The sequence below is a fragment of the Electrona antarctica genome (genome assembly GCF_951216825.1).
Source record: "Electrona antarctica genome assembly, contig: scaffold_349, whole genome shotgun sequence".
Lineage (NCBI taxonomy): Eukaryota > Metazoa > Chordata > Actinopteri > Myctophiformes > Myctophidae > Electrona > Electrona antarctica.
Genome location: NW_027638381.1, coordinates 1 through 141,912, shown reverse-complemented (window position 1 = coordinate 141,912; position 141,912 = coordinate 1). Strand labels below are relative to the sequence as shown.

The window sequence follows — 141,912 nt, the reverse complement described above, 5'->3', positions numbered from 1 at the left end:
ACTGTACTGGATTGGTATTGTTTAAGCCTTGTGGAGATGTGGTGTTTCAATTTAAAATCCACTGCTTCTCTGCATATCTCCTTTCCCCCTCCGTCCAGGTTTGATTAGATTCTAATGAAATGAAATGAAATGTTGTACAATTAATAAAGTAGTTTCTTTTGCATTATTTATATTATATATATGTTGGTTTAGTCTATCTGCTATTGTGTTCCTAGTTTCACCCACATATTGTAGGTTGCATTTGTTGCATGTAATTAGATAGACACAGTTACTAGTATTAGCCTGTATGATTTGATTTATTCCCACCATTCTCATTGTGGTTCTATTTTTCACCTGTTGTTTAGGTCTGAAGTAATCCGGTTTCTTGCGTATCGGTCTGTCTGTCTCCTTTAGTTTGCAATGTACAAGGTAATCTTTCAAGTTTTTGTTCTTCCTATATGCAGGTATAATTTTGTATCCGTTTAGTAGGTCATCCGTCCTATTTGCAAAATTCCTCTTTATTTTCATGTTTGTTAATCTGCTTAGTGTCGAATAGGTAGTAACTAAGGCTAGTTTGGGACTCTGGTCCCTTTCTTTCACCTCTAGAAATGTGTCATGTGTTTTTCTAAGGAAGGTTCTTGTGTAACCCCGTTTCCGTAAGGCGTCAAATAGAGGGTAGGGTGTAGGGGTTAGGGCTCACCTCTAGTCCTTCTCCTCCTCCGTGGGGTAGGAGGAGGACAGAGGGTAGGGTTAGGATAGGGGTTAGGGGTACAGTTAGGGGTACAGTTAGGGGGACAGGGGTACAGTTAGGGGTACAGTTAGGGGGACAGGGGTACAGTTAGGGGTTAGGGGTACAGTTAGGGGCCAGGGGTCCAGTTAGGGGTACAGTTAGGGGTACAGGGGTACAGTTAGGGGGACAGGGGTACAGTTAGGGGTACAGTTAGGGGGACAGGGGTACAGTTAGGGGTTAGGGGTACAGTTAGGGGCCAGGGCTCACCTCTAGTCCTTCTTCTCCTCTTCCTTCTTGTCCTCCTCTTCCGTGGGGTAGGAGTGCCAGGTCAGTCTCTCCTCGTAGAAGGAGATCACCACCTGAGGACACTTCACGTTCGCCTCCTTGGCGGGAACCAGGTCCGCCTCGTCAGAGTTCTTCCTGTCGGGACAGGAAGTGACGGACGCAGCGGGGGGGGGGGGGGGGGGGGGGGAGATGGAGGGAAAGAAAAGCGTTGATGAGGAGGAGAGGAAAAGAGAGGAACAGGATGGTGGGAGAGGAAGAAAACCCTGAGTTAATTCAGGAAATCACGTGTGTTTACACACCAGTAATACGACCGCTAGGGCTGAGACAGTGTAACGGAATAATGTCAAGAATGGGTGAAATTAATACAGTCATTAATTAATAGCAATTGACCCATTTTGACCCGAGATCAGATTCTAAAAATGTCTTCTACATCCTGACAGTTTTCTGAAAAAGCTATGTTTCTATGTCAGTGGTTCCTCGATTTTTCAAAAAATAGCAGATCTACAAGCTCGTAGCGCGCCACCGAGCTTGTAGATCTGCTATTTTTCAATAGCTAAAGCATAACATAATGCTAACACCAAAAGGGGTTCTCGCCCCAGAATGGGTTGAACTCTACAACATGTCTCTTAGCAAAATACTAGGATATTTAGACGGCCGTAACATTAGCGTTTTCTCTCAGTCAGTAGATTCTTTATCTCCAAACCACAGCGATCATGTTTCTTTATCTCCATAAGAGTCAAACCACAGCGATCATGCACTTGCAGTTTGGGGCAACTCCAAAGCAAACTCCACGTGATGCCCAACATTTTATTTACCTGCCATAGTGTCTCTTCTCCCTTCTCTAAAACACCCTGGACAACGCTCCACACGTCCCAGACTCTTCTCCCTTCTCTAAAACACCCTGGACAACGCTCCACACGTCCCAGACTCTTCTCCCTTCTCTAAAACACCCTGGACACCGCTCCACACGTCCCAGACTCTTCTCCCTTCTCTAAAATACCCTGGACAACGCTCCACACGTCCCAGACTCTTCTCCCTTCTCTAAAACACCCTGGACAACGCTCCACAAGTCCCAGACTCTTCTCCCTTCTCTAAAACACCCTGGACAACGCTCCACACGTCCCAGACTCTTCTCCCTTCTCTAAAACACCCTGGACAACGCTCCACAAGTCCCAGACTCTTCTTCCTTCTCTAAAACACCCTGGACAACGCTCCACACGTCCCAGACTCTTCTCCCTTCTCTAAAACACCCTGGACAACGCTCCACACGTCCCAGACTCTTCTCCCTTCTCTAAAACACCCTGGACAACGCTCCACACGTCCCAGACTCTTCTCCCTTCACTAAAACACCCTGGACAACGCTCCACACGTCCCAGACTCTTCTCCCTTCTCTAAAACACCCTGGACAACGCTCCACACGTCCCAGACTCTTCTCCCTTCTCTAAAACACCCTGGACAACGCTCCACACGTCCCAGACTCTTCTCCCTTCTCTAAAACACCCTGGACAACGCTCCACACGTCCTAGACTCTTCTCCCTTCTCTAAAACACCCTGGACAACGCTCCACACGTCCCAGACTCTTCTCTTCGTGTGTGTGTGTACCATTTCATCAGGAACATCAGTTCTCCACTAGAGTCCGTTGCTCCAATGATCCTCTCCGGTTGTAATCCTCTCCCGAACCCTCTGGCCTTCTCGCCCTGAAACACAACCACACAAATGGACGTCTTTAGTTACACACGTGAAAAACGTCATACATTATCAAACATTTTTTCAAAAAATAACGGAAATAGTTGATCTACAAGCTTTACTGGGGCGTGGCTGACTGGAATGAAATGCAGGTTTTAGGAACACATTGAGCTGTATTTGATGAGGCAGTGTTGTGTTGTGTTGTACATAGACAACATACTTTGGCTATTTGAAAATCTATGCAAAATATAAACTAAACCTCGTTGTGTAATCGACATGTTTGAGAAACTTTTAGTCGACGAAAACAACACCGTTTCTAACCCATTTTGGGGCGGGAACCCATTTTGGTGTTTTAAGCATTACGTTGTACTTTAGCTATTGAAAAATAGCAGATCTGCTATTTTTGAGAAATCGTGAAAATGTGGTGCAAATCTTTGAATATATATTCTTTCAGAGCGAACTACATATTTTCAGATGGGGGTCGGCGGCCAATTACATTTAACCCATTTTGGGCGGGAACCCCTTTTGGTGTTAGCATTATGTTATGCTTTAGCTATTGAAAAATAGCAGATCTACAAGCTCATAGCGCGCCACCGAGTGGCGCGCTACGAGCTTGTAGGTCTGCTATTTTTGAAAAATCGAAGAACGACTGACATAGAAACATAGCTTTTTCAGAAAACTGTCAGGATGTAGAAGACATTTTTATAATCTGATCTCAGGTCAAAATGGGATAATCTTGGGGATCCTTGACATGAAAATGTCTGAGAACCACTGACACAGAAACATGAGGTTTAACCCTGTGAGAACCACTGACACAGAAACATGAGGTTTAACCCTGTGAGAACCACTGACACAGAAACATGAGGTTTAACCCTGTGAGAACCACTGACACAGAAACATGAGGTTTTAACCCTGTGAGAACCACTGACACAGAAACATGAGGTTTAACCCTGTGAGAACCACTGACACAGAAACATGAGGTTTAACCCTGTGAGAACCACTGACACAGAAACATGAGGTTTAACCCTGTGAGAACCACTGACACAGAAACATGAGGTTTAACCCTGTGAGAACCACTGACACAGAAACATGAGTTTAACCCTGTGAGAACCACTGACACAGAAACATGAGTTTTAACCCTGTGAGAACCACTGACACAGAAACATGAGGTTTAACCCTGTGAGAACCACTGACACAGAAACATGAGTTTAACCCTGTGAGAACCACTGACACAGAAACATGAGTTTTAACCCTGTGAGAACCACTGACACAGAAACATGAGGTTTAACCCTGTGAGAACCACTGACACAGAAACATGAGGTTTAACCCTGTGAGAACCACTGACACAGAAACATGAGTTTTAACCCTGTGAGAACCACTGACACAGAAACATGAGGTTTAACCCTGTGAGAACCACTGACACAGAAACATGAGGTTTAACCCTGTGAGAACCACTGACACAGAAACATGAGTTTTTCAGAAAACTGTCAGGATTTAGAAGACGTTTGTAGAACCGTCCTCGGGTCTAAACGGGCTCACCTCGTCTTTCTTCCTCTTGCTGCTCCTCTCCTCTCCATCGTGGGGCGCTGCTGCGTCGCTGGCGGCCTTCCTCTTGCTCTCCTTCTTCTTGGCTTCCTTCTCGTTGTGTTTGGTCATGTACTCAGCGATGAGGTCGGGACAGTCCAGGTTGTCCTGGGGCTCCCATGTGTTGTCCTCCCTGTGTACACACGCACACACACAGGCACGGACACACGGACACACACGCACACACACACACACACACACACACACACACACACACACACACACACACACACACACACACGTTAGTATTACTATATGCAAGCCATTAACACATCTAAATGGTAGGACGTGTACACACGTCCTTTTAGGGCTGCACGATTTAATCGCATTTTGATCGAAATCGCGATATTTGGACGATGTCAAAACACATTAACTAGGCTAGGGTATTTACGGTAAATCTCTCTCGCAGTCGCCCGCGGGCTACCGTAGTTACTTCCTCCTTCCTCTATGTCTTTTGTGTCCATGTCACTACGCCAAAAAAAGAATAGTTCCATGTGATAGAATAGTTCCGTGTGATAGAATAGTTCCATGTGTTCCATGTGATAGAATAGTTCCATGTGATAGAATAGTTCCATGTGATAGAATAGTTCCATGTGATAGAATAGTTCCGTGTGATAGAACATGTGATAGAATAGTTCCATGTGATAGAACATGTGATAGAATAGTTCCATGTGATAGAACATGTGATAGAATAGTTCCATGTGATAGAATAGTTCCGTGTGATAGAATAGTTCCATGTGATAGAATAGTTCCATGTGATAGAATAGTTCCATGTGATAGAATAGTTCCATGTGATAGAATAGTTCCGTGTGATAGAATAGTTCCATGTGATAGAATAGTTCCATGTGATAGAATAGTTCCGTGTGATAGAATAGTTCCGTGTGATAGAATAGTTCCATGTGATAGAATAGTTCCGTGTGATAGAACATGTGATAGAATAGTTCCATGTGATAGAACATGTGATAGAATAGTTCCATGTGATAGAATAGTTCCATGTGATAGAACATGTGATAGAATAGTTCCATGTGATAGAATAGTTCCGTGTGATAGAATAGTTCCATGTGATAGAACATGTGATAGAATAGTTCCGTGTGATAGAATAGTTCCGTGTGATAGAATAGTTCCATGTGATAGAACATGTGATAGAATAGTTCCATGTGATAGAATAGTTCCGTGTGATAGAATAGTTCCATGTGATAGAACATGTGATAGAATAGTTCCATGTGATAGAATAGTTCCGTGTGATAGAATAGTTCCATGTGATAGAATAGTTCCATGTGATAGAATAGTTCCGTGTGATAGAATAGTTCCATGTGATAGAATAGTTCCGTGTGATAGAATAGTTCCGTGTGATAGAATAGTTCCATGTGATAGAATAGTTCCATGTGATAGAATAGTTCCGTGTGATAGAACATGTGATAGAATAGTTCCATGTGATAGAACATGTGATAGAATAGTTCCATGTGATAGAATAGTTCCATGTGATAGAATAGTTCCATGTGATAGAATAGTTCCATGTGATAGAATAGTTCTAGTTCCGTGTGATAGAATAGTTCCATGTGATAGAACATGTGATAGAATAGTTCCATGTGATAGAACATGTGATAGAATAGTTCCATGTGATAGAACATGTGATAGAATAGTTCCGTGTGATAGAATAGTTCCATGTGATAGAATAGTTCCATGTGATAGAATAGTTCCGTGTGATAGAATAGTTCCGTGTGATAGAATAGTTCCATGTGATAGAATAGTTCCATGTGATAGAATAGTTCTAGTTCCGTGTGATAGAATAGTTCCATGTGATAGAATAGTTCCGTGTGATAGAATAGTTCCGTGTGATAGAATAGTTCCGTGTGATAGAATAGTTCCGTGTGATAGAATAGTTCCATGTGATAGAATAGTTCTAGTTCCGTGTGATAGAATAGTTCCATGTGATAGAATAGTTCTAGTTCCGTGTGATAGAATAGTTCCGTGTGATAGAATAGTTCTAGTTCCGTGTGATAGAATAGTTCCATGTGATAGAATAGTTCTAGTTCCGTGTGATAGAATAGTTCCATGTGATAGAATAGTTCTAGTTCCGTGTGATAGAATAGTTCCGTGTGATAGAATAGTTCCGTGTGATAGAATAGTTCCATGTGATAGAATAGTTCCATGTGATAGAATAGTTCCATGTGATAGAATAGTTCCATTTGATAGAATAGTTCCGTGTGATAGAATAGTTCCGTGTGATAGAATAGTTCCATGTGATAGAATAGTTCCATGTGATAGAATAGTTCCATGTGATAGAATAGTTCCGTGTGATAGAATAGTTCCGTGTGATAGAATAGTTCCGTGTGATAGAATAGTTCCGTGTGATAGAATAGTTCCATGTGATAGAATAGTTCCATGTGATAGAATAGTTCCGTGTGATAGAATAGTTCCATGTGATAGAATAGTTCCATGTGATAGAACATGTGATAGAATAGTTCCGTGTGATAGAATAGTTCCATGTGATAGAATAGTTCCGTGTGATAGAATAGTTCCGTGTGATAGAATAGTTCCGTGTGATAGAATAGTTCCGTGTGATGGAATAGTTCCGTGTGATGGAATAGTTCCGTGTGATGGAATAGTTCCGTGTGATAGAATAGTTCCATGTGATAGAATAGTTCCATGTGATAGAATAGTTCCGTGTGATAGAATAGTTCCATGTGATAGAATAGTTCCATGTGATAGAATAGTTCCATGTGATAGAATAGTTCCATGTGATAGAATAGTTCCGTGTGATAGAATAGTTCCGTGTGATAGAATAGTTCCATGTGATAGAATAGTTCCGTGTGATAGAATAGTTCCATGTGATAGAATAGTTCCATGTGATAGAATAGTTCCATGTGATAGAACATGTGATAGAATAGTTCCGTGTGATAGAATAGTTCCATGTGATAGAATAGTTCCGTGTGATAGAATAGTTCCGTGTGATAGAATAGTTCCGTGTGATAGAATAGTTCCATGTGATAGAATAGTTCCGTGTGATAGAATAGTTCCATGTGATAGAATAGTTCCATGTGATAGAACATGTGATAGAATAGTTCCGTGTGATAGAATAGTTCCATGTGATAGAATAGTTCCGTGTGATAGAATAGTTCCGTGTGATAGAATAGTTCCATGTGATAGAATAGTTCCATGTGATAGAATAGTTCCGTGTGATAGAATAGTTCCGTGTGATAGAATAGTTCCGTGTGATAGAATAGTTCCATGTGATAGAATAGTTCCGTGTGATAGAATAGTTCCATGTGATAGAATAGTTCCATGTGATAGAATAGTTCCGTGTGATAGAATAGTTCCATGTGATAGAATAGTTCCATGTGATAGAATAGTTCCATGTGATAGAACATGTGATAGAATAGTTCCATGTGATAGAATAGTAATAGTTCCGTGTGATAGAATAGTTCCGTGTGATAGAATAGTTCCATGTGATAGGGGGGTCAAAGTTGAACGAAAGTTGCGCTAATATTTTAGAAATAGGTCAACAATACAAATAGTTGTGTGGATTAATTTACTTTTAATGCGTGGCCCCCTGTGCCCCCCCACAAAATAACCGGAACTACTTAATATTGACCAAAACCAGAGCAGAACTCCCACCATGGGACTCGGGCAATCAATTAATACAGTTGCAACCACTATATTAATGGCAAGTGTTTCATACAGCTTAAGTTAAACAAATCTGAACTATCTCTTTAGGGGTTTTCATGATGCGGAATCCATTCCAAGCATTAGTTTTGCACGAAAAACACTCCTTGGGCTAAAAACGGCCATAGCCGTCATCACAAATGTGATGAGGTCAGCACATTTCTGGCATGTGGTATTTTTCGTGCAAAACCAATGCTTGGAATGAACCTTTTTTAATGCCGTATCAGAGCGAACGTTTTTAAACCATTTTGGGCGGGAACCCCTTTTGGTGTTAGCATTATGTTATTCTTTAGCTATTGAAAAATAGCAGATCTACAAGCTCATAGCAGATCTACAAGCTCATAGCAGATCTACAAGCTCATAGCAGATCTACAAGCTCATAGCAGATCTACAAGCTCATAGCAGATCTACAAGCTCATAGCGAGCTCTTAGATCTGCTATTGTCAGTATATTTAGTCTTACTTTTAGTCTTCATAGCTTAGTTTTCATCAGTGTAAAAAGGGTCGACGGACATTCTTCATCTTACTTTTAGCGACTGACGTAGAAACAAAGCTTTACCAGAAAACTGTCAGGATGTAGAAGACATTTTTAGAATCTGATCTCAGGTCAAAATGGGTTAACTGAAATATTTGCTTCTGGGGGGGGGGGGGGGGTTCCTGGAACTACATATTTTTTAGATGGGGGGGTCGGCGGCCAATTACAAACATTTTTGACCTGAAAATGGAAGAGACGTCGTGTACTCACTCAGAGAAGAGACATTAACCCCTTTTGGTGTTTTAAACATTATGTTATACTTTAGCTATAAGATCTACAAGCTCATACGAGCTTGTAGATCTGCTATTTTTGAAAAATCGTGAAAATGCGGCACAAATGTTTGAATATATTCTTTCAGTGCGAACGTTTTTAACTCAAATCATTGCTTCTGGGTGGGTTCCTGGAACTATTTTCAGATGGGTGGCATATCCTTTTTGGGGTCCTTGACATGAAATATTGAGAACCACTGATACAGAAACATGAGGTTTTTCAGGAAAAAAATCATTTTAAAAATACTTTTTTAAATTTGGAAGTCAGGCCTAAATGTGTTATAGAGACATGGTGTACTCACTCAGAGAAGAGAGAGACATTACAGAGACATCTACTCACTCAGAGAAGAGAGAGACATTACAGAGACATGGTGTACTCACTCAGAGAAGAGAGAGACATTACAGAGACATGTACTCACTCAGAGAAGAGAGAGACATTACAGAGACATGTACTCACTCAGAGCAGAGAGACATTACAGAGACATGGTGTACTCACTCAGAGAAGAGAGAGACATTACAGAGACATGGTGTACTCACTCAGAGAAGAGAGAGACATTACAGAGACATGGTGTACTCACTCAGAGAAGAGAGAGACATTACAGAGACATGGTGTACTCACTCAGAGAAGAGAGAGACATTACAGAGACATGGTGTACTCACTCAGAGAAGAGAGAGACATTACAGAGACATGGTGTACTCACTCAGAGAAGAGAGAGACATTACAGAGACATGGTGTACTCACTCAGAGAAGAGAGAGACATTACAGAGACATGGTGTACTCACTCAGAGAAGAGAGAGACATTACAGAGACATGGTGTACTCACTCAGAGAAGAGAGAGACATTACAGAGACATGGTGTACTCACTCAGAGAAGCCCTTCCACTTGAGCAGGAACTCCACCCGCCCTTTGACGACCCGTCTGTCCAGAACCTTCTCCACCACATACTCCTCCTCCTCCTCCTCCTCTGGGGCCGCGCCCCCCTCAGCCGCCGCGGTCGCCGCTGCAGCGGGAGCCTCCTCGCCGCTAGGGGGCGCCGCTGCGTCTGCTCCTTTGTCTGCTACTTCTGCCGCCGCTGTCGTCGTCGTCGCCGCCGCCGCCGCCGTCGTCGTCGTCTCGGCAACAGGCTCCGCCTCCACCTCCGCCACCTCCTCGGGCTTCTTGGCCTTCTTTGCCGCCGTGGTCGCCAGCTTGACTGAGTGGTGTCAGCGCCTCTGGTGGACGGGAGGGGGAAGGACAGTGAATGTCAATAGGGTTTCAATGTAATGAGTCCCAAGGAAGCTCTGAGAAGGAAGTGAAGTGGTCACGTGACTGGGCTGCGCCATGACACTGTTTGGCAGAATGCACTGGAGTCAATGAGAGCTCAGTGACCAGCTCATGAACTAACATTATTTATGAACCAGCTCATGAACAAACATTATTTATGAACCAGCTCATGAACTAACATTATTTATGAACCAGCTCATGAACTAACATTATTTATGAACCAGCTCATGAACAAACATTATTTATGAACAATTGAGACCTTTTGTAAAGTAATCACTTCTGGAAAATAACAGAAGACATATAATATTAATCATATTACGGTTATTCGGTATTCGGCCAAGAATTTCTCTTCCGGTGCATCCCTACATATGTGTGTTTTATGTAATGTGTTATTGTTGTAACTGGCGGTGTGCCAAAGACTAATTTCCATTTTATGTAAATGTAATGGACAATAAAGTTGTCCTTCCTCCTTCTAAATAAATCCTAAAAAACGCATCTTGCTCCATAAAGAACTAAAGTGGAAAATGACTCATTGATGTTTGATCAATTCAAAATTACTCATTGATGTGATCAATACAAAATGACTCATTGATGTGTGATCAATTCAAAATGACTCATTGATGTGATCAATTCAAAATGACTCATTGATGTGATCAATTCAAAATGACTCATTGATGTGATCAATTCAAAATGACTCATTGATGTGATCAATTCAAAATGACTCATTGATGTGATCAATTCAAAATGACTCATTGATGTGATCAATTCAAAATGACTCATTGATGTGTGATCAATTCAAAATGACTCATTTATGTGATCAATTCAAAATGACTCATTGATGTGATCAATTCAAAATGACTCATTGATGTGATCAATTCAAAATGACTCATTGATGTGATCAATTCAAAATGACTCATTGATGTGATCAATACAAAATGACTCATTGATGTGTGATCAATTCAAAATGACTCATTGATGTGTGATCAATACAAAATGACTCATTGATGTGTGATCAATTCAAAATGACTCATTGATGTGATCAATTCAAAATGACTCATTGATGTGTGATCAATTCAAAATGACTCATTGATGTGATCAATTCAAAATGACTCATTGATGTGATCAATTCAAAATGACTCATTGATGTGATCAATTCAAAATGACTCATTGATGTGATCAATTCAAAATGACTCATTGATGTGATCAATTCAAAATGACTCATTGATGTGATCAATTCAAAATGACTCATTGATGTGATCAATTCAAAATGACTCATTGATGTGATCAATTCAAAATGACTCATTGATGTGATCAATTCAAAATGACTCATTGATGTGATCAATTCAAAATGACTCATTGATGTGATCAATTCAAAATGACTCATTGATGTGATCAATACAAAATGTTGGCAACACTGATTTAAATACATTACAGATAACAGTTTGAACCTCCTAGGCCAGTGGTTCCCAAAGTGGGGTCCGGGGACCCCCAGGGGTCCTTGAGGGAGTTCCAGGGGGTCCCCAGCAAAATGATAATTTGGAACCAAATGGACCCTTATGGGTCTGTAACTCAGACCCTGACGGGTCCATTTGGTTCCATTTGTACGCTCTGTTAAAGTTAAATTAGCATTGATTTTACAATATAAATTGGGGGTCCCAGAGATAGAAATGCCATTAAATGGGGGTCCGTAGACTAATGCATGTCAAACTGGGGGGTCCTTGAAATTAAACAGTTTGAAAATCACTGCTAGAGCCGTACAACTCTTCTCTCATGGGGGGTCCCTGGCATATATTTTCAAATGGGGGTCCGCCGGCTATTTAGTGTCAATTTGGGGGTTCCTTGACGTGAAAAAGTTTGGGAACCCCTGTCCTCCTTAGCCGCAATTTGCAACTCTAGATTTTTTTTAAATGGGATGAATCTAGAGTTCTAATAATCAGCTTAGCAAGGCTGCTCACTATGGGAGTTTGCGCCTCCTGGCGTGAACACAGAAGCATTTATTTATAAGCTCACAGACAATATATGGGCTGGGACTTTAAGACGCAAAAGGACGTTGACCCCGCCCGCCGGTGCGCTGGTATAACAGTCAGTCAACGCCCTGCGGCCTCATTCGTTTTGTTCTTCTCATGTGTAACACACAACGCAGCGAAGTCTCCCGATTGGTATCTGATGTTTTCCATAAGGACGAGAAGGTTTCTCGGTACCGCGGAAACTACCTTTCCCCGAGGCTTCAAGTCGAAGAAAGACGGTAAGTCCGCTTTCTTTTACCGGGTTAATACTAACTTGGTGGGTAATTTAGCTTTGCATAGTGGCCTGGCGTGGCCCTAGCTAGCGTTGTAGTTAGTTCTACTATAAATTACCTGTGTGACGGTCTGTAGCGCGGCTAGAAACAGCCAGTTTTTGCTTCCACACGAACTTTCGTTGGCCTCAGGGTCTCGAACGTGTGACGGACTTGAACGGTGTTACAACCCGTTTAGCTTCCACACGTGTGGCGGCGTTTAGCGGTGGCTAGTAATAGCCTGCTCTAGCCAACACACACACGTCCTGTGGTTTAGCCCTCGACGGAGTGGTGACCTGAGCAGTAATTAGTAATAATTCTGTTTAGCTTCCACGTTTGTGACGGTCTTTAATAGCGGCTAGCAATAGCCCTATTTTAGCTTCCACATAAAGTGACGGTCTTTTACAGCAGCTAGCGATAGCTCTGTTTTAGCTTCCGCACGCACGTGACGTCTTTTACAGTGACTAGTGATAGCCCTGTTTTAGTTTCCACATAAAGTGACGGTCTTTTACAGCAGCTAGCGATAGCTCTGTTTTAGCTTCCGCACGCACGTGACGTCTTTTACAGTGACTAGTGATAGCCCTGTTTTAGTTTCCACATAAAGTGACGGTCTTTTACAGCAGCTAGCGATAGCTCTGTTTTAGCTTCCGCACGCACGTGACGTCTTTTACAGTGACTAGTGATAGCCCTGTTTTAGTTTCCACATAAAGTGACGGTCTTTCACAGCAGCTAGCAATAGCTCTGTTTTAGCTTCCATTTTGAACGTGACTGCCTACTAACTCGGCCCCATTTGCAAGTGTCCGCTGTTCTTCTCCATAGCAGGGACGGCTCCGCTGGGTTTGGATGCCCTGGCGCACCAATGGCCCCAGGGCCTACTTTGCGAGTTTCCCCCGTTGTCTCTCATCCTTCCCACGCTGGAGAGAGTGAGAACGCAGCGCCTGTCAGTGATCTTAGTGGCCCCAGGGTGGGGCTCTTGGAGGTCAGACATAGTCCCTCTCCTGTGCGACCGGCCCTGGCAACTTCCGTTGCGCAGGGACCTACTGACCCAGGCGGGAGGCGAGATATTCCACCCACGGCCGGAAGATCTAGACCTCTGGGCCTGGCCCGTGAGAGGTTGAATCTTGGCGCGGAGGGTCTTCCCCAGAGCGTCATCGACACTATTCAGTGTGCGAGGGCGCAGTCGACCAGGGATGCTTATGATATGAGGTGGCGGCTGTTTGAGGACTGGTGTTCACCGTTGTGCCGTTTCAAGCACCAGTGAGGGTCATACTGTCATTCCTCCAGGACCTCCTGGACAAAGGCAGAGCCTTTAGTACAGTTAAGGTGTATCTGGCTGCTATCTCAGCCTGCCACATCGGGTTTGAGGACAGGACGGTGGGCCAGCTCCCACTGGTGCGCCAGTTCATGAAGGGGGCTAGCCACCTTCATACGGTGACCAAGTCTCTGGTCCCCTCGTGGGACCTTGCTTTGGTTTTGGACTCTCTGTCCCAGGTGCCATTTGAGCCCTTGGAGGGGTTGAGTATGAAGCTATTATCGCTGAAGACAGCGTTATTGCTAGCTTTGGTGACCGCTAAAAGGGTCAGTGATATCCATGCTTTGTCGACGAGTGCGGAATGCATGAGATTCAATGGAGATGCAAGGGTGGTCATGAATACCAATCCAGCATTTCTACCTAAGAACCGCCTAGCTACCCCGGTTCCGATGGACTTGGCGGCGTTCTGTCCGCCTCCCTTTGCCTCTGAGGAGGATAGGAGGAGGCATGACCTCTGTCCGGTGAGGGCGTTGAGGTTGTATTTGGACAGGACTAAGGCGACGAGGAAGACTACACAACTGTTTGTCTCCTGGGATCCCAAGACGGTGGGACTGCCTATCTCAAAGATTAGGCTTTCCCAGTGGATCGTGGAGGCTATAGAGCGGGCCTACTCTGGCAGGAATATGGTGCCTCCCGTAGGGTTGAAGGCACATTCCACGAGGGGAATGGCATCGTCCTGGGCCCTCTGTAGGGGGGTCTCTGTTCAGGATGTTTGTTCCGCTGCAAGTTGGGCATCGTCTTCCACGTTTGCCACCTAGTTTGCCACCTATTATAGACTGGATGTGACAGCGGCGCCAGTGGCGCATGCAGTCCTGGGCGTAGCCTCCAGGTGAGGGAGAGGCTTAGTTCCCCACGGGGGCCGTTGGTTTTCTCCGGGGCGTTACGACAGTTTGTTCTGTCGGCCCCTCTTAGGCACTTTTGGCAGACTTGGGTCTGTTGGCCTTCCCAATAAGGTGCAGTGGTCCTGTTGTGGGACGTACTGTGGTCCTTTTCTCACAGATGAGGGTACGGGCCCTAGGGGTCCAGACTTCGCGATGACAATAAGGGAGTTAATGAAGTCTCCCATAGTGAGCAGCCTTGCTAAGCTGATTATTAGAACTGGGGGTTACGAATGTAACCAAAGTTCTATAACAGCGAGCAAGGCTGCTCACCAAGATTCCCTTCTTGTTTGCTTGAGAAGAGAACAATTGTTATCGAATGAGGCCGCAGGGCGTTGACTGACTGTTATACCAGCGCACCGGCGGGCGGGGTCAACGTCCTTTTGCGTCTTAAAGTCCCAGCCCATATATTGTCTGTGAGCTTATAAATAAATGCTTCTGTGTTCACGCCAGGAGGCGCAAACTCCCATAGTGAGCAGCCTTGCTCGCTGTTATAGAACTTTGGTTACATTCGTAACCCCCAGTTGCAATACCTTCCATTGACTCCCACTCATACAATTTGGTTTGCGATCTGCTTGTATTAAACAACGTTAAACTCACCTACACCTACGAATTATCCTCTTTCAATCTGCCGAGCTTGTTTTTCATAAAAATCCCCCTTAGACATGTTGTTATGAGCTACTTTCTGTCAAGACATCCTCTGCAGGTGATTCTTGTTCCAAGTGCTGGAGTTTAGAAGCACTCGTCGTAAGTCACTGAACGGCCCAGCGTACCACCTGTTTCAAATTTGCACATAATGCAGGAGGCAGCAGCGCGACCCGTTAACAAAAACGAGTGCTTCCAAACTGCCACACTTAGAAAAAGAATCACCTGCAGAGAATGTCTTGACAGAAAGTAGCTCATAACAACATGTCTACGGGGGATTTTTATGAAAAACAAGCTCGGCAGATTGAAAGAGGATAATTCAAGCTTGGCCTAGAGCTGCAATGTTGGTGAGTTTAACGTTGTTTAATACAAGCAGATCACAAACCAAATTGGAGGAGTGGGGAGTCAATGGAGGGTATTGCAACTCTAGATTCATCCCATTATTAAAAAAGTCTAGCGTTGCAAATTGCGGCTACGTCCTCCTAGGCTGTATATGGAACTACGTCCTCCTAGGCTGTATATGGAACTACGTCCTCCTAGGCTGTATATGAAACTACGTCCTCCTAGGCTGTAGATGAAACTACGTCCTCCTAGGCTGTAGATGGAACTACGCCCTCCTAGGCTGTAGATGGAACTACGTCCTCCTAGGCTGTAGATGTAACTACTAGTGTTGCTACCTGAACACTACGTCCTCCTAGGCTGTAGATGGAACTACGTCCTCCTAGGCTGTATATGGAACTACTAGTGTTGCTACCTGAACACTACGTCCTCCTAGGCTGTAGATGGAACTACGTCCTCCTAGGCTGTAGATGGAACTACGTCCTCCTAGGCTGTAGATGTAACTACGTCCTCCTAGGCTGTAGATGTAACTACGTCCTCCTAGGCTGTAGATGGAACTACTAGTGTTGCTACCTGAACACTACGTCCTCCTAGGCTGTAGATGGAACTACGTCCTCCTAGGCTGTAGATGTAACTACGTCCTCCTAGGCTGTATATGTAACTACGTCCTCCTATGGTGTAGATGGAACTACGTCCTCCTAGGCTGTATATGGAACTACTAGTGTTGCTACCTGAACACTACGTCCTCCTAGGCTGTAGATGGAACTACGTCCTCCTAGGCTGTAGAGATGGAACTACATCCTCCTAGGCTGTATATGGAACTACGTCCTCCTAGGCTGTAGATGGAACTACGTCCTCCTAGGCTGTATATGGAACTACTAGTGTTGCTACCTGAACACTACGTCCTCCTAGGCTGTAGATGGAACTACATCCTCCTAGGCTGTATATGGAACTACGTCCTCCTAGGCTGTATATGGAACTACTAGTGTTGCTACCTGAACACTACGTCCTCCTAGGCTGTAGATGGAACTACATCCTCCTAGGCTGTATATGGAACTACGTCCTCCTAGGCTGTAGATGGAACTACGTCCTCCTAGGCTGTAGATGGAACTACGTCCTCCTAGGCTGTATATGGAACTACTAGTGTTGCTACCTGAACACTACGTCCTCCTAGGCTGTAGATGGAACTACGTCCTCCTAGGCTGTAGATGGAACTACGTCCTCCTAGGCTGTAGATGGAACTACATCCTCCTAGGCTGTATATGGAACTACTAGTGTTGCTACCTGAACACTACGTCCTCCTAGGCTGTAGATGGAACTACGTCCTCCTAGGCTGTAGATGGAACTACGTCCTCCTAGGCTGTAGATGGAACTACTAGTGTTGCTACCTGAACACTTCCTTCTAATGTCCACTTCATCATCATCACCACCCAAACAAAAACATGCATGCATGCATGTGTTTTCTCTCCTATATTTACCAAAACAAACCTAAATACAGTTTAGAAACAAATAAATGTTTTAAAATGTAAATCATTGCCTAGAGTTGAACAGCAGTAGGTCATTGGGGGAGGGGAGGGGTGGTGTGGGGGAGGGGAGGATTTACCCCTCCAAAAAAATAATGAGGAAGAGTTTAAATGTAACTAGAATTGAGTATTATTATTATTATAGACCAACTTACAGACACATGGGAGGATGCATACATAATACATACGACTAGTATTAACATCAACAGATTGCACACACACACACACACACACACACACACACACACTAACAGAACACACACACACACTAACAGAACACACACACACAAACACTAACAGAACACACACACACGTGTGTAAAGTTAGATTGTAGGACAACATTCCTCTCGTGTCGTGCACGGCTGGTTCGTGCACATCTTTTCAAAGCTACCATCCTAATCAATGCACTTCAGTTCAGAGTCCGTGTGCCTCTGTGTGTGTGTGTGTGTGTGTGTGTGAGATCACAGCATGTTGGAATGTCTTCAGGACAATAGATAGTAAAAAAAAAATACACGATAAAAAACCCTGATGTCTCGACAGATAATCGATACAATAATAATAGTTTAAAACGAGGACACATGAAATCGATAGTTTGCATGTTGACACACACACACACACACACACACACACACACACACACACACACACACACACACACACACACACACACACACACACACACACACACACACACACACACACACACACACACACACACACACACACACACACACACACACACACACACACACACACACACACACACATACATCCTGCAGCCAGCCAGCCATGGAGCAACATGGCCGTTAGCCTGTTAGCAGCTAACACACACACACACAACAGCTCACCTTTATGTGAAACAAACAGGAGGTCGAGCTCTCCAGAAGGACCTTTAGAACCTGCAGCCGAACCAAATGGACCCCAGACAGGCTGCAGCAGGACAGAGGATCTGGATTAACCAAATGGGCCCGAGCGGACTGGACTGGACTGGACTGTAGGAAAGAGGCGCGCTATGGAGTGGACACTGTTCTGTTCTGTTCTGTAGACACAACACACACACAGCTACCCCATAGCCCGAAAGGACGCCCGAGCGCCGCGATTGGCTGCGCGAGCGGCGGCGGCCGGCCAATGGCTCCGCCGCGCGTGCTGTGATTGGCTGCGTTGTGAGTTCAAACTGCTGTTGTTGTTGCTGGTTGGTTGGGTGGTGGAAGTGGAGCGGGTTCCGGTTCCGGGTCCGGTTTCTAGACCACCCGGATACGGAAACGGAACGTGTGGCGTTGCCATGCGTGTGTGCGGCGGAGACGAAGCGGATACAGCTTTAGGCATCATATTTAGGCACGATGACGTTTCAAGGGAAACTCAACGACAATAAAAGAAAGAAAAATATAATAATAATAACAACAACAACAATAATAACACAATTAAACAAAACATTTAACAACAAAAACATTCTCAACCACAACAATTGATTGATTGATTGATTGAAGTATTTATTAAACAGTTTGCAGAATTACAGTACATTTCAAGCACAATACCAACTGTGACAATTAAGTTACGACATTTGTGTTTTATTTATTTGGCTGATAAATGGTTTTAAAAGAGTTCCAACTGGTCGCCGAAATAAATGAGTGATATTACAGTAATAGGCATATTATATATATATAATATAACATTATATAACATTACAGTAATATAACTATATATTGTAAATCTGTTCCGTTCTCTAGCCTGCTAATTGTTTAAGGCTAATTTGATCTGATTTACAAATAAGTCCAAAAAAAGTGTAATGCTTTATGGTGTCGTCCACTCACTCAGTTAACAGTGTTTGTATCGAGTTGTGCTTGAAATGTACCTATTCTGCAAACTGTTAATAAATACCTTCAATCAATCAATCAATCAAGGAATCAATCAGTTACTACACTTTATTGGCCTTGTAGGACAGTAATTATTAGTGTGTTTAAAGGGCTGTGGCAACCACACTTTGCAATTTTTCAAAATTGCGACTTTTCTAGTTATTATATACTCCTGGAAATAGAACATGTATTATAAAATCAGATATTTTAACATTGGCGTCATGATGTCAGTGATAGCCTTATCTTATACACATAGCCTACAATTTAATAATACATCGAATGTTCTTCTTCTGAATAATGATATGAAATGACATTACAGAATGGACACTGCTCGTTCGTTGCGCTACAGGTGGTTGCCATGACAACCCATAGCAGCCAGTCACAGCAGGCGGAGGGAGCAGCATCCCTCCGGGCTATGGGAGCTCCTGTTCAGAATGGAGAAAGGGAGAGAAAGCGGCATGGAGGGAAATGGCTGCCTGGCTGTGAAGACCCCCGCCCCGCCCCCTACCATTTAAATGTGAAAGACCCCCGCCCCGCCCCCTACAATGCAATGCAATACAATACAATACAATACAAACATTTAATTTTAAATTACATTTCTTAAAGTTTTCAGAATGTGTTTTTTGATCTACAAGCTCACAATGCATTGCGATGTGAGGCATTGTCAACTTTTATTTACTTTACTTTAAGTACAAGTCGCCCCCCCCCCCTCTTTTTTTATATGGGGCGATTGGGGCTCAAGAGGTAGAGCAGATCCATGGGTCGGCGGTTCGAATCCCGGCTCCTCCTCCTGTCTACATGTCGAAGTGTCCTTGGGCAAGACACTGAAACCCAAATTGCTCCCGATGTGCTGGTTGGTACCTTGCATGGCTTCCGCTGCCATCGGTGTATGAATGTGTGTGTGAATGGGTGAATGTAATGCACAGTCTATAATTATGTAAAGCGCCTTGGATAAAGGAGCTATATAAATGCACCATTTATTATACTGTACACATTTTACTACACATCTAACCGTGTATATGATGATTTCTTTGTGTATATCTGTATGTCTTTATATCTGTATGTCTTTATATCTGTATGTCTTTATATCTGTATGTCTTTATATCTGTATGTCTTTATATCTTTATATCTTTATATCTGTATGTCTTTATATCTTTATATCTTTATATCTGTATGTCTTTATATCTGTATGTCTTTATATCTGTATGTCTTTATATCTGTATGTATTTATATCTGTATGTATTTATATCTGTATGTATTTATATCTGTATGTATTTATATCTGTATTCTGTATGTCTTTATATCTGTATGTCTTTATATCTGTATGTCTTTATATCTGTATGTCTTTATATCTGTATGTCTTTATATCTATATTCTGTATGTCTTTATATCTGTATTCTGTATGTCTTTATATCTGTATGTCTTTATATCTGTATTCTGTATGTCTTTATATCTGTATTCTGTATGTCTTTATATCTATATTCTGTATGTCTTTATATCTGTATGTCTTTATATCTGTATTCTGTATGTCTTTATATCTGTATGTCTTTATATCTGTATTCTGTATGTCTTTATATATGTATGTCTTTATATCTGTATGTCTTTATATCTGTATGTCTTTATATCTATATTCTGTATGTCTTTATATCTGTATTCTGTATGTCTTTATATCTGTATGTCTTTATATCTGTATTCTGTATGTCTTTATATCTGTATGTCTTTATATCTGTATTCTGTATGTCTTTATATCTGTATTCTGTATGTCTTTATATCTATATTCTGTATGTCTTTATATCTGTATGTCTTTATATCTGTATTCTGTATGTCTTTATATCTGTATGTCTTTATATCTGTATTCTGTATGTCTTTATATCTGTATGTCTTTATATCTGTATGTCTTTATATCTGTATGTCTTTATATCTGTATGTCTTTATATCTGTATTCTGTATGTCTTTATATCTGTATTCTGTATGTCTTTATATCTATATTCTGTATGTCTTTATATCTGTATGTCTTTATATCTGTATTCTGTATGTCTTTATATCTGTATTCTGTATGTCTTTATATCTGTATGTCTTTATATCTGTATGTCTTTATATCTGTATGTCTTTATATCTATATTCTGTATGTCTTTATATCTGTATTCTGTATGTCTTTATATCTGTATGTCTTTATATCTGTATTCTGTATGTCTTTATATCTGTATGTCTTTATATCTGTATTCTGTATGTCTTTATATCTATATTCTGTATGTCTTTATATCTGTATGTCTTTATATCTGTATTCTGTATGTCTTTATATCTGTATGTCTTTATATCTATATTCTGTATGTCTTTATATCTGTATGTCTTTATATCTGTATTCTGTATGTCTTTATATCTGTATGTCTTTATATCTATATTCTGTATGTCTTTATATCTGTATTCTGTATGTCTTTATATCTGTATGTCTTTATATCTGTATGTCTTTATATCTATATTCTGTATGTCTTTATATCTGTATTCTGTATGTCTTTATATCTGTATTCTGTATGTCTTTATATCTGTATGTCTTTATATCTATATTCTGTATGTCTTTATATCTGTATGTCTTTATATCTGTATGTCTTTATATCTGTATGTCTTTATATCTGTATGTCTTTATATCTGTATGTCTTTATATCTGTATGTCTTTATATCTGTATGTCTTTATATCTGTATTCTGTATGTCTTTATATCTGTATGTCTTTATATCTGTATGTCTTTATATCTGTATGTCTTTATATCTGTATGTCTTTATATCTGTATGTCTTTATATCTATATTCTGTATGTCTTTATATCTGTATGTCTTTATATCTGTATTCTGTATGTCTTTATATCTGTATGTCTTTATATCTATATTCTGTATGTCTTTATATCTGTATGTCTTTATATCTGTATTCTGTATGTCTTTATATCTGTATTCTGTATGTCTTTATATCTGTATTCTGTATGTCTTTATATCTGTATGTCTTTATATCTGTATGTCTTTATATCTGTATGTCTTTATATCTGTATGTCTTTATATCTGTATGTCTTTATATCTGTATGTCTTTATATCTGTATGTCTTTATATCTATATTCTGTATGTCTTTATATCTGTATGTCTTTATATCTGTATTCTGTATGTCTTTATATCTGTATGTCTTTATATCTGTATGTCTTTATATCTGTATGTCTTTATATCTATATTCTGTATGTCTTTATATCTGTATGTCTTTATATCTGTATTCTGTATGTCTTTATATCTGTATGTCTTTATATCTGTATTCTGTATGTCTTTATATCTGTATTCTGTATGTCTTTATATCTGTATGTCTTTATATCTATATTCTGTATGTCTTTATATCTGTATGTCTTTATATCTGTATTCTGTATGTCTTTATATCTGTATTCTGTATGTCTTTATATCTGTATGTCTTTATATCTATATTCTGTATGTCTTTATATCTGTATGTCTTTATATCTGTATTCTGTATGTCTTTATATCTGTATGTCTTTATATCTGTATTCTGTATGTCTTTATATCTGTATGTCTTTATATCTATATTCTGTATGTCTTTATATCTATATTCTGTATGTCTTTATATCTGTATGTCTTTATATCTGTATTCTGTATGTCTTTATATCTGTATGTCTTTATATCTGTATGTCTTTATATCTGTATTCTGTATGTCTTTATATCTGTATGTCTTTATATCTGTATGTCTTTATATCTGTATGTCTTTATATCTGTATGTCTTTATATCTGTATGTCTTTATATCTGTATGTCTTTATATCTGTATTCTGTATGTCTTTATATCTGTATGTCTTTATGTCTGTATGTCTTTATATCTGTATGTCTTTATATCTGTATGTCTTTATATCTGTATGTCTTTATGTCTGTATGTCTTTATATCTGTATGTCTTTATGTCTGTATGTCTTTATATCTGTATGTCTTTATATCTGTATGTCTTTATATCTGTATGTCTTTATATCTGTATGTCTTTATGTCTGTATGTCTTTATATCTGTATGTCTTTATGTCTGTATGTCTTTATATCTGTATGTCTTTATGTCTGTATGTCTTTATATCTGTATGTCTTTATATCTGTATGTCTTTATATCTGTATGTCTTTATATCTGTATGTCTTTATATCTGTATGTCTTTATATCTGTATGTCTTTATATCTGTATTCTGTATGTCTTTATATCTGTATGTCTTTATATCTGTATGTCTTTATATCTGTATGTCTTTATATCTGTATTCTGTATGTCTTTATATCTGTATGTCTTTATATCTGTATGTCTTTATATCTGTATGTCTTTATATCTGTATGTCTTTATATCTGTATGTCTTTATATCTGTATTCTGTATGTCTTTATATCTGTATGTCTTTATGTCTGTATGTCTTTATATCTGTATGTCTTTATATCTGTATGTCTTTATATCTGTATGTCTTTATGTCTGTATGTCTTTATGTCTGTATGTCTTTATATCTGTATGTCTTTATATCTGTATGTCTTTATATCTGTATGTCTTTATGTCTGTATGTCTTTATGTCTGTATGTCTTTATATCTGTATGTCTTTATATCTGTATGTCTTTATGTCTGTATGTCTTTATATCTGTATGTCTTTATATCTGTATGTCTTTATATCTGTATGTCTTTATATCTGTATGTCTTTATATCTGTATGTCTTTATGTCTGTATGTCTTTATATCTGTATGTCTTTATGTCTGTATGTCTTTATATCTGTATGTCTTTATGTCTGTATGTCTTTATATCTGTATGTCTTTATATCTGTATGTCTTTATATCTGTATGTCTTTATATCTGTATGTCTTTATGTCTGTATGTCTTTATATCTGTATTCTGTATGTCTTTATATCTGTATGTCTTTATGTCTGTATGTCTTTATATCTGTATGTCTTTATATCTGTATGTCTTTATATCTGTATGTCTTTATATCTGTATGTCTTTATATCTGTATGTCTTTATATCTGTATGTCTTTATATCTATATTCTGTATGTCTTTATATCTGTATTCTGTATGTATTTATATCTGTATGTCTTTATATCTGTATGTCTTTATATCTGTATTCTGTATGTATTTATATCTGTATGTCTTTATATCTGTATGTCTTTATATCTGTATGTCTTTATATCTGTATGTCTTTATATCTGTATGTCTTTATATCTGTATGTCTTTATATCTGTATGTCTTTATATCTGTGTCTTTATATCTGTATGTCTTTATGTCTGTATGTCTTTATATCTGTATGTCTTTATGTCTGTATGTCTTTATATCTGTATGTCTTTATGTCTGTATGTCTTTATATCTGTATGTCTTTATATCTGTATGTCTTTATATCTGTATGTCTTTATATCTGTATGTCTTTATGTCTGTATGTCTTTATATCTGTATTCTGTATGTCTTTATATCTGTATGTCTTTATGTCTGTATGTCTTTATATCTGTATGTCTTTATATCTGTATGTCTTTATATCTGTATGTCTTTATATCTGTATGTCTTTATATCTGTATGTCTTTATATCTGTATTCTGTATGTCTTTATATCTGTATGTATTTATATCTTTATATCTGTATGTCTTTATATCTGTATGTCTTTATATCTGTATGTCTTTATATCTGTATGTCTTTATATCTGTATGTCTTTATATCTATATTCTGTATGTCTTTATATCTGTATTCTGTATGTCTTTATATCTGTATGTCTTTATATCTGTATGTCTTTATATCTGTATTCTGTATGTCTTTATATCTGTATGTCTTTATATCTGTATGTCTTTATATCTGTATGTCTTTATATCTGTATGTCTTTATATCTATATTCTGTATGTCTTTATATCTGTATTCTGTATGTCTTTATATCTGTATGTCTTTATATCTGTATGTCTTTATATCTGTATGTCTTTATATCTGTATGTCTTTATATCTGTATGTCTTTATATCTATATTCTGTATGTCTTTATATCTGTATGTCTTTATATCTGTATGTCTTTATATCTGTATTCTGTATGTCTTTATATCTGTATGTCTTTATATCTATATTCTGTATGTCTTTATATCTGTATGTCTTTATATCTGTATGTCTTTATATCTGTATGTCTTTATATCTGTATGTCTTTATATCTGTATGTCTTTATATCTGTATGTCTTTATATCTGTATGTCTTTATGTCTGTATGTCTTTATATCTGTATGTCTTTATATCTGTATGTCTTTATATCTGTATGTCTTTATGTCTGTATGTCTTTATATCTGTATGTCTTTATGTCTGTATGTCTTTATATCTGTATGTCTTTATATCTGTATGTCTTTATATCTGTATGTCTTTATGTCTGTATGTCTTTATATCTGTATGTCTTTATGTCTGTATGTCTTTATATCTGTATGTCTTTATATCTGTATGTCTTTATATCTGTATGTCTTTATGTCTGTATGTCTTTATATCTGTGTCTTTATATCTGTATGTCTTTATATCTGTATGTCTTTATATCTGTATGTCTTTATATCTGTATGTCTTTATATCTGTATGTCTTTATATCTGTATGTCTTTATATCTGTATTCTGTATGTCTTTATATCTGTATGTCTTTATATCTGTATGTCTTTATATCTGTATGTCTTTATATCTGTATGTCTTTATATCTGTATGTCTTTATATCTGTATGTCTTTATATCTGTATTCTGTATGTCTTTATATCTGTATGTCTTTATATCTGTATGTCTTTATATCTGTATGTCTTTATATCTGTATTCTGTATGTCTTTATATCTGTATTCTGTATGTCTTTATATCTGTATGTCTTTATATCTGTATGTCTTTATATCTGTATTCTGTATGTCTTTATATCTGTATGTCTTTATATCTGTATGTCTTTATATCTGTATGTCTTTATATCTATATTCTGTATGTCTTTATATCTGTATTCTGTATGTCTTTATATCTGTATGTCTTTATATCTGTATTCTGTATGTCTTTATATCTGTATGTCTTTATATCTGTATTCTGTATGTCTTTATATCTGTATGTCTTTATATCTGTATGTCTTTATATCTGTATTCTGTATGTCTTTATATCTGTATGTCTTTATATCTGTATTCTGTATGTCTTTATATCTGTATGTCTTTATATCTGTATGTCTTTATATCTGTATGTCTTTATATCTGTATGTCTTTATATCTGTATGTCTTTATATCTGTATGTCTTTATATCTGTATTCTGTATGTCTTTATATCTGTATGTCTTTATATCTGTATGTCTTTATATCTGTATGTCTTTATATCTGTATGTCTTTATATCTGTATGTCTTTATATCTGTATGTCTTTATATCTGTATGTCTTTATATCTATATTCTGTATGTCTTTATATCTGTATTCTGTATGTCTTTATATCTGTATGTCTTTATATCTGTATGTCTTTATATCTATATTCTGTATGTCTTTATATCTGTATTCTGTATGTCTTTATATCTGTATGTCTTTATATCTGTATGTCTTTATATCTGTATGTCTTTATATCTATATTCTGTATGTCTTTATATCTGTATTCTGTATGTCTTTATATCTGTATGTCTTTATATCTGTATGTCTTTATATCTGTATTCTGTATGTCTTTATATCTGTATGTCTTTATATCTGTATGTCTTTATATCTGTATGTCTTTATATCTGTATGTCTTTATATCTGTATGTCTTTATATCTGTATGTCTTTATATCTGTATGTCTTTATATCTGTATGTCTTTATATCTGTATGTCTTTATATCTGTATGTCTTTATATCTGTATGTCTTTAAATGTTCTGATTAATTGAAAATGGTTTTGAACTCAAATCTTTGCTTCTGGGGGGGGGGGGTACTTGACATGAAAATGCTTGAGAACCGCTGACATAGAAACATGAGGTCTTTCAGAAAACTGTCATGATTTAGAAGACATTTTAGAGACGTCAGGCCTGAATGGGTTCAAATGAAAACAATGTAACAAACCAACAGTTTAAAGGAAAGTTTAAAGGAACCAAAACAAGGTCTGAACTAAAACAAGGTCTGAACTAAAACAAGGTCTGAACTAAAACAAGGTCTGAAGTAAAACAAGGTCTGAACTAAAACAAGGTCTGAACTAAAACAAGGTCTGAACTAAAACAAGGTCTGAACTAAAACAAGGTCTGAACTAAAACAAGGTCTGAACTAAAACAAGGTCTGAACTAAAACAAGGTCTGAACTAAAACAAGCCATCCTAGCTTTTTATTATTGTACGAAACAAAACCAGTGACAAGAACACGTATTAATACAGTCACATGACGTCTTCCGTCGTCATTTACTGTCCTAAAACAAACATTAAAGTCCATAGACTTTATACATCCTATATAATAGGATTTTATACATTTCTGGGGGGTGGGGGGGGGGGGGCAGGGGTCACCAACATGTCCGTACTTGGACAAACGTGTCACTTGGTCTCTGTAGCAAAACTTAGATTTTCTTTTCTTTACACAACATCATAATGTTGTTATTTTGATCATAAGACCCAATAATTACTGAATGTCAGTCTGTAGGTTTTCTCCACAATATGTATGACACTGATGTTTTATGGAATATTAGGAGTCCAACTAGTACTGATTTACTACCACACTATGTATGGAATATTAGGAGTCCAACTAGTACTGATTTACTACCACACTATGTATGGAATATTAGGAGTCCAACTAGTACTGATTTACTACCACACTATGTATGGAATATTAGGAGTCCAACTAGTACTGATTTACTACCACACTATGTATGGAATATTAGGAGTCCAACTAGTACTGATTTACTACAACACTATGTATGGAATATTAGGAGTCCAACTAGTACTGATTTACTACCACACTATGTATGGAATATTAGGAGTCCAGCTAGTACTGATTTACTACCACACTATGTATGGAATATTAGGAGTCCAGCTAGTACTGATTTACTACCACACTATGTATGGAATATTAGGAGTCCAACTAGTACTGATTTACTACCACACTATGTATGGAATATTAGGAGTCCAACTAGTACTGATTTACTACAACACTATGTATGGAATATTAGGAGTCCAACTAGCACTGATTTACTACCACACTATGTATGGAATATTAGGAGTCCAACTAGTACTGATTTACTACCACACTATGTATGGAATATTAGGAGTCCAACTAGTACTGATTTACTACCACACTATGTATGGTATATTAGGAGACCAGCTAGTACTGATTTACTACCACACTATGTATGGAATATTAGGAGTCCAACTAGTACTGATTTACTACCACACTATGTATGGAATATTAGGAGTCCAGCTAGTACTGATTTACTACCACACTATGTATGGAATATTAGGAGTCCAACTAGTACTGATTTACTACCACACTATGTATGGAATATTAGGAGTCCAACTAGTACTGATTTACTACAACACTATGTATGGAATATTAGGAGTCCAACTAGCACTGATTTACTACCACACTATGTATGGAATATTAGGAGTCCAACTAGTACTGATTTACTACCACACTATGTATGGAATATTAGGAGTCCAACTAGTACTGATTTACTACCACACTATGTATGGAATATTAGGAGTGCAGCTAGTACTGATTTACTACCACACTATGTATGGAATATTAGGAGTCCAACTAGTACTGATTTACTACCACACTATGTATGGAATATTAGGAGTCCAACTAGTACTGATTTACTACAACACTATGTATGGAATATTAGGAGTCCAACTAGTACTGATTTACTACCACACTATGTATGGAATATTAGGAGTCCAACTAGTACTGATTTACTACCACACTATGTATGGAATATTAGGAGTCCAACTAGTACTGATTTACTACCACACTATGTATGGAATATTAGGAGTCCAACTAGTACTGATTTACTACCACACTATGTATGGAATATTAGGAGTCCAACTAGTACTGATTTACTACCACACTATGTATGGAATATTAGGAGTCCAGCTAGTACTGATTTACTACCACACTATGTATGGAATATTAGGAGTCCAGCTAGTACTGATTTACTACCACACTATGTATGGAATATTAGGAGTCCAACTAGTACTGATTTACTACCACACTATGTATGGAATATTAGGAGTCCAACTAGTACTGATTTACTACCACACTATGTATGGAATATTAGGAGTCCAACTAGTACTGATTTACTACCACACTATGTATGGAATATTAGGATTAAAATTATGAATTAAAACTATGAATAGAGCAGAAGGCACTGAAAAGCTGATATTAGGGGTGGCAGTCCAAGGGTTAAGTCCTGCCCGAGGCCACTGGTTCCCAAACGGTGGGTCGGGACCCATGTGTGGGTCGCTGACACATTGTTACGGGTCCCCAAATTTGTTGTTTCCTACATTTCTTTTAATGATTACAATTTCAAAACATTAAAAAAAGAAGAAAAAAAATCCCCCCCCTGAAAAAGCAACATTTTTCATCATGAATTAGTAACAAAACTGTTTTTTTTGTTTTTCAATAATGTCATGAATAAATGAAAGCAAAAACAAATATTTAGGAAGTAGTGAAAATAGCCAGATCTACAAGCTCACAACGTGGCGCGTGAGCTTATAGATCTGGCTATTCTCACTATATTGGGTCCAATGTCTACATTTCTGCTGAAAAGTTCGGGGAACCAAACACTGCCCTCCTATTGGCCACCGCGTGCACCCAGTCGACCAGCACCTCCGGCCTATCAGGAGCCAGCAGACACTGCGTGCACCCTGCTGACCAGCACCTCCGGCCTATCAGGAGCCAGCAGACACGGCGTGCACCCTGCTGACCAGCACCTCCAGCCTATCAGGAGCCAGCAGACACACGTCCAGCACCACCACCAGAGGGGTCTCCTTCAGGTCCTTTGCCGTCGACACCAAGGCCTCTGCAGGAACCAATGAAAATACCAAGAGATACATACATCAGACAACGACAATAACAGCTGAAAGCAGGGCCGCGGGAAGATATAGAGCGTTGCAGTCCCTCCCCCTCGAGAGACCCGGAAAATAAATCCCCGTTCATAAAGACGTTTACGCCGCGGACAACGCCAACTCTTGTCGTGACAAATCATGACAACAAACACAATTTTTCGGGCTGAACAAGTAATTAGAAAGAAGAAGGAAACGGCAGGTTACAACACTTAATTGTTGTCGCCCCCCCCTCCCAGTGAGCTGTGGCGTTCCACAAGGAAGCATACTAGGGTCTTTACTGTTCCTAATATATGTTAACGACATGACTTCAGCTTGTGACTGCAACTTGTTCCTGTTCGCAGATGACTCGGCACTGCTGGTCTCGGACAGGGACAAACTGCAGGTTGAAAAGGCCCTCAGCTCTGAACTCGGTAGAATCTGCACCTGGCTCGCTGATAACAAGCTATCTTTACACCTGGGAAAAACTGAATCCATTCTCTTTGGCTCTAATAGTAATCTCAGCAAGGCAAATGGCTTCTTGGTTAGAGTGGGTGACAATGTTATCACACGTAAAGATGAAATTACCTACCTAGGTTCCATCCTGGAGGCTAATCTTTCCGGTGATAAAATGGCCACCAACGTAATCAAAAAAGTCAACCAAAGAACAAGATTCCTTTACAGGATCTCCTCACTGTTCAACAAAAACACCTTGAAGACCTTAACAGGAGCCACAGCACCTCGAAGGCCCTTAAAACTAGGCTCCAGACTTACCAAAACAAACTGGTCAGGCTCCTACTTGGCCTCACCCCCTGAACCCACCTCACCCCTGCCCACTTTGACAGGCTGGAATGGCTTAGGGTCGACGACAGAGTACAGCATCTTGCAATGGGTCTGGTCCACAAGATTCGATACACCACAAAGATACCCATGTACCTGTCTAAATACTTCACTAAGATACCCATGTACCTGTCTAGATACTTCACTAAGATACCCATGTACCTGTCTAAATACTTCACTAAGATACCCATGTACCTGTCTAAATACTTCACTAAGATACCCATGTACCTGTCTAGATACTTCACTAAGATACCCATGTACCTGTCTAGATACTTCACTAAGATACCCATGTACCTGTCTAAATACTTCACTAAGATACCCATGTACCTGTCTAGATACTTCACTAAGATACCCATGTACCTGTCTAAATACTTCACTAAGATACCCATGTACCTGTCTACATACTTCACTAAGATACCCATGTACCTGTCTAAATACTTCACTAAGATACCCATGTACCTGTCTAAATACTTCACCAAGATACCCATGTACCTGTCTAAATACTTCACCAAGATACCCATGTACCTGTCTAATTACTTCACTAAGATACCCATGTACCTGTCTAAATACTTCACCAAGATACCCATGTACCTGTCTAAATACTTCACCAAGATACCCATGTACCTGTCTAAATACTTCACCAAGATACCCATGTACCTGTCTAGATATACTTCCTTAATGTTAACGAAGTCCACACCCACAACACCAGAGGGAGAGCAACGAACCATGTACAACCCAGATTCGGCACAAACAAGGGACTAAATTATTTTCACTCCTATGCCACCAAAATGTGGAACGCCCTACCAACAGTCATTAAGACATGCAAATCCCTTGACGCCTTCAAAACCGCCCTCAAAGGGCACCTACGGATGGCTGCAATTCGTAACTGGCCCCCGTAAAATTTGAATCCCCCCCACCGCCCCCCCTTTTTCCCCTCACTGTATGTTTCTTTTCCCTTTTTACCTCCATTATGATGAATTCCTGTTCTGTTCTTGGTCTATATAGAAGTGTCTATTTGTACGTCTCTAAATGTTTTGATGAATTGAACATGGTGGACCCTCTTGTAAACAAGTGTAATGCTTAATTGGGTCGTCCACTCACAGTTAACAGCCTTTGTATTGAGTGTGTGCTTGAAATGTACTGTAATTCTGCAAACTGTTAATAAATATTTCAATCAATCCCACTGTACCTTCCACAGGCAGCATCTGTAGTTTAATAACACTGTACCTTCCACAGGCAGCCTCTGTAGTTTAACAACCTCCCACTGTACCTTCCACAGGAAGCCTCTGTAGTTTAACAACCTCCCACTGTACCTTCGACAAGCAGCCTCTGTAGTTTAACAACCTCCCACTGTACCTTCCACAGGCAGCCTCTGTAGTTTAACAACCTCCCACTGTACCTTCCACAGGCAGCCTCTGTAGTTTAATAACCTCCCACTGTACCTTCCACAGGCAGCCTCTGTAGTTTAACAACCTCCCACTGTACCTTCCACAGGCAGCCTCTGTAGTTTAACAACCTCCCACTGTACCTTCCACAGGCAGCCTCTGTAGTTTAACAACCTCCCACTGTACCTTCCACAGGCAGCCTCTGTAGTTTAACAACCTCCCACTGTACCTTCCACAGGCAGCCTCTGTAGTTTAACAACCTCCCACTGTACCTTCCACAGGCAGCATCTGTAGTTTAACAACCTCCCACAGGCAGCCTCTGTAGTTTAACAAACTCCCACTGTACCTTCCACAGGCAGCCTCTGTAGTTTAACAAACTCCCACTGTACCTTCCACAGGCAGCATCTGTAGTTTAATAACCTCCCACTGTACCTTCGACAGGCAGCCTCTGTAGTTTAACAACCTCCCACTGTACCTTCGACAGGCAGCCTCTGTAGTTTAACAACCTCCCACTGTACCTTCGACAGGCAGCCTCTGTAGTTTAACAACCTCCCACTGTACCTTCGACAGGCAGCCTCTGTAGTTTAACAACCTCCCACTGTACCTTCCACAGGCAGCCTCTGTAGTTTAACAACCTCCCACTGTACCTTCCACAGGCCTCAAGGTTCAAGGTTATTTTATTAGTGTCCCCGAAGGGCAAAAGGTTTTACAGCAGTTCATAAGGCTTGAAAGTTGAAACACATATACATACATCAATCAAAACAAACGTATTGCTGCTGGTCGCTACTCGCTAGCGTGCGCTGCGCCCCGGCGCTGCGCACGGCCTACTTGCATCTTCAGAAGAAAAAGAAAAAAGAAGAGGTGGGGGGATGCAACTCTGTAGTTTAAACTCCCACTGTACCTTCCACAGGCAGCCTCTGTAGTTTAACAACACTGTACCTTCCACAGGCAGCCTCTGTAGTTTAACAACACTGTACCTTCCACAGGCAGCCTCTGTAGTTTAACAACCTCCCACTGTACCTTCCACAGGCAGCCTCTGTAGTTTAACAACACTGTACCTTCCACAGGCAGCCTCTGTAGTTTAACAACACTGTACCTTCCACAGGCAGCCTCTGTAGTTTAACAACACTGTACCTTCCACAGGCAGCCTCTGTAGTTTAATGACACTGTACCTTCAACAGGCAGCCTCTGTAGTTTAACAAACTCCCACTGTACCTTCGACAGGCAGCCTCTGTAGTTTAACAACACTGTACCTTCAACAGGCAGCCTCTGTAGTTTAACAAACTCCCACTGTACCTTCGACAGGCAGCCTCTGTAGTTTAATAACACTGTACCTTCAACAGGCAGCCTCTGTAGTTTAATAACACTGTACCTTCCACAGGCAGCCTCTGTAGTTTAATAACACTGTACCTTCCACAGGCAGCCTCTGTAGTTTAATAACACTGTACCTTCCACAGGCAGCCTCTGTAGTTTAATAACACTGTACCTTCCACAGGCAGCCTCTGTAGTTTAACAAACTCCCACTGTACCTTCCACAGGCAGCCTCTGTAGTTTAACAAACTCCCACTGTACCTTCAACAGGCAGCCTCTGTAGTTTAACAACCTCCCACTGTACCTTCCACAGACAGCCTCTGTAGTTTAACAACCTCCCACTGTACCTTCCACAGGCAGCCTCTGTAGACAATTTTAAAGCACAGCTCAAGACCCACTTCTACACTCTTGCTTTGAATTGATCTTTTAAGTTGTGTGTTATTCTTGTCTTCACTGTATTGCATCACTGCTCTTGTTTTTAATGTTGTATGCCTTGCTTTTATTTTTTCCCCCATTGCTCTGTAAAGCACTTTGAGCTGCATTTCATTCATTAATTTCATGTCATGAAAGGTGCAAAACTATTTAGTCATTTATCAGACGCTCTTAATCCAGAGCGATTTACATTAAGCAATAACAAAAAGCATGGCGATACATCACATACATAAAAGTAGTTATCATGAAACATGCGTAAGCTAAGAACGTAACAGTGTAATATCTATATAATGACACTATACATATAAACTATACTATACAATACATACTATGTACTATGAAGTGCTATGATTACATACAATGCAATTCTAGTGCTGTCTAGGTAACATGCTATACGTCTGTTTAAAATGCTATCTAAGTCTACAAAATGGTCCTATCTAAGGCCGAGCAAAGTACGCCAAAAATGATATTCGAATATTCCTTTTAAAACACCACATGTATTCGGACAATTTTCGAATGATTTCAAATGTCGAATGTATATGATTTTAATATGAATATGATATGAATATTGCAGCCTAATATGATGTAAAACGTTCCCTTTCTTTATCTCTATGGTCCGGTCCTGTATGGGCCGGTCCTGTATGGGCCGGTCCTCTATGGGCCGGTCCTGTATGGTCCGGTCCTGTATGGTCCGGTCCTGTATGGGCCACGGTTGGTGCTGAGAAATGCTCTCTCTTGAGTCTTGCGAGATCAAATGAATGATTCATAATTATCTTAATAGCCTAATTTTTGTATAATGTTTTAGTTTACGTGGCACAGTGTCTCGCCAGAACTCACACAGCAATTTTATTGTTATTTTTTTTAATTCGAATCTTCATTTAAAATATTCGATTATTATTTTATTTTTGAGTGGTGCAAACCACTCCAACAACTGGCTTTGTACCCGTGTACCTGTGTTCGTACCAACAAATTTAGCATGGTTACTATGGTCACTGACGTTACGTCAGACCACAGCTGATCAGGCTATATAAGACCTTGCACCACTCAGTTCACACGGGTGTGATTATTTACATTCGAATGTGGAATATTCGTTGGCAGCACTAGTGAGGGCAGACAATTCACCTTTAGCAAAGCCCCGCCCTCACCCACTTAGACACTCCCACTTGGACACTTTCCAGCCAGGCTCATTCATTCCAATGTAAATATGATGGATTTTACACATTAAATGCCGGTTCATTTTTGGAACCAGACCTTCAAAATCTATTCCAATCCAACACAATCCAAACAAGGCCTGCCGTATGCACTGGAAAAATATGTGCGTGACATTTCTTTTTAAAACAATGTTTTGTCATATAGGAAAACTATTGGTGGAGAGGTTTATCTAACCCATGTTATGCTTAGCTGTGATTGGACCATAGCAGTTTGGGGAGGGGCTATAGGTCAATTGACGACGGAAAAGTGCGGACGCAAATTGTGATTGGCCAGAATGAGATGACATATGATGAAAAGAGCGCCCCTCACTTCACACGGGTGTGATTTTTAATTGTACTATGGAAATAAAGACTGATGTCACTCCTGTGTCACCTGGTTGAGGAGGGGTTGTGGGGTCGCTCGGAGGGCAGAGGAACCCGGACGTGAGGCAGGACAGCAGGGTCCTGGGCCGGGGGTCCCCCTGGGGGTCCCTCTGGGGGTCCCGGACCACGCCCACAGCTCGGGGGTCCTCGGAACTCCCCACGGGAAGGAAGGCAGCGTCGATGGCGACGTCCCTGTTCAGGCCTGTTCAAAAACAAACAGTCATATGAACTGATCCTAAATACAGAGAATAAACAGAAATAAGTCATGTTACCTAGTTTTGTAACTTCCAGTCACTCGTCCCAGACTCTTCTCCCTTCTCTAAAACACCCTGGACAACGCTCCACGCGCCCCAGACTCTTCTCCCTTCTCTAAAACACCCTGGACAACGCTCCACGCGTCCCAGACTCTTCTCCCTTCTCTAAAACAACCTGGACAACGCTCCACGCGTCCCAGACTCTTCTCCCTTCTCTAAAACACCCTGGACAACGCTCCACGCGTCCCAGACTCTTCTCCCTTCTCTAAAAAACCCTGGACAACGCTCCACGCGTCCCAGACTCTTCTCCCTTCTCTAAAACACCCTGGACAACGCTCCACGCGTCCCAGACTCTTCTCCCTTCTCTAAAACACCCTGGACAACGCTCCACACGTCCCAGACTCTTCTCCCTTCTCTAAAACACCCTGGACAACGCTCCACACGTCCCAGACTCTTCTCCCTTCTCTAAAACACCCTGGACAAGGCTCCACGCGTCCCAGGACTCTTCTCCCTTCTCTAAAACACCCTGGACAACGCTCCATGCCTCCCAGACTTTTCTCCCTTCTCTAAAACACCCTGGACAACGCTCCACGTGTCCCAGACTCTTCTCCCTTCTCTAAACACCCTGGACAACGCTCCACACCTCCCAGACTCTTCTCCTTCTCTAAAACACCCTGGACAACGCTCTCCCTTCTCTAAAACACCCTGGACAACGCTCCACACGTCCCAGACTCTTCTCCCTTCTCTAAAACACCCTGGACAACGCTCCACACGTCCCAGACTCTTCTCCCTTCTCTAAAACACCCTGGACAACGCTCCACGCGTCCCAGACTCTTCTCCCTTCTCTAAAACACCCTGGACAACGCTCCACGCGTCCCAGACTCTTCTCCCTTCTCTAAAACACCCTGGACAACGCTCCACACGTCCCAGACTCTTCTCCCTTCTCTAAAACACCCTGGACAACGCTCCACACGTCCCAGACTCTTCTCCCTTCTCTAAAACACCCTGGACAACGCTCCACGAGTCCCAGACTCTTCTCCCTTCTCTAAAACACCCTGGACAGCGCTCCACGCGTCCCAGACTCTTCTCCCTTCTCTAAAACACCCTGGACAACGCTCCACACGTCTCAGACTCTTCTCCTTCTCTAAAACACCCTGGACAACGCTCCACACGTCCCAGACTCTTCTCCCTTCTCTAAAACACCCTGGACAACGCTCCACACGTCCCAGACTCTTCTCCCTTCTCTAAAACACCCTGGACAACGCTCCACGCGTCCCAGACTCTTCTCCCTTCTCTAAAACACCCTGGACAACGCTCCACGCGTCCCATACTCTTCTCCCTTCTCTAAAACACCCTGGACAACGCTCCACACGTCCCAGACTCTTCTCCCTTCTCTAAAACACCCTGGACAACGCTCCACACGTCCCAGACTCTTCTCCCTTCTCTAAAACACCCTGGACAAGGCTCCACGCGTCCCAGGACTCTTTTCCCTTCTCTAAAACACCCTGGACAACGCTCCACGCCTCCCAGACTCTTCTCCCTTCTCTAAAACACCCTGGACAACGCTCCACGTGTCCCAGACTCTTCTCCCTTCTCTAAAACACCCTGGACAACGCTCCACACGTCTCAGACTCTTCTCCTTCTCTAAAACACCCTGGACAACGCTCCACACGTCCCAGACTCTTCTCCCTTCTCTAAAACACCCTGGACAACGCTCCACACGTCCCAGACTCTTCTCCCTTCTCTAAAACACCCTGGACAGCGCTCCACGCGTCCCAGACTCTTCTCCCTTCTCTAAAACACCCTGGACAACGCTCCACACGTCTCAGACTCTTCTCCTTCTCTAAAACACCCTGGACAACGCTCCACACGTCCCAGACTCTTCTCCCTTCTCTAAAACACCCTGGACAACGCTCCACACGTCCCAGACTCTTCTCCCTTCTCTAAAACACCCTGGACAACGCTCCACGCGTCCCAGACTCTTCTCCCTTCTCTAAAACACCCTGGACAACGCTCCACGCGTCCCATACTCTTCTCCCTTCTCTAAAACACCCTGGACAACGCTCCACACGTCCCAGACTCTTCTCCCTTCTCTAAAACACCCTGGACAACGCTCCACACGTCCCAGACTCTTCTCCCTTCTCTAAAACACCCTGGACAAGGCTCCACGCGTCCCAGGACTCTTTTCCCTTCTCTAAAACACCCTGGACAACGCTCCACGCCTCCCAGACTCTTCTCCCTTCTCTAAAACACCCTGGACAACGCTCCACGTGTCCCAGACTCTTCTCCCTTCTCTAAAACACCCTGGACAACGCTCCACACGTCTCAGACTCTTCTCCTTCTCTAAAACACCCTGGACAACGCTCCACACGTCCCAGACTCTTCTCCCTTCTCTAAAACACCCTGGACAACGCTCCACACGTCCCAGACTCTTCTCCCTTCTCTAAAACACCCTGGACAACGCTCCACGCGTCCCAGACTCTTCTCCCTTCTCTAAAACACCCTGGACAACGCTCCACGCGTCCCATACTCTTCTCCCTTCTCTAAAACACCCTGGACAACGCTCCACACGTCCCAGACTCTTCTCCCTTCTCTAAAACACCCTGGACAACGCTCCACGCGTCCCAGACTCTTCTCCCTTCTCTAAAACACCCTGGACAACGCTCCACACGCCCCAGACTCTTCTCCTTCTCTAAAACACCCTGGACAACGCTCCACACGTCCCAGACTCTTCTCCCTTCTCTAAAACACCCTGGACAACGCTCCACACGTCCCAGACTCTTCTCCCTTCTCTAAAACACCCTGGACAACGCTCCACACGTCCCAGACTCTTCTCCCTTCTCTAAAAGACCCTGGACAACGCTCCACGCGTCCCAGACTCTTCTCCCTTCTCTAAAACACCCTGGACAACGCTCCACACGTCCAAGACTCTTCTCCCTTCTCTAAAACACCGTGGACAACGCTCCACGCGTCCCAGACTCTTCTCCCTTCTCTAAAACACCCTGGACAACGCTCCACACGTCCCAGACTCTTCTCCCTTCTCTAAAACACCGTGGACAACGCTCCACGCGTCCCAGACTCTTCTCCCTTCTCTAAAACACCCTGGACAACGCTCCACGCGTCCCAGACTCTTCTCCCTTCTCTAAAACACCATGGACAACGCTCCACACGTCCCAGACTCTTCTCCCTTCTCTAAAACACCCTGGACAACGCTCCACGCGTCCCAGACTCTTCTCCCTTCTCTAAAACACCCTGGACAACGCTCCACACGTCCCAGACTCTTCTCCCTTCTCTAAAACACCGTGGACAACGCTCCACGCGTCCCAGACTCTTCTCCCTTCTCTAAAACACCCTGGACAAGTTGGACACCAGCACAATGGTCTGGTCTTTAATTAACACCAGAGGAACTCCACCTCCTGCTACATACAGTCACTCTGCCACCATCATCGGGACAAAGATGTTTGTATTTGGTGGCTGGGGAGGTCAGCACTACAACACCATCAGAGTGTTTGACACAGACACCAAACTCTGGATGAAAACACCTTCTCTACAGCTTCTTCCAGAAGGACGCTGGTGGCATTCAGCTTTTAGCTACAATGGAGAGCTGTACATATTTGGTGGCTGGAACGGTAACCAGTTCCTCAATGATCTGAAATTCGTCCAGAGACATTCTCCTGGAAGAAGGTTGAGCCCAAGGGGAAACACCCTTCTAAGATGTATGGGATGTGCTGTTGCATGGTGGGAGATTGTGTCATCCTCTTTGGAGCAGACAACAGACCAGGTGACCTGTATGTCTTAGACTTCAGTCCTAGCCTCAAGACATTATGTAAACTAGCAGTTATTCAGTACGGTCTGGATCAGTCTGAACTCCCACACGACATCAGGTGGGAACTGACAGCCATGACTAGCTAAAATGTAAGAAAAAAGAAAAAAAATAGCGAGGCAATACAAGAAAATAAAAAATACATGAAGTGTCAGCCATGATGACTACCAACAGCAGCTGAATAAACCAACATATACAAAAATCAATAAATTAATAACAATGAAATGGGACCAATTAAAAACAAAAGGACAGGGTGTGATACAGCACAGACATCTCAAGAAGACCTGTCTATCTCTCACGGAGTGATAGACCTATCAGAGAAGACCTGTCTATCTCTCACGGAGTGATAGACCAATCAGAGAAGACCTGTCTATCTCTCACGGAGTGATAGACAGATATCTAGAACCTCAGACCTCAGGATTCAAAAATCCTATTCCTCCTTTATTTTTATTTTATTGTATTTTTTAAAGCCATAAGCCCCTCCCACTAAGCCGTAAGCCCCTCCCACTTGCCATTTGGCACGTTCCATCAAGAGGTCACACCCCAAATGGGGGACCATTTTCATCCTAAAACAAATCCTCAAATTTTGAGGACACAATCTCTAAAAAAAAATGTTAATTAGATGTGGCCACACCCACAGCTGTTGTTGATTTTTAGTGTCACCCAAGACGGAAAAGCAAGACACCCAATCTCCGCTTTACTTCCCTGCCCCAAAACTGGTGGGTCAAACCGAACAACCAATATGTCCATTTGAAGCTCTGATTCCCTGCTTTCACATGACATGGAAAACGTAATGTTACCTAGTATTGTGACTTGGTAGTACCCGGGACACTCCACATTGTCCCAGAGGGGGGCGGGGTGGGCATGGTGCCCGGGGGGGGTCCAGTGGGCGGGGTGCAGGTTGGCGCGGTGCAGCAGACAGTCCTTGAGGTCGTAGTGGAAGCTCTGTGCGAGGCTGTCCTGGAACAGACCCCCCCCTCGGCACAGGTGGTCCGAGAGCTCGGCTCGCTGCCCAGACCAGGAGGGGTTCACCCAGGACGGCCCGCTGTCGCCTGCTGTGCACGCAAGCGCACACACACACACACACACACACACACACGCACAGTATTACAGTGTGTCGCCGGTTCGAGTGCCGATCCTGACAAACGTTGCTGTGTGTCTCCCCCCCCCCCCCCCTCTAGTACCATAATGTAATCCATCAATAAAGGCAACAAATCCCCCAAAAATATATTAAAAAAAAGATGGTAAATGGTGCATTTATATCGCCTTTACATACATTTACTGTGCATTACATTCACCCATTCACACACACATTCACACACCTTTACATAGACTGTGCATTACATTCACCCATTCACACACACATTCACACACCTTTACATAGACTGTGCATTACATTCACCCATTCACACACACATTCACACACCTTTACATAGACTGTGCATTACATTCACCCATCCACACGCACACATTCACACACCTTTACATAGATTGTGCATTACATTCACCCATCCACACGCACACATTCACACACCGATGGCAGCGGAAACCATGCGAGGCACCAACCTGCACATCAGGAGCAATTAGGGGTTCAGAGTCTTGCTAAAGGACACTTCGACAGTAACTCTGGGGGAGCCCACAGGGTTCGAACTGGCAACCTCACGGTTACCATCCTGCCACTCTACCCCTGATTCACCGCCGCCCCCCTAGTGGCCACTCTACCCCTGATTCACCGCCGCCCCCCCTAGTGGCCACTCTACCCCTGATTCACCACCGCCCCCCCTAGTGGCCACTCTACCCCTGATTCACCACCGCCCCCCCTAGTGGCCACTCTACCCCTGATTCACCACCGCCCCCCCTAGTGGCCACTCTACCCCTGATTCACCGCCGCCCCCTAGTGGCCACTCTACCCCTGATTCACCACCGCCCCCCCCTAGTGGCCACTCTACCCCTGATTCACCACCCCCCCCCCTAGTGGCCACTCTACCCCTGATTCACCGCCGCCCCCTAGTGGCCACTCTACCCCTGATTCACCGCCGCCCCCTAGTGGCCACTCTACCCCTGATCCACCGCCGCCCCCTAGTGGCCACTCTACCCCTGATCCACCACCGCCCCCTAGTGGCCACTCTACCCCTGATTCACCACCGCACCCTAGTGGCCACTCTACCCCTGAGCCACCGCCGCCCCGCGGATGTATGGATGGACAGACAGACATGACGGCTGAGGTCAGAGGTCACTTCACATACCTTCCGGGTCAAGCTGTAGGTCAGCTGATGGACCTGGAGGCGTGTCTTCATGTAGGTCAGCTGATGGTCTTGGAGGCGTGTCTTCATGTAGGTCAGCTGATGGTCTTGGAGGCGTGTCTTCATGTAGGTCAGCTGATGGTCTTGGAGGCGTGTCTTCATCACTGCTGCAGTCCTCTGTGCTGTGGGTGGAAATTAACTGTTGAAAAATAGCAGATCTACAAGCTCGTAGCGCGCCACTCGGTGGCGGGTTACGAGCTTGTAGGTCTGCTATTTGTTTAAATCGAAGAACGACTGACGTAGAAACATAGCTTTTTCTGAAAACTGTCAGGATGTAGAAGACATTTTTAGAATCTGATCTCAGGTCAGAATGGGTTAATCTGATCTCAGGTCAGAATGGGTTAATCTGATCTCAGGTCAGAATGGGTTAATCTGATCTCAGGTTAGAATGGGTTAATCTGATCTCAGGTCAGAATGGGTTAATCTGATCTCAGGTCAGAATGGGTTAATCGAGGCGATCTTTACCGGTCCTGAAGCTTTCTCTTCCGTGTGTTTGCCAAGCCGTTGCGGGCGGGGGGCTCCTCTGTCGTGTGGTCACCGTGTGGGGGGGCCGACACCTCTAAGGACCCCTCCTCTGTCGTGTGGTCACCGTGTGGGGGGGCCGACACCTCTAAGGACCCCTCCTCTGTCGTGTGGTCACCGTGTGGGGGGGCCGACACCTCTAAGGACCCCTCCTCTGGGACCTGGGGACAACCAGCAGAATCATCATGCATTGAGAATCTCAGGTCAGGGGCTCTCAACGTTTTTGGCCTGAGACCCCCGGAAATGCTTTGGCACTGTCTCGGGACCCCCGCCCCCCCCCCCCCCCCCCCGACCCCCAATATAAATTGACTGCTACAATAACCTTAATAATAGAGACAATACACCATAAATAAATACTGAAACCAGATATAATTATTAGGGGAGGTGTATGTGATTTTCCAGCGATTCAGTTGCAAAAAAAGAAAAAAAACGTTTTTTTTCCCAAATAATTTGGGGACCCCCCAAAATAATTTGGCGACCCCCTGAGGGGTCGCGACCCACGGGTTGAGAACCCCTGATCTGGGTTACATGTGGACGGCTATCACTTCCGGGGCGAGCGGAAGTGACCCGTCTTGTAAGCTCACCTTATGGCTTATAGGGGTAGCGTGCATTGTGTCTGGTGTTGTGTTTATAGGAGACAGAGCTCTGGACACGTTCAGGTGTGTAGACACATATCTGGTGTTGTGTTTATAGGAGACAGAGCTCTGGACACGTTCAGGTGTTTAAACACATATCTGGTGTTGTGTTTATGGGAGACAGAGCTCTGGACACGTTCAGGTGTTTAGACAGATATCTGGTGTTGTGTTTATAGGAGACAGAGCGCTCTGGACACGTTCAGGTGTTTAGACACATATCTGGTGTTGTGTTTATAAGAGACAGAGCTCTGGACACGTTCAGGTGTTTAGACAGATATCTGGTGTTGTGTTTATAGGAGACAGAGCTCTGGACACGTTCAGGTGTGTAGACAGATATCTGGTGTTGTGTTTATAGGAGACAGAGCTCTGGACACGTTCAGGTGTTTAGACAGATATCTGGTGTTGTGTTTATAGAAGACAGAGCTCTGGACACGTTCAGGTGTTTAGACAGATATCTGGTGTTGTGTTTATAGGAGACAGAGCGCTCTGGACACGTTCAGGTGTTTAGACAGATATCTGGTGTTGTGTTTATAGGAGACAGAGCTCTGGACACGTTCAGGTGTTTAGACACATATCTGGTGTTGTGTTTATAGAAGACAGAGCGCTCTGGACACGTTCAGGTGTTTAGACTAGGGCCGGGACTTTAACGCGTTAATTGAGATTAATTAACTACAGAAAAATTAACGCGTTAAAAAAATTAACGCATTTTAATCGCACTATTTTTTTCACCGCGGAACGTTGTCACTGGACAGTTTTCAGATGGACCGGCGCACCACCCAGTTCACCGAGTGAAGTGTCCGTTGTTACAGGGAGTGGAAACCACCCCCCTTTAGAATGGTATGCCCCAGCAGCATTGGGGGAACAATAACACCACCAGACAGTTCACCAGACCGGGGGAAGCCGCTGAGATCACTTTGCTTGTCCCCGTGGATTGGAAATAGGATTTAAAAGGCTATCCGATGATAGCGTGGATTACAGCACAGTTGTGTGCAATTATTCAATAAAGAATTCGCATATCACCGAAGACCGCACCTCGTCAAGCCTCCAGTATCGGCTCGATGCGAAACATGTTGCATGTTGCCTAGCCTGGAAGCTAACGTCAACAACAGTAGCTCTGGTCCTTAGCGTAGTTAGGACTCAGGAGGAGTTCTATGGTACTTAATTTGATCCTTTCCCCTCACACCCACGGAAGTGCAGGCTGTGCAGCCCCTCGTTTTTAGCACAAAAAAATATGTGAAAGCCTACTTTCCTCCTTCTAACACTATGGATCAGAGCTAACGTTATTCCAACTACCAGTAGCAATTCAAGGACCCGACCAGATGACATGGTTTCTAACTAAACGGTTATGGCCAAATAAAATGTAAAATCTGTTAATGGCTGTTACTGTATGTCCACGGAAGAAACACAGAGGTGCTTTCTTATGGTCATGTCACATATTTGCTGCACCAAGCCCCCCCCCAACCCTGTGGAATGCATATTCCCCAAACTCTCAGAGACATGCCCCCACCATCCAAACCTTCAATATTGCTTTCCCCAGCTATTTCATCTATTTAATTCCTTAGTGTTTTTCCTCTAATAAAGTTGTTTTTGATTTATCATGTCCCCCTTGTAAAGCATTTTTGGGTACTCAGAAAAGCTCTATATAAATTATTAAATTTGAGATATTATTATAATTTATTACCCCTATTATTACTACAAAAACAATGTTTTATTGCTTAAACTTATGTATTCACTATTCATTGATTCACTAGTATACCAAAATCCATTTAAAAAAATAGCTTTCTCACTGTTCTCGGGTCAAATAATGATATGCGATTAAAATGCGATTAATCGAGATTAATTAACTACAAAGCCTCTGATTAATTAGATTAAAATTTTTAATCGAGTCCCAGCTCTAGTTTAGACAGATATCTGGTGTTGTGTTTATAGAAGACAGAGCTCTGGACACGTTCAGGTGTTTAGACAGATATCTGGTGTTGTGTTTATAGGAGACAGAGCGCTCTGGACACGTTCAGGTGTTTAGACACATATCTGGTGTTGTGTTTATAGAAGACAGAGCTCTGGACACGTTCAGGTGTTTAGACAGATATCTGGTGCTGTGTTTATAGAAGACAGAGCTCTGGACACGTTCAGGTGTTTAGACAGATATCTGGTGCTGTGTTTATAGAAGACAGAGCTCTGGACACGTTCAGGTGTTTAGACAGATATCCGGATGTTGTGTTTATTGAAGACAGAGCTCTGGACACGTTCAGGTGTTTAGACAGATATCTGGTGTTGTGTTTATAGAAGACAGAGCTCTGGACACGTTCAGGTGTTTAGACAGATATCTGGTGTTGTGTTTATAGAAGACAGAGCGCTCTGGACACGTTCAGGTGTTTAGACAGATATCTGGTGTTGTGTTTATAGAAGACAGAGCTCTGGACACGTTCAGGTGTTTAGACAGATATCTGGTGTTGTGTTTATAGGAGACAGAGCTCTGGACACGTTCAGGTGTTTAGACAGATATCTGGTGTTGTGTTTATAGAAGACAGAGCTCTGGACACGTTCAGGTGTTTAGACAGATATCTGGTGTTGTGTTTATAGAAGACAGAGCTCTGGACACGTTCAGGTGTTTAGACAGATATCTGGTGCTGTGTTTATAGAAGACAGAGCTCTGGACACGTTCAGGTGTTTAGACAGATATCTGGTGCTGTGTTTATAGAAGACAGAGCTCTGGACACGTTCAGGTGTTTAGACAGATATCCGGATGTTGTGTTTATTGAAGACAGAGCTCTGGACACGTTCAGGTGTTTAGACAGATATCTGGTGTTGTGTTTATAGGAGACAGAGCGCTCTGGACACGTTCAGGTGTTTAGACACATATCTGGTGTTGTGTTTATAGAAGACAGAGCTCTGGACACGTTCAGGTGTTTAGACAGATATCTGGTGTTGTGTTTATAGAAGACAGAGCTCTGGACACGTTCAGGTGTTTAGACAGATATCTGGTGTTGTGTTTATAGGAGACAGAGCGCTCTGGACACGTTCAGGTGTTTAGACACATATCTGGTGTTGTGTTTATAGAAGACAGAGCTCTGGACACGTTCAGGTGTTTAGACAGATATCTGGTGCTGTGTTTATAGAAGACAGAGCTCTGGACACGTCCAGGTGTTTAGACAGATATCTGGTGCTGTGTTTATAGAAGACAGAGCTCTGGACACGTTCAGGTGTTTAGACAGATATCCGGATGTTGTGTTTATTGAAGACAGAGCTCTGGACACGTTCAGGTGTTTAGACAGATATCTGGTGTTGTGTTTATAGAAGACAGAGCTCTGGACACGTTCAGGTGTTTAGACAGATATCTGGTGTTGTGTTTATAGAAGACAGAGCGCTCTGGACACGTTCAGGTGTTTAGACAGATATCTGGTGTTGTGTTTATAGAAGACAGAGCTCTGGACACGTTCAGGTCTTTAGACAGATATCTGGTGTTGTGTTTATAGGAGACAGAGCTCTGGACACGTTCAGGTGTTTAGACAGATATCTGGTGTTGTGTTTATAGAAGACAGAGCTCTGGACACGTTCAGGTGTTTAGACAGATATCTGGTGCTGTGTTTATAGAAGACAGAGCTCTGGACACGTTCAGGTGTTTAGACAGATATCCGGATGTTGTGTTTATTGAAGACAGAGCTCTGGACACGTTCAGGTGTTTAGACAGATATCTGGTGTTGTGTTTATAGAAGACAGAGCTCTGGACACGTTCAGGTGTTTAGACAGATATCTGGTGTTGTGTTTATAGAAGACAGAGCTCTGGACACGTTCAGGTGTTTAGACAGATATCTGGTGTTGTGTTTATAGAAGACAGAGCGCTCTGGACACGTTCAGGTGTTTAGACACATATCTGGTGCTGTGTTTATAGAAGACAGAGCTCTGGACACGTTCAGGTGTTTAGACAGATATCTGGTGTTGTGTTTATAGGAGACAGAGCTCTGGACACGTTCAGGTGTGTAGACACATATCTGGTGTTGTGTTTATAGGAGACAGAGCTCTGGACACGTTCAGGTGTTTAGACAGATATCTGGTGTTGTGTTTATAGGAGACAGAGCGCTCTGGACACGTTCAGGTGTTTAGACACATATCTGAACATATCTATATAGTGTCATTATATAGATATGTTCTAGTTATAGTTTATATGTATAGTGTCATTATATAGATATGTTCTAGTCACGGTCTTAGCTTACGCATGTTTCGCGATAAATGCATTTTTTTTTACATATGTGATGTATTCCCATGCTTTTTGTTCTTGCCTATTGTAAGTCGCTCTGGATTAAGAGCGTCTGCTAAATGCCTAAATTGTAAATTGTAATTGTAAATTGTGTTTATAGAAGACAGAGCTCTGGACACGTTCAGGTGTTTAGACAGATATCTGGTGTTGTGTTTATAGAAGACAGAGCTCTGGACACGTTCAGGTGTTTAGACAGATATCTGGTGTTGTGTTTATAGAAGACAGAGCTCTGGACACGTTCAGGTGTTTAGACAGATATCTGGTGTTGTGTTTATAGAAGGTTGTGTCCACTCTCAAATTAGCACTTTCCTGGTCGGGCTAACCTGAAAGCAAATTCCCCCTTAGTGTTTTATTTAGCTGCCAGGGGCAGGTGGGCAACCCTTAGTGTTTTATTTAGCTGCCAGGGGCAGGTGGGCAACCCTTAGTGTTTCATTTAGCTGCCAGGGGCAGGTGGGCAACCCTTAGTGTTTTATTTAGCTGCCAGGGGCAGGTGGGCAACCCTTAGCGTTTTATTTAGCTGCCAGGGGCAGGTGGGCAACCCTTAGTGTTTTATTTAGCTGCCAGGGGCAGGTGGGCAACCCTTAGTGTTTCATTTAGCTGCCAGGGGCAGGTGGGCAACCCTTAGTGTTTTATTTAGCTGCCAGGGGCAGGTGGGCAACCCTTAGCGTTTTATTTAGCTGCCAGGGGCAGGTGGGCAACCCTTAGTGTTTTATTTAGCTGCCAGGGGCAGGTGGGCAACCCTTAGTGTTTTATTTAGCTGCCAGGGGCAGGTGGGCAACCCTTAGTGTTTTATTTAGCTGCCAGGGGCAGGTGGGCAACCCTTAGTGTTTTATTTAGCTGCCAGGGGCAGGTGGGCAACCCTTAGTGTTTTATTTAGCTGCCAGGGGCAGGTGGGCAACCCTTAGTGTTTTATTTAGCTGCCAGGGGCAGGTGGGCAACCCTTAGTGTTTTATTTAGCTGTCAGGGGCAGGTGGGCAACCCTTAGTGTTTTATTAAAACTAAGACGAAATATATCGACAATTGTCAACAAATAAAAACTAGACTAAAATGTTAGGAAGGGACTAGTGGACAAGAGATCCACTAGGAAGGGACTAGTGGACAAGAGATCCACTAGGAAGGGACTAGTGGACAAGAGATCCACTAGGAAGGGACTAGTGGACAAGAGATCCACTAGGAAGGGACTAGTGGACAAGAGATCCACTAGGAAGGGACTAGTGGACAAGAGATCCACTAGGAAGGGACTAGTGGACAAGAGATCCACTAGGAAGGGACTAGTGGACAAGAGATCCACTAGGAAGGGACTAGTGGACAAGAGATCCACTAGGAAGGGACTAGTGGACAAGAGATCCACTAGGAAGGGACTAGTGGACAAGAGATCCACTAGGAAGGGACTAGTGGACAAGAGATCCAGTATAAGTCATTTTACACTTACACTGCTATTTGAAAATAGCAGATCTGCTATTTTCAGATGTCATTACCTGGTGGTCAGGGTTCTGAGGACGGGTCAGTACCTGGTGGTCAGGGTTCTGAGGACGGGTCAGTACCTGGTGGTCAGGGTTCTGAGGACGGGTCAGTACCTGGTGGTCAGGGTTCTGAGGACGGGTCATTACCTGGTGGTCAGGGTTCTGAGGACGGGTCAGTACCTGGTGGTCAGGGTTCTGAGGACGGGTCAGTACCTGGTGGTCAGGGTTCTGAGGACGGGTCAGTACCTGGTGGTCAGGGTTCTGAGGACGGGTCAGTACCTGGTGGTCAGGGGGGTTCTGGTGGTCAGGGTTCTGAGGACGGGTCAGTACCTGGTGGTCAGGGTTCTGAGGACGGGTCAGTACCTGGTGGTCAGGGTTCTGAGGACGGGTCAGTACCTGGTGGTCAGGGTTCTGAGGACGGGTCAGTACCTGGTGGTCAGGGTTCTGAGGACGGGTCATTACCTGGTGGTCAGGGTTCTGAGGACGGGTCAGTACCTGGTGGTCAGGGTTCTGAGGACGGGTCAGTACCTGGTGGTCAGGGTTCTGAGGACGGGTCAGTACCTGGTGGTCAGGGTTCTGAGGACGGGTCAGTACCTGGTGGTCAGGGTTCTGAGGACGGGTCAGTACCTGGTGGTCAGGGGGGTTCTGGTGGTCAGGGTTCTGAGGACGGGTCAGTACCTGGTGGTCAGGGTTCTGAGGACGGGTCAGTACCTGGTGGTCAGGGTTCTGAGGACGGGTCAGTACCTGGTGGTCAGGGGGGTTCTGGTGGTCAGGGTTCTGAGGACGGGTCAGTACCTGGTGGTCAGGGTTCTGAGGACGGGTCAGTACCTGGTGGTCAGGGTTCTGAGGACGGGTCAGTACCTGGTGGTCAGGGGGGTTCTGGTGGTCAGGGTTCTGAGGACGGGTCAGTACCTGGTGGTCAGGGTTCTGAGGACGGGTCAGTACCTGGTGGTCAGGGGGGTTCTGGTGGTCAGGGTTCTGAGGACGGGTCAGTACCTGGTGGTCAGGGTTCTGAGGACGGGTCAGTACCTGGTGGTCAGGGTTCTGAGGACGGGTCAGTACCTGGTGGTCAGGGTTCTGAGGACGGGTCAGTACCTGGTGGTCAGGGTTCTGAGGACGGGTCAGTACCTGGTGGTCAGGGGGGTTCTGGTGGTCAGGGTTCTGAGGACGGGTCAGTACCTGGTGGTCAGGGTTCTGAGGACGGGTCAGTACCTGGTGGTCAGGGGGGTTCTGGTGGTCAGGGTTCTGAGGACGGGTCAGTACCTGGTGGTCAGGGTTCTGAGGACGGGTCAGTACCTGGTGGTCAGGGTTCTGAGGACGGGTCAGTACCTGGTGGTCAGGGTTCTGAGGACGGGTCAGTACCTGGTGGTCAGGGTTCTGAGGACGGGTCAGTACCTGGTGGTCAGGGTTCTGAGGACGGGTCAGTACCTGGTGGTCAGGGTTCTGAGGACGGGTCAGTACCTGGTGGTCAGGGTTCTGAGGACGGGTCAGTACCTGGTGGTCAGGGTTCTGAGGACGGGTCAGTACCTGGTGGTCAGGGTTCTGAGGACGGGTCAGTACCTGGTGGTCAGGGTTCTGAGGACGGGTCAGTACCTGGTGGTCAGGGTTCTGAGGACGGGTCAGTACCTGGTGGTCAGGGTTCTGAGGACGGGTCAGTACCTGGTGGTCAGGGTTCTGAGGACGGGTCAGTACCTGGTGGTCAGGGTTCTGAGGACGGGTCAGTACCTGGTGGTCAGGGTTCTGAGGACGGGTCAGTACCTGGTGGTCAGGGGGGTTCTGGTGGTCAGGGTTCTGAGGACGGGTCAGTACCTGGTGGTCAGGGTTCTGAGGACGGGTCAGTACCTGGTGGTCAGGGGGGTTCTGGTGGTCAGGGTTATGAGGACGGGTCAGTACCTGGTGGTCAGGGTTCTGAGGACGGGTCAGTACCTGGTGGTCATGGTTCTGAGGACGGGTCAGTACCTGGTGGTCAGGGGGGTTCTGGTGGTCAGGGTTCTGAGGACGGGTCAGTACCTGGTGGTCAGGGTTCTGAGGACGGGTCAGTACCTGGTGGTCAGGGTTCTGAGGACGGGTCAGTACCTGGTGGTCAGGGGGGTTCTGGTGGTCAGGGTTCTGAGGACGGGTCAGTACCTGGTGGTCAGGGTTCTGAGGACGGGTCAGTACCTGGTGGTCAGGGGGGTTCTGGTGGTCAGGGTTATGAGGACGGGTCAGTACCTGGTGGTCAGGGTTCTGAGGACGGGTCAGTACCTGGTGGTCATGGTTCTGAGGACGGGTCAGTACCTGGTGGTCAGGGGGGTTCTGGTGGTCAGGGTTCTGAGGACGGGTCAGTACCTGGTGGTCAGGGTTCTGAGGACGGGTCAGTACCTGGTGGTCAGGGGGGTTCTGGTGGTCAGGGTTATGAGGACGGGTCAGTACCTGGTGGTCAGGGGGGTTCTGGTGGTCAGGGTTATGAGGACGGGTCAGTACCTGGTGGCCAGGAGGGTTCTGGTGGTCAGGGTTCTGAGGACGGGTCCGGTACGCGACGGCCACGATGTGTCCCTGCACCGCCAGTCTTCTGTGCTCTCTGTACTGAAGAGATTCTAACTCCGTCTTCAGATCAGCTGCAGCCAGAAGAGGGATGGCAGCTGGAAGACAACCAATCAATCAATCAATCAATCAATCAATCAATCAATCAATCAATCAATCAATCAATATCAGAGGAATAGCAGCTGGAAGTTCACAAGAGAACATAAATAACCAGAACTGCACTCTGTCGAGTGCCTACTTGCGCTTTGCACACAAGTAGGCCATAAATGACCTACTAGTGCGCAAGCAGAGCGCGCAAGTACTGTCAACCGCTACGAACTTTCAAATCTCTGGCTCGCAATGGTGACGTAATAAAGATAGGTTTCAGATTACATATATGTATGTATATGTAAGTTGTATATATGTATATGTAATTTGTAAGTTGATTAGCAGTATACTGTGGTTACTTTGATGCGTATGTCCCGTAGCAGCGTATGACGTGATGAAGATATGTACCAATGCCAGGGCATAACTGGCTCTCGATGGTGACGTAATAATGATATGTTTCAGTGTCGGGTGGATTAAAGGTAACTAGGCCCGTCGCACGTACAGGTCATATTGGGAAATATGGAACTTGGGAACCTAATGATATACGTTGTCATAGCACCCATTTGAACTGTCAGACGGTGTCCCACATGGAGATCTGTGTATGTGTGAAGACTGCAAACTGACTGTGAAAAGTGTACTTGGCAATCAATTCGGCCCACTGGCAGAGCCTGATTGGTTGAGCCTCAATTGGCTGAGGCAGAGGCTGGAAATTGCACAGGTGAAAGTGTCAGATCTAGCCTGGACCACAGACTGACTGAGTGTCAGATCTAGCCTGGACCACAGACTGACTGAGTGTCAGATCTAGCCTGGACCACAGACTGACTGAGTGTCAGATCTAGCCTGGACTACAGACTGACTGAGTGTCAGATCTAGCCTGGACCACAGACTGACTGAGTGTCAGATCTAGCCTGGACCACAGACTGACTGAGTGTCAGATCTAGCCTGGACCACAGACTGACTGAGTGTCAGATCTAGCCTGGACCACAGACTGACTGAGTGTCAGATCTAGCCTGGACCACAGACTGACTGAGTGTCAGATCTAGCCTGGACCACAGACTGACTGAGTGTCAGATCTAGCCTGGACCACAGACTGACTGAGTGTCAGATCTAGCCTGGACCACAGACTGACTGAGTGTCAGATCTAGCCTGGACTACAGACTGACTGAGTGTCAGATCTAGCCTGGACTACAGACTGACTGAGTGTCAGATCTAGCCTGGACCACAGACTGACTGAGTGGCCTTTCACAATTATCACATAATATAGTAGGTAATTGAGAGTCTGGAGTCCCATTTGAACAGAGAACTGGCTCATGGTAACCTGGGGTACCGTCCACAGGCTGGGGGAAGGTGGGAGGGGGCTGGGGGTAGCAGTAGTGACCCCCCACAGAGCACTAACCTGGGCCAGGGTCCCCAGGGTGGGTGAAGGTGGGAGGGGGCTGCGGGTAGCAGTAGTGACCCCCCACAGAGCACTAACCTGGGCCAGGGTCCCCAGGGTGGGTGAAGGTGGGAGGGGGCTGCGGGTAGCAGTAGTGACCCCCCACAGAGCACTAACCTGGGGTACCCTCCCCAGGGGGCTGGGTGAAGGTGGGAGGGGGCTGCGGGTAGCAGTAGTGACCCCCCACAGAGCACTAACCTGGGCCAGGGTCCCCAGGGTGGGTGAAGGTGGGAGGGGGCTGCGGGTAGCAGTAGTGACCCCCCACAGAGCACTAACCTGGGCCAGGGTCCCCAGGGGGCTGGGTGAAGGTGGGAGGGGGCTGCGGGTAGCAGTAGTGACCCCCCACAGAGCACTAACCTGGGCCAGGGTCCCCAGGGTGGGTGAAGGTGGGAGGGGGCTGCGGGTAGCAGTAGTGACCCCCCACAGAGCACTAACCTGGGCCAGGGTCCCCAGGGTGGGTGAAGGTGGGAGGGGGCTGCGGGTAGCAGTAGTGACCCCCCACAGAGCACTAACCTGGGGTACCCTCCCCAGGGGGCTGGGTGAAGGTGGGAGGGGGCTGCGGGTAGCAGTAGTGACCCCCCACAGAGCACTAACCTGGGCCAGGGTCCCCAGGGGGCTGGGTGAAGGTGGGAGGGGGCTGCGGGTAGCAGTAGTGACCCCCCACAGAGCACTAACCTGGGCCAGGGTCCCCAGGGGGCTGGGTGAAGGTGGGAGGGGGCTGCGGGTAGCAGTAGTGACCCCCCACAGAGCACTAACCTGGGCCAGGGTCCCCAGGGGACTGGGGGTAGCAGTAGTGACCCCCCACAGAGCACTAACCTGGGCCAGGGTCCCCAGGGGGCTGGGTGAAGGTGGGAGGGGGCTGCGGGTAGCAGTAGTGACCCCCCACAGAGCAGCCTCTCATGGTCAGGTGGTCTTTCAGGGTCTTGGTCCACTGGAGGAAGCCCCTCACCCTGGGGTCACACACGTACGGCTGACCTTTGTGACCTCCTGTGGTTGGAAAACAAAATGGACGCCATCAGACAGTCACTGTTCAATTTCCTCCAATAAAACACAGAGGATGTTCTCAACCTTTTCAGGGCGCAGATACCATCGTTTCAACTGGGGACCCCCCAAATAACCATATTATAACTGGGGACCCCCCAAATAACCATATTATAACTGGGGACCCCCCCCAAAATAATCATATTTTAACTGGGGACCCCCCCAAAATAATCATATTTTAACTGGAGACCCCCCCAAATAATCATATTTTAACTGGAGACCCCCCAAATAATCATATTTTAACTGGAGACCCCCCCAAAATAATCATATTTTAACTGGGGACCCCCCCAAAATATTCATATTTTAACTGGAGACCCCCCCAAATAATCATAATTTAACTGGGGACCCCCCCAAATAATCATATTTTAACTGGACCCCCCCCCAAATAATCATATTTTAATTGGGGACCCCCCCCCCCCCCAAAATAATCATATTTTAACTGGAGACCCCCCCAAATAATCATATTTTAACTGGAGACCCCCCAAAATAATCATATTTTAACTGGAGACCCCCCCAAATAATCATATTTTAACTGGGGATCCCCCCAAATAATCATATTTTAACTGGAGACCCCCCCAAATAATCATATTTTAACTGGGGATCCCCCCAAATAATCATAATTTAACTGGGGATCAAAACTAAAACTAGACAAAAACTAAAATAATTCAGAAGACTAAAAACTAAATGGAAATGTATTCAGAACACTACGGACAAAAAACTAAATAAAAGTTTTCCATCAGAATACACAACACACAGTTATCTTGTTCATTCTGTACACAGTGAGATGTACACTGTACCCAGTGAGATGTACACTGTACACAGTGAGATGTACACTGTACACAGTGAGATGTACACTGTACGCAGTGAGATGTACACTGTACACAGTGAGATGTACACTGTACGCAGTGAGATGTACACTGTACACAGTGAGATGTACACTGTACACAGTGAGATGTACACTGTACGCAGTGAGATGTTCACTGTACACAGTGAGATGTACACTGTACACAGTGAGATGTTCACTGTACGCAGGGAGATGTTCACTGTACACAGTGAGATGTTCACTCACCGGTGATGAAGATCTCGGTCTCACAGCTGCTAGTGAGGTACGGTAACGAGCCGGTCACCTGACACACCCTCATCTGGGTGCACACCAGGTACGTCACTGGGAAAATACACAGGGAAGACATATCTGAACATTATAACCACACCTGGGGCTGGGGGTCTATTAATATTATAACCACACCTGGGGGTCTATTAGCGTAATGTTTATAACCACACCTGGGGTAGTTCTGACTGTAATGGGAAATTCATTCCATAGTTTAGATTGGGAGTGAGTCTGTAGTTCTGACTGTAATGGGAAATTCATTCCATAGTTTAGATTGGGAGTGAGTCTGTAGTTCTGACTGTAATGGGAAATTCATTCCATAGTTTAGATTGGGAGTGAGTCTGTAGTTCTGACTGTAATGGGAAGTTCATTCCATAGTTTAGATTGGGAGTGAGTCTGTAGTTCTGACTGTAATGGGAAGTTCATTCCATAGTTTAGATTTGGAGTGAGTCTGTAGTTCTGACTGCGATGGGAAGTTCATTCCATAGTTTAGATTGGGAGTGAGTCTGCAGTTCTGACTGCAATGGGAAGTTCATTCCATAGTTTAGATTGGGAGTGAGTCTGTAGTTCTGACTGCAATGGGAAGTTCATTCCATAGTTTAGATTGGGAGTGAGTCTGCAGTTCTGACTGCAATGGGAAGTTCATTCTATAGTTTAGATTGGGAGTGAGTCTGTAGTTCTGACTGCAATGGGAAGTTCATTCCATAGTTTAGATTGGGAGTGAGTCTGTAGTTCTGACTGTAATGGGAAGTTCATTCCATAGTTTAGATTGGGAGTGAGTCTGTAGTTCTGACTGCAATGGGAAGTCCATTCCATAGTTTAGATTGGGAGTGAGTCTGTAGTTCTGACTGCAATGGGAAGTTCATTCCATAGTTTAGATTGGGAGTGAGTCTGTAGTTCTGACTGCAATGGGAAGTCCATTCCATAGTTTAGATTGGGAGTGAGTCTGTAGTTCTGACTGCAATGGGAAGTTCATTCCATAGTTTAGATTGGGAGTGAGTCTGTAGTTCTGACTGCAATGGGAAGTCCATTCCATAGTTTAGATTGGGAGTGAGTCTGTAGTTCTGACTGCAATGGGAAGTTCATTCCATAGTTTACTAACCAGTGGAGGACAAAGTACTCTAATGTTTTACTTAAGTACAGCTATCAATACTGCAATATAGAAATACTCTGTGACAAGTAAAAGTCCACTAAATGTATTGTCATCTAAATGTGCTTAACCCATTTTGGTGTTTTAAACATAATTTAGCTATTGAAAAATAGCAGACCTACAAGCTCATAGCGCGCCACCGAGTGGCGCGCTACAATCTTGTAGGTCTGCTTTTTTTGAAAAATCGTGAAAATGTGGCACAAATCTTTGAATATATTCTTTCAGTGCCAATTAAATATGATTATTGAGCACCACTGATACAGAAACATGAGGTATTTCAGAAAACTGTCAGAAAAGGGTTGGACATACTGGGACAGATGGCGTTGAAGACCTCGGGGCGAGACGGGGAGAAGATCTGGAGGATGAACGGATGTCTGGACGTCCCGTCCACTGCGTGGACCCACCGGACCGTCCAGAACTTATCTGGAGGTATAAACACATTTAATAATGAATAACCATAAAACACATCTTCTTTACTGGTGGTCAGTCAAGGTTCAAGGTTGTGCTTTATTGTTACATCTTGTGTACAGGTACATAAGAGTACAACTTAGTTTTGTTTGGCTTCCTTCAGACAATGCAGCAGCACAAATATAATACGACATCAAAACAGCAAAACACAGCAAACAAAATAGAATATAGAGTGCAAAAAAGAGCAAACGAGAGTAGAAAAATGAATATACATTTCCTTGTAGTAGGAAAATTATTATTATTTTTTTTAACTTCACAGTAGACTATGTTCAATAAATATACAACAAAATAGTTTTAGAGGTGCAATTCGAGCTTAATAGTGCGGGGCGAGGGCAAAGGGCAAAGGTGCGGGGGGGGGGGGGGGGGGGGCTAGCGTTTTCCTTTTCCCTGATACGTTTTGGTTCTTATCAGTTCGTTCATGTATCTGATTGTTCGGGGAAAGAAGCTTTTTTGCAGTCTATTTCCAGTGGCTTTGAGACTGCGAAACCGCTTCCCATGTGGTAGCATCTCAAATAGACTGCGGTTGGGATGACTTGGGTCCTTCATTATTCCTCGAGCTTTGCTGACACAGCGTTCATCGTACAGGGCTTGGATAGGGGGGAGAGCACATCTGCTGATGCCTTCGGCTGTCCGCACAACCCTTTGCAATGCTTTGCGGTTTAGGTCAGTGCAGTTGCCATACCAGGCCGTGAAGCAACCAGTCAGGATGCTCTCTGTGGTGCCTCTGTAGAAAGCTCTTAGAACTTTTGGACCCATTCCAGCTTTCTTCAGTTTTCTGAGAAAGAAGAGGCGTTGTTGTGCTTTCTTCACCACCCGCTCTGTCTGCACTGCCCAGGTGAGGTCCTCAGTAATGTGCACTCCCAGGAATTTGAACTCTCTGACCCTTTCCACTGCAGCACCTCCGATCTGGATAGGAGAGTGATCTCTGGGAGGCCTCCTCCGATCTGGATAGGAGAGTGATCTCTGGGAGGCCTCCTGTAGTATCTGGATAGGAGAGTGATCTCTGGGAGGCCTCCTGTAGTATCTGGATAGGAGAGTGATCTCTGGGAGGCCTCCTGTAGTCAAAGATCTGGATAGGAGAGTGATCTCTGGGAGGCCTCCTGGATAGGAGAGTGATCTCTGGGAGGCCTCCTGGATAGGAGAGTGATCTCTGGGAGGCCTCCTGGATAGGAGAGTGATCTCTGGGAGGAGAGTGATCTCTGATAGGAGAGTGATCTCTGATAGGAGAGTGATCTCTGGGAGGCCTCCTGTAGGAGATCTGGATAGGATCTGGATAGGGGAGTGATCTCTGGGAGGCCTCCTGTAGTCTGGATACAGGCCTCCTACAGGCCTCCTGTAGTCTGGATAGGAGAGTGATCTCTGGGAGGCCTCCTGTAAGGATCTCCTGGATAGGAAAGTGATCTCTGGGAGGCCTCCTGTTAGGAGAGTGATCTCTGGGAGGCCTTCTGTTAGGAGAGTGATCTCTGGGAGGCCTCCTGTAGTCAAAGATAGGAGAGTGATCTCTGGGAGGCCTCCTGTAGGAGAGTGGTCTCTGGGAGGCCTCCTGTAGTCAAAGATCAGCTCTTTGGTTTTGTCAACGTTGAGAGCCAGGTTGTTCTCTTGACACCATTGTGCCAGGTTTTCTGCAAACTTGACCACTTGGTTTGAGTTGAACAAAGCCACGCAGTCGTGGGTGTACAGGGAGTAGAGAAGGGGGCTCAAAACGCATCCTTGAGGGGCTCCTGTGCTGAGGGTCAGGGGGGCAGAGGACTTTGTTCCCATCCGCACCACCTGACGGCGCTCTGACAGGAAGTTGAGGATCCAGCTGCAAAAGGTTTGAGTTTAGACCCAGGCTCTTTAGCTTGAAGTCTAGTTTGAGGGGGATAATGGTGTTGAACGCTGAACTATAGTCAATGAACAGCATTCTCACATAAGACTTCTCCTTCTCAAGGTGTGAGAGGGTGGTGTGGAGTGATGTTGCAATGGCGTCGTCCGTGGATCTGTTCTGACGGTAGGCAAATTGCAGGGGGTCCAGTGTGGGTGGCAGCTTGCTGTTGATCATCTTTCTGACATGTTTTTCAAAGCATTTGCTCACAATGGGTGTGAGTGCGACCGGTCTCCAGTCATTTAACCCAGTTACTTTGCCTTTTTTAGGGACTGGGACAATGATTGCTGTTTTAAAGCATGATGGTACTTTGCTCTCACGGAGAGATTGGTTCTTCAAACCTGAAATAGTAATTGTTCAACTGGTCAGGGAGAGAAGGGGACAGGGCATTATCGTTTTTCGGGGGGGATTTAAAGTCAGTCAGGGGTTTGCAGACCCTTCCACAGCTCCTTGCTGTTATTTGAAGCAAGGTGTTCTTCTACCTTCTTAGCATAATCCTTTTTGGCGGTTTCCAGTGTTTTGCGGAGGAAGTAGTGAGATGGTTTTTCCTCTTCCTTATCTCCAGATTTGAATGCAATGTCTCTCTGAGTTATGGCCCCACGCACAGTACTGTTTAACCATGGCTTATCGTTTGGGAAGACTCTGATGGTCTTAGTGGGGACTACATCATCAATGCATTTCTTGATCACTGACAGTACGCTGTCGGCATATTCATCAATATTTCCCTCTGCAGCCTCTTTAAACATTGACCAGTCCATGGACTCAAAACAGTCCTGTAGGGTAGAGTCAGACTCATCTGACCAGCGCTGGACTGTTTTCGTTATTGGAGGTGATTGGAGGTGGTGCGTTGCTGTCAGTCAGACAGACAGACAGACAGACAGACAGACAGACAGACAGACAGACAGACAGACAGACAGACAGACAGGCAGGCAGGCAGGCAGGCAGGCAGGCAGGCAGGCAGGCAGGCAGACAGGCAGACAGACAGACAGACAGACAGACAGACAGGCAGACAGACAGACAGGCAGACAGGAAGCAGACAGACAGGTCTTACCCTGGTCTTTAGTCTTGCTGCTTTCCTTCAGTCTCTCAACACGACTCACGTACGTCACCATACCGATGACATCACAGGCCGATCCGCTGGGCGCGCTGTCCAAGTCTGACCTGGAAGGAGCACACATGCACACACACACACACACACACACACACACACACACACACACACACACACACAGTTGTGAGCTTGTAGATCTGCTATTTTCAGCATGCAACCAAGTGTAAAATTACTTATACTGGATCTCTTGTCCACTAGTCCCTTACTAACATTTTAGTCTAGTTTTTATTTGTTGACAAAATTGTCAATACATTTAGTCTTAGTTTTAGTCGTAGCTTAGTTTTCATTTAGTTTCCATGTAGTTTTTGTCAGTGAATAAAAGGTGGTCGACGAACATTTTTCGTCTTAGTTTTAGTCGACGAAAACAATACTGCAGGGTTATGAGGGGGGGGGCTTAGGGTATGAGGGTGGGAGGGGGGGGCTCAGGGTTATGGGGGGGGGGCTCAGGGTATGAGGGGGGGGGAGGGGGGGGCTCAGGGTTATGAGGGGGGGGGGGGGGCTCAGAGTTATGAGGGGGGGGGGGGCTCAGAGTTATGAGGGGGGGGGGGCTCAGGGTTATGAGGGGGGGGGGGGGCTCAGAGTTATGAGGGGAGGGGGGGGGGGGGCTCAGGGTTATGAGGGGGGGGGGGGGGGCTCAGGGTTATGAGGGGGGGGGGGGGGCTCAGAGTTATGAGGGGAGGGGGGGGGGCTCAGAGTTATGAGGGGAGGGGGGGGGGGGCTCAGGGTTATGAGGGGGGGGGGGCTCAGGGTTATGAGGGGGGGGGGGGGGCTCAGAGTTATGAGGGGGGGGGGGCTCAGGGTTATGAGGGGGGGGGGGGGGCTCAGGGTTATGAGGGGGGGGGGGGGCTCAGGGTTATGAGGGGGGGGGGGGGGCTCAGGGTTATGAGGGGGGGGGGGGGGGGCTCAGAGTTATGAGGGGGGGGGGGCTCAGGGTTATGAGGGGGGGGGGGGCTCAGAGTTATGAGGGGAGGGGGGGGGGGGCTCAGGGTTATGAGGGGGGGGGGGGGCTCAGAGTTATGAGGGGGGGGGGGCTCAGGGTTATGAGGGGGGGGGGGGGGCTCAGAGTTATGAGGGGAGGGGGGGGGGGGGCTCAGGGTTATGAGGGGGGGGGGGGGGCTCAGGGTTATGAGGGGGGGGGGGGGGGCTCAGAGTTATGAGGGGAGGGGGGGGGGGGCTCAGAGTTATGAGGGGAGGGGGGGGGGGGGCTCAGGGTTATGAGGGGGGGGGGGCTCAGGGTTATGAGGGGGGGGGGGGGCTCAGAGTTATGAGGGGGGGGGGCTCAGGGTTATGAGGGGGGGGGGGGGGGCTCAGGGTTATGAGGGGGGGGGGGGGGGGGGCTCAGGGTTATGAGGGGGGGGGGGGGGCTCAGGGTTATGAGGGGGGGGGGGGGGGGCTCAGAGTTATGAGGGGGGGGGGGCTCAGGGTTATGAGGGGGGGGGGGGGCTCAGAGTTATGAGGGGAGGGGGGGGGGGGGGGGCTCAGGGTTATGAGGGGGGGGGGGGGCTCAGAGTTATGAGGGGGGGGGGGCTCAGGGTTATGAGGGGGGGGGGGGCTCAGGGTTATGAGGGGGGGGGGGGGGGCTCAGAGTTATGAGGGGAGGGGGGGGGGGGCTCAGGGTTATGAGGGGGGGGGGGGCTCAGAGTTATGAGGGGGGGGGGCTCAGGGTTATGAGGGGGGGGGGGGCTCAGAGTTATGAGGGGAGGGGGGGGGGGGCTCAGGGTTATGGGGGGGGGGGGGGGGCCTCAGGGTATGAGGGGGGAGGGGGGGGCTCAGGGTTATGAGGGGGGGGGGGGGGCCTCAGGGTATGAGGGGGGGGGGGGGGGGGCTCAGGGTTACCTGCTGGTGAACTGGTAGCAGACCTGGGGAAGACCCCACTGAGACGGAACACATCTGGGAGGGACCACGGTGATGGACGCAGCCGGACTCCAGGGATTCAGACCGATCTCTGGCACCCAGAGACACATCACGTTACATTAGACTGACTCCAGGGATTCAGATCGATCTCTGACTCACAGAGACACATCACGTTACATTAGACTGACTCCAGAGATTCAGACCGATCTCTGACTCACAGAGACACATCACGTTACATTAGACTGACTCCAGAGATTCAGACCGATCTCTGACTCACAGAGACACATCACGTTACATTAGACTGACTCCAGGGATTCAGATCGATCTCTGACTCACAGAGACACATCACGTTACACCAAAGAGACACATCACGTTACACCACAGACACATCACGTTACATTAGACTGACTCCAGGGATTCAGATCGATCTCTGACTCACAGAGACACATCACGTTACATTAGACTGACTCCAGGGATTCAGATCGATCTCTGACTCACAGAGACACATCACGTTACACCACAGAGACACATCACGTTACACCACAGAGACACATCACGTTACACCACAGAGACACATCACGTTACACCACAGAGACACATCACGTTACATTAGACTGACTCCAGGGATTCAGACCGATCTCTGACTCACAGAGACACATCACGTTACACCACAGAGACACATCACGTTACATTAGACTCCAGGGATGCAGACCGATCTCTGGCACACAGAGACACATCACGTTACACCACAGAGACACATCACGTTACAGACTGACTCCAGGGATTCAGACCGATCTCTGGCACACAGAAACACACCACAGTGACTCCAGTGATGTGATGTTTTCTCCTTCATAGTCTCACGTAGCCAGACAACTATTCCACAACCTCTGAATGCTATATGTAGAGAATATCTTTAGAGCTTATGTTTTGATTTCCATTTCTGCTAAGCAACTGTATGTATGCTTGTATGTATGATGATTTATATTTATACATTTGTGCGACTGTAAAGACAAAATGGAAGTGGGGATGAGGCTTCACTTCCGCTTTATATTTCACTCATGATCAGAGCCTCCGTTGCTCCAGACTGTATGACGGAAGCATTTATATTTTACTCGTGATCAGAGCTTCCGTTGCTCCAGACTGTACGACGGAAGCATTTATATTTTACTCGTGATCAGAGCTTCCGTTGCTCCAGACTGTACGACGGAAGCATTTATATTTTACTCGTGATCAGAGCTTCCGTTGCTCCAGACTGTACGACGGAAGCATTTATATTTTACTCGTGATCAGAGCTTCCGTCGCTCCAGACTGTACGACGGAAGCATTTATATTTTACTCGTGATCAGAGCTTCCGTTGCTCCAGACTGTACGACGGAAGCATTTATATTTCACTCGTGATCAGAGCTTCCGTTGCTCCAGACTGTATGACGGAAGAATTTATATTTCACTCGTGATCAGAGCTTCCGTTGCTCCAGACTGTATGACGGAACCATTTATATTTCACTCGTAATCAGAGCTTCCATCGATCCAGACTGTATGACGGAAGCATTTATATTTCACTCGTGATCAGAGCTTCCGTTGCTCCAGACTGTATGACGGAAGCATTTATATTTCACTCATGATCAGAGCTTCCATCGATCCAGACTGTATGACGGAACCATTTATATTTCACTCGTAATCAGAGCTTCCATCGATCCAGACTGTATGACGGAAGCATTTATATTTCACTCGTGATCAGAGCTTCCGTTGCTCCAGACTGTATGACGGACGCATTTATATTTCACTCATGATCAGAGCTTCCGTCGCTCCAGACTGTATGACGGAAGCATTTATATTTTACTCATGATCAGAGTTTCCGTCGCTCCAGACTGTATGACGGAAGCGTTTGAAAATTGCGAGAGGCAACAGTCTGGCAACGCGAGACTATCTCCTTCATAACCTACAGTACCTACTGATCTGAACATCTTCATAACGTACCCACTGAGCTGTAGACCTTCGTACCGTACCCACTGAGCTGTAGACCTTCGTAACGTACCCACTGAGCTGTAGACCGTCATAACGTACCCACTGAGCTGTAGACCTTCGTACCGTACCCACTGAGCTGTAGACCGTCATAACGTACCCACTGAGCTGTAGACCTTCGTACCGTACCCACTGAGCTGTAGACCTTCGTACCGTACCCACTGAGCTGTAGACCTTCATAACGTACCCACTGAGCTGTAGACCTTCATAACGTACCCACTGAGCTGTAGACCTTCGTAACGTACCCACTGAGCTGTAGACCTTCGTAACGTACCCACTGAGCTGTAGACCTTCATAACGTACCCACTGAGCTGTAGACCTTCATAACGTACCCACTGAGCTGTAGACCTTCATAACGTACCCACTGAGCTGTAGACCTTCGTAACGTACCCACTGAGCTGTAGACCTTCGTAACGTACCCACTGAGCTGTAGACCTTCGTAACGTACCCACTGAGCTGTAGACCTTCGTAACGTACCCACTGAGCTGTAGACCTTCGTAACGTACCCACTGAGCTGTAGACCTTCGTAACGTACCCACTGAGCTGTAGACCTTCATAACGTACCCACTGAGCTGTAGACCTTCGTAACGTACCCACTGAGCTGTAGACCTTCGTAACGTACCCACTGAGCTGTAGACCTTCGTAACGTACCCACTGAGCTGTAGACCTTCATAACGTACCCACTGAGCTGTAGACCTTCGTAACGTACCCACTGAGCTGTAGACCTTCATAACGTACCCACTGAGCTGTAGACCTTCGTAACGTACCCACTGAGCTGTAGACCTTCGTAACGTACCCACTGAGCTGTAGACCTTCGTAACGTACCCACTGAGCTGTAGACCTTCGTAACGTACCCACTGAGCTGTAGACCTTCATAACGTACCCACTGAGCTGTAGACCTTCGTAACGTACCCACTGAGCTGTAGACCTTCGTAACGTACCCACTGAGCTGTAGACCTTCAGTCCGTGGTGCAGCATGTGAGGTCTGGACCTCTTGCAGTAGCTCTGCTTCAGCGTGTATCCGTGCAGGTAGAGAACCGTCCCCACGCTCAGCCTGCGGTACCACTCTGGACACAGCTCGTTCCACAGGACCACGGACATGACGCCGCTCTGGTCCGCCACCTCCAAGTACGCCTGGAACACACAGAACCACAGACATGATACAACTGACACAGAACCACAGACATGATACAACTGACACAGAACCACAGACATGATTCAACTGACAGAACCACATACATGATTCAACTGACACTAACGTGGGAAGTTTGGTCAATTCCTTTACACGGCTGTAAACGGCTTAGTGAATCAGGCCCCTCGTGTTCCAGACCTTAGTGAATCAGGCCCCTTGTGTTCCAGACCTTAGTGAATCAGGCCCCTTGTGTTCCAGTCCTTAGTGAATCAGGCCCCTTGTGTTCCAGTCCTTAGTGAATCAGGCCCCTTGTGTTCCAGACCTTAGTGAATCAGGCCCCTCGTGTTCCAGACCTTAGTGAATCAGGCCCCTTGTGTTCCAGACCTTAGTGAATCAGGCCCCTTGTGTTCCAGACCTTAGTGAATCAGGCCCCTTGTGTTCCAGACCTTAGTGAATCAGGCCCCTTGTGTCCCAGACCTTAGTGAATCAGGCCCCTTGTGTTCCAGACCTTAGTGAATCAGGCCCCTTGTGTTCCAGACCTTAGTGAATCAGGCCCCTTGTGTTCCAGACCTTAGTGAATCAGGCCCCTTGTGTTCCAGTCCTTAGTGAATCAGGCCCCTTGTGTTCCAGTCCTTAGTGAATCAGGCCCCTTGTGTTCCAGACCTTAGTGAATCAGGCCCCTTGTGTTCCAGACCTTAGTGAATCAGGCCCCTTGTGTTCCAGTCCTTCCATAGTAGATGTTGCGTCTACCTCACCTGGTATGGATAAGGGATCTTGTGTCCTTCTCACCTGGTACGGATAAGGGATATTGTGTCCTTCTCACCTGGTACGGATAAGGGATCTTGTGTCCTTCTCACCTGGTACGGATAAGGGATATTGTGTCCTCACATGGTATGGATAAGGGATCTTGTGTCCTTCTCACCTGGTACGGATAAGGGATCTTGTGTCCGTCTCACCTGGTACGGATAAGGGATCTTGTGTCCTTCTCACCTGGTATGGATAAGGGATATTGTGTCCTTCTCACCTGGTACGGATAAGGGATCTTGTGTCCTTCTCACCTGGTACGGATAAGGGACCTTGTGTCCGTCTCACCTGGTACAGATAAGATATCTTGTGTCCTCACCTGGTATGGATAATGGATCTTGTGTCCTCACCTGGTATGGAAAAGGGATATTGTGTCCTCACCTGGTACGGATAAGGGACCTTGTGTTATTCTCACCTGGTACGGATAAGGGATCTTGTGTCCGTCTCACCTGGTATGGATAAGGGATCTTGTGTCCTCACCTGGTATGGAAAAGGGATATTGTGTCCTCACCTGGTACGGATAAGGGACCTTGTGTTCTTCTCACCTGGTACGGATAAGGGATCTTGTGTCCGTCTCACCTGGTATGGATAAGGGATCTTGTGTCCTCACCTGGTACGGATAAGGGATATTGTGTCCTTCTCACCTGGTACAAATCAGGGACCTTGTGTCCTTCTCACCTGGTACGGATAAGGGACCTTGTGTCCTTCTCACCTGGTACAGATAAGGGATATTGTGTCCATCTCACCTGGTACGGATAAGGGATCTTGTGTCCTCAAATGGTACGGATACGGGATCTTGTGTCCTTCTCACCTGGTACGGATAAGGGACCTTGTGTCCTTCTCATCTGGTACGGATAAGGGATCTTGTGGCCTTCTCACCTGGTACGGATAAGGGATCTTGTGTCCTTCCCACCTGGTACGGATAAGGGATCTTGTGTCCATCTCACCTGGTACGGATAAGGGATATTGTGTCCTCACCTGGTACGGATAAGGGATCTTGTGTCCTTCTCACCTGGTACGGATAAGGGATCTTGTGTCCTTCCCACCTGGTACGGATAAGGGATCGTGTGTCCATATCACCTGGTACGGATACGGGATCTTGTGTCCTCACCTGGTACGGATAAGGGATCTTGTGTCCTTCTCACCTGGTACGGATAAGGGATCTTGTGTCCAGGCTTCCCGTAGTAGCGCAGTCTGGACTTCTGTAGGATCCTGACCAGCAGGGGGGGCAGTTTACGCTGGAACCCTGAACAGGACTCCAACTCACCGAGGAGCATGATCCTGGACACTGGAACCACACCACACACGACACATACACCACAACACATGTTTTAAACATTGTTATAATTTAGCTATTGAAAAATAGCAGATCTACAAGCTCATAGCACGCCACCGAGTGGCGCGCTATGAGCTTGTAGATCTGCTATTTTTGAAAAATCGTGAAAATATGGCGCAAATCTTTGAATATATATAACGTTTTTAACTCAAGTCTTTGCTTCTGGGGGGGGTCCCTGGAACAACATATTTTCAGATGGGGGTCGGCGACCAAATACATATTTTTGGGGTCCTTGACATGAAATATTGAGCACCACTTTAATACAATGCATTATGGACAGATGTCTATGCATTGTCGAAAATTCTCGAAATTCTCCCTTTCGTGTATGCTGTGGTGGCTACATTCTTGCATTTAGCTCCCCTCGTCTTTTTTTTAATGTTACCAAACCTTTTCACCCGTTCCACCATAGTTCCACGGCAAAACGATGACGCACCACGCAACCACCCGTCGCGTCCCAGCCCCCTTATACCCGATAACAGACTCGACAAGCCAAAAGCTTATTGATAATCGGGTCTCGATAAATGCCGAACCGGGTTTGTAATGGACCCGATTTCCGGGCTCCATCCCTACCACTGATACAGAAACATAAGGTATTTCAGAAAACTGTCAGGATTTAAAAGCCACACAACACAACAATATCGGTTTACGCTGGAACCCTGAACAGGACTCCAACTCACCGAGGAGTTGAAAGACAGAAAACACACCAAAACTAGAAAAAGTGCCCTTCCGGGCACAGGTCTCCACCAGGAGGATAGGAGTGTGTGTGATGTTTGGCAAGGATGTTTAGGAGGATGTTTTTTTTTTTTTTTTATGATTTGAGGCATTTTGTTCCAAAAATGTGTTTTGCAAAAATCAACCTGTTGGTGGCGCTATAACAGGCCAATGTGAAAAGGGTGGGATATATTCCTCAGCCTAGTAAGAAAAAGTGTGAAAGATTTCACGTAAATTGCATGCTGCGTTCATGATTTGAGGCTATTGTTCAAAACGGGGCAATCTTGCAAACTGTGAAAGCCAATTATAGCCAATTAGGATGGAATATGAAATATCGGACAGATCCAACTTGAGCACATGACCATAGAGATACTGTGTAACGATTTGTGAGATTTTTGGACAATCTTTGGACAGAGTAATATCAAAAAATGTGTTTTACAAAAGTCGGCCTCCTGGTGGCGCTATAAAAGGCAGATGCGGAAAATGCAGGTCAAAGGTTTGTCCTTGGCCTCTAGGGAGTGTGCATGCAACGTTTCACGCAGATCGGTGCAGTTGTAGGTCAAAAATGTGAAAAGCTGCCTCATGGTGGCGCTATAACTGGCCGTTCTGGAAAATGTGGGGCAGAGGTTCATCGTTGGCATCCAGGGAGTGTGTGTGCAAAGTTTGGCATCGGCCGGGTTAACGGTGCCGGAGATTAGCTGTACACAGACGGACGGAAGGACACACACACGGACGGACGGACACACACACGGACGGAGTGCAAAACATACTCTCTCCCCATGCCTTCGGCCTGGTGGAGACAACTAAACACCAGGATGACCCTTTTTTAATGTTTTATCCCACAGTTTTGTAACCCATTTTTTCACCCAGTGTCAATTATCTAATGTAATCCTGGGCGCTGCACTCCCTCCGCCAACCTGGGGGGGGGGGGGGGGGGGGGGCAGCGGGATCGATTTTTCGTTGCAGTTACTATATCGTTAAGACAATGTACGTGTACAAGGAATAAAGCAAGATACAATCTCAACACTGAAAATGTAATAAAGACCTTTAGGGCCGACAGGATGAATAAATGTAATAAAGACCTTTAGGGCCGACAGGATGAATAAATGTAATAAAGACCTTTAGGGCCGACCGGCTGAATAAATGTAATAAAGACCTTTAGGGCCGACAGGATGAATAAATGTAATAAAGACCTTTAGGGCCGACAGGCTGAATAAATGTAATAAAGACCTTTAGGGCCGACAGGATGAATAAATGTAATAAAGACCTTTAGGGCCGACAGGATGAATAAATGTAATAAAGACCTTTAGGGCCGACAGGATGAATAAATGTAATAAAGACCTTTAGGGCCGACAGGATGAATAAATGTAATAAAGACCTTTAGGGCCGACAGGATGAATAAATGTAATAAAGACCTTTAGGGCCGACCGGCTGAATAAATGTAATAAAGACCTTTAGGGCCGACAGGATGAATAAATGTAATAAAGACCTTTAGGGCCGACAGGATGAATAAATGTAATAAAGACCTTTAGGGCCGACCGGCTGAATAAATGTAATAAAGACCTTTAGGGCCGACAGGATGAATAAATGTAATAAAGACCTTTAGGGCCGACCGGCTGAATAAATGTAATAAAGACCTTTAGGGCCGACCGGCTGAATAAATGTAATAAAGACCTTTAGGGCCGACCGGCTGAATAAATGTAATAAAGACCTTTAGGGCCGACAGGATGAATAAATGTAATAAAGACCTTTAGGGCCGACCGGCTGAATAAATGTAATAAAGACCTTTAGGGCCGACCGGCTGAATAAATGTAATAAAGACCTTTAGGGCCGACAGGATGAATAAATGTAATAAAGACCTTTAGGGCCGACCGGCTGAATAAATGTAATAAAGACCTTTAGGGCCGACCGGCTGAATAAATGTAATAAAGACCTTTAGGGCCGACAGGCTGAATAAATGTAATAAAGACCTTTAGGGCCGACAGGATGAATAAATGTAATAAAGACCTTTAGGGCCGACCGGCTGAATAAATGTAATAAAGACCTTTAGGGCCGACCGGCTGAATAAATGTAATAAAGACCTTTAGGGCCGACCGGATGAATAAATGTAATAAAGACTTTTAGGGCCGACAGGCTGAATAAATGTAATAAAGACCTTTAGGGCCGACCGGCTGAATAAATGTAATAAAGACCTTTAGGGCCGACCGGATGAATAAATGTAATAAAGACCTTTAGGGCCGACCGGCTGAATAAATGTAATAAAGACCTTTAGGGCCGACCGGCTGAATAAATGTAATAAAGACCTTTAGGGCCGACCGGATGAATAAATGTAATAAAGACCTTTAGGGGCCGACCGGCTGAATAAATGTAATAAAGACCTTTAGGGCCGACCGGATGAATAAATGTAATAAAGACTTTTAGGGCCGACAGGCTGAATAAATGTAATAAAGACCTTTAGGGCCGACCGGCTGAATAAATGTAATAAAGACCTTTAGGGCCGACCGGATTAATAAATGTAATAAAGACCTTTAGGGCCGACCGGCTGAATAAATGTAATAAAGACCTTTAGGGCCGACCGGATGAATAAATGTAATAAAGACCTTTAGGGCCGACCGGCTGAATAAATGTAATAAAGACCTTTAGGGCCGACCGGCTGAATAAATGTAATAAAGACCTTTAGGGCCGACCGGCTGAATAAATGTAATAAAGACCTTTAGGGCCGACCGGCTGAATAAATGTAATAAAGACCTTTAGGGCCGACAGGATGAATAAATGTAATAAAGACCTTTAGGGCCGACAGGATGAATAAATGTAATAAAGACCTTTAGGGCCGACCGGCTGAATAAATGTAATAAAGACCTTTAGGGCCGACCGGCTGAATAAATGTAATAAAGACCTTTAGGGCCGACAGGATGAATAAATGTAATAAAGACCTTTAGGGCCGACAGGATGAATAAATGTAATAAAGACCTTTAGGGCCGACAGGATGAATAAATGTAATAAAGACCTTTAGGGCCGACCGGCTGAATAAATGTAATAAAGACCTTTAGGGCCGACAGGATGAATAAATGTAATAAAGACCTTTAGGGCCGACAGGCTGAATAAATGTAATAAAGACCTTTAGGGCCGACAGGATGAATAAATGTAATAAAGACCTTTAGGGCCGACAGGATGAATAAATGTAATAAAGACCTTTAGGGCCGACCGGATGAATAAATGTAATAAAGACCTTTAGGGCCGACCGGCTGAATAAATGTAATAAAGACCTTTAGGGCCGACCGGCTGAATAAATGTAATAAAGACCTTTAGGGCCGACCGGCTGAATAAATGTAATAAAGACCTTTAGGGCCGACCGGCTGAATAAATGTAATAAAGACCTTTAGGGCCGACCGGATGAATAAATGTAATAAAGACCTTTAGGGCCGACAGGATGAATAAATGTAATAAAGACCTTTAGGGCCGACAGGATGAATAAATGTAATAAAGACCTTTAGGGCCGACAGGATGAATAAATGTAATAAAGACCTTTAGGGCCGACAGGATGAATAAATGTAATAAAGACCTTTAGGGCCGACAGGATGAATAAATGTAATAAAGACCTTTAGGGCCGACAGGATGAATAAATGTAATAAAGACCTTTAGGGCCGACAGGATGAATAAATGTAATAAAGACCTTTAGGGCCGACAGGATGAATAAATGTAATAAAGACCTTTAGGGCCGACAGGATGAATAAATGTAATAAAGACCTTTAGGGCCGACAGGATGAATAAATGTAATAAAGACCTTTAGGGCCGACAGGATGAATAAATGTAATAAAGACCTTTAGGGCCGACAGGCTGAATAAATGTAATAAAGACCTTTAGGGCCGACAGGCTGAATAAATGTAATAAAGACCTTTAGGGCCGACAGGCTGAATAAATGTAATAAAGACCTTTAGGGCCGACAGGATGAATAAATGTAATAAAGACCTTTAGGGCCGACAGGATGAATAAATGTAATAAAGACCTTTAGGGCCGACCGGCTGAATAAATGTAATAAAGACCTTTAGGGCCGACAGGATGAATAAATGTAATAAAGACCTTTAGGGCCGACAGGATGAATAAATGTAATAAAGACCTTTAGGGCCGACAGGATGAATAAATGTAATAAAGACCTTTAGGGCCGACAGGATGAATAAATGTAATAAAGACTTTTAGGGCCGACAGGATGAATAAATGTAATAAAGACCTTTAGGGCCGACAGGATGAATAAATGTAATAAAGACCTTTAGGGCCGACCGGCTGAATAAATGTAATAAAGACCTTTAGGGCCGACAGGATGAATAAATGTAATAAAGACCTTTAGGGCCGACAGGATGAATAAATGTAATAAAGACCTTTAGGGCCGACAGGATGAATAAATGTAATAAAGACCTTTAGGGCCGACAGGATGAAGAAATGTAATAAAGACCTTTAGGGCCGACAGGCTGAAGAAATGTAATAAAGACCTTTAGGGCCGACCGGCTGAATAAATGTAATAAAGACCTTTAGGGCCGACAGGCTGAAGAAATGTAATAAAGACCTTTAGGGCCGACAGGATGAATAAATGTAATAAAGACCTTTAGGGCCGACCGGCTGAATAAATGTAATAAAGACCTTTAGGGCCGACAGGATGAATAAATGTAATAAAGACCTTTAGGGCCGACAGGATGAATAAATGTAATAAAGACCTTTAGGGCCGACCGGCTGAATAAATGTAATAAAGACCTTTAGGGCCGACCGGATGAATAAATGTAATAAAGACCTTTAGGGCCGACAGGCTGAATAAATGTAATAAAGACCTTTAGGGCCGACCGGCTGAATAAATGTAATAAAGACCTTTAGGGCCGACAGGCTGAATAAATGTAATAAAGACCTTTAGGGCCGACAGGATGAATAAATGTAATAAAGACCTTTAGGGCCGACCGGCTGAATAAATGTAATAAAGACCTTTAGGGGCCGACCGGCTGAATAAATGTAATAAAGACCTTTAGGGCCGACAGGCTGAAGAAATGTAATAAAGACCTTTAGGGCCGACAGGATGAATAAATGTAATAAAGACCTTTAGGGGCCGACCGGCTGAATAAATGTAATAAAGACCTTTAGGGCCGACCGGATGAATAAATGTAATAAAGACCTTTAGGGCCGACAGGATGAATAAATGTAATAAAGACCTTTAGGGCCGACAGGATGAATAAATGTAATAAAGACCTTTAGGGCCGACAGGATGAATAAATGTAATAAAGACCTTTAGGGGCCGACCGGATGAATAAATGTAATAAAGACCTTTAGGGCCGACAGGATGAATAAATGTAATAAAGACCTTTAGGGCCGACAGGATGAATAAATGTAATAAAGACCTTTAGGGCCGACCGGCTGAATAAATGTAATAAAGACCTTTAGGGCCGACAGGCTGAATAAATGTAATAAAGACCTTTAGGGCCGACAGGATGAATAAATGTAATAAAGACCTTTAGGGCCGACAGGATGAATAAATGTAATAAAGACCTTTAGGGCCGACAGGATGAATAAATGTAATAAAGACCTTTAGGGCCGACAGGATGAATAAATGTAATAAAGACCTTTAGGGCCGACCGGCTGAATAAATGTAATAAAGACCTTTAGGGGCCGACCGGCTGAATAAATGTAATAAAGACCTTTAGGGCCGACAGGCTGAAGAAATGTAATAAAGACCTTTAGGGCCGACAGGATGAATAAATGTAATAAAGACCTTTAGGGGCCGACCGGCTGAATAAATGTAATAAAGACCTTTAGGGCCGACCGGATGAATAAATGTAATAAAGACCTTTAGGGCCGACAGGATGAATAAATGTAATAAAGACCTTTAGGGCCGACAGGATGAATAAATGTAATAAAGACCTTTAGGGCCGACCGGCTGAAGAAATGTAATAAAGACCTTTAGGGCCGACAGGCTGAAGAAATGTAATAAAGACCTTTAGGGCCGACCGGCTGAATAAATGTAATAAAGACCTTTAGGGCCGACAGGATGAATAAATGTAATAAAGACCTTTAGGGCCGACAGGATGAAGAAATGTAATAAAGACCTTTAGGGCTGACAGGCTGAAGAAATGTAATAAAGACCTTTAGGGCCGACAGGATGAATAAATGTAATAAAGACCTTTAGGGCCGACCGGCTGAATAAATGTAATAAAGACCTTTAGGGCCGACAGGATGAATAAATGTAATAAAGACCTTTAGGGCCGACAGGCTGAATAAATGTAATAAAGACCTTTAGGGCCGACCGGCTGAATAAATGTAATAAAGACCTTTAGGGCCGACAGGATGAATAAATGTAATAAAGACCTTTAGGGCCGACAGGATGAATAAATGTAATAAAGACCTTTAGGGCCGACCGGCTGAATAAATGTAATAAAGACCTTTAGGGCCGACAGGCTGAAGAAATGTAATAAAGACCTTTAGGGCCGACAGGCTGAATAAATGTAATAAAGACCTTTAGGGCCGACAGGATGAATAAATGTAATAAAGACCTTTAGGGCCGACAGGCTGAATAAATGTAATAAAGACCTTTAGGGCCGACAGGATGAATAAATGTAATAAAGACCTTTAGGGCCGACAGGATGAATAAATGTAATAAAGACCTTTAGGGCCGACAGGATGAATAAATGTAATAAAGACCTTTAGGGCCGACAGGCTGAATAAATGTAATAAAGACCTTTAGGGCCGACAGGATGAATAAATGTAATAAAGACCTTTAGGGCCGACAGGCTGAAGAAATGTAATAAAGACCTTTAGGGCCGACCGGCTGAATAAATGTAATAAAGACCTTTAGGGCCGACAGGATGAATAAATGTAATAAAGACCTTTAGGGCCGACAGGCTGAAGAAATGTAATAAAGACCTTTAGGGCCGACAGGCTGAATAAATGTAATAAAGACCTTTAGGGCCGACAGGATGAATAAATGTAATAAAGACCTTTAGGGCCGACAGGCTGAAGAAATGTAATAAAGACCTTTAGGGCCGACCGGCTGAATAAATGTAATAAAGACCTTTAGGGCCGACAGGATGAATAAATGTAATAAAGACCTTTAGGGCCGACAGGCTGAAGAAATGTAATAAAGACCTTTAGGGCCGACAGGATGAATAAATGTAATAAAGACCTTTAGGGCCGACAGGCTGAATAAATGTAATAAAGACCTTTAGGGCCGACCGGCTGAATACATGTAATAAAGACCTTTAGGGCCGACAGGCTGAATAAATGTAATAAAGACCTTTAGGGGCCGACAGGATGAATAAATGTAATAAAGACCTTTAGGGCCGACCGGATGAATAAATGTAATAAAGACCTTTAGGGCCGACAGGCTGAATAAATGTAATAAAGACCTTTAGGGCCGACCGGCTGAATAAATGTAATAAAGACCTTTAGGGCCGACCGGATGAATAAATGTAATAAAGACCTTTAGGGCCGACAGGATGAATAAATGTAATAAAGACCTTTAGGGCCGACAGGATGAATAAATGTAATAAAGACCTTTAGGGCCGACAGGCTGAATAAATGTAATAAAGACCTTTAGGGCCGACAGGATGAATAAATGTAATAAAGACCTTTAGGGCCGACAGGCTGAATAAATGTAATAAAGACCTTTAGGGCCGACCGGATGAATAAATGTAATAAAGACCTTTAGGGGCCGACAGGATGAATAAATGTAATAAAGACCTTTAGGGCCGACAGGATGAATAAATGTAATAAAGACCTTTAGGGCCGACAGGATGAATAAATGTAATAAAGACCTTTAGGGCCGACCGGATGAATAAATGTAATAAAGACCTTTAGGGCCGACAGGATGAATAAATGTAATAAAGACCTTTAGGGCCGACAGGATGAATAAATGTAATAAAGACCTTTAGGGCCGACAGGATGAATAAATGTAATAAAGACCTTTAGGGCCGACAGGATGAATAAATGTAATAAAGACCTTTAGGGCCGACAGGATGAATAAATGTAATAAAGACCTTTAGGGCCGACAGGATGAAGAAATGTAATAAAGACCTTTAGGGCCGACCGGCTGAATAAATGTAATAAAGACCTTTAGGGCCGACAGGATGAATAAATGTAATAAAGACCTTTAGGGCCGACAGGCTGAATAAATGTAATAAAGACCTTTAGGGCCGACCGGATGAATAAATGTAATAAAGACCTTTAGGGCCGACAGGATGAATAAATGTAATAAAGACCTTTAGGGCCGACAGGATGAATAAATGTAATAAAGACCTTTAGGGCCGACAGGATGAATAAATGTAATAAAGACCTTTAGGGCCGACAGGATGAATAAATGTAATAAAGACCTTTAGGGCCGACAGGATGAATAAATGTAATAAAGACCTTTAGGGCCGACAGGCTGAATAAATGTAATAAAGACCTTTAGGGCCGACAGGATGAATAAATGTAATAAAGACCTTTAGGGCCGACAGGATGAATAAATGTAATAAAGACCTTTAGGGCCGACAGGCTGAATAAATGTAATAAAGACCTTTAGGGCCGACCGGCTGAATAAATGTAATAAAGACCTTTAGGGCCGACCGGATGAATAAATGTAATAAAGACCTTTAGGGCCGACAGGATGAATAAATGTAATAAAGACCTTTAGGGCCGACCGGCTGAATAAATGTAATAAAGACCTTTAGGGCCGACAGGATGAATAAATGTAATAAAGACCTTTAGGGCCGACAGGCTGAATAAATGTAATAAAGACCTTTAGGGCCGACAGGATGAATAAATGTAATAAAGACCTTTAGGGCCGACCGGCTGAATAAATGTAATAAAGACCTTTAGGGCCGACAGGCTGAATAAATGTAATAAAGACCTTTAGGGCCGACAGGCTGAATAAATGTAATAAAGACCTTTAGGGCCGACAGGCTGAATAAATGTAATAAAGACCTTTAGGGGCCGACCGGCTGAATAAATGTAATAAAGACCTTTAGGGCCGACAGGCTGAATAAATGTAATAAAGACCTTTAGGGCCGACAGGCTGAATAAATGTAATAAAGACCTTTAGGGGCCGACAGGATGAATAAATGTAATAAAGACCTTTAGGGGCCGACCGGCTGAATAAATGTAATAAAGACCTTTAGGGCCGACCGGCTGAATAAATGTAATAAAGACCTTTAGGGCCGACAGGCTGAATAAATGTAATAAAGACCTTTAGGGCCGACCGGCTGAATAAATGTAATAAAGACCTTTAGGGCCGACAGGATGAATAAATGTAATAAAGACCTTTAGGGCCGACCGGCTGAATAAATGTAATAAAGACCTTTAGGGCCGACAGGCTGAATAAATGTAATAAAGACCTTTAGGGCCGACAGGCTGAATAAATGTAATAAAGACCTTTAGGGCCGACAGGATGAATAAATGTAATAAAGACCTTTAGGGCCGACCGGCTGAATAAATGTAATAAAGACCTTTAGGGCCGACAGGATGAATAAATGTAATAAAGACCTTTAGGGCCGACAGGATGAATAAATGTAATAAAGACCTTTAGGGCCGACAGGCTGAATAAATGTAATAAAGACCTTTAGGGCCGACAGGATGAATAAATGTAATAAAGACCTTTAGGGCCGACAGGATGAATAAATGTAATAAAGACCTTTAGGGCCGACAGGCTGAATAAATGTAATAAAGACCTTTAGGGCCGACAGGATGAATAAATGTAATAAAGACCTTTAGGGCCGACAGGCTGAATAAATGTAATAAAGACCTTTAGGGCCGACCGGCTGAAGAAATGTAATAAAGACTTTTAGGGCCGACAGGCTGAATAAATGTAATAAAGACCTTTAGGGCCGACAGGATGAATAAATGTAATAAAGACCTTTAGGGCCGACAGGATGAATAAATGTAATAAAGACCTTTAGGGCCGACAGGATGAAGAAATGTAATAAAGACCTTTAGGGCCGACAGGATGAATAAATGTAATAAAGACCTTTAGGGCCGACCGGGTGAAGAAATCTGGGCATTTTTCTGAGCCCATTCCTGTTTCAGGAGGATGCTTCTAAAACGTGCTAGTTTGATCACTTAGAAAATACACTTTCATCTTAAAATATCTAATGACCGGAAATAGCCGATCTACAAGCTCACAGCTGGTAGATCTGCTATTTCCGGCGCGCAGCATGCTTTCACAGAAGACACTGCATGGCATCTATGGAATCCAAATCAGTCGTGGGGACTGAGGTCCCATTTAGACCAGAGTAGGATTCTACAAAATGTCTTGTAAATCATGACACTTTTCTGAAAACCTCATGTTTCCATGTCAGTGGTGCTCGATATTTCATGTCAAGGAGCCCCAACATGTTCTGTCTTTGGCCACGGACCCCCATCTGAAAACATGTTGTTCCAGGGACCCCCATCTGAAAACATGTTGTTCCAGGGACCCCCATCTGAAAACATGTTGTTCCAGGGACCCCCATCTGAAAACATGTTGTTCCAGGGACCCCCATCTGAAAACATGTTGTTCCACGGACCCCCATCTGAAAACATGTTGTTCCAGGGACCCCCATCTGAAAACATGTTGTTCCAGGGACCCCCATCTGAAAACATGTTGTTCCAGGGACCCCCATCTGAGAACATGTTGTTCCAGGGACCCCCATCTGAAAACATGTTGTTCCAGGGACCCCCATCTGAAAACATGTTGTTCCAGGGACCCCCATCTGAAAACATGTTGTTCCAGGGACCCCCATCTGAAAACATGTTGTTCCAGGGACCCCCATCTGAAAACATGTTGTTCCAGGGACCCCCATCTGAAAACATGTTGTTCCAGGGACCCCCCAAAAGCAAAGATATGAGTTAAAAACGTTCGCTCTGAAAGAATATATATTCAAAGATTTGTGCCACGTTCTCAGGATTTTTCAAAAATAGCAGATCTACAAGCTCGTAGCGCACCACTCGGTGGCGCGCTACGAGCTTGTAGATCTGCTATTTTTCAATAGCTAAAGTATAACATAATGCTTGAAACACCAAAAGGGGTTAATAACTTCCCGCCCAGAATGGGTTAACACATAATAAATGCATTATCCATCCATCCTTCATACATTTTGACTAATAAAAACAATAAATATTTTCATGGGAAAAAAATGTAATCGTGTGACAATCGATTGTCACACTCTCCTCAGTGTTGGGGGGTCCCCCATAAAGAAGCACTCGACTCAACCAATGCTAACCATAACATACCATGCATGTCCTCCTTCTCTCCTCTATCCCCAGACGAGGTCTTGAAACTAGTCACATCCACTAGACCTACCACCTGTCCTCTCGACCCCGCCCCGTCTCCAATCTTCCAGACCATCGCACCTGACCTGCTCCCCTTCATCACCTCCATCATCAACACCTCAGTAACCTCAGGCTGTGTCCCATCTGCCTTCAAGTCAGCCAGGGTATCACCACTCCTCAAAAAACCAACTCTTGACCCCTCAGATGTCAAGAACTACAGACCGGTATCACTCCTTTCCTTTCTTTCCAAAACCCTTGAACGTGTTGTCTCTAACCAGCTTTCTCTCCATCTCTCACAGAACAACCTGCTGGATCCCAACCAGTCAGGATTCAAGAAGGCACACTCCACGGAAACTGCACTCCTCGCAGTCACAGAAGCACTACATGCTGCCCAGGCTGCTTCCCACTCTGCAGTCCTGATTCTCCTAGACCTATCGGCGGCATTTGACACAGTGAACCACCAGCTGCTCCTAGGCACCCTAGCTGATCTAGGCACAGGTTTACACTCTACAACATACGACGAATTAGACCGTTCCTCACCCAGGAGTCAGCCCAGCTCCTAATCCAGACAACAGTCTTGTCAAAACTTGACTATTGCAACTCCCTCCTTACTGGCCTACCGGCATGTGCACTTAAGCCCCTCCAACTGATCCAAAATGCCGCAGCACGCCTGGTCTTCAACCAGCCAAAATTCTCACATGTCTCCCCCCTTCTCCGCTCCCTCCATTGGCTCCCGGTCGCTGCCCGCACAGAATACAAAACTCTGATGCTGGCATTCAAAGCAACCAAAGGCATGCCCCCCCCATATCTCACAAGTATGATCGTACCCTACAAACCCTCCCGCTCACTCAGATCAGCCAACGCAGGGAAGCTGGAGGTACCTTCACTAAAAACGCCGGGACAACGCTCCACACGTCCCAAACTCTTCTCCCTTCTGGCTCCAAAACTATGGAATGCACTTCCCATCGCAGTCAGAACTGCAGATTCACTCCCAATCTTCCGCCGTAGTCTGAAAACCCACCTCTTCAGACTCCACCATGGCCCGTAGCACTTGCCCTAGCCTATCCCCTTAGATAGCACATTATGTAGACTTAGATAGTATTTTAAACGGACTTATAGCTTGTTATGTAGACAGCTCTAGAATCGCACTTTATGTAGTCATAGCACTTTATAGTACACATGTATAATATATTATATAGTATAGTATGTATAGTTTACATAGATACTCCACTGTTACGTTCTTAGTTTACGCATGATTCATGATAACTACTTTTTATATATGTGATGTATGCCATGCTTTTTGTTATTGCTTAATGTAAATCGCTCTGGATTAACCCTTAGAAGGTGAAAGACGCCAATTGGCGTCATTGCTTACATTCTGTAAATGATCAATGACGCCAATTGGCGTCTTTCTCTTTTTTGATTAATCTAAACATATTAATATGCTCCGAAGCGCTGTTTAAATTCCTGAGCTTATATTCCAACTACATTACCCAGAAAACCCGTGTCACGTGACACACGTGTACGTGTTGCCATTGGAAGCTGGTCCCACCCCCTGTAAACAGTGGGGGCAGAGGGAGTCTTCATAGTTTTCATTGTTTTGCCTGTTTTGCCGTCTCGCCCGAGCGATTTTCTAGCAGAAAAAGTTGAAAGCAGTACTATTTATTTGAGCGAGTTTTGTGGTAGTAGTATTGATCCATACGCGTCCCAGTCGCCTTCTCCAGGCGGAGTAGCCCTGGTCCAGTGCTTACAGCGAGACTCGCTGCTCCCTCCCTCCTTTTTTCATTGTCTCCCCATCGTCGTCCGATGAGCTATACCGGGAAACCATTGAAGAAGACGATCAACCCGGAATGTTTTGAGGTAATCTTATTGTAGAAAATGCCCTTCTATAGTGATCAGAAATCATAAGATGATCGCTACAAATAGATGCTTGGATAATTACTACTACTAGTCAGATCATGACGCCAGAATGACTCACCACGATGGCCCCCAGCCATTAGCCAGCACCTTTGGTGCTGGCTAATGGGGGGGTTGGTGTCGATCGGTTGGTCGGTGCAGTACAAATGTATCGTAGCAGGCATGCACGCATGGCAGTACAATTATTTTATATTGTAGCGTGCCTTATAGGCGATCTGATCTTTAGAGTAATGTTCGCTCCTTTTATTTACTGTCTACAAAGACGGAGAACAAACATGCATCGTTTACTGAAGCAACGCGTGGTTATGATGACCTTGCTACAAGGATCGGAGGGGGGACGGGGAGTGAAGCTAACAGTAGCGTATTATATAAGATCTGTATGACGTTTCATTGACGTCTGAGCTTGCATGATAATCGCATTCATTGTATATTGTATACAATCATGATTGTACATTGTTTAGTGTGTCTCCGTGTGATGATGACGATGATGTCAGATAGCCTACGTTCCCCCCCCCCAACTGGCTATTGGCCGGGCTGACTACAGCTAAATGTTTATTTTTATATATTTAGAACTGGCATCAGATGAGGAGGAGGAGGAGGAGGAGGACGATGATGATGATGATGATGATGAAGACGAAGAGTCAAGACTGCGATGGAGTTCTCCGACACTGAACCGGATGCATTCATTCATTTCAGTTGTTGTTGTTTTTTAAATTTAGCCTACACACACACACACCGTCAAGAACAACTGGAATGCAGTGGTTTGGGGACACTGGGTAGTTTGGGGACAACTGTTTTGTATGTAGGCCTATTTATTTTCTGTAATATTTATTATAATTGTATTATGTTAGTCATAAAAAATAAAAGACGCTTTTACAATGAGTTAGACCTGTCATGGCTATTTTGTTCACTATTCTGAGGTTTATGGTTTGACTAAGCGAGTTTCAACTGTGATTTACTCTGTAACGGTAGATGGTAAGAACCCAATTTTTTGTTATAATACAGTATACATTCAAGTCTATATTTTGATACATATCATGGGCACAAAGTCATATCAAAACAATGTCCTTGGATGTGTTTTTTATCAAAACTGTTTCTTCACAACAGGTTTTTGAGATACATGCATGAATAGACAAGGTACTGGTAAGACTATGTAAACATGGTATATATCAAAATGTGCGTTAGAATGTCTAATTTTACCCCAAAAAAGAATTGAGTTTATATGATGTTCCAATTCAGAGATAGGGGGACTTTTAGCTGGATAGGTCAGATTGATCATGACTGACCATGCTATTTATAGATGGCAAAATATCTACAGTGGTACATGTGAGAAACTTTTCATTTTATTTTAATTGAACTAGACAACTCACCCTTTACAATGAGATATTGCATGGCTATGTACGCCCAGCAGAAAAAAAGTTATTTAGAAAATAAAACTTCAACCGGGCATAACTTTTTTTGTTGTCCTAGAAACACTACCCAGTGTAAATGCAGGCTCTTTTAAATGGCTTCCAACACAAAAACTAAACATTTTATCAACTCAGTTCATTTTTCTCCTGGAAGCAGACAAGCCAAGCTTTCTCTGAAGGTCTTTCGTTGTCACACATTCACAACAGAGAATTTTCAATAAATCATTCAAAAACGCCATTCTGCCATAGAGAAGTCCACAAACTATATAGAAATCCTTGAAACTCTCAAAGAGTTAAGAGCGTCTGCTAAATGCCTAAATTGTAAATTGTAAATTGTCCCTCTCACCTATGGTCATGAAGTGTTCCTACTCTATGGTCATGAAGTGTTCCTACTCTATATATGGTCATGAAGTGTTCCTACTCTATATATGGTCATGAAGTGTTCCTACTCTATGGTCATGAAGTGTTCCTACTCTATATATGGTCATGAAGTGTTCCTACTCTATATATGGTCATGAAGTGTTCCTACTCTATGGTCATGAAGTGTTCCTACTCTATGGTCATGAAGTGTTCCTACTCTATATATGGTCATGAAGTGTTCCTACTCTATATATGGTCATGAAGTGTTCCTACTCTATATATGGTCATGAAGTGTTCCTACTCTATATATGGTCATGAAGTGTTCCTACTCTATGGTCATAAAGTGTTCCTACTCTATGGTCATAAAGTGTTCCTACTCTATATATGGTCATGAAGTGTTCCTACTCTATATATGGTCATGAAGTGTTCCTACTCTATATATGGTCATGAAGTGTTCCTACTCTATATATGGTCATGAAGTGTTCCTACTCTATATATGGTCATGAAGTGTTCCTACTCTCACCTATGGTCATGAAGTGGGTAATGACCGAAAGAATAAGGTCACGAATACAAGCGGTTTTCTTCTACGGGTGGCTGGCATCTCCCTTAGAGATAGGGTGAGAAGTTCAGTCACGCGAGAGAGACTCGGAGTAGAACCGCTGCTCCTTCGCCTGGAAAGGAGCCAGCTGAGGTGGTTCAGGGCATCTGGTTAGGATGCCTCGCGGGTGCCTCCCTAGGGAGGTCCTCGAGGCACGTCCCACTGGTAGGAGACCCCGGGGCAGACCAAGGATCACGTCCCACTGGGAGGAGACCCCGGGGCAGACGAAGGACCACGTCCCACTGGGAGGAGACCCCGGGGCAGACCAAGGATCACGTCCCACTGGGAGGAGACCCCGGGGCAGACCAAGGATCACGTCCCACTGGGAGGAGACCCCGGGGCAGACCAAGGATCACGTTCCACTGGGAGGAGACTCCGGGGCAGACCAAGGATCACGTCCCACTGGGAGGAGACCCCCCGGGGCAGACCAAGGATCACATCCCACTGGGAGGAGACCCCGGGGCAGACCAAGGATCACGTCCCACTGGGAGGAGACCCCGGGGCAGACCAAGGATCACGTCCCACTGGGAGGAGACTCCGGGGGGGAGACCAAGGATCACGTCCCACTGGGAGGAGACCCCGGGGCAGACCAAGGATCACGTCCCACTGGGAGGAGACCCCGGGGCAGACCAAGGATCACATCCCACTGGGAGGAGACCCCGGGGCAGACCAAGGATCACGTCCCACTGGGAGGAGACCCCGGGGCAGACCAAGGATCACATCCCACTGGGAGGAGACCCCGGGGCAGACCAAGGATCACATCCCACTGGGAGGAGACCCTGGGGCAGACCAAGGCGCAGTTGGAGGAAACACATCGACTGGCCTTGGAACGCCTCTGGATCCCCCAGGAGGAAGTCACTGATGTTGCTCTGGAGAGGCAAGTCTGGAGCACTCTGGTGGAGCTGTTGCCCCCACGACCCGGCTACGGATAAGTGGTTGAAGATGGATGGGGGGGTCCTTACCGTCTAACACCACAGTGCTGGGGGGTCCCTGGGGGGGTCCCCGCCACACGCTGCCTTCGGGGTCCTCATCGTTCCACAAGGGGAGGTAGTGCTTCCTGCTCAGCTGAAGGGGCGTGGTGTCGTACTGCACTGCCTGTCACAGATAGACAGCCCATTATTGATGATGTCACAGGTGATTGACAGCTCAATATTGATGATGTCACAGGTGATTGACAGCTCAATATTGATGATGTCAAAGATGATTGACAGCTCATTATTGATGATGTCAAAGATGATTGACAGCTCATTATTGATGAAATGTTTTGACTTTTTTTCTTACATTTTGTCAGGTAAACCCTAAATCGATTGTTATTTGTATACATTTTGTAAACCGGATCAAATCAGATCAAATTCAGAGAAATGAGGCGCAAGTCAAGCTTGTTTTGAGCCAAAAAGAAGAATCAAGAGAAATTACGATTCTTAAAACTGCGTCTCCGTAGACACCGTAAGACCAGCCGGAATTTTCATTTCCGTTTTTTTAATGTATTTTCCCCATCGCACCACAGCCGGAGTGTTATGAGCGCGTACAGGACACCGACGTGATCCGTAATCAATTGATATTAAAACCGGCGTCAAAATGGCGAACTCGGCACCGAATGGGTTAACCCATTCTGGGCGGGAACCCCTTCTGGTGTTTTAAGCATTATGTTATACTTTAGCTATTGAAAAATAGCAGACCTACAAGCTGAGGTCTGGATAGGATGTCCCCCCCTTCCCTCGTTTATCCTTTTATCTTCTTAACCCTGTACTGCTATGTTATGTTTTGCTTTGTTTTTTTTCTTATTAAAGTCTGTTCCTAGTGTTCCTATGTAAAGCGCTTTGGGTATTTAGAAAAGCGCTATATAAATTTGAGCTATTATTATTATTATTATTACAAATCTTTGAATATATATTCTTTCAGAATACTTTTAATTTTTTTTATTATATATCAGGTCAAAATGGGTTAAGGGGATATTTTACTCGTGACCCATAGCCATCAGTACGTGAGCCAAACGGTGGGTTCCGACTCCCAACGCGTATATCCATTCTACGTCCGAGCATAGACATGGTAACGCCCCGCCTGCCTCTGATTGGCCTACCATAGACATGGTAACGCCCCGCCTGCCTCTGATTGGCCTACCATAGACATGGTAACGCCCCGCCTGCCTCTGATTGGCCTACCGACACTGCCCAGTCTGCCCGTCTTGCCTGTCCTCCGAGATGGGAAATAATACGTAAGAGAATGGCAACACGCGACAGTAACTTGTAACTTTAAGAGGAAGAGGAAAACTAATGTTGTTTGTGCCGTTTGCTTTGATTGAATAATTGATTGAACACGTATGTACTATGATTTGATTTGGCTGCTGTGTTCTAAATTAAAGTGTTAGTGTTGATTGTCGTGTATTAATCTAATTATAGTAAACTAATACTGTTATACTAAAAAAGATAAAGATCAAGGTATTAATCTAATTATAGTAAACTAATACCGTTTAAAAAGATACAGATCAAGGTATTAATCTAATTATAGTAAACTAATACTGTTATACTAAAACAGATAAAGATCAAGGGAAAAGAGACCTTTTTACAGTACAATAATTATATATCGTACTTGTATTATTTATTTATTTCCCAGTTCCCACCATGGAGTAACCTCACGGCTAGCCTCGGAAACCCAGACGTTTTTATTTCCAGGGAGAAAAAAAAAGTCTGGGTCCGAGTAGCGCAAACATCACTCACTCTCTGCTGATTTCTGATCGTCTGCACCTTTGTTAAATTGACACACACGCACACATGTAGACACACACACACTCCTCTCTCTATCTGTCGCTCTAAGTAATTAGTCTCATGTCACGCAGCTGCGCATAGTTTCTCCCGGCGGATCCTGCCGGGAGCTGCCTATGCCATAAAAAGCATAGGTGAGTTCCAGGCTACCTCACGGCAGACTATCCAGCATGTATCTAGGTGAGTATCATAGGTGAGTTCCAGGCTACCTCACGGCAGACTATCCAGCATGTATCTAGGTGAGTTCCAGGCTGCCTCACGGCAGACTATCCAGCATGTATCTAGGTGAGTTCCAGGCTACCTCACGGCAGACTATCCAGCATGTATCTAGGTGAGTATCTAGGTGAGTTCCAGGCTACCTCACGGCAGACTATCCAGCATGTATCTTCCACCTCAGAGGAAACTCTGCTAAGGCCGGCAGAGTCGGTCGGCCAATCAGAGGCAGGCGGGGCATGTCTATACTCGGACGTAGACAAGATATACGCAGTGATGTATGTCCGCTAATAACCACCGCAGGTCTTACCGTCGCCGATGTTTCCAACACGCCGTCGCCTCTGGCCGCCACCAGGGGGAGCGAGTCGACGTCCGTCACGTTGGCCAGCACCGCGGACCCCTCCTCCGAAGGAGAGGAGGGGTCGCAGAGCGCGACCTCGGTGATGCAGACGTGACCTCCGCGGCCCACCCTGGTCTCGTCGTGAACGAAGCGCCATCCCGTGAGGTTTAGGTGGACGCCGCTGCGCAGGGCGCTGCTCTGGACCAGCCGGTGGAGGCTGGGGTGGAGGAGGCACTTGGTCCGACACACCCCGTCCGTCAGCGTGATGTCATAGGAGGTGTGGGAGGAGTCACACTGCTGCTGATGCTGAGGTGCAGGGCTGGGAGGGGGGGGATTTGATTTTTAGTTTTAGTCGTAGTCTCTTGAATAGTTGTCATTTAGTCACATTTTAGTCACCTGGAATGTCATAGTGTTAGTCTAGTTTTAGTCGACTAAATGTCATACGATTTTAGTCGACTGACGGCCAAGCTACACCAGGCTTTTCTCCCGCGCGTTTAGGGTAAACGCGCGGCCCGCGCAGGGTAAACGCGCGGCCCGCGCAGGGTAAACGCGCGTTTTGTACACGAAAAGCCTGGTGTAGCCCGGCCGTGCATCTAGTTGATTTAGTCGACTAAAATGTGTTTTTGGATGCCGTCGTAATGACTGTTTACACTTGCTGAAAATAGCCGATCTACAAGCTCACAACGCATCGCAGCGCGACACGTTGTGAGCTTGAAGATCGGCTATTTTCAGCATGCAACCAAGTGTAAAATGACTTATACTGGATCTCTTATGATGCTGAGGTGCAGGGCTGGGAGGGGGGGGGGATTTGATTTTTAGTTTTAGTCGTAGTCTCTTGAATAGTTTTCATTTAGTTTTAGTCACATTTTAGTCACCTGGAATGCCGTTGAATGTCGTCGTAATGACTGTGTTTACACTTGCTGATCCGATATCAATATCAATATTGCATCAGTGTTCTATAAAAATATATAAATATCAGATTGTATAGAATTTGCCACGGACACATTTGAGAACCCCTGGTACTAATGTTTACCCTCTGAGGAGGTAACAGGTATCTGTGGTACTAATGTTTACAGTGTCTGAGGAGGTGACAGGTATCTGGTACTAATGTTTACCGTCTGAGGAGGTGACAGGTATCTGTGGTACTAATGTTTACAGTGTGTGAGGAGGTGACAGGTATCTGGTACTAATGTTTACCGTGTCTGAGGAGGTGACAGGTATCTGTGGTACTAATGTTTACCGTGTCTGAGGAGGTGACAGGTATCTGTGGTACTAATGTTTACCGTGTCTGAGGAGGTGACAGGTATCTGTGGTACTAATGTTTACCGTGTCTGAGGAGGTGACAGGTATCTGTGGTACTAATGTTTACAGTGTCTGAGGAGGTGACAGGTATCTGGTACTAATGTTTACCGTGTCTGAGGAGGTGACAGGTATCTGTGGTACTAATGTTTACCGTCTGAGGAGGTGACAGGTATCTGTGGTACTAATGTTTACCGTGTCTGAGGAGGTGACAGGTATCTGTGGTACTAATGTTTACAGTGTCTGAGGAGGTGACAGGTATCTGGTACTAATGTTTACCGTGTCTGAGGAGGTGACAGGTATCTGTGGTACTAATGTTTACAGTGTCTGAGGAGGTGACAGGTATCTGTGGTACTAATGTTTACAGTGTCTGAGGAGGTGACAGGTATCTGTGGTACTAATGTTTACCGTGTCTGAGGAGGTGACAGGTATCTGTGCAGTCCGATGACGGCCACCGGCACCGGGCGCTCTGACACACTGGAACCCGAAGTGGAACCGGAACCGGAACGCAGCCAGCGCTGCAGGAAAGACACGGATTCTGCTGCTGGAGTACCATCTGGAACCTGGAATGGAGTCATTGAGTGAGTGAGTGAGTGAGTGAGTGAGTGAGTGAGTGAGTGAATGAAACAATGCATTTATATTTATGAGGGGTGCTAGCCCTTCCTATATACAGCTTTTGTCCCCACAAAATGTCCACAACACAAACATTAAATGCCGTCGACAATGAAGGGAAAATGTCTGTCATCTTGTCCTCAACACGTCTCATATTTACCAACGACAATGAAAGGAGAAATTAGATCAAATGTCCACCGAATATGACGTACATTTGTGGCAACAGGCATTCTGATTGGCCAGTATGAGATGATGCATGATGATGCGCAATGATAAGAACGCCCCTCACTTTTTGTATCACATTTTTTTGTATTTCTTGTTTTTTTTCTTCTTCAACACAGCATGTTATCTCTCCTAATGGTACCAACATCATGTTATCTCTCCTAATGGTACCAACATCATGTTATCTCTCCTAATGGTACCAACATCATGTTATCTCTCCTAATGGTACCAACATCATGTTATCTCTCCTAATGGTACCAACATCATGTTATCTCTCCTAATGGTACCAACATCATGTTATCTCTCCTAATGGTACCAACATCATGTTATCTCTCCTAATGGTACCAACATCATGTTATCTCTCCTAATGGTACCAACATCATGTTATCTCTCCTAATGGTACCAACATCATGTTATCTCTCCTAATGGTACCAACATCATGTTATCTCTCCTAATGGTACCAACATCATGTTATCTCTCCTAATGGTACCAACACCATGTTATCTCTCCTAATGGTACCAACACCATGTTATCTCTCCTAATGGTACCAACACCATGTTGTCTCCCCTAATGGTACCAACATCATGTTGTCTCTCCTAATGGTACCAACACCATGTTGTCTCTCCTAATGGTACCAACATCATGTTATCTCTCCTAATGGTACCAACATCATGTTATCTCTCCTAATGGTACCAACATCATGTTATCTCTCCTAATGGTACCAACATCATGTTATCTCTCCTAATGGTACCAACACCATGTTATCTCTCCTAATGGTACCAACATCATGTTATCTCTCCTAATGGTACCAACACCATGTTATCTCTCCTAATGGTACCAACATCATGGTATCTCTCCTAATGGTACCAACATCATGTTATCTCTCCTAATGGTACCAACATCATGTTATCTCTCCTAATGGTACCAACACCATGTTATCTCTCCTAATGGTACCAACATCATGTTATCTCTCCTAATGGTACCAACATCATGTTATCTCTCCTAATGGTACCAACATCATGTTATCTCTCCTAATGGTACCAACACCATGTTATCTCTCCTAATGGTACCAACATCATGTTATCTCTCCTAATGGTACCAACATCATGTTATCTCTCCTAATGGTACCAACACCATGTTATCTCTCCTAATGGTACCAACATCATGTTATCTCTCCTAATGGTACCAACACCATGTTATCTCTCCTAATGGTACCAACATCATGTTGCCTCTCCTAATGGTACCAACATCATGTTGTCTCTCCTAATGGTACCTACATCATGTTGTCTCTCCTAATGGTACCAACACCATGTTGTCTCTCCTAATGGTACCAACATCATGTTATCTCTCCTAATGGTACCAACACCATGTTAGCTCTCCTAATGGTACCAACATCATGTTATCTCCCCTAATGGTACCAACATCATGTTGTCTCCCCTAATGGTACCAACATCATGTTATCTCTCCTAATGGTACCAACATCATGTTGTCTCTCCTAATGGTACCAACATCATGTTCTCTCCTAATGGTACCAACATCATGTTATCTCTCCTAATGGTACCAACATCATGTTATCTCTCCTAATGGTACCTACATCATGTTATCTCTCCTAATGGTACCAACATCATGTTATCTCTCCTAATGGTACCAACACCATGTTATCTCTCCTAATGGTACCAACATCATGGTATCTCTCCTAATGGTACCAACATCATGTTATCTCTCCTAATGGTACCAACACCATGTTATCTCTCCTAATGGTACCAACATCATGTTATCTCTCCTAATGGTACCAACATCATGTTATCTCTCCTAATGGTACCAACACCATGTTATCTCTCCTAATGGTACCAACATCATGTTATCTCTCCTAATGGTACCAACACCATGTTATCTCTCCTAATGGTACCAACATCATGTTGCCTCTCCTAATGGTACCAACATCATGTTGTCTCTCCTAATGGTACCTACATCATGTTGTCTCTCCTAATGGTACCAACACCATGTTGTCTCTCCTAATGGTACCAACATCATGTTATCTCTCCTAATGGTACCAACACCATGTTATCTCTCCTAATGGTACCAACATCATGTTATCTCTCCTAATGGTACCAACATCATGTTGTCTCCCCTAATGGTACCAACATCATGTTATCTCTCCTAATGGTACCAACATCATGTTGTCTCCCCTAATGGTACCAACATCATGTTATCTCTCCTAATGGTACCAACATCATGTTGTCTCTCCTAATGGTACCAACATCATGTTCTCTCCTAATGGTACCAACATCATGTTATCTCTCCTAATGGTACCAACATCATGTTATCTCTCCTAATGGTACCTACATCATGTTATCTCTCCTAATGGTACCAACATCATGTTATCTCTCCTAATGGTACCAACATCATGTTGTCTCTCCTAATGGTACCAACACCATGTTGTCTCTCCTAATGGTACCAACATCATGTTATCTCTCCTAATGGTACCAACACCATGTTATCTCTCCTAATGGTACCAACACCATGTTGTCTCTCCTAATGGTACCAACATCATGTTATCTCTCCTAATGGTACCAACACCATGTTATCTCTCCTAATGGTACCAACATCATGTTATCTCTCCTAATGGTACCAACATCATGTTATCTCTCCTAATGGTACCAACATCATGTTGTCTCTCCTAATGGTACCTACATCATGTTGTCTCTCCTAATGGTACCAACACCATGTTGTCTCTCCTAATGGTACCAACATCATGTTATCTCTCCTAATGGTACCAACACCATGTTATCTCTCCTAATGGTACCAACATCATGTTATCTCTCCTAATGGTACCAACATCATGGAATTGTGGATAAAATCAATCAATCAACAAATAAACAACATATTCTTTAGATTATTTGGGTCTTTGATAAACTGCTCTAAATGATAATGTAAGTTATGGAACATTACAGTACATACCTGTAAGGTTCTGTCCATGTTTAACAACTCTGCTCCAATGTGTTGTGTAAATACAGTCTCACACACGTTACTCACAAACTACACGTTCATAACAACAACCACAACACGACACATAAGTGGTGTTTCTGTCCAATAATATTTATAACAAACATAAACTATGTATCTGTTATTAACTAGTGTTTCTGCCCTTGGTGCACTACAGCCGGGCGCACTTTGATTGCGTCACGTCCAGTGTTGGGTTGCCATATGTTGCGAGAGAAACAAGCCATTTAGGTTCTCAATCTCAACGAACCTTTCCATGTGAAGGAGGACCACCACATTGACACTTATTCATCAGCCTGCACTGCCTGCGGACCCCTTAGAGTAATATATACTAATACTCTAACGGCTCTCAGTGACTTTCAACCCTTTCCATTTCATTTCAAGGACCCCCCAGTTTGACAGAACCACCAAGAACAACTGAAATAAGCAACCAATATAAACCAAATCAAAATAAAAAATGCCTGCTGGCTCAGAGGGTATAGTAAATAATAATAATAATAATAATAATAATAATAATAATAATAATAATAATAATAATAATGGTTAATTATACGGTAATAACTGGTATAACTAGCTCTCAATGATGATGTAATAAAGATGTGGATTGAAGGACCCAATGCCAGGGTGTAATTGGTTTTCGATGGTGACGTAATGACGATATGTTTTAGTGTCGGGAGGATTAAAGGTAATGCCATATGTATACATAAAGTAATCTGACACCACTGCCATATCAAGCACAAGTAGTCATTACGTCATACGCTGGCACGGCGCATACGCATGAAATGAAATGAAATGAAATGAAATGAAATGAAATCTATATTTACCCAGGGTATCTGGGCTAAGCTCAAGAACTTGTTTCCAGCCAGGCCCTGCTCATAGAACACATTTCATCGTAGTGGTTCAATGCCTTGTTCAAGGGCACTTCAGCGGTGGTAAATTTTAACGTGTCGGACGGCTGATTCGAACTAGGAACCTTCCGGTATCAAGACCGCGCCGCTATCCGTTCGGCCACCGCTGCATCAAACATCGCCCTGGACGAAAACTATTACTTGCATGCTCTGCTTGCGCAAGTAATAATAATAGTAACTAGAACTGCACTCTGTCGAGTGCCTATGCACTTGCACAGAGCGCGCAAGTATGTCGACCGCTACGAACTTTCAAATCTCAGCCTCTCTGTAAAACATTGAAATTAAATACTAAAGTCGGGTTATAACTGGCTTAATGGTGACGTAATTACAATATGTTTCAATATTGGTTGGGTAACAGGTAACGTATGTATGTATACTTCAATACTTGTATAAGTTGTAAGTTGAAAGTACTATACTGTGGTCGGCTGGCTTTTTTATGCGTATGCTCGGAGGTATATATGATGTTGATGGTGACGTAATGAAGATATGTATCAATGCCGGGTTATAACTGGCTTTGGATGGTGACGTAATAAAGATATGTATCAGATTACATACATGTATACATACAGACATTACCTTTAATTCACCCGACACTGAAACATATCCTAATTACGTCACCATCAACCTCCGAGCATACGCATAAAGAAGCCAGCACGACCACAATACACTTCTTGCTTCAGTACTAGTGTAGACTAGTAGGCTACCACCTGGTATGGATGTTTGTCTGTAGCCTTAAAGGAGCATTCAGTGATGTGGGTGATTTGGAAAACCACCCAATCCGCCCCGGTAACAAAATGTGCACATGCACGCTCTACAGTGGGGGGAAGTGCAACAGGCCAACAGCATGTGCACCAAGGCCCGCCCCCAGTCGATCATGATTGGAGGAAGGCCCCTCTCATCCTGATTGGATGAAGGCTTTGCCACCCGCCACCAAAACTGAAACTAGGGTTTTTTGACCCCAGGGGCTCACTGGGGACAGGGAGGAACTCCTTATATGGTCAGCACACTCTATAGTAGGGAGGATTATCCAGAAAAAAATAAAAAATAAGTGATATTTGAATTAAGTAAAATCACTGAATATACCTTTAAAGTAAAAACAACAACAACAACAACAACTAAACATTTGTTCAAAGATTGTTGGACAACCACTTCAGAGGCTCTATACATCCACGTATGATGAAATTAAATTAAATTAAATGAAATGATTACTATATTTACCCAGGGTATCTGGGCTAAGCTCAAGAACTTGTTTCCAGCCAGGCCCTGCTCATAGAACATTTCATCGTAGTGGTTCAATGCCTTGTTCAAGGGCACTTCAGCGGTGGTACTTTTAACGTGTCGGACCGCTAATTCGAACTGGCGACCTTCCGGTATCAAGACCGCTCCGCAATCCGTTCGGCCACCGCTGCCACTAACATAACAGCATCCTAAGGAATATCACCTCTAATACTCCATGTCTTGTATTAGGCCGTGTTGGGACCCCAGAAAAAGTGCCTAGAAAACATTGGAATACTTATCATTACAATTGGGTGTCTAACCCTCATTTTCATATTTCCAAGATGTGGCTATGTGAAAACGAGTTATAACTGTTGACACATTTGGCAAACTTGGAGTTGATTTTATGTATTTTTAATCATTGGAATTGGAACATTGGAATGTTCCAATTCATGATTAAATCTATCTAGAACACTCGGGTTTGCCATTATGGCGTACAGCTTCCTCGCTGTTTGTCTGTAGCCTTAAAGTAAAAGAAATGCTGCAACAACTAAACATTTGTTCAAAGATTGTTGGACAACCACTTCAGAGGCTCTATACATCCACGTATGATAACAGCATCCTAAGGAATATCACCTCTAATACTAGCCATGTTTTGTATGGAGAGTATAGGTTGCTGCCTTCAGGAAGGAGATATGGTGTTCCAGCGTACAATAAGGTCAGACTGAAGAGGCCTTTTGTCCATCAGTCGACTCTGAGGATTGATCAGGATTTTGGCATGCAGGACTAGACTGAGCTGTGGACATTGCTCTGTGTCCAGGACTAGACTGAGCTGTGGACATTGCTCTGTGTCCAGGACTAGACTGAGCTGTGGACATTGCTCTGTGTCCAGGACTAGACTGAGCTGTGGACATTGCTCTGTGTCCAGGACTAGACTGAGCTGTGGACATTGCTCTGTGTCCAGGACTAGACTGAGCTGTGGACATTGCTCTGTGTCCAGGACTAGACTGAGCTGTGGACATTACTCTGTGTCCAGGACTAGACTGAGCTGTGGACATTGCTCTGTGTCCAGGACTAGACTGAGCTGTGGACATTGCTCTGTGTCCAGGACTAGACTGAGCTGTGGACATTGCTCTGTGTCCAGGACTAGACTGAGCTGTGGACATTGCTCTGTGTCCAGGACTAGACTGAGCTGTGGACATTGCTCTGTGTCCAGGACTAGACTGAGCTGTGGACATTGCTCTGTGTCCAGGACTAGACTGAGCTGTGGACATTGCTCTGTGTCCAGGACTAGACTGAGCTGTGGACATTGCTCTGTGTCCAGGACTAGACTGAGCTGGGGACATTGCTCTGTGTCCAGGACTAGACTGAGCTGTGGACATTGCTCTGTGTCCAGGACTAGACTGAGCTGTGGACATTGCTCTGTGTCCAGGACTAGACTGAGCTGTGGACATTGCTCTGTGTCCAGGACTAGACTGAGCTGTGGACATTGCTCTGTGTCCAGGACTAGACTGAGCTGTGGACATTGCTCTGTGTCCAGGACTAGACTGAGCTGTGGACATTGCTCTGTGTCCAGGACTAGACTGAGCTGTGGACATTGCTCTGTGTCCAGGACTAGACTGAGCTGTGGACATTGCTCTGTGTCCAGGACTAGACTGAGCTGTGGACATTGCTCTGTGTCCAGGACTAGACTGAGCTGTGGACATTGCTCTGTGTCCAGGACTAGACTGAGCTGTGGACATTGCTCTGTGTCCAGGACTAGACTGAGCTGTGGACATTACTCTGTGTCCAGGACTAGACTGAGCTGGGGACATTGCTCTGTTTCCAGGACTAGACTGAGCTGTGGACACTGCTCTGTGTCCAGGACTAGACTGAGCTGTGGACATTACTCTGTGTCCAGGACTAGACTGAGCTGTGGACATTGCTCTGTGTCCAGGACTAGACTGAGCTGTGGACATTGCTCTGTGTCCAGGACTAGACTGAGCTGTGGACATTGCTCTGTGTCCAGGACTAGACTGAGCTGTGGACATTGCTCTGTGTCCAGGACTAGACTGAGCTGTGGACATTGCTCTGTGTCCAGGACTAGACTGAGCTGTGGACATTGCTCTGTGTCCAGGACTAGACTGAGCTGTGGACATTGCTCTGTGTCCAGGACTAGACTGAGCTGTGGACATTGCTCTGTGTCCAGGACTAGACTGAGCTGTGGACATTGCTCTGTGTCCAGGACTAGACTGAGCTGTGGACATTGCTCTGTGTCCAGGACTAGACTGAGCTGTGGACATTACTCTGTGTCCAGGACTAGACTGAGCTGTGGACATTGCTCTGTGTCCAGGACTAGACTGAGCTGTGGACATTGCTCTGTGTCCAGGACTAGACTGAGCTGTGGACATTACTCTGTGTCCAGGACTAGACTGAGCTGTGGACATTGCTCTGTGTCCAGGACTAGACTGAGCTGTGGACATTGCTCTGTGTCCAGGACTAGACTGAGCTGTGGACATTGCTCTGTGTCCAGGACTAGACTTAGCTGTGGACATTACTCTGTGTCCAGGACTAGACTGAGCTGTGGACATTGCTCTGTGTCCAGGACTAGACTGAGCTGTGGACACTGCTCTGTGTCCATGACTAGACTGAGCTGTGGACATTACTCTGTGTCCAGGACTAGACTGAGCTGTGGACATTGCTCTGTGTCCAGGACTAGACTGAGCTGTGGACATTACTCTGTGTCCAGGACTAGACTGAGCTGTGGACATTGCTCTGTGTCCAGGACTAGACTGAGCTGTGGACATTGCTCTGTGTCCAGGACTAGACTGAGCTGTGGACATTGCTCTGTGTCCAGGACTAGACTGAGCTGTGGACATTACTCTGTGTCCAGGACTAGACTGAGCTGTGGACATTGCTCTGTGTCCAGGACTAGACTGAGCTGGGGACATTACTCTGTGTCCAGGACTAGACTGAGCTGTGGACATTGCTCTGTGTCCAGGACTAGACTGAGCTGTGGACATTACTCTGTGTCCAGGACTAGACTGAGCTGTGGACATTGCTCTCTGCCCTTATGTTTCTTATATGTAACTGTATTTTATTTTTATGTTTTGTCCTGTGTTGTCAAATGTGTATTATGTGTTGCATACAAGGCCGCTGGGTCGCAAAACAAATTTCAGTGCAAACTGACAATAAAGTACTATATCATATATAGTATCATAATAACAATAATAATAATAATAAATAACATTTACGACTAATGTTACGACCTGGCTCTGAGGCCCATAACAAAAAGGAGGAAGACACACGGCTTGTTTAAAAGTGTAAACAATTATATTTATTTACAATATAAATTTACATATCAAATATTATTTAAGGGGATACGATGCACAACGGAGACACTGCTTGTTGCACCTGGCAGTTAACCATTCTGGGCGGGAACCCCTTTTGGTGTTAGCATTATGTTATGCTTTAGCTATTGAAAAATAGCAGATCTACAAGCTCATAGCGCGCCACCGAGTGGCGCGCTACGAGCTTGTAGGTCTGCTATTTTTGAAAAATCGAAGAACGACTTACAACGAAACATAGCTTTTTCAGAAAACTGTCAGGATGTAGAAGACATTTTTAGAATCTGATCTCAGGTCAAAATGGGTTAAGTCAGAGGTGATCCAGTGTGTGCTCAAAGTTCACATCCTGTGTACAGGTATAACGTTACATCCTGTGTACAGGTATACGACTAAAATGTATTTTTGTGTGGCTTCCTTCAGACATTACGATTTAGTACTTATTGTCAATTACATCATACTGATTTCAACATGCTGCTTATATTTTCACTTTTGTGCTCATTTTATTTTACATTCTTAACTTAATTCTTGTTTTACTCCTTGAACTGCACACATGGAAGGCTGCAGTTTCACCTCACTTTTACCTGCAACTGTTCTGACAATAAGGTTGGTTGATTCCTTTACCTGCAACTGTTCTGACAATAAGGTTGATTGATTCAACTGTTCTGACAATAAGGTTGATTGATTCAACTGTTCTGACAATAAGGTTGGTTGATTCCTTTACCTGCAACTGTTCTGACAATAAGGTTAAGGTTGGTTGATTCCTTTTACCTGCAACTGTTCTGACAATAAGGTTGATTGATTCAACTGTTCTGACAATAAGGTTGATTGATTCCTTTACCTGCAACTGTTCTGACAATAAGGTTAAGGTTGGTTGATTCCTTTTACCTGCAACTGTTCTGACAATAAGGTTGGTTGATTCAACTGTTCTGACAATAAGGTTGGTTTCAACTGTTCTGACAATAAGGTTGGTTGATTCAACTGTTCTGACAATAAGGTTGGTTGATTCCTTTCTTTGTCTCAACGATGACATTCAGCGGTCACTCTGATTGATTGATTGATTGATTGAAGTATTTATTAACAGTTTGCAGAATTACAGTACATTTCAAGCACAAACTCAACACAAAGACTGTTAACACCCTGAACGCCCAGGACGAAGTTCTTTGTCCTTTCTATTAGTAACGCCCGACGCTCAGGACGAAGTATTGTCCAAAAGACAAAGTTTATTGATACGAGAACAGATCACATCGCTGTATAGCCCAGGAGCACCTGCTGGGCTCTCCTCGGTGACGCGCAAGAGTGAGACGTCATCGAAAAACTCCCTCCCCTGTTTAGCTGATGAAAACGAAAATCTTAAAACGTTCATAACTATCTAAATCATCCCGTCTTTTTGTGAAAAAAGATCCTGTTAGACGGCGCTCCGCGGTCCAGTCGCTAGTCTCGATAGATTTATTCTTGTCTCCCGTTGTTGTGGATCGACTCTAGAGTGGTGTGGCTATTGTTAGCTGCTACATACACATCAACCACTTCCGCCGGTCCGTCCGGAAAAGGGGTCTGTGTTTATAAATCGACTGGGCGCATGAATGTAATGGATTAAATAACCCTGGCCGCTTAAAGTGTTAACTGTGAGTGGACGACACCATAAAAGCATTACACTTGTTTTCAATAGGGCTCACCATTTTCAATTCATCAAAACATTTAGACATACAAATATACACTTCTATATAGCCAAAAACAGGAAATCATCAGAGGCAAAAAGGGAAAAAACATGAGGGGAAAAGGGGAGTGGGTGGGATTCAGATTTTACGGGGGCCAGTTTCGAATCACAGCCGTCCGTAGGTGCCCTTTGAGAACGGTATTGAAGGAGTCAGGGGATTTGCATGTCTTAATGACTGTTGGTAGGGCGTTCCACATTTTGGTGAATGTCTAACCTGAGACGATAGCTTAGAATCAGTAGCTTGTGGTCGTGTTGTCAGTTCAAACCCTGGCGGGATGGTAGTACCAGGGCATGTTCTCCAGATCAGGAAGCAAGTCTGTTAGTTTGGGGTCTCGTAGCAGAGACAGGAACGCCTGGCAGGTCGGTTCTCCCTTGCTCATCATTTTGTCCACCAGTTCAGTAGCTGCCTTGACTGGGTCAGACGCTGAGATGTTCTTCAGCTTAAGATACTCCCAGTCCACCAGGAGCTTTGCTTCATGTTGAAACACACACTGGATGACATGTCCAATTTGTGCCCTCAGGATAGCTTGGAGGTCTGTCTTGTTTGTTCTGAGATGCTCTGTAGCTGTTGTCATGAAATGTAGCAGGAAGAGGCACCTGGAAGAGGAAGGATAACGCTATACTTGCATTGTTCATGAAACATTTCACGTGCTACAAAATTAACATTTAAATTCAAGGTCTGAAACCTTTTGTAAATTATTTGAATGCGACCAGAGTCACCAGACGTATTCTGCATTATATTACGGTAACAGGACAACTCACCCCGTCCCTGATTTTCCTTCCTGAGTTCTCCCCAGTGAGGGGTGGGAGAGGCCGTGGAACTTGAAGGACAACGGACGTGCTCTTTATGAGAAACAACACAAATAAAAACTTCAGCAAAAACAGAAGCGCAACACAAGGATATAAAGTAAACATTCGGTCCAAAATGTCCAGTTCGCTAATTCTGAAAAATGCACATAAAGTTGCACAAAGACCCGCACACCGTCCGCACTTGCAATACGAACTTTATTGGCAAGGTTTCGGTCAAAGACCTTCTTCAGGCATCTCAGATGCCTGAATACATTGAACCCTGTCTATGCACCCGTCTCAGAGCATACAGGTGAATACATTGAACCCTGCCTACTCACCCGCCTCAGAGCATAAAGGTGAATACATTGAACCCTGCCTATGCACCCGTCTCAGAGCATACAGGTGAATACATTGAACCCTGCCTACTCACCCGCCTCAGAGCATAAAGGTGAATACATTGAACCCTGCCTATGCACCCGTCTCACAGCATACAGGTGAATACATTGAACCCTGCCTACTCACCCGCCTCAGAGCATGAAGGTGAATACATTGAACCCTGCCTATGCACCCGTCTCAGAGCATAAAGGTGAATACATTGAACCCTGCCTATGCACCCGTCTCAGAGCATAAAGGTGAATACATTGAACCCTGCCTATGCACCCGTCTCAGAGCATAAAGGTGAATACATTGAACCCTGCCTATGCACCCGTCTCAGAGCATAAAGGTGAATACATTGAACCCTGCCTATGCACCCGTCTCAGAGCATACAGGTGAATACATTGAACCCTGCCTATGCACCCGTCTCAGAGCATAAAGGTGAATACATTGAACCCTGCCTATGCACCCGTCTCAGAGCATAAAGGTGAATACATTGAACCCTGCCTATGCACCCGTCTCAGAGCATAAAGGTGAATACATTGAACCCTGCCTATGCACCCGTCTCAGAGCATAAAGGTGAATACATTGAACCCTGCCTATGCACCCGTCTCAGAGCATAAAGGTGAATACATTGAACCCTGCCTATGCACCCGTCTCAGAGCATAAAGGTGAATACATTGAACCCTGCCTATGCACCCGTCTCACAGCATACAGGTGAATACATTGAACCCTGCCTATGCACCCGTCTCAGAGCATAAAGGTGAATACATTGAACCCTGCCTATGCACCCGTCTCACAGCATACAGGTGTGCATAAAGGTGGCCTTACACTAGCCGATAATCGGGCATTTTTGACGCTCGGGGGGTGCCCGACTCAATCGGGCACCCCCCGCGCGCGATCGGGATCGGCCCGATCAACATCAAGAATGTTTGATATTTGCTCGGCCCCGCTCCGATTATCCTGTAGTGTGTGGTGCTGTCAGATTTCAAATGCCCGATTATCGGCTAGTGTAAGGCCACCTTAAGACTTTGTTGCCTACAGTTCGCTAATTAAAAACAACTACTAGTACTACTACTTTTGTGTTGAAACTAACTATTTCTCTAACTATACACACACACACACACACACACGCGCCTTGGATAAAGGCGCTATATAAATGCACCATTTACCATTTACCATTTTACACACACACACACACACACACACACACACACACACACACACACACACACACACACACACACACACACACACACACACACACACACACACACACACACACACACACACACACACACACACACACACACACACACACACACACACACACACACACACACACACACACACTTCATATGTGACCTGTCTGTTCTTGTTAATGTATGTTTACTGTGTTTTGGGAGTTTTTATTACCTTCTGTAACATGAATTGGCCGGTTTGGGACATGCAAACCTTCCTCCAGTAGGAAGTCTATCTCATCGGGTACCAGGTCTTCGTCTAACCCTGTAAGCGAAGTGTGTAAGTGGACAGCTGTGGCGTTTGTCCTCTGGTGTTTTCTCCAGAGGTACAGCATTTGATAAACTCTGTCCACGTGGTGTGGATGGTCCGACTCAATCCGCTGCATCTCAACCTCAGCGATGTCCAGCGATATGCCGATCTGCCGCCACGCTTTTCCAATTTGAACAGCCACCTGCATCAGCTGCTTCTCTGTGACCATGTCTGTGAAAGTGTGATGGAGAGTTATAGGGTAACACGTTTCTACAACGGACCATATGTGACTACATTTGACTGAGGGACTGCCATTGGATTCTTTTGAATTTTCATGTCATATGAAAGCAGGGAATCATAGCTTCAAATGCACATATTGGTTGTTCAGTTTGGCCCACCAGTTTTGGAGATATGGCTTATAGAGTAATGTCTTGCAGAGAAACAGCGAGTTGAGAAAACAGGCTTGAAAGGTTCACTTCTGTGGACTCTAACATTACACCTATAGACAGACAGACAGACAGACAGACAGACAGACAGACAGACAGACAGACAGTAGGAGGGCAGACAGACAACTGCAACTCTGTTTGTTTTATCAAAGGTTACAGTTGTCCAAAATGAATTGTTGAGTAAGGAAATGTAAAATCACCTCCTCTCTCCTGTGGGAGACAAAGTCTCTTACTGGAAGGTCCTTCCTCTGATCTCTGCGCCGAGACGGCTCCGCCTGTAAGACAGATGGACTTTTACACTCTGCTGCCTTCTACCATGCTGAAAATACCATATTATATTATATCACACAACAGAAAACTAATGTATCATCCATCCATCTTCAACCGCTTATCCGTAGTCGGGTCACGGGGGCAACAGCTCCACCAGAGAGCTCCAGACGTCCCTCTAGTCTATATGAATGTATCATGCTTACATAAAGTCATTTTGCTTGGCCTTTCCTCTGTGCAGGACACCAAGCCACCTGGAGAAGAGAACCAAAGATAAGCAGCCTCGTTCAGAAATCCACTGCAAAGTTACATAATTATATATAAACAAAAGCAAAAAAAAATCAAGTGGGGACCCACTCATATAGAACACAGCAAAGCGAGGAAAAAATAAATAAAATAAAGAATATATTTGTGGATGTGGAATTTATTTAAAACAGGCTAATGCAAATGTGGGTTGAGTGCAACAGTGAAGAGCAGATGCTTACACTGCTCCGTGGGCTTGGGTGGGCTTGGCTGTACCCTGGTGCATTTCTCCAAGTCACCTGGTGCGGGGGACACAAGTCACGACCGTTAGTTCAATATATACACTGATAAAATACACTAAACGTTTCAAGCATACAAGCTTTTAAACACATTATGCACAAACTAGAGCAGGTCTCCGCCAGGTTGGGTTGCCTACCCCAGGGCCTGCAACAAAAAGGCATTGGAATAGAATCTGAAAATAATGTGACTGAATACATTTTGTAGGACATTTTGTAGGGCAGTGAGGGGGGTTTGATTCTACAACCTACTGTTCAAGAGTCATAGACGGAAACGTGAAGGGCCCTGTTACAATGAAGGGCCCTGTTACAATGAAGGGCCCTGTTACAATGCCACCCTGTTACAGTGACACCATGGAGGGCCCTGTTACAGTGCCACCTGTTACAGTGCCACCATGGAGGGCCCTGTTACAGTGCCACCCTGTTACAGTGACACCATGGAGGGCCCTGTTACAGTGCCACCTGTTACAGTGCCACCATGGAGGGCCCTGTTACAGTGCCACCCTGTTACAGTGACACCATGGAGGGCCCTGTTACAGTGCCACCCTGTTACAGTGTCACCATGGAGGGCCATGTTACAGTGCCACCATGGAGGGCCCTGTTACAGTGCCACCCTGTTACAGTGCCACCATGGAGGGCCCTGTTACAGTGCCACCCTGTTACAGTGTCACCATGGAGGGCCCTGTTACAGTGCCACCATGGAGGGCCCTGTTACAGTGTCACCATGGAGGGCCGTTACAGTGCCACCCTGTTACAGTGTCACCATGAAGGGCCCTGTTACAGTGAAGGGCCCTGTTACAGTGCCACCCTGTTACAGTGTCACCATGGAGGGCCCTGTTACAGTGCCACCATGGAGGGCCCTGTTACAGTGTCACCATGGAGGGCCGTTACAGTGCCACCCTGTTACAGTGTCACCATGAAGGGCCCTGTTACAGTGAAGGGCCCTGTTACAGTGCCACCATGGAGGGCCCTGTTACAGTGCCACCATGGAGGGCCCTGTTACAGTGTCACCATGGAGGGCCGTTACAGTGCCACCCTGTTACAGTGTCACCATGAAGGGCCCTGTTACAGTGAAGGGCCCTGTTACAGTGCCACCCTGTTACAGTGTCACCATGGAGGGCCCTGTTACAGTGAAGGGCCCTGTTACAGTGAAGGGCCCTGTTACAGTGCCACCCTGTTACAGTGCAACCATGGAGGGCCCTGTTACGGTGAAGGGCCCTGTTACGGTGAAGGGCCCTGTTACAGTGAAGGGCCCTGTTACAGTGCCACCCTGTTACAGTGTCACCATGGATGGCCCTGTTACAGTGAAGGGCCCTGTTACAGTGCCACCCTGTTACCTCCATGACGTCATGATTTGAAATATCATTTGCTTGGCATTCTGGGAGTAGACTATAGACTAACAGTAAAACATTTAAGATTACTAAAATGTGACAAATTTAAATGACTTATGACTAAAACTAAATACAAATTTGCTATCAGAATCAACACTGCTGTGTACATACAGTATTACAGTATGTAGGTACCTTTTCGAATGTTTGCATGCCATGTTGCCATTTCTCCCTTTTCTTCAAGTTGAAGTTGAAACCTCATCTTCTCATCTCCCTCATGCTCTACTTCCACCGTGTAGTAACCTGGGTGTATCAGTTCCTCCAGGGTGAACATCAAGCCCTGCACGCACACATAATATTAATTAATACATTAACTTACACATTAACTTTTTATCCCACGATTTTGTAATCCATTTTTTCACCCAGTGTCAATTATCTAATGTATTCCTGGGCGCTGCACTCCCTCTGCCAACCTGGGGGGGGGGGGGGGGCAGCGGACTGACCTCATGCTTCCTTCAGTGCATGAAGAGTCCAAGCTGCTTCTTTTCACCTGACAGGGGGGAGTTTCCCCGGCCGGACGTAGCGTGTGGAAGGAATACGTTATTCCGACCAGATCCTTTCCCCTCCATCAGGCGCCCCGGCTGGCCAGGGGGAGGCAGTTTAGAGACCAGGATTACTGCATGTTTTTGTGAGGGTACCTACCCTAGGGGACACGGGGTGAACATGTGAGGGTACCTACCCTAGGGGACACAGGGAGAACATGTGAGGGTACCTACCCTAGGGGACACGGGGAGAACATGTGAGGGTACCTACCCTAGGGGACACGGGGAGAACATGTGAGGGTACCTACCCTAGGGGACACGGGGAGAACATGTGAGGGTACCTACCCTAGAGGACACAGGGAGAACATGCGAGGGTACCTACCCTAGGGGACACGGGGAGAACATGTGAGGGTACCTACCCTAGAGGACACGGGGAGAACATATGAGGGTACCTACCCTATAGGGGACACGGGGAGAACGGCCCTTTCGCCAGCTTACACATTCATAACAAGTACATATGCCTTCATAGCTATACAGGTACACCACTAGTCACTACACATCATTACAAACAAAACATGTCAGGCCGAATGAGCATTGAGACGAACACACCTTGTCACCAGGGATTATTTCTACCCCAGCGTGTTCACTCGTGAGACAGTAGGTGGCGTGCTCTACCAGTGGACTACTGGTGCAGGGATTCTTCTCAACTTTCCCGAAACGCTTCGCGGAACAGCTGAGCAAAGCCATCCGGATTTTCTGCCACGCACAAGGAGGACATGCAGGTGGACAAGGTTAGGGTGCTTTTCAGAGGAAGAGGAGAGGCAGAGAAGGTATAGAACAAATTCAGTCAGTTCTTTCCAGCTCAATTATGTAAGTATTAGTCAATTTACAATTTAGGCATTTATCAGACACTCTTAATCCAGAGAGATTTACATTAAGCAGGAACAAAAACATGGCAATACATCACATACGTAACAACAAGTAGTTATCATGAAACATACGTAAGAACGTAATAGTGGAATATCTATAAAATGGAACTATGCATGTATAGTGCTATGTCTATATAAAAAGCTATAAGTCTACATAAAATGCTATCTAAGTCTACATAAAAAGTCGGGGCTAGGGCAAGTGCTACGGGCCATGATGGAGTCTGAAGAGGTGGGTTTTCAGACTACGGTGGAAGATTTGGAGTGGAGGCTAACCCTAACCCTAATGGGAAGTTCATTCCATAGCTTTGGAGCCAGAAGGGAGAAGAGCGGTGTCCCGGCGTTTTTAGTGAAGGTACTTCCAGCTTCCCTGCGTTGGCTGATCTGAGTGCGCGGGAGGGTTTGTAGGGTTCGATCAGACTTTTAAGATATGGGGGAGCCATACCTTTGGTTGCTTTGAATGCCAGCATCAGAGTTTTGTATTCTGTGCGGGCAGCGACCGGGAGCCAATGGAGGGAGCGGAGCAGGGGGGAGACATGTGAGAATTTAGGCTGGTTGAAGACCAAGCGAGCTGCGGTATTTTGGATCAGTTGGAGAGGATTAAGTGCGCATGCCGGTATAGGCCAGTAAGGAAGGAGTTACAACAGTCAAGTTTTGACAAGACTGTCCAAATTAGAACACACTAGTCGAGCATTATTCAGAACAGCTGGAATAAGTAAAGTCTAGCGATGTCTATACTATACTGGACAACATCGATCATCCTGATAGGTCTAAATACTGGATAACATCGGTCACCCTGATAGGTCTAAATACTTAGCCTGGCTAATAAGCCAGACTAATATCACACAACACTGTCGCGGTATATCAGTCTGGGCTGGCTCCACTTGGATTTCATTTCCCGGGGAACATTTTCTCTTTGACGCAATTGGTCAGAGCTACTGTCAGTCAAAAGTCTCAAGCATTGAACGTCACTGTACCAAAGCCCGCCTATATTGCATACCGTGTCCCGATTGGTCCGACCTGTTCTCTGCTGTAGGAAAGAGGCGTGCTACTGAGCCTCGCCAGACCGTAATCCGCTGGTAGGCAACTTTTTTTTGCCAACGGCTGATTCGGTCTGGTTTATTAACCAGGCTACTAAATACTGGACAACATCGATCGCTCTGATAGGTCTAAATACTGGACAACATCGATCGCTCTGATAGGTCTAAATACTGGACAACATCGATCGCTCTGATAGGTCTAAATACTGGACAACATCGATCGCTCTGATAGGTCTAAATACTGGACAACATCGATCACCCTGATAGGTCTAAATACTGGACAACATCGATCACCCTGATAGGTCTAAATACTGGACAACATCGATCGCTCTGATAGGTCTAAATACTGGACAACATCAGTCGCTCTGATAGGTCTAAATCCTGGACAACATCAGTCGCTCTGATAGGTCTAAATACTGGACAACATCGGTCACTCTGATAGGTCTAAATACTGGACAACATCGATCGCTCTGATAGGTCTAAATACTGGACCACATCGGTCACCCTGATAGGTCTAAATACTGGACAACATCGATCGCTCTGATAGGTCTAAATACTGGACAACATCGATCGCTCTGATAGGTCTAAATACTGGACAACATCGGTCACCCTGATAGGTCTAAATACTGGACAACATCGGTCACACCGATAGGTAACAATCAAGTCAAATAATGAGCCCGTAACTCGTCACTGTGCTCACTATCCAAAGCAGCTCATATTGAGGCAATATATTTCATTCACTTTTTTCCCCGGTACGTATATACGCTAGGTGGCGTCATATCCCAACTCTGTCTTTTAAAATGCTTATACTATTGGAATGGTACACAGGTTCTGACAAATAATGAATTACAACGTGCCAGTACAGCACACTGCTTGTGGCACACTGCTTTGTGGCAGCGGTGGCCGAACGGATAGCGGCGCGGTCTAGATACCGGAAGGTTCCCAGTTCGAATCAGCCGTCCGACACGTTAAAATTACCACCGCTGAAATGCCCTTGAACAAGGCATCAACCACTACGATGAAATGTGTTCTATGAGCAGGGCCTGGCTGGAAACAAGTTCTTGAGCTTAGCCCAGATACCCTGGGTAAATATAGATTTCATTTCATTTCATTTCATTTCATTGTAGAAGTAGGTCAAAAGACAAGTCATTCAAGTCCAGCAGAGCTGGTCTGGACTACTGACCGACCAGCTCTCCTAAAAGTATAAACCATGTAATGGTATTTTCAGCCAAGACGGTTACGATTAGGCCTTCTCCATGTTCTCTGTTCATGTTTCTGAACTGCCCACAGCCCTCCTATGAGACACAGGCTGGTTTCTGAACTGCCCACAGCCCTCCTATGAGACACAGACTGGTTTCTGAACTGCCCACAGCCCTCCTATGAGACACAGGCTGGTTTCTGAACTGCCCACAGCCCGAGATACAGACTGGTTTCTGAACTGCCCACAGCCCTCCTATGAGACACATACTGGCTTCTGAACTGCCCACAGCCACATACTGGTTTCTGAACTGCCCACAGCCATCCTATGAGACACAGACTGGTTTCTGAACTGCCACAGACTGGTTTCTGGACAGCCCACAGCCCTCCTATGAGACACAGACTGGTTTCTGAACTGCCACAGACTGGTTTCTGGACCGCCCACAGCCCTCCTATGAGACACATACTGGTTTCTGAACTGCCCACAGCCCTCCTATGAGACACAGACTGGTTTCTGAACTGCCCACAGCCCTCCTATGAGACACATACTGGCTTCTGAACTGCCCACAGCCCTCCTGAGACACAGACTGGTTTCTGAACTGCCCACAGCCCTCCTATGAGACACAGACTGGTTTCTGAACTGCCCACAGCCCTCCTATGAGACACAGACTGGTTTCTGAACTGCCCACAGCCATCCTATGAGACACATACTGGTTTCTGAACTGCCCACAGCCCTCCTGAGACACAGACTGGTTTCTGAACTGCCCACAGCCGTCCTATGAGACACAGACTGGTTTCTGAACTGCCCACAGCCCTCCTATGAGACACAGACTGGTTTCTGAACTGCCCACAGCCATCCTATGAGACACAGACTGGTTTCTGAACTGCCCACAGCCCGAGACACAGACTGGTTTCTGAACTGCCCAAAGCCCTCCTATGAGACACAGACTGGTTTCTGGACCGCCCACAGCCCTCCTATGAGACACAGACTGGTTTCTGAACCGCCCACAGCCCTCCTATGAGACACAGACTGGTTTCTGAACTGCCCACAGCCCTCCGACACAGAGTGGTTTCTGAACTGCCCACTGCCCTCCTATGAGACACAGACTGGTTTCTGAACTGCCCACAGCCCTCCTATGAGACACAGACTGGTTTCTGAACTGCCCAAAGCCCTCCTATGAGACACAGACTGGTTTCTGGACTGCCCACAGCCCTCCTATGAGACACAGACTGGTTTCTGAACCGCCCACAGCCCTCCGACAGACTGGTTTCTGAACTGTCCACAGCCCTCCTATGAAACACAGGGTGGTTTCTGAACTGCCCACTGCCCTCCTATGAGACAGACTGGTTTCTGAACCACCCACAGCCCTCCTATGAGACAGACTGGTTTCTGAACTGCCCACAGCCCTCCTATGAGACACAGACTGGTTTCTGAACTGCCCACTGCCCTCCTATAAGACACATACTGGTTTCTGAACTGCCCACAGCCCTCTTATAAGACACAGACTGGTTTCTGAACTGCCCACAGCCCTCCTATGCGACAGAGTGGTTTCTGAACTGCCCACAGCCCTCTTATAAGACACAGACTGGTTTCTGAACTGCCCACAGCCCTCCTATGCGACAGAGTGGTTTCTGAACTGCCCACAGCCCTCCTATGAGACAAAGACTGGTTTCTGAACTGCCCAAAGCCCTCCTATGAGACACAGACTGGTTTCTGAACTGCCCACAACCCTCCTATGAGACAGAGTGGTTTCTGAACTGCCCACAGCCCTCCTATGAGACACAGACTGGTTTCTGAACTTAACCCATTTTGACCTGAGATCAGATTCTAAAAATCTCTTCTACATCCTGACAGTTTTCTGAAAAAGCTATGTTTCTATGTCAGTCGTTCTTCGATTTTTCAAAAATAGCAGACCTACAAGCTCGTAGCGTGCCACTCGGTGGCGTGCTATGAGCTTGTAGATCTGCTATTTTTCAATAGCTAAAGCATAACATAAACCAAAAGGGGTTCCCGCCCAAAATGGGTTAAACTGTGTGACGGGCACAAGCTCTTTTGCACTCATGTGCGATAAAATGTAAATGCCGTTATCGTTACACTCAGTCATGCTAAAACGTGTACAAATGCAATCTTTCCGTTTCCACCGTGGAGCAATCCTCACCTCAACGTGCGCCAGGCTGTTGTTGGGGACGAGGTAGATCTGTAAGGTTAGCACGTCGTCGTCGTCGTCACAGCTCAGGTCCTTGTAGATCAGCACGGCGCCGTGGTATTTCAACGGCGTTGTGTTTCTGACGAATACGATGGGAATGCCAGGTGACAGGGAGGACACACACCACTTCACATGGCTACCAGAGGACTCCGCTGGCTCAATGACAGGATCCTTGCTAGTGATGTGTAGGACGCCAAATACCGTCTCCTTTTCCACTAGGCCTGGGAGAAGACACAATGCAAGGAAGGAAGGAAGGAAGGAAGGAAGGAAGGAAGGACAGTTTTTGCAGAGAAAACAAGAAAAGATGCATGGAAGACAATGGTAAATGGTGCATTTATATGGCGCCTTTATCCAAGGCGCTTTACAGAGATTGCATTCACACACACATTCATACACCGATGGCGGAGGAAACCATGCAAGGCACCAACCTGCACATCGGGAGCAATCAGGGGTCCAGTGTCTTGCTCAAGGACACTTCGACACTAACTCTGGGAGAGCCCGGGTTTGAACTGGAAACCTTACGGTTACCATCCAGCCACTCTACCCCTGAGCCACTGGTCAGGGGTAGAGTGGACGGTACAGAGACCAGATGGAAACCGTGAGGTTCCCGGTTCGATCGCGGGCTCCCCCAGAGTTAGTGTTGAAGTCAAACACTAGATAAAGTGCCCCTCAGGGCACAGGTCTCCACCAGGGCAGGTCAGGTTGTGGCCTCCTGGTGGCGCTATAATAGGCCAATGTGAAAAGGGCCATTTCTTCTTACGCCTTGGATTGAAATTGGATGATTTGACACATTTGGTTCCAAAAATGTGTTTTGCAAAAATCCACCTGTTGGTGGCGCTATAACAGGCCAATGTGAAAAGGGTGGGATATATTCCTCAGCCTAGTAGGAAAGTCTGTGAAAGATTTCAAGTGAATTGCACGCTGTATTCATGATTTGAGGCTTTTTGTTCAAAACGGGCCAATCCTGCAAACTTTGAAAGCCAATGTTAGCCAATCAGGATGGAATATAAAATATGGGACAGATCCGTCTTGAACACATGACTATAGAGATACTGTGTAACGATTTGCAGGATTTTTGGACACGCACACGCACACACACACACACACACACACACACACACACACACACACACACACACACACACACACACACACACACACACACACACACACACACACACACACACACACGGACGGTGTGTGTACTCTCTCCCCATGCCTTCGGCCTGGTGGAGACAAAAAATTAAAAAGTAATGGAGGGGACGATATGTTCTCACCAGCCAGGCACAGGGAGTGAGGGAGCTGGATGGACTTGAGGGCAGAGTCATCCTTCGGGACCGTCTCCACGTTGAATGTGGGCCCAGCGATCATCCAGGGCTTCCGGACCAACCTGCCGAACTTGGACCACGGCAGGACAGAATAGCGAACCACAACTGGCTCCGACGCCTCCAATATCAAGCCTGTGGACTCACACTCGTATGTCCCCTCTGCTTCCAGCCGTGCCCTGAAACATGCGCACGCATGCATGCATACACACAAAACAAACAAAGACAAAAGTGAAGAATGGGTCGAATGGGTAAACTATAATATAGTGTCCCGAACATTAGCTATGTCAAATTTGTACATTTCTGAGTCATTCCATGAAACCGGTATGATTTGGCCTTTTTTTAAAATTTTGACGGAAAGGTTTTACTTTTCTGAATAGCCCACACTATAGAGCGTCGCAGTCCCGCCCCTCGAGAGACCCGGAAAAGAAATCCCCGTTAATTTTCCTCATAGAGAAAGTATTTATTTAAAGACGTTTTCGCCGCGGACAAAGCCAACTCTTGTGGTGACAAATCATGACAATAAACACAATGTTTTGGGCCAAACAAATAATTAGAAAGTAGAAAGAAACGGCAGGTTACAACACTTTTTTTGTTGTTTTTCTTCTTTGTAATAATTTGTTTGGTCCAAAATATTGTGTTTGTTGTCATGATTTGTCACGACAAGAGTTGGCTTCGTACGACGCTTAAAAGGTCTTTAAATAAATACGTTTTGAAATGTCTATGGGGAAAATGCATTTTAATCCCAACTTAAAGGCCAGTGAGTCGATGTGTTTCCTCCAACTGCGCCTTGGTCTGCCCCGGGGTCTCCTACCAGTGGGACGTGATCCTTGGTCTGCCCCGGGGTCTCCTCCCAGTGGGACGTGATCCTTGGTCTGCCCCGGGGTCTCCTCCCAGTGGGACGTGATCCTTGGTCTGCCCCGGGGTCTCCTACCAGTGGGACGTGATCCTTGGTCTGCCCCGGGGTCTCCTCCCAGTGGGACGTGATCCTTGGTCTGCCTCGGGGTCTCCTCCCAGTGGGACGTGATCCTTGGCCTGCCCCGGGGTCTCCTCCCAGTGGGACGTGATCCTTGGTCTGCCCCGGGGTCTCCTACCAGTGGGACGTGATCCTTGGTCTGCCCCGGGGTCTCCTCCCAGTGGGACGTGATCCTTGGTCTGCCCCGCGGTCTCCTCCCAGTGGGACGAGATCCTTGGTCTGCCCCGGGGTCTCCTACCAGTGGGACGTGATCCTTGGTCTGCCCCGGGGTCTCCTCCCAGTGGGACGTGATCCTTGGTCTGCCCCGGGGTCTCCTCCCAGGGGGACGTGATCCTTGGTCTGCCCCGGGGTCTCCTACCAGTGGGACGTGATCCTTGGTCTGCCCCGGGGTCTCCTCCCAGTGGGACGTGATCCTTGGTCTGCCCCCCGGGGTCTCCTCCCAGTGGGACGTGATCCTTGGTCTGCCCCGGGGTCTCCTCCCAGTGGGACGTGATCCTTGGTCTGCCCCGGGGTCTCCTACCAGTGGGACGTGATCCTTGGTCTGCCCCGGGGTCTCCTCCCAGTGGGACGTGATCCTTGGTCTGCCCCGGGGTCTCCTCCCAGTGGGACGTGATCCTTGGTCTGCCCCGGGGTCTCCTCCCAGTGGGACGTGATCCTTGGTCTGCCCCGGGGTCTCCTCCCAGTGGGACGTGATCCTTGGTCTGCCCCGGGGTCTCCTCCCAGTGGGACGTGATCCTTGGTCTGCCCCGGGGTCTCCTACCAGTGGGACGTGATCCTTGGTCTGCCCCGGGGTCTCCTCCCAGTGGGACGTGATCCTTGGTCTGCCCCGGGGTCTCCTCCCAGTGGGACGTGATCCTTGGTCTGCCCCGGGGTCTCCTACCAGTGGGACGTGATCCTTGGTCTGCCCCGGGGTCTCCTCCCAGTGGGACGTGATCCTTGGTCTGCCCCGGGGTCTCCTACCAGTGGGACGTGATCCTTGGTCTGCCCCGGGGTCTCCTCCCAGGGGGACGTGATCCTTGGTCTGCCCCCCGGGGTCTCCTACCAGTGGGACGTGATCCTTGGTCTGCCCCGGAGTCTCCTCCCAGTGGGACGTGTGTCGAGGACCTCCCTAGGGAGACGCCCGAGAGGCATCCTAACCAGATGCCCGAACCACCTCAGCTGACTCCTTTCCAGGCGAAGGAGCAGCGGTTCTACTCCGAGTCTCTCTCGTGTGACTGAACTTCTCACCCTATCTCTAAGGGAGATGCCAGCCACCCGTCGAAGAAAACTCATTTCGGACACTTGTATTCGCGACCTTATTCTTTCAGTCATGACCCACACTTCATGACCATAGGTGAGAGTAGTGAATGGCATAATTTATGGATTTTTGCACATTTTTTATAGTGATATCTGAAGTCGACTTTCATCGAAGGCCATTGGGGACATGAAAAAATGGACAAAATAGGGGGTGTGTCTACTGAAAGAAAACAAGATCATTTCTGATATGAAGATACAATCCATGTAATTTTTACACAATATTAAAGGGAACATATACATTGATGAAAAAAGCTTTTAAAAATAAATTTTGGTGACTCAATCAATAAAATACACCTTAAAAGGTCAGAGGGACTGCAAATCGTACCGGTTTCGTGGAATGACTCTTCTAATAGTCTTATTTAGCAATATTATTATTGTGTGCTGTTCGTGCAGAAATCACACTGCTCCAATGCGATGAATATACATTTGTGGTTGTGTTTATGTCATGTGAATATGAATGAAAGCAGAAGGGTAGATGATGTTCAGACTCACTGATAGCGCCCTCTGGAGAGTTTCTCAGGAATGATCCTCTTACTGCCGTAGCTCTACCAACCAAACCCAAGGCATCAATTAATGTTATGAACGTTGAATCTCAGTCGCAATACATGGAGCACCAGCAAGTTGTGATATCTGTTGATCTGTACCAAGTCAATGTATGTTTTATGAGTGAGATACCATACCATACTAGTAAGGGCATTTTATCAGGTATTTGACCAATCGTTACAAAGCCATTTCTTCACCAATATGTTTCTAAAGGTGTCTAATAACATATGCTAAAAGTTTGAAATTCAACTCCCGGGGGAAATTTGAGTTATTAGCATAATATGTGACCATACCATTAACTCTTTAAGTCCAAATGTCATAATTCTTTCAGTAGCATGTGACATGTCAAACTAGGGGGTTTTCATGATTCTGTATCCATTCCAAGCATTAGTTTTGCACACAAAACACTCCTTGGGTTAAATTCGGCCATATCGACTTCCATATCCAAATGTGCTGACCTCATCACGTTTGTGATGATGGCAATGGCTGTTTTCCTCCCAAGGAGTGTTTTTTGTGCAAAATGAATGCTTGGAATGGATTCAGAATCATGAAAACCCCCTAGTTTCATATGTCTCATGCTACTTAAAGCATGATGCAAATGTGGCTTATATAGGATGTTAATGGTATGGTCAAATAAATTAAAATTTCCCCCAGGAGTTGAATTTCAATATTTTAGTACATGTTATTAGACACCTTTAGAAACACATTGGTGAAGACATTTCTTGGTAACGATTTAGTTCCCAGATTTTCATAGGTTTCTCTTACTATACTGAATACTACAACGTACCATGCTGCAATTATTCATGTATTTATATACTATACTGAATACTACAACGTACAATGCTGCAATTATTCATGTATTTATATACTATACTGAATACTACAACGTACCATGCTGCAATTATTCATGTATTTATATACTATACTGCATACTACAACGTACCATGCTGCAATTATTCATGTATTTATATACTATACTGAATACTACAACATACCATGCTGCAATTATTCATGTATTTATTTGGTCCTCTGCCTTTTTGTGCAATCCTGATAATTCTACTGTGCTGCACTTTGGTGAATTGTGTCATGAATTCATCAAATAAATCAAATCAAAAATCCAAACACACACCGGATCTCATTTAGAGACCATTACCAGGGTTAGAGTGGCCGGATGGGAACCACAAGGTTCCCAGTTTGAACCCTGTGGCCTCCCCCAGAGTCCAAGTGTCCTTGAGCAAGACTCTGAAGTGAACCCTGATTGCTCCTGATGTGCAGGTTGTTTCCTCCGCCATCAGTGTGTGGATGTGTGTGTGAATGGGTGAATGTAATGCACAATCTATGTAAAGGTGTGTGAATGTGTGCGTGAATGGGTGAATGTAATACACAATCTATGTAAAGGTGTGTGAATGTGTGTGTGAATGGGTGAATGTAATGCACAATCTATGTAAAGGTGTGTGAATGTGTGCGTGGATGGGTGAATGTAATACACAATCTATGTAAAGGTGTGTGAATGTGTGTGTGAATGGGTGAATGTAATGCACAATCTATGTAAAGGTGTGTGAATGTGTGCGTGGATGGGTGAATGCTCCTGATGTGCAGGTTGTTTCCTCCGCCATCAGTGTGTGGATGTGTGTGTGAATGGGTGAATGTAATGCACAATCTATGTAAAGGTGTGTGAATGTGTGCGTGAATGGGTGAATGTAATACACAATCTATGTAAAGGTGTGTGAATGTGTGTGTGAATGGGTGAATGTAATGCACAATCTATGTAAAGGTGTGTGAATGTGTGCGTGAATGGGTGAATGTAATACACAATCTATGTAAAGGTGTGTGAATGTGTGTGTGCATGGGTGAATGTAATGCACAATCTATGTAAAGGTGTGTGAATGTGTGCGTGGATGGGTGAATGTAATGCACAATCTATGTAAAGGTGTGTGAATGTGTGCGTGAATGGGTGAATGTAATGCACAATCTATGTAAAGGTGTGTGAATGTGTGCGTGAATGGGTGAATGTAATGCACAGTCTATGTAAAGGTGTGTGAATGTGTGTGTGAATGGGTGAATGCAATGCACCATCTATGTAAAGGTGTGTGAATGTGTGTGTGAATGGGTGAATGCAATGCACCATCTATGTAAAGGTGTGTGAATGTGTGCGTGAATGGGTGAATGTAATGCACAGTCTATGTAAAGGTGTGTGAATGTGTGTGTGAATGGGTGAATGCAATGCACCATCTATGTAAAGGTGTGTGAATGTGTGTGTGAATGGGTGAATGTAATGCACCATCTATGTAAAGGTGTGTGAATGGGTGAATGTAATGCACCATCTATGTAAAGGTGTGTGAATGGGTGAATGTAATGCACCATCTATGTAAAGGTGTGTGAATGGGTGAATGTAATGCACCATCTATGTAAAGGTGTGTGAATGGGTGAATGTAATGCACCATCTATGTAAAGGTGTGTGAATGGGTGAATGTAATGCACCATCTATGTAAAGGTGTGTGAATGGGTGAATGCAATGCACCATCTATGTAAAGGTGTGTGAATGGGTGAATGTAATGCACCATCTATGTAAAGGTGTGTGAATGGGTGAATGTAATGCACCATCTATGTAAAGCTCCCTGGATAAAGGCATTGTATAAATGCACCATTTATTAAGAGACAGAAACAAGAGTTCCTATGAATGAACTGACCTGGTGGACGTGTTGGCATCTTTCACAGCATGATCTTCTGTACACCTCATCTGGAGGAACAGATAACTACAGTTACACATGGATAGATGTTGGTGCTGATATGAGATAAAATAATATACAGTAGGTTTCTCACGGAAAGGTTCAACTCCAGGACAAGCTTTTAATTAACATCTTTCACATCAAGTCATCAAACTTAATCTTATCACCATGGGAAATGGGCCAACCTATTGAGAGGTGATTATGATTCATTCATTCATTCATTCATTCATTCATTCATTCATTCATTCATTCATTCATTCCCTACCATTGTCAGTATCATCCGGGCCAGGTTCCATGAGCTCTGCAGGAAGACATTAAAGTGAATAAATATATGGCTGTGTGTCATCTTTCATTTTGTGCATGGAAGGCAGAACAGGACTGAGAGAACAGTGTGCATGGAAGGAAGAACAGGACTGAGAGAACAGTGTGCATGGAAGGCAGAACAGGACTGAGAGAACAGTGTGCATGGAAGGCAGAACAGGACTGAGAGAACAGTGTGCATGGAAGGCAGACAAGGACTGAGAGAACAGTGTGCATGGAAGGCAGAACAGGACTGAGAGAACAGTGTGCATGGAAGGCAGAACAGGACTGAGAGAACAGTGTGCATGGAAGGCAGAACAGGACTGAGAGAACAGTGTGCATGGAAGGCAGAACAGGACTGAGAGAACAGTGTGCATGGAAGGCAGAACAGGACTGAGAGAACAGTGTGCATTGAAGGCAGAACAGGACAGAGAGAACAGTGTGCATGGAAGGCAGAACAGGACTGAGAGAACAGTGTGCGTGGAAGGCAGAACAGGACTGAGAGAACAGTGTGCATGGAAGGCAGAACAGGACTGAGAGAACAGTGTGCATGGAAGGCAGAACAGGACTGAGAGAACAGTGTGCATGGAAGGCAGACAAGGACTGAGAGAACAGTGTGCATGGAAGGCAGAACAGGACTGAGAGAACAGTGTGCATGGAAGGCAGAACAGGACTGAGAGAACAGTGTGCATGGAAGGCAGAACAGGACTGAGAGAACAGTGTGCATGCGTTGCCTCAATGTTGCATCCACTTGCATTAAGTTACTCAAAAGCGCATGAGGTGATTTCACTCCTCCTTCCGGGTAGGAACAGAGTGCATTCTGGGATGGATTGCCCCAATAACATGAACGCGCTGTGCCGTTGACTATCATTGTGCCGTTTGCGTGCGTTCACGTATGAAACATAGCGTTCACGTGTCATGGGCCCAATAACATGAACGTGCGCAATGATAGTCAACTATCCGGTTCGGTCTCTATCCTTTTAATACTCTGTGCATAGACCACACACAGCGGCGGTGGATCAGGGGTAGAGTGGCCGGATGGTAACCGCAAGGTTGCCAGTTCGAATCCAGGCTCCCCCAGAGTTGGTGTCCAAGTGTCCTTGAGCAAGACCCTGAACCCCTAATAGGCCTAAAAAGGGGTGTGACCCAAAATAAATTGCAATAGTAATAATTCAAGGTTTTTTATGATCCTTAGGGTCATCCAATTAACATATAAAAAATTTTGAATTATATAAATGTTGGATCATGGTAAATGCAGAGGTTGAAAGTTGGGTACCATTAACATCCTATATGGTAAAGAAATATATATATATAATTTTAATTATGCTTTAAGTAGCATTTAACTAAGTTTGACTAAGTGTCAAACTAGGGGCTATCCATGATTCTGAATCCATTGCAAATATTCGGTTTTGCACGAAAAACACACGGCCATAGCCACTTGCCCTTAACCCATTTAGGCCTGACCTCGAAATGTAAAAGATTTCTTCTAAATCCTCCAGTCTTCTGAAATAAATATTTTCACGATTTTTCAAAAATAGCAGACCTACAAGCTATGAGCTTGTAGATCTGCTATTTTTCAATAGCTAAATTATAACATAATGTTTAAAACCAAATGTGCTGACCTCATCACATTTGTGATGACGGCTATGGCCGTTTTTAGCCCAAGGAGTGTTTTTCGTGCAAAACTAATTCTTGGGATGGATTCAGAATCATGAAAACCCCCTAGTTTAGTACTTAGTAGTAGAGTTAGTCATTTGTTACCTTCCTCTTGGCTGTCTATCTTCACCATCTCCATCATCTTCATCAAGCGTTCTGTTTAGAGTAAAGACAGTTAAGACCTATTCATTTAGGTGAAGAGGTGACCACCGAAAACTACAACATGACATCACTGACCACCGAAAACTACAACATGACATCACTGAGTGCAGTGGTAAGAGGCTCACCAGAACACATCTGTTTTTACTAAAACTACAACATGACATCACTGACCACCGAAAACTACAACATGATGTCACTGACCACCGAAAACTACAACATGACGTCACTGAGCCGCGGTGGTAAGAGACTCACCGCTCACCCAAACACATCTCTCTGTTTTTACTAAAACTACAACATGACGTCACTGAGCCGCGGTGGTAAGAGACTCACCACTCACCCAAACACATCTCTCTGTTTTTACTAAGCACCGTTTCGGTGGTCACCTTATCACCTAACTGGAGCGTGAACAGGCCTTTGCAGGACAAAAAATGAATATGTCTCTCACCGGAAACCACATCCTCCTCTTCCTCTGATGAGCTTTTCACCGACTGCATCTAATGAATCAACGATGAAGCAAAAATAAACAAAACTTACATTTTCATAGTAGACTAAATATAACATTTCCATATTTTGGATTCGGCAACGTGGACATTAAGTATGCTATACAGCATAATTTCATGCACAGAAAGCATAAATATACAGCATACATACAACTACATTGCAAATGCTTTGCAGGTCCTGTCCTGCATAGAACCACAACCAATTCAACAGGTGCACATCATTATTCACAGATGTGTAAAAGACATCAGATGTATTTCATGGACCTGAGAATGAGTTACCTCTGTCTTCATCGGTTTGTCTTCCTTCAATGCATCAGGGAGGACAGAGCTGGTTGATGAGCTGCCTGAGAGAGAATACAGTATGAATGCTGCTCAAAACCATGTACAGTACAGTACAGTACAGTACAGTACAGTACAGTACAGTACAGTACAGTACAGTACAGTACAGTACAGTACAGTACAGTACAGTACAGTACAGTACCTTTGTGTATTGAGAATACAAAATATTTAACATACTATTTTACATGTTATATTTGGTGTTCTATTTGTTTGTGATAGCGTTATAATTAATTACATCAGTCACTTATGTAAGTTGCAGTAGCCACCCGATCCATCAATATTCTGCACAAATGATGTTTAGACTGGCCAAACCATTGACACAATTTTTGTTAAAAATATATAATAAAAAAGACTACATTTAAGCTAAAGAATTGCAGTCAAACAAAGTAGACATTACTCCCCCCGGCAACAAAAACCAAAACAAAACGCCTTGTTTTACCTGGCAGCGCAAAGGAAGACTTCCATTCCTTGAGTTGTGGATACGTGGCGAGAATCTCTGGTTTTTGGAGTAGTGTAAGGAACTGAGATGAAGTTCCCTCTCCTCTAATAATCACTGCATCAATAAGTTTAATACAAACATCTTCTGGTTCTGTATTCTTCAGTTGGATATAAACTCTATCATTAATAATTCCCTCAGAATGGGCATACTGTAGAATGATATGATCTGATCTGAGCCACTTGACCAGTTCCACCTTGTTGGCGACCAATATCTTCACAGACGAGACCTATAGAAATGAGTAGCTTGTATTAGTAGTATTATTATTATCAATATGCAACAAATTGTAACAAAGATTTGCCAGTAAACCAACCTGTAGAGGATCTCCGTGAGAGGAACCCATGGTCTTCTCTGGATGAGGCACATCTGTGGAGCAAATGAGACATGTTTTCTCATTGGACTAATCTTTGTTTCTGGTTTTCCTCCGTTCATTTCTAAATGAATAAACTTCATCCCACCAGTGTCACACAAAAATAGCACATCCACAACCGATCCACAAGCTCACAACACTTTACAACACGTTGTGAGCGTGTAGATCGGCAATTTTAGCTACTTTTGAAAATAAAAACGAAAAATGGTTAAATGGGACATAAATATTGAACCAGTGAAAAGTATTAAGAAGACAACTGCATTGGAACACTATGGGTTATGTATTAAGAAGACAACTGCATTGGAACACTATGGGTTATGTATTAAGAAGACAACTGCATTGGAACACTATGGGTTATGTATTAAGAAGACAACTGCATTGGAACACTATGGGTTATTTATTAAGAAGACAACTGCATTGGAACACTATGGGTTATGTATTAAGAAGACAACTGCATTGGAACACTATGGGTTATTTATTAAGAAGACAACTGCATTGGAACACTATGGATTATTTATTAACCCTTAGAAGATGAAAGACGCCAATTGGCGTCTTCATCAGAATTCCGTAAATGATCAATGACGCCAATTGGCGTCTTCACAGTTTTTGATGAATCTAAACATATTAATATGCTCCGAAGCGCTGTTTAAATTCCTGAGCTTATATTCCAACTACATTACCCAGAAAACCCGTGTCACGTGACACACGTGTACGTGTTGCCATTGGAAGCTGGTCCCACCCCCTGTAAACAGTGGGGGCAGAGGGAGTCTTCATAGTTATCATTGTTTTGCCTGTTTGCCGTCTCGCCCGAGCGATTTTCTAGCAGAAAAAGTTGAAAGCAGTACTATTTATTTGAGCGAGTTTTGTGGTAGTAGTATTGATCCATACGCGTCCCAGTCGCCTTCTCCAGGCGGAGTAGCCCTGGTCCAGTGCTTACAGCGAGACTCGCTGCTCCCTCCCTCCTTTTTTCATTGTCTCCCCATCGTCGTCCGATGAGCTATACCGGGAAACCATTGAAGAAGACGATCAACCCGGAATGTTTTGAGGTAATCTTATTGTAGAAAATGCCCTTCTATAGTGATCAGAAATCATAAGATGATCGCTACAAATAGATGCTTGGATAATTACTACTACTAGTCAGATCATGACGCCAGAATGACTCACCACGATGGCCCCCAGCCATTAGCCAGCACCGAAGGTGCTGGCTAATGGTGTTGGTCGGTGCATTGGTGCTGGCTAAGGGCTGGAGGGGGGGTTGGTGTCGATCGGTTGGTTGTTGCAGTACAAATGTATCGTAGCAGGCATGCACGCATGGCAGTACAAGTATTTTATATTGTAGCGTGCCTTATAGGCGATCTGATCTTTAGAGTAATGTTCGCTCCTTTTATTTACTGTCTACAAAGACGGAGAACAAACATGCATCGTTTACTGAAGCAAGTTGCTTCAAGCAACGCGTGGTTATGATGACGTTGCTACAAGGATCGGAGGGGGGACGGGGAGTGAAGCTAACAGTAGCGTATTATATAAGATCTGTATGACGTTTCATTGACGTCTGAGCTTGCATGATAATTGCATTCATTGTATATTTTATACAATCATGATTGTACATTGTTTAGTGTGTCTCCGTGTGATGATGATGATGACGATGATGTCAGATAGCCTACGTCCCCCCCCCCCCCCCCCCAACTGGCTATTGGCCGGGCTGACTACAGCTAAATGTTTATTTTTTATATATTTAGAACTGGCATCAGATGAGGAGGATGATGATGATGATGATGATGAAGACGAAGAGTCAAGACTGCGATGGAGTTCTCCGACACTGAACCGGATGCATTCATTCATTTCAGTTGTTGTTTTTTTTAAATTTAGCCTACACACACACACACCGTCAAGAACAACTGGAATGCAGTGGTTTGGGGACACTGGGGAGTTTGGGGACAACTGTTTTGTATGTAGGCCTATTTATTTTCTGTAATATTTATTATAATTGTATTATGTTAGTCATAAAAAATAAAAGACAAGCTTTTACAATGAGTTAGACCTGTCATGGCTATTTTGTTCACTAGTCTGAGGTTTATGGTTTGACTAAGCGAGTTTCAACTGTGATTTACTCTGTAACGGTAGATGGTAAGAACCCAATTTTTTTGTTATAATACAGTATACATTCAAGTCTATATTTTGATACATATCATGGGCACAAAGTCATATCAAAACAATGTCCTTGGATGAGTTTTTTATCAAAACTGTTTCTTCACAACAGGTTTTTGAGATACATGCATGAATAGACACGGTACTGGTAAGACTATGTAAACATGGTATATATCAAAATGTGCGTTAGAATGTCTAATTTTACCCCAAAAAAGAATTGAGTTTATATGATGTTCCATTTCAGAGCTAGGGGGACTTTTAGCTGGATAGGTCAGATTGATCATGACTGACCATGCTATTTATAGATGGCAAAATATCTACAGTGGTACATGTGAGAAACTTTTTATTTTATTTTAATTGAACTAGACAACTCACCCTTTAAAATGAGATATTGCATGGCTATGTACGCCCAGCAGAAAAAAAGTTATTTAGAAAATAAAACTTCAACCGGTCATAACTTTTTTTGTTGTCCTAGAAACACTACCCAGTGTAAATGCAGGCTCTTTTAAATGGCTTCCAACACCACAATTAAACATTTTATCAACTCAGTTCATTTTTTTCCTTAAAGCAGACAAGCCAAGCTTTCTCTGAAGGTCTTTCGTTGTCACACATTCACAGCAGAGAATTTTCAATAAATCATTCAAAAACGCCATTCTGCCATAGAGAAGTCTAAAAACTATATAGAAATCCATGAAACTCTCAAAGAGTTAAGAAGACCAACTGCATTGGAACGTATGGTTACTTGGTAACCTTTGTTCTCTGAGTGAAGAGACTACCTCTCCACCCAACATATTTCATATGTAAGGGGAATGACCCCACCTCACTTGTGACGTGGATATCTCTTTAAGACACACCAGTTGTACTGGCACGCACGGGTATATAAGGCCCAGGTGTGCGTGATTACACTGGTTTACTTGATCGACACCGCTTCTGAGCGACATCTTGGTGGAGAGGTAGTCTCTTCACTCAGAGAACAAAGGTTACCAAGTAACCATACGTTCTCTATCGTATCGAGACTACCTCTCCACCCAACATATTTCATATGTAAGGGGAACTCTGTAAGACACCTCGTGAGGAAGCGAAGCAGTCCCAGAACCCCGAAGACACCGCCAGTGGGCTCCGACCCAGCACATACTACATTTTGAGTTATTTATCATGTATGTTCAATGTAATGAGCATGGTTGCTATGGTCACCCAGTTCACACGGGTGTGATTTCATTACGTCAGACCACAGTCTAAGACCTTACACCACTCAGTTCACACAGGACAGGAATATGTCTCTCACCGGAAACCACATCCTCCTCTTCCTCTGATGAGCTTTTCACCGACTGCATCTAATGAATCAACGATGAAGCAAAAATAAACAAAACTTACATTTTCATAGTAGACTAAATATAATTATTATTTTTATTTATCCATATTTTGAATTCGGCAACGTGGACATTAAGTATGCTATACAACATAATTTCATGCACAGAAAGCATAAATATACAGCATACATACAACTACATTGCAAATGCTTTGCAGGTCCTGTCCTGCATAGAACCACAACCAATTCAACAGGTGCACATCATTATTCACAGATGTGTAAAAGACATCAGATGTATTTCATGGACCTGCGAATGAGTTACCTCTGTCTTCATCGGTTTGTCTTCCTTCAATGCATCAGGGAGGACAGAGCTGGTTGATGAGCTGCCTGAGAGAGAATACAGTATGAATGCTGCTCAAAACCATGTACAGTACAGTACAGTACAGTACAGTACAGTACAGTACAGTACCTTTGTGTATTGAGAATACAAAATATTTAACATACTATTTTACATGTTATATTTGGTGTTCTATTTGTTTGTGATAGCATTATAATTAATTACATCAGTCACTTATGTAAGTTGCAGTAGCCACCCTGGCTACTGCAATTTTGAGTTATTAGTGTGGTTGCCCTAAAGGGCAACCAGACTATTGTAATTGTAACACTTTATTATTTTTATTTTTATTTTACTAGAGTAAGACAAAGTTTGTCCCACTACTAGTCCCACAGTTTTGACTGTACGCACTTGAGCCATATGTCAAATTGACTGTAAAAATCGGGAATCGTGTGCTTGCTCGTTTCTAAGAGAAATGTTGTATAGTTTAATTGATATTAATTTATTAGTGAATTAAATGTCCCCATTGACATGAATGGGAAAATGCGAAAAATCACGTTCAAGTATTTTTTCCTCGGAGACCGTAAGGGCTATAGTTACAAAACTTGGAGGGATAATTCGTAATACTTACTAAAATTAATTAACTTATAATTATATCGGTCGGCCTCATGGTGGCGCTATAACAGCCCACTATACGTGTTGGCTTATAAGTCTTGAACCGTAGGTCGTAAATTCAAAATTCCTTTCTCCCTGTATTCCTTGGGCCATGACGCATCTCCCCATATAGGCCACGCCCATTTGCGTCAGGATAGATTTTCCGCCATTTTGAATTTTCTCCAAAACACACTTTTGGCTCCTCCTCCTACAGATTTTGTCCAAATCTCACAAAAATCGGCACACATGATCTCCAGACCTATCCGATTAAAACACCAACTGCAGAATTTTGATAGTGCGTATCGTTCGGCCGTAATCGTCGTCCGAAGATAGTAGGAGGGGCCTATTTTACAAAAAATGCCATAAATCACGAACGGAATGTCCAATCCATCCCAAATTTGAATCACATGTTGCGGGTCGTTGAATCAACCAAGTACCAAAAGCAATTCTATTTTCATCCATAGGGGGCGCCACAAATGCGAGAAATGTAACCGTTTGTCGCAAAAACATGATTTTTGGGGGCATAAATCCCTTACAATACTTACACATGATCACATGTGTGACTTGAAATTGTAATTGGCTAGCAATATCAGTGGGAGGGGCATATGTAAGCCACTGCGGCAACCACACTTTGCAATTTTTTAAAATTGCGACCTTTCTAGTTTTATTTTACTAGAGTAAGACAAAGTTTGTCCCACTACTAGTCCCACAGTTTTGACTGTACGCACTTGAGCCATATGTCAAATTGACCGTAAAAATCGGGAATCGTGTGCTTGCTCGTTTCTAAGAGAAATGTTGTATAGTTTAATTGATATTAATTTATTAGTGAATTAAATGTCCCCATTGACATGAATGGGAAAATGCGAAAAATCACGTTCAAGTATTTTTTCCTCGGAGACCGTTAGGGCTATAGTTACAAAACTTGGAGGGATAATTCGTAATACTTACTAAAATTAATTAACTTATAATTATATCGGTCGGCCTCATGGTGGTGCTATAACAGCCCACTATACGTTTTGGCTTATAAGTCTTGAACCGTAGGTCGTAAATTCAAAATTCATTTCTCCCTGTATTCCTTGGGCCATGACGCATCTCCCCATATAGGCCACGCCCATTTGCGTCATGATAGATTTTCCGCCATTTTGAATTTTCTCCAAAACACACTTTTTGCTCCTCCTCCTAGAGATTTTGTCAAAATCTCACAAGAATTGGTACACATGATCTCTGGACCTTTCCGATGAAGACACCACAGGCGGAATTTTGATAGTGCGTATCGTTCGGCCGTAATCGGCTTCCGAAGTTAGTGGGATGGGCCTATTTTACAAAAAATGCCTAAAATCCCGAACGAAATGTCCGATCCATCCCAAATTTGAATCACATGTCGCGGGTGGTTAAATCAACCAAGTACCAAAAGCAATTCCATTTTCATCCATAGGGGGCGCCGCAAATGCGAGAAATGTAACCGTTTGTCGCAAAAACATGATTTTTGGGGGATAAATCCCCTCCGAATTACTTACGCATGATCGCAGGGGTGACGCGACATTGTAATTGGCTGGCAATATCAGTGGGAGGGGCATATGTGAGCCACTGCGGCAACCACACTTTGCAATTTTTTAAAATTGCGACCTTTCTAGTTAGTGTGGTTGCCCTAAAGGGCAACCAGACTATTGTAATTGGAACACTTTATTAGTGTGGTTGCCCTAACAGGGCAACCAGACTATTGTAATCGTAACACTTTATTTCTTTTTACTGGAGTAACCTTTTTTTTGACGCACTACTCCACCCACTGTTTTGACTGTACGCACTTGAGCCATATCTCAAATTGACCGGCTTCATCGGGAAGGATGTGCTTGTATTTTTTTAAGAGAAATGTTGTATAGTTTAATTGATATGAATTTATTAGTGAATAGAATTTCCCCATTGACATGAATGGGAAAATGCGATTTTTCGCATTTTCTCACATTCAAGTATTTTTTCCTCAGAGACTGTAAGCACTATAGTTACAAAACTTGGAGGGTAGGTTCATAATAATTACTAAAATTAATCAACGTATAATGTTATCGGTCGGCCTCATGGTGGCGCTATAACAGCCCACTTTACGTTTTGGCTTATAACTCTTGAACCGTAGGTCGTAAAATCTAAATTATTATTTCCCTGGCTTCCTTGGGTCATGACGCATCTCCCCATATAGGCCACGCCCATTTGCGTCATGATAGATTTTCCGCCATTTTGAATTTTCTCCAAAACACACTTTTGGCTCCTCCTCCTACAGATTTTGTCCAAATCTCACAAAAGTCAGCACACATGATCTCCGGACCCATCCGATTACAACACCAACTGCAGAATTTTGGTAGTGCGTGTCGTTCGGCCGTAATCGTCGTCCGAAGATAGTAGGAGGGGCCTATTTTACAAAAAATGCCATAAATCGCGAACAGAATGTCCCATCCATCCCAAATTGTAATCACATGTCGCGGGTGGTTCAATCAACCAAGTTCCAAAAGCAATTCTATTTTCATCCATAGGGGGCGCCGCAAATGCCAAAAAGTGTCACCGTATGGTGCAAAAACATTATTTTTGGGGGATAAATCCCCTCCGAATTACTTACACATGATCGCAGGGGTGACGTGACATTGTAATTGGCTGGCAATATCAGTGGGAGGGGCATATGTAAGCCACTGCGGCAACCACACTTTGCAATTTTTTAAAATTGCGACCTTTCTAGTGTTTTATTGTACCTGTACAAAAAAACTTTGACACACTACTCCTCCCACAGTTTTTGCGGCACACACTCAAGCCATATGTCAAATCGACCGGCTTCATCGGGAATGGTGTGCTTGTATTTTGTTAAGAGATATGTTGTATAGTTTAATTGATATTAATTTATTAGTTAATTATGTATTTAACATTGATTTATAATAGGAAAATGCAACGACTCCCATTCAAGTATTTTTTTCTTGGAGATCGTAAGTGCTACAGTTACAACACTCGGAGGGGAGGTTCATAATAATTATTAAAATTAATTGAATTCATTATTACATCATTCGGCCTCATGGTGGCGCTATAACAGCCCACTTTGCGTTTTTCCCTATAACTCTTGAACCGTAAGTCGTAAAATCAAAATGTCCTTTTCCATGGATTCCTTGGATCATGATGCATTTCCACATATATGCCACGCCCATTTTCGTCAGGGAAAAAAATCCTGCAAATTTGATTTTTCTCCAAAACACACTTTTGGCTCCTCCTCCTACAGATTTTGTCCAAATCTCACAAAATTCGGCACAGATGATCTCCGGACCTATCCGATTAAAACACTAACTGCAGAATTTTGGTAGTGCGTATCGTTCGGCCATAATCGTCGTCCGAAGATAGTAGGAGGGGCCTATTTTACATAAAATGCCATAAATCACGAACAGAATGTCCGATCCATCCCAAATTGTAATCACATGTTGCGGGTGGTTCAATCAACCAAGTTCCAAAAGCAATTCCATTTTCATCCATAGGGGGCGCTGCAAATGCCAAAAATGTAACCGTATGGTGCAAAAACATGATATCCCCTCCAAATTACTTACGCATGATCGCAGGGGTGACGCGACATTGTAATTGGCTGGCAATATCAGTGGGAGGGGCACATGTAAGCCACTGCGGCAACCACACTTTGCAATTTTTTAAAATTGCGACCTTTCTAGTTTATTTTTACTGGAGTAAGACTTTTTTTGACACGCTACTCCTCCCACAGTTTTGACTGTACGCACTTGAGCCATATCTCAAATTGCCCGGCTTCATCGGGAAGGATGTGCTTGTATTTTTTTAAGAGAAATGTTGTATAGTTTAATTGATATTAATGTATTAGTGAATAAAATTTCCCCATTGACATGAATGGGAAAATGCGATTTTTCGCATTTTCTCACATTCAAGTATTTTTTCCTCAGAGACTGTAAGGACTATAGTTACAAAACTTGGAGGGTAGGTTCATAATAATTACTAAAATTAATCAACTTATAATGTTATCGGTCGGCCTCATGGTGGCGCTATAACAGCCCACTTTACGTTTTGGCTTATAACTCTTGAACCGTAGGTCGTAAAATCAAAATTATTTTTTCCCTGGATTTCTTGGGTCATGACGCATCTCCCCATATAGGCCACGCCCATTTGCGTCATGATAGATTTTACGCCATTTTGAACTTTCTCCAAAACACACTTTTTGCTTTTCCTCCTACACATTTTGTCCAAATCTCACAAAAATCAGTACACATGATCTCTGGACCATTCCGATGAAAACACCAACGGCAGAACTTTGATAGTGCGTATCGTTCGGCCGTAATCGGCTTCCAAAGTTAGTGGGAGGGGCCTACTTTACAAAAAACGCCACAAATCACGAACGGAATGTCCAATCCATCCCAAATTTGAATCACTTGTCACGGGTGGGTTACTCAACCCAGAGCCGAAAGCAATTCCATTTTCATCTATAGGGGGCGCCGCAAATGCGAAAAATGTAACCGTGTATCGCAAAAGCATGATTTTTGGGGGATAAATACCTTCCGAATTACTTACGCATGATCACAGGGGTGACGTGACATTGTAATTGTCTGGCAAAATTACTGGGAGGGCTTTTTTTCGTTCATAGGGGGCGCCGCAAATGCGAAAAATGTAACCATTTGTAGCTAAAACATGATTTGGGGGGGATAAATCCCCTCCGAAATACTTACACATGGGGTAACTTGACCGTGTAATTGGCTAGCACAATTATTATTATTATTATTATTATTATTATTATTATTATTATTATTGCCTAGACCAGTCTCATAAAAAAATCTCCCTGGCCTACTGTGTTATCATTATTTATGAAAAATAATCTATGCATACGTTTTTTTGGGGATGAATCCCTTCCCAATTATTTACACACGATCACAGACCTGATTTGACATTGTAATGGACGGCTCTATATCTTATCCGCCGCCAGGGGGCAGTAGCGATAGTTAGGCGTCTGGCACCGTTCAGTCACATTCTATTTACGCGTGTAGAAGAAGAGACCCCCCCCCCCCCCCCCTCGCATATCACTAATGTCAACAACGTCTATTTAAGGGTCTTTAGAAGCATTCATATTTTAATCAGGTGGCGACATGGATTTACTATTGAGCCACTAAACATGCACGCTAGGTTTATCCAGCGCGATTTGAGCCGTAAATACGAGGAAAAAGGCCTACAAAACCTCTTATTCCCACAATGATGATGATAACCCCCCAGCCAAGAGCTAAAGGCGTATTTCTTTCTTTTTAGTTGACTGTTTCACAAAATAATTCTGATGAATTGAACATGGTGGACCATATTGTAAACAAGTGTAATGTATGGTCTCGTCCTTAGTTAAGTTTTTGGATTGAATTGTGCTTGAAATGTACTGTAATTCTGCAAACTGTTAATAAATACTTAAATCGCTTCTGTGAAATGTTGTATCCTGTCTGAAGAGGATACGGAAATGGTCTTCCGTTTGACGACCTGTCTGTGCACAAATAACCGGATACAGTAGGCGGGCTAATGGGGACGGACGGACTGTCACTCAGCCAGACAGACCATATATATACTCTATGAGACAGACACATGTGCGTCTTCACTTTACGGACAATCAATGAACTGAGTACAGCTTGTATGGTAATCAATTCACACTGAGGAGCTGCGTTCCAATTGGCGAATTTTGTTGGCGTTGTTTGAATATTTCTCTCCGTCACTCATTTCTCTCAGACACTGAGCCGACAACAGACGTGTTTTTGAGGGAAACTGACTCGACCCGCCACTGCAACTTCTCTGGATATATCTATTGTGTACAACTGCTATTTTTTGTATTCTTGTTTTGCTGTTTTTTTGTGTGTCCTTTTCTGTGGCTTACAGGAACAAGATCGGAGGTAAGTTCACAACAAATCCTTTTCTTAATCAAAATTGTTTTCTTGGTAAAAAAAAGTTTTCAAACCACCTAGTTTGACCGTCATAACCACACACACACACACACACACACACACACCAGCTAACGCCACCGGCATAACCAGTACACCACACACCAATGCTGCTTTGTGTTGTATTGAAACTTGGTTTGAAGACGTCGTCTTGGTAAAATAACCAAGCTACAACCTTCACACTGCACAGCTAATTAAAGACACTGGTAATGGCAGTGTTTTTGTTGACTGTGTGTGGTGTGTGTGTGTGTGTGTGTGTGTGTGGTTAATCCATCGTCTACACGCCATAATCATTTTTGCATGGCCGCATCAGACCTCATCCGACGTTATAAACAATTAAATCCATGTAGGAGTTAGAACGTGTTGTAAAAAAAAAAGAGAATAATTCGGTCGTCGCCACGTTGCCTCAGAATTCTCTAGCGTAACTACTTTGAGAATAACAGCGGAGTGCTGATAATGGTTAACAGACGGTAACACTGAGTGTCTGTCACTGTATCCTCCCACGCATACTAACGCGGACCCCCGCGCCGAACTCCGCGGACCCCCCCCCCCGTACTCCGCGGACCCCCCCCCCCCCCCGTGTGTGTGTGTGTGTGTGTGTGTGTGACAGGTGGTTGTGTGTGACTGGTGGTTGTGTGTGTGTGTGTGTGTGTGTGTGACTGGTGGTTGTGTGTACTAAACATGGTGTGTTCACTGTGGGTGAACTGCATGGGCATTGGTTGTATAACATGGTGTTAACCTGGCTCCTTAAGGGAGTTCCAGGGGGTCCCCAGCAAAATGATAGTTTGGAACCAAATGCACGCTTATGGGTCTGTAACTCTGAGAGTGTACAAATGGAACCAGGGTCCATTTGGTTCCATGTTGTACAGTCAGAGTTCAATTAACATTGATTTTTGAGTGGCGCAACCACTCCAACGAACAGCAATGTCCGTGTCCGTGTGTTCACCTATGTGACTACCTATGTGACTATGTCACTATGAGCACGAGTACCAATGACTACCACAAGTGGCGCTGTTGTGCCAGAAATGGAGAGAGAGAGAGAGATAGTGCTGCACTTCTGCCTGCTAATGAGAGACAGAGGGGGGGGGGGGAGTTGCACCACTCAGTTCACACAGGTGTGATTTTTACAATATAAATTGGGGGTCCCAGAGATAGAAATGCCATTAAATGGGGGTCGGTAGACTAATGCAATAAATGAAACGGGTTGAGAATCACTGCTAGAGCCATACAATTCTTCTCTTATGGGGGTCCCTGCCCTGGGCCTGGCATATATTTTCAAATGAGGGTCCGTGGGCTAATTGGTGTGAGTTTGGGAACCACTGCTCTACTGGGTTTAGTTGGTTGCACTGGACACTGGTTCTATAACCAGGTGGCTTGTTAGGCTGTTCTGATTTCTTTCTATACCAAAGGTCTACGTTGTGCAAAAGGGAGCTTGTAGATCTGCTACTTTCAGCAAATGTTCCCCTCAGAATGGTGATGCTAGCTAATTAATTATGTAAAAAACAAATATACGTATGTTGGGCTGTTCTGTGTGATATTTTTTTCTATACCAGGGGTCAGTCACTGTACCCGCACTATCCCATGCATAACTGGGCATTGGTTGTATAACCCATTCTGGGCGGTAACCCCTTTTGGTGTTTTAAGCATTGTTATACTTTAGCTGTTGAAAAATAGCAGATCTACAAGCTCATAGCAAGCTTGTAGATCTGCTATTTTTGAAAAATCGTGAAAATGTGGTGCAAATCCTTATATATTCTATCAGAGCGAATGTTTTTAACTCAAATCTTTGATTCTGGGAGGTCCCTGGAACAACATATTTTCAGATCGGGGTCAGAAAACTGTTTAAATTTAGAGGGCATTTGTAGAATCATCCTCAGGTCTAAAAGGGGTAACCTGGTGTTGGTTATAAAGTTTGTTGTTTCTTGTTGTACTCTACTGTAGTGGGTCCCAAAGTGGGGTCCGGGGACCCCCAGGGGTCCTTGAGGGAGTTCCAGGGGGTCCCCAGCAAAATGATAGTTTGGAACCAAATGGACTCTTATGTGTCTGTAGCTCTGAGTGTACAAATGGACCCGTAACAAATGGAACCAAATGGACCCGTTACGGGTCCATTTGGTTACATTTGTGCTCTCAGAGTTAAATGAACATTGATTTTACAATATAAATTGGGCGTCCCAAAGTGGGGTCCGGGGACCCCCAGGGGTCCTTGAGGGAGTTCCAGTGGGTCCCCAGCAAAATGATAATTTGGAACCAAATGGACCCTTATGGGTCTAACTCTGAGAGTATACAAATGGAACCAAATGAACCCATTAGGCTCCACTTGGGTCCATTTGCAATTCATTAACATTGTTTTCACAATATAAATTGGTGGTCCCAGAGATAGAAATGCCATTAAATGGGGGTTTGTAGACTAATGCATGTCAAACTGGGGGTCCTTGAAATGAAATGGGTTGAGAATCACTGCTAGGGCTGTAAAAAAAAATCTTCTTATGGAGTTATGGGGGTCCCTGGCATATATTTTCAAATGAGGGTCCGCAGGCTAATTGGTGTGAATTTGGAAGTCCTTGACATGAAAACGTTTGGAAACCACTGCTCTACTGGGTTTAGTTGGTTGAAGAACAGGACACTGGTTCTATAACCAGGTGGCTTTTTGGGATGTTCTGATATCGGTGTGATATTTATTTGAGTGGTGCAAATGGCTGGGTGCCTGCCTGGCTGGGTGGGTGTGTCTGAGCACGAAAACAGCATGGTTGTTTTTCACCACCTGTGCGCAACCCAACACACACACATATTAACTGTATATATGGTGATTTCGGGTGTGCCAGTACAGTACAGTACAGTAGAGGGACCCCCACACGGTAAATCTGTCACTTCTCAACTGTTTCGGACACGGGGCGGCTCACCAGAATCGGGCCGGCACCCTGGGTGCGTTCCTGTGGGTCAGGAACTTGCCCCCCTGGGGACCCCCACACGGAGTTGCACCACTCACTTCACACGGGTGTGATTTTTCTATACCAGGGGTCTAGGTTGTGCTAAAAGGAGCGTGTAGATCTGTTACTTTGTACAAAAAATATATATATGTTGGGCTGTTCTGATATCAGAGTGATATTTCTTTCCAGCGATCTGGGTTGTGCAAAAGGGAACTTGAAGATCTGCTACTTTCAGCAAATGTTCCCTTCAGAATGCGGATGATGGCTAATTGTTAATGATGCAATCATGTCACCCTCCGGGGGTCATGGAATGCAATACTGTACTCAGTACTGCAGTACTTAAACTTTTTCATGTCAAGGACCCCCAAATTGCATACAGACCCCCATTTTAAAATATATGCCAGGGAAGGCACCCCCAAACGAGAAGATCTTTACAGCTTGAGCAGTGGTTCTCAACCATTTCAATGTCAAGGACCTGGGGGTCTGAGGCCTAATGCATGTCAAACTAGCATGTCACACACCTAAGATAGCAGACCGAGGAGCTCACAGCGTCGTGGATGATACGTCGTGTGAGCCCTTGTGCTATGTTTGTAAAACATTTATACTGCGCAGCAGCGCCTCGTGAAATAGACCAGTGGCAGTGTTGTTTTTGTTGAAAACTATGACCGAGGTGTGTGTGTGTGTGTGTGTGTGTGTGTGTGTGTGTGTGTGTGTGTGTGTGTGTGTGTGTGTGTGTGTGTGTGTGTGTGTGTGTGTGTGTGTGTGTGTGTGTGTTGGGTTCAGTGTGGTTGAACTAAACATATGGATGCTGCTGCATACGTTGTGTTGCTTAAATGACTGCATAGTTGCGTTCTCAACAGTTGCGCAGCAAAACACAAAAGGAAAAAAATCCATCGACACATTGATTTGCGGTCTCGACTTATTTGCCAAATATGAGTCGTTTCACATCCCTACTACATACGCCTTGTAAGCTTGTACATCTGCTATGTTTGTAAAATATTTTGGTGTGTGTGTGTGTGTGTGTGGGGTACTGCAGTGGTTCTTAAACCTTTTCATATCAAGGACCCCCAAATTGATACAGACCAACATTTGAAAATATATGCCAGTGCAGCAACACCCATACAAGATTCGTATGGCTCAGTGATTCTCAATTATTTGAATTTCAAGGACCTGGGGTCCAAGGCCTAATCCATGTCAAACTAGTCCCAGGCCTAATAGATGTCAAACTGGCATGTATTAGGCCTTGACTTGGACCCCCATTTAATGACATTTCTCTGGCACCCCAATCTATATTGTAAAACCAATGTCAATTTAACTGTGTACAAATGGACCCAGTGGCCATTTGTATGTTCTCAGATATACAGATACAAGGGACCATCTGCTTCCAGTCTATATATTTTAGCTGGGGACCCCCTGGAACTTCCTCAAGGACCCATGGGGGTCTCTGGACCCCACTTTGACAACCACTGCAGTACTGTACTCTAACATTGTTGAAGTAGGACTCATCAAATGTCCCTGCGACCCATCTAACAGACCACCCCTGAGTCCCAGGACCTATTACATTGAAAACCTATTTACATCACTGTGAAGACTCGTGTAATAATGTTATACTATACTCTAACTGTGTGTGTGTGTGTGTGTGTGTGTGTGTGTGTGTGTGTGTGTGTGTGTGTGTGTGTGTGTGTGTGTGTGTGTGTGTGTGTGTGTGTGTCAAATTACAGTTCCAGAGAGGGAGACACTGGTCACCACAGGCTGTGGTGACCCGGACTGGTCCGTCACTAGGTTTGTCACTTTTGTATTGTTAGCAAATGGACACTTCTTTGACATCATTCAGTTAATTGTAAAGAATCCTAAAGCAAAAATCTTGGCCACTTGCTCACTCACACTCGGTCACTCCAGCATGGCAGTGTTATGGTGAAATTGATGACCTATGTGACCTGATGACCTATGTGACCATCTTATGGACTTCACATAACTTACATGGAGGTCTTTAAATATGTCTCCTAAATACTGTTACATTGAACTCTGCTAATTAACAAACCACGATGATTGATGTTAGGACATTGACCTTATGTGATGTCTACTCTAGTTTACATAATGGGACATGCCTCCATGCCACTACATGTTATTAGCTTTCAACACTTCACCACTTTAATTGCATCCTGTGTCCACACATTTTACAAATGTTACCTTCCTACTCTTAGAAATAAATTGTAACGTTAGTTAGTGGTTGCACTACTAAATTCAGTTTGTCATTGGGGTTGCTTTTTTGTGTTATACGGTAATACCACATTGCTATTCTAATTTTGCCTATTTCATTTACTGCTTAGGTCATCACATCTGAACAGCTACACCAGTGACTTCATATATAACGGTAAGAAAGTTCATTCTTGGTTAGTTAGAGACTACATATAGTAACGGTAAGTAATTTCATTCTTGGTTAGTTCGCGACTACATATATTTAACGGTAAGTTCATTCTTGGTTAGTTAGAGAGTACATATATGTAACGGTAAGTAAGTTAATTCTTGGTTACAGACTGCATATTTACAGGTAAATTGTGATTTTTAACACGTTTAGATCTAGTCATTATTTTGTCACATAACATTGTGACATCATGCCTCGTCCAAAGCAGAGATCTGCGGCTAAAAAGAAGTTCTGGGCTAATAGCCCTGCTAAGGCCAACCTTTCACAATCACCAAACGGTAGCGCTTCAGTCGAGGAAGTCGATGAGAAGAAACAGGAGACCATTTCTCCACTCGTGCAGCCTTCTCCAAAAAAAGCTCGGCATGCCATTGACCTTTCCAACAGGGACCCTGTGCATGAACCACTCATTCAACCATCTGCTGTGATCTCTGTGCAAGCATCCAGAAGCCAGGCTCATAATTTATATCCCAATTTTTCAAGGAATAAGCAGTGTACATGCATGTCTCTCACATTTCTGGCACAGCAAAATGAGGGACTTGAGTTGAGGAGGGATGATCTCAACAAGATACTGGACATGGGCGACCGTCTGTATAGAAGAACAATCAATAGACTAAAAAGACGGAACCTGTTTCAGAGCAAATTCCTGTCGATGGAGGAAACGCCTCTCGATGTGGAAACGGAACACAATCACTACTCTGTGATCAAATCGAATGTGGAGACGGGATACATGAGAGAAGCAGGAGATACTAGACAGCAGCATTGGTTGCTGAATCTTCATGCAAGACTCCAGTGTTTGTCTGCAGATGTGACACATGCACTGCTTACAATATCGCCATACACAATTGCTGTATTTAGAGACGCGTCGGGAAGATATGGCATGTTTGACCCGCACAGCAGAAATGATGATGGCCTACCTTTAGCTCCGTGGAAAGGAGGAACAGCAGTAATGATGACCTTCACTCACTTGGATGATCTAATTGCTAAAATTGACCATCTAACTGTCAGCGTACATTCCATACCGATTGACAGAATGCTGTTTGACTTCATGCCAGTGACATTTGTACAGACAAATGCCCCATCACCCCATGTAGAGACAAATGCCCCGTCACCCTCAACTAGCAGACATGAAACAAACACTGGGCCATCAAGCACCAAGCCTTCTCTGCAGTCAGGCATTTCATCACCCACAGAAGTGGGGTCCAACACTTCATCTGACACTTTTCACAAACTGAACAAACGCCGGCGACGGAAACTGAGCAGAAAAACAGGTTCACAGAAACCAACAACTCGAAGACAGACAAACACAATTGAAGATATTAGGGCCAGGAATAAGGAATATATCCGGAAGTACAGGGCAAAGAGGTGCATCATAGATACAGAATTCAAGGCTAAGCAAAAAGGATACAACAGCGCATACTTCCAAAGCAAATACAGCAAAGATCTGGATTTCAAAGGGAAGGAACTGCAGAAGCACAAGTACAGGTACAAGATGGATGAGGTGTTCAGAGAGAAGCGCAAGGCATTTAGCAAGGCATATGACAACAGTAGGTATCATACAGATGAGAAGTTCAGGGGGAAGCGCAAGGCATTTAGCAAGGCATATGTCAACAGGAGGTTCCATGTAGATGAGGAGTTCAGGGAAAAGCTCAGGCAACACATGAAGTTTTACATGGCCCACAAATGCAAAACAGACGCGTTCTTCAAGATGCGCCGTGACATGCGCCAAGCCTTGAAGTTAAAAAGAAGGTACATGGAGTTATGTCGAGTGCAGCTCAGACTGCGCGTTGAAGACAACAAGAGGCGAGTAGAAGATAGGCGCGTTGAAAAGGAAGCAAGGAAAGCTTTACAAGAAAAGCAGCTCCAAGACTGCTGTATAGCGAAATTCCACGCAGACATAGAAGATGGACCAACATTTGTGTGCACAACGTGCCACCGGGCGCTGTTCTCTGGTCAAGTGGACCCTTGTCATCGGGAAAAGTACAAGACAAACCCTGACGTAGTTGCAGCATGCTTGACTGGAAAATATGTTCATTTCTGTGACGATGAATGCGGAGGCCCAGAAGATTGCACTGTACCCAAAGAAAGACATAGAGAGTGGATATGTAAATGCTGTCACAGAATTGTACTAGCAGGAAGAATGCCAGACATAGCTGTTGCAAACAACTTGGAGCTAGCAGCCATTCCTCCAGAGCTTTGCCAACTGAATGTTCTGGAAAGACAAATGACAGCATTAGACATCCCATTTGCCAAGATTCTCACTCTCCCTAAAGGCAAACAAGGAGCTGTACATGGTGCTGTGGTGTGTGTACCATCAAACGTGGAAACCACCATAAACGCCTTACCCAGAAGGCTCGACTCATCTGGTTTGTACAGAGTGAAGCTGAAGCGACGTATGCGGTACAAAGGCCATCATTTGTTTCACACTGTCAATGTGAGGAATGTGGTTTTGGCTCTGAGGAAACTCATCGAGACACACCCCGACTACAGGAACATCACAATCCGAGACGAGGACGACATCAGTGGTGAAGCTGTGGTAGACCCGCTTGAAGAACTACCCGCTTCTGAACAGACGGCCACAGACGACGGCATGGACAGTTGTGATGAGGCCGAAATGATGGAAGTGGCTGATTCTACGGAAGCTCTCGACTCATCACGGACAGTGGATCAGCATCCACCCAGTGCTGAGGATGAGCAAGATGTGCTGAGACCTGGACATGGCCTAGACAGTTGCCTGCAACCGGACGACATTGGGCAGGACATGATGACATATGGAGATGGCATATTCACCATAGCCCCAGCGGAAGGAAACAAGCCTGTCAGCTACAGCACAGTCCCTAACCTCGAAGCAAAGGCCTTCCCGACATTGTTTCCCACTGGAGAGAACACGTTTGATCGGAAGAGAAGGGTCAAACTGTCCCCAAGCAGGTACTTCAACGCGAGACTTTTCGGTGTTGACGCACGTTTTGCAAGAGACCAAACCTATCTCTTCTTTGCACAGTTTGTCTCAGAGACACACTTGGCAAAAAACACCATCTCAATCCAATTGAGAAAAGGCAAACCCAAAACCAAAGATGGTCGCCGGATCAACAACAAGATGTTGCAGAACAAGTCTGAAGTCGAGCGACTGGTCAAAAACCGCGACGCAACAAGATTCATGTCGCCAATGAGGGGGACTCCAGCTTACTGGCAGAAGACCATGTTGGATTTGTTTGCCATGGTCCGTCAGATAGGTCCACCCACCTTCTTTTTGACCATAAGTGCTGCAGAGTTCAGATGGCCGGAGGTTATAAAGGCAATCAAAGCACAGCAAGGCCAAATAGTGGACTTCGACAAGCTGGACTGGAATGACAAATGCGACATCCTCAGAAGCAATGCAGTGACGACCATGCGCATGTTTGACAAGCGAGTTAGTTCGTATTATAGAAACGTGCTGTTTGATAAGGAGGCTCTTCCAATTGGACGCGTCATCGATTGGTTCCATCGCGTGGAATTCCAAGCAAGAGGGTCCCCCCATTTGCATTGTTTAATGTGGATAGCCGACGCCCCCGTATATGGAGAAGACTCGGACGAGAAGATTTGCGAGTTTGCAGACCGCTACATTAAGTGCCAGCTGCCTGATCCGAACGAAGATCCCATACTCTACAAAATTGTCACAGAGGTTCAGATGCACAGCAGAAACCATACCAAATCGTGTAGGAAAGGTCGCAAGACATGCAGGTTTGGATTCCCAAAACCACCAGTGGACAAAACGTGGATCACAAACCCGACGCCAGTTGATCCAATTCAGGAAGAACTTGAAAAAGATTTGGATGATGGCGCAACGGCTGGAAATGATGCAGCAAATAAGAGTGCAAGAAAGGAGGCAAAGGACGGTGCAAAAGGCTTAGGCAAAAAACGGACGGCACAGACGCAAGCTTCTATGGCCAAACTCAAACCACTGTTTGATATGCTGATTGATGGCACATCAGAAGTGACTGACCTAGCGGACTTGCTGGCAAAGTGCAATTTGACTCGGGAAGAGTACAATGCCTCTCTTCAAGACATGAGGAAGACACATGTCCTCTTGATGAAGCGTGGAGTGAAGGACGGCTTTGTGAATAACTACAACCCAGTTTTGCTGAAGGCCTGGAATGCGAACATGGATATCCAGTTTGTCCTGGACCACTATGTCTGCATCTCCTACATGCTGTCCTACATATCCAAGGCCGAAAGTGAGATGGGCGAACTTCTCAAGCAAGTAGTGGTTGGAATAGACCCCACGAAAGTGAGCGAGAGGGATGCAATGAACCAACTGGTTCACTCCTATGTCAAAAACAGACAGGTTAGCGCACAGGAGGCAGTCGCCCGGACTTGCAGTTTGCATTTGAAGAAATGCTCCCGGCAAGTTATCTTCCTCCCCACGGATGACAATGCCATGAGAATGAGCCTCCCGCTCAGCACGCTGCAGAAAAGACCAGACGATTCAGAACACGTATGGATGACACATTGTCTGGACAGATACAATGTCAGACCCAAATCCCCCGAGTTTGACAACATGTGTCTAGCTGAATTTGCATCCGACTACAGGGTTGTGTACGGTGACGAAGCTACACAGAAGGATTGCGTAAAGCTCTCCGACAACATGGGAACCATGAGGAAGCGCAAAAAGGTTGGCTACCCCGCAGTCATCAGATATGCGAAATTTTCGGACCAGAAGGAACCCGAAAAATACTATGGCACCCTGCTTAAAGTCTACCTTCCCCATCGCTACCAAACATCGCTGAAAACCGAAACCTTCCCCTCCTACACAGAGTTCTACCACAACGCGTCTGTGAGATTACCTGGAACAGATGAGGTTTGGGGAGCCAATATAATTGTTGCTAGGAACAGGAAGAAGTTCGAGAAACACAGTGAATCGATCGAAGAAGCCATGGAGGAGTTCCTGAAGAATGGCCCTGCTGAAGACGCGTGGGCCGACATTGCAGCAGAAAATGAGCTCGATCGATTGGAATGTCTTGCCCAACAAGATGAAATTCCGCTGGATGATGAGGAACGAGACGACGTGCCAGAGTTCAGTGCTCAAGACGTGCCTAATATTGGACATGTTGCTGTATCGGCCCCACAGGTGAGCCTGGATCATCTGCTCACTATGTGTCGAAACCTCAACCAGACACAAGCCTCCATTTTTCACTCTGTACGTGACTGGTGCTTGAAGAGCGTGAACGAGCAGAACCCCGACCCGTTCTTTTACTTTGTCACTGGAGGTGCTGGAACTGGCAAATCACACATGATAAGGTGCGTCTACGGTGAAGGAACAAGAATTCTCCGTCGACTCCCCAGACTGTTTGAAGACACTGATCCATCTACGCCCACAGTGCTGCTGTCTGCGTTCACTGGAACTGCAGCATACAACATCTCAGGGAACACTCTGCACTCCCTGTTGAAGTTGCCAAGAAGCCTCAAACCCCCCTACACAGGCTTGGGAAATAGATTGGATGACATGCGAGCGAAGCTGGGGAATGCGCAGATCATCGTCATTGATGAGGTGTCGATGATTTCCAAAGACTTGTTTGCCTTCGTCCACTGGAGACTGCAAGAGATTAAAGGCAGCAAGATGCCATTCGGAGGCATGTCTGTGCTTGCAGTAGGTGACTTTCACCAGCTCCCTCCAACGTCACAAGGGAAACCGCTCTGCGTGCTCGAGGAATGCAAACCGGACCTTTTGCACGAACACTTTCAGATGATCACGTTGACGGAGATCATGCGACAGAAAGATGATGTGCCCTACGCAGAACTTCTCAATCGGCTGAGAGTCAAAGGGAAGAAGGATCCGCTGAGTGTTGCAGACAAAGATCTTCTTGCTCAGAGAGTGACTGAGCGTCACCTTTGTCCCAAGGATGTTGTGCACATCTTCGCAACCAACAAAGAAGTTGCGGCACACAACATCAAGTCCTTGTCTGAG

General features: G+C 44.5%; 4 protein-coding genes across 6 annotated transcripts; 1 reads left to right on the top strand and 3 right to left on the bottom strand.

Moving 5' to 3' along the window:
- Positions 1–978: 978 nt before the first annotated feature.
- On the bottom strand, positions 979–14,319 carry LOC306918126 (uncharacterized protein; the record flags this gene model as incomplete). Its single annotated transcript, XM_079531006.1, has 7 exons — positions 979–1,129; positions 2,597–2,691; positions 4,220–4,397; positions 9,599–9,938; positions 13,149–13,496; positions 13,945–14,076; positions 14,196–14,319. 7 exons carry the CDS (start codon positions 14,317–14,319, stop codon positions 979–981), a joined length of 1,368 nt encoding a protein of 455 aa, XP_079387132.1.
- Positions 14,320–29,496: 15,177 nt separating this feature from the next.
- LOC306918127 (RPA-related protein RADX-like) lies at positions 29,497–91,345 on the bottom strand. 3 transcript variants are annotated; one of them, XM_079531007.1, is made up of 17 exons: positions 91,186–91,345; positions 87,799–87,953; positions 86,062–86,410; positions 83,739–83,871; positions 66,335–66,477; positions 64,195–64,387; positions 61,214–61,322; positions 59,318–59,427; positions 56,244–56,357; positions 54,746–54,841; positions 53,452–53,622; positions 51,054–51,211; positions 42,178–42,395; positions 41,656–41,834; positions 40,210–40,464; positions 35,343–35,534; positions 29,497–29,768 (listed from the first exon to the last, which is right to left on the bottom strand). In XM_079531007.1, the coding sequence occupies exons 1-17, from the start codon at positions 91,201–91,203 to the stop codon at positions 29,638–29,640; spliced, it is 2,724 nt and encodes a 907-aa protein (XP_079387133.1). In that variant the 5' UTR covers positions 91,204–91,345; the 3' UTR covers positions 29,497–29,637. The 3 variants fall into 3 exon arrangements, with proteins under 3 accessions (XP_079387133.1, XP_079387134.1, XP_079387135.1); XM_079531008.1 differs by having other exon boundaries at positions 40,210–40,461; XM_079531009.1 differs by having other exon boundaries at positions 40,210–40,461; positions 41,689–41,834.
- Positions 91,346–98,907: 7,562 nt separating this feature from the next.
- Positions 98,908–119,919, bottom strand: LOC306918125 (uncharacterized protein). Its single transcript, XM_079531005.1, has 17 exons — positions 119,803–119,919; positions 119,304–119,368; positions 118,970–119,018; positions 118,468–118,518; positions 116,672–116,707; positions 116,368–116,417; positions 113,627–113,679; positions 110,815–111,041; positions 109,490–109,758; positions 104,777–104,923; positions 103,821–103,965; positions 102,244–102,300; positions 101,965–102,012; positions 101,692–101,766; positions 100,971–101,276; positions 99,153–99,233; positions 98,908–98,987 (listed from the first exon to the last, which is right to left on the bottom strand). Exons 2-17 carry the CDS (start codon positions 119,313–119,315, stop codon positions 98,962–98,964), a joined length of 1,632 nt encoding a protein of 543 aa, XP_079387131.1. The 5' UTR covers positions 119,316–119,368; positions 119,803–119,919; the 3' UTR covers positions 98,908–98,961.
- Positions 119,920–130,425: 10,506 nt separating this feature from the next.
- Positions 130,426–141,905, top strand: LOC306918124 (uncharacterized protein; the record flags this gene model as incomplete). Its single annotated transcript, XM_079531004.1, has 3 exons — positions 130,426–130,571; positions 135,268–135,328; positions 135,877–141,905. A coding segment is annotated over exon 3 (5,744 nt), but the record flags the coding sequence as incomplete, so codon positions are not given.
- Positions 141,906–141,912: the final 7 nt, after the last annotated feature.

Bases quoted from the DNA above. Each gene is read 5' to 3' on its own strand.
- LOC306918127 (XM_079531007.1), bottom strand. The intron at 51,212-53,451 runs GTTAGTGCTCTG...GTTGTCTTCCAG, and splicing joins CCCTGGGGACCCTGGCCCAG to CTGCCATCCCTCTTCTGGCT. The intron at 35,535-40,209 runs GTAACATTACGT...GTTTTTGAACAG, and splicing joins CTACCAAGTCACAATACTAG to GCCTGAACAGGGACGTCGCC.
- LOC306918125 (XM_079531005.1), bottom strand. The intron at 118,519-118,969 runs GTGAGAGACATA...TACTCTAAACAG, and splicing joins AGAGGAGGATGTGGTTTCCG to AACGCTTGATGAAGATGATG. The intron at 109,759-110,814 runs GTGAGAACATAT...GTCTTCTCCCAG, and splicing joins TCACTCCCTGTGCCTGGCTG to GCCTAGTGGAAAAGGAGACG.